The following is a 144,179-nucleotide window of genomic DNA, read 5'->3' on the forward strand; positions in this document are numbered from 1 at the left end:
TATGTGGCTAAAAATGACTCGACATAGTAAAATAGGAAGCATCCAGATGTACATTATATTCGTTTCGGCATAACACACGGAAATACCGTCCGAATTTCCAGAAAGGCCCCGAACTAGGACTTTGTTCAAAGACTTTTGATATCATCTAATCCATTTATTTGTAGTTTAAGAAAGAATTCAGAAACTACAAACCATAATTTAAACAGGAAAATATTACCATTTTACCGATAATCAAGTAGCCTTACATTAATCTAATATGTTGTATTTTTGTGATTGTATACTTATTGATTGGATTATTTTAAGTCGTTAAAACACAAGTTTGTTTTTGAGAAAATTATTTTTTTTTTGTTTTTATATCTTCAAATCTTTATTTTTAGGGAGGACCTGAAGGACAACATTTGAAATTTTAGGGGTAAAATGTACAAAAATACCATTTGTGGACGGCCCAGGGGTATGGGCCCCTTGTCGGTGCTTTGATATGAACTTTCTTGGTATTGTAGACTCAAAAACTTTGCTTTGAAAATAACCGCACTTTAGAGGTGCAGTTGACAACATTGCTCACTCAAAATAAACAAAACAATCTGGTCACTCCTCCGCCAAAACATTCATAATTCAAAAACTTACCGCTCTTTTCTTCATCGTGTTGAATGTGCGGTAAAAATGCATTTGTTTTCCTTTTGTCCACGAAGGCTTTCTCTACGAGAGTTTAGTACAATTCATTATCGCAGGTTTTCTTCTTCAACGTTTTGGCCAAATGCAAAATCAAAAGAAACACCAAAACAATTCAAATGCTCGCATAATGCGCGCGCAGCATTTATAATTAAATGATTTCTTTGTTAAAGAGTTGGACACACACAGAAAATCATGTTGAGATTTCGAATGTACTCTCTCAGTGGCGCTCATCAAATATGTGGCGGTCGGTGTCAGACCCTTTCGAATGACAACACTGGCAAACACAAGTCAGACAAAACAAAACAACATCACAGACATTCAGACAGCATAGCACACACAGCAGTGGCGAAGGGGGTGGTCCTCATGGACTTGCATGGAAAATGGAGAAGGAAAATTGTACACAATTTTGCCAGAAACGTGCTATGGATGACAACAACACAACAACATTAGAAGCTGAAGAAGCAGCAGCAACAACAATAAATACGGTATTACCAAAAACATAGCACAACAGCGATTGCTCGTCGTACAAAAAGAAATCTTTGGCTATATGATATAAAACAAAAACAAATAATTTTTTTGATTAAAAAATAATGTGGCCACAAGGTGAAAAAGGCGGCAATTAAAAGTGTATGGGAAATTTTAATGGAAATCCCTTGAGTTTCGACTTTTTGCAATATAATAAGAGGTAATAATGACATTTTACCCTTTATGCAGGCAAGTAGGCAAGTACAGCAAAGAAAAATAATAAATGAATGTATTTTACTGGCATTCCCTTTGAAACATCCAATAGTATCCTTTTAATCCTAGTCTGTCCTCTGATTACCCATGTCCTATGTAAAATCGTTTATAGAAAAATCGAAAATAATTTTCTACATAACTAAAACACGAATTGGATTTTTACACAAATAGTCGACTAAACGATTAATCTTGGCGTACTATGTGAACGACGAAAGCCTACGGCCATTAACATAATGGAACTGTGTAAATGCGACTTTAAATCTGCCAAACCCACCTTCGAACAAATCTTCACCTTACATCACATCCAAGAGAAGGCTTAAGAGAAGCAAATGGGTCCTTTCCCCCGTTTTGTAGTTTGGTCTAGTTAGAGTGTTGCATAAAAAAGAGGCACTTAGTAGAAAACCTAATAAACCTAATAAACCCTTAAAAATGTCAACTTGATTTGCGACTTGATGATCTATGAACATTGTAGTTTCAGAATCCGCAAAAACTTTCCAGGTGTAAGCACCTTCCATTTAAATTTGGTTCAAGAGCACCGTATCTTTTAGAGAAAGACATTTTACACAAACTATATCTGCTTTTAAAAGTAAAATTATGAGTTTTTTTTGTAATAATATCACTGTTGATAGTGGCATACGTCTTTATTTGAGGAGTATATGGAGATGAACCTGTACCCATGTTACATACATATGTAGAGCTAAAATTTTATATATAAACTATGTGTTCATCTAATCCGATAAACAATTGAAATAACTTTTGTTATCCCAAGTTGTGCAGAGAAAAAAGCTCATTTTTCATGTTTTTTTTTTCATAAAACTACCAATATTTTTAAGTAGTTCTTTCTATCCAGGGTTTCGGAGTCGGAGTCGAGCAATTTTGCTGAAGTTGGAGTCGGAGTCTGAGTCGAAAAAAATAACTCGACTCCGTCTCCGGGCAAAATTTTTTTCACGTTATAGAAATATAACATTCAATTTGGAACAAGAACTCTTTTTTAAAATCATTATTTATTTTAAAAGAAAGGTATAAGAAAATATATATGCAAATTATATATTATACTAAGTTAAAGGACAATTCACAGAATATTTACTATGCTCTAAAGTGTAGTCTATTCATCCCTATTTTGTTGATCGAATTGATTCGTTACATTTTTGAAAACAAAAGTAAAGTTCTATGACAATCGAATTAAGATTTGACCTTTAACCTCTTTCGTCAGAAGTCTTACTGGTCTTCTCACAAAGGTAATCCTTGTCTTCTATTAAAGGCATTGTGGTCTCTATGGGAAATCTTACTGAATACCCTGTGACACAAAATGGAAGTTAAGATCTGGGGGAGGAAAATTCCTTTTGGGAATGAAAGCCCCCATTGAGAACCCCAAAGGATCCCATAGCTGAAATTTGTGAGTCATGACATAATTATTTTTTTGATTGACCCCCCTCAATCATTAAGAAAATAGTTTTATATCTCCGTTTGCAGATATTTTTCTATCATTTTTAGATGACATGTTTTCAGTTAAATGGAATGAGGAACCTCTCTGTCAAATAGCTCAGTTCCTTAAATGTTCTTTTTGTTCTTGAACTCAAAGAGTAAAACAAAATGAAATTTTTTACAAAAATGTTCAACCGAAAATTATATGTAGGTTTCCCATATCCAAGATATCGATATTGTCACGTTTTCATTGTCCTTTATCAGTTTAACCAAATACAAATTCGGATGGTTACGCTTCTGAATTAGGCATCATAAATTCGTTGTTGTTTAATGACAGATTCATCCCGCTATAACTCAGAAGTCTGACAAACGGCGAATCTTTCTTCTAGGATTCACTACATATATTTTATGAGGGCTTTAGATGTCTACATTCAAATAACTGGATCTGTCCGCCAGGAACAGATATAGTTCATGTGTACACTGTGCAACATTTTTAAGGTGATCTTGTGCAAACAATTCGAAATGAGGATTTTTTGAAAGTACAGACCCAAACGACAATAAACCTTAATTGGGTTTTGTTGTGTCAGATCCAGCTCGGATTTTATGGCCCCATCTAAACATGGTTAAATATTGAGTTTTTAAGGAAATTTGGAGCTATATCTCTGAAACCAATGCGAATCTTCTTCTGACCTCTGAAGCAAATTTGTAAATAAGGACAAGCCTAAAATATTTGGAGAAATAATGAACTCGAGAAACTACATTTATTGCCTCAAATTCCAAAATATATGCAAAAATACCACAATTTTTATACATTTCGCACCGTATCTCCAAAACCGTTAATTTTTTCTGAATATTTTCTTTTGGAAAAATATTCCCTGGAATGTAATACTCAACTCTTCAGAACATGTCATTGTTGTAAAATGCCTCTATCCCGTTGTTTTCAGTACATTTTTCAACGACGATTTAATAAAAATGTCAATAATGTAGTGAAATCCGAAATGCGAGAATAAACTGTTGGTGTGAACTGTGTTTGAAATACGTGTTGTAAAAGATATGATGCAAAATACCGCTAAAACGACATGAAGTATGCATTTTAGAGTTTCAGAATGCTCTAAAGAATTGTTGAGAACTTTATTTGGAAAATTTTTGCAAAAGGTTACTTGGTTCAACTCCCAATAGTTTAGCCGATACCGACCAGAATTTCAGCAATTATGTAAAATTGTCTATATTTTATAGATTTTGATGCCCTAGATGGAGTTTTTCTTATGTGGTTTCTTCAAAAGATAAGTTCTACTAGTTTAGGGCTACAATATTGCTAAAGACAGCAAGGCCAAATTCCTATTCTTTTCTGAGATAAAAGCCTGATAAATGCAAAAAAGTGTAGATTTAGCCCGGTTTAGATGAGGCCATAAAATCCGAACTGGATCTGACAGGACAAAACCCAACTAGGGCTTTTGTAGTCTAAATATGTACTTTCAAAAAATCCATGCTAGAAGTTGTTTGCATTTTCAGTGTTGCACAGTGGTATCCAATTTTCTACTCAATCAATTGCATATACGAAATTCAATGAAATACATAATCATAGAGTTTTCATGAGAAAGGATCGGGTAAAAGTGATAAAGGACAATGAAAACAAAATTTTATGTAGGGTCGGTACACATGAAATCGGTATCGAATTTCCTTGCAATATTTTTGTAGAATATTTTCATGCACGAAATCTCATCGTTTGCTAATTTTTCAGTTCCAGAAAATTTCCATCTGCCTACGTGCTGAATGGGGTACACAATATATCTCAAATATTTCAATAAAATTATCCACACCACACCAAAGTTCAAAATTTGAGCGCTGAATTTTAGTTTAAGCGGTGATCCCTACTTATAAATTTCAAAAAAAAAAAAAGTTGAAAGTATAAGTAGCATAGAATATGTGTTCAAATTTTTAAAACGATCAGAACAATATTGCCTCAGTATGAGCGTTGGATGGGAACAATTTATTTTATTTTGTATGCGGCATATAAACTGTGTTTTTCTCGAAATCGGCCACAAAAATATTTGACAATTGGTTTATTAGTTTTCGAGATAGAGTTAACACCGCAAAATGCTTTAATAAAAACAAGGTTTCCTAGATGAAGAAAAAAAAATGCCAAAAAGTTACGTAGTTTTCTCGAAAAAATCATGAAAAATGGCTTTTATTGAGCTTTACAACTGGGTGTTTCTTTTAAGGCTAAGCACACTAAAATGTTGGCTTACATCCAGTTTGAAACTTGGTCGTGAATTCCTTATAGTTTTCATTGCATGTAGTCCTTACGATTTGTATTGCCTCATCATTTTCACATATTTTGAAGGCTTAAATATTTTCTCACGCGGAAGAATTCCGTCCAGAATATACTCGAGCAAAAAAGGAAAACCGACAAAAACTTTCCAACTTTGCTTTTTTTTTCAATGTAAGATTCGGCAGAAACAGTATTGATATGTTCGAATATATTCGAACGAATTCCCTTTCTAATGAATATGTAAGGAAAAACTAACACATTAGCCTATATAGGCTAAATATAGGAAAAAATTAAAATTTTGTGCACATTTTATTAATTTTTAGTGGTATAGGAATTCACTCTCGGAGTCGACCCGGAGTCGGTGCCGGAGTCGTGAACAAATTCGTCTGGAGTCGGAGTCGAGCCAAATATACCTCGACCGTTTCTATCATCTGAAAGAGCGCATTTTATACTACTTTGGAAATTTTTGCATAGTGTTGTGTTAAATGGCTCCCCGCGAAACACTTTTTTTTTCAAGTTGAATCGATTTCTTAATACCGTACACCTTATTGTGGAAAGAGTGGAGCATTCATCCCAGACCCCCTTTCGTATACCAATCTTCATATATCGACAAAATGAAACGATCAAAGTATGTTTGCCCGTCCGTCCACAAAAATTTTAATCAAACTCCAGGCACAATTATAGACCGATCGTCACCAATTTTGTATGGAGGTCGGTTTCCGATAAGAATATACAGTGACTCACACTGTAAGTGAACCACCTGCATTACCAAAAATGTTTTCGGCCTAATTTTCGGAGCTTTTCTGAAGCTAGGTGCTTAAAAACTTTACATATTATTTTAGCCACTTGACTGCCAGAGAATCCCTGATACATAAAGTGAACTATATACGATGGATTTGGTAGTAACTTTGTTACATATCGTTGCGATCCTGACTGCAGGAAATGCTGCAAATGTTTCGCAATTTCTTTTCATATGATCTTATTTTTCCAATAGAATAATTTTAATATTCAGTCATTATTCCAAGAGTGTAATACAAATTTGCCTCATACTTTCCTTCCAAGAAGCCATAGATGGCAATCTAGTCATTGCCGTAATATTTATTTCACATCGGTGGCCTAAGGATGTGTTTGTAGAAAATAGATTGTATACAAAAATTCTAAAATGTATAAATTTTATGTGGTATTGATTTTTAATTAAGAATTTAACTCATATTGACCCAAAATTTATTGCATTTTAAGGAAACTAGAAAAGCTCAGAGAACAAACTTTAAGGTCTCAGGTCCAGTATGAAATACCTCTATACTTTCTGTGGCTTTATGGATGGAAATTAGGCGAAAAATTCGTACTCCGCTCCTGGAATAACGTCTAAATATTTTAATTATGATCGTTAACAGGAAAAAATCTGTTAAATGAAAGGAAAATGACATGTTTTTCTGCGGCTAGGATATGGATCGCAAGGTTATGTAAAAGTTTACGAGCCAATCCTTCGTATATAGTTGACTTTACCTGTCAGGAATGCTCGGACAGTCAAGTTGTTAATATTGTATATAAAGTTTTTGGGGCACCTTACTGCAACAAAGTTCCAAAAATTAAGCAGATAATATATTTTCCTTACAATAAGGACCTTCAAGATGTATAACAGGAAGATCTAATATGCAACAGATCTCTTAAAATCGATGCACAATTTTTCTAACCAAAAGAAGTCCTGTCTAATGCTCAATAGTACCAAATTTGAGATTGTATTAAAGTGGTTGCCTTTGACATTGACATCTGAAATATGTCCTTTATTATAAGAATGACATTATATGGACAATACGAGTATACCGACAATTCCTTACAGGAGTGTTTTATAGCGTAGACTGTATAACAAATGTAATGCCGGGCATACACTATGGGCATGCAGGACAGCAACCGATGAACCCTTGTGTAAGTGTGTGATTGAATAGTGTGTGGCATTCCTTCAATCCATATTGCAAAAATGATGAATTTTCCTCCAGAACTCGATTTTGGGTTGAAGTTTTTCAAATGTTTAATTTCCTCACAAATAATATTTGTTGTTTTGAAAAATTATTTGTTGGTTACTTGGAAAATAAACAAAATTCATCGGATTGAAAGGGGTTCATTTACAAAATCAAAACTATTTTGATTTCAATCCTGCCAAAACTACTCCCAAATACATTGACAAAAACTTCAAAATTTACTAATACTATTACAAATGCTGTCGTGCATGCCCATAGTGTATGCCCGGCATAATCTCAGCCAGCATTTTTTGAAATTTTTAATCAAATTCAAGTCTTTTTTGATCCGACTGCACGATTAAAAAGCTGGAATATGAGCTCATTTTCTGATCATAAATGACTCCTTTGTCGGGAGGAAAACGTAACCTCAGGCGACTCTTCTAAACAAATCACAAATGAGTCTTCCTCTGCATTAGTTTCGAGTCATTTTTGCCCATTTTCTGATGGTATATAAAGTCTTTTTCGAGTCGTATTTCAATCATTTATTGGTGTTTTGTTGATTAATTTGGAACTCTTTTTCGAGTCTTTTTAGAGTCATGTTTATAATCGTTTATGAGTCTTTAGGGAGTCATTTATGAGTCTTTTTATTAGACGAAATAAATTAAAAGAATTTTCTCTTTATTCTTTTTGGTTGTTTGTTTCTTTCCCTTGTTTTGTTATCTTTTCTGTTTTGTTATGACTTTTAATTATCCTTTATGTTGGGCGGTGAGTATACTGCTTCTTCATTTCACTTGGCAAAACCTGAACATGTGTTGTGTTTGTATATACACTTAATATTATACGTTACATTTACACTTAATATTATACGTTACATTTATATCAAAGTTTTGTAGAAAGTGTATATGAGAATTTTATTTTTTTTTTATTTACAACCAAATAAAAATAAAACAAAGCAATCAGTTTTTAATCACCTAACTGTTCAAAATATGATCAGCAGATACATAATTAAAATCACTTTTCAAACACCTGCATGACCCCTTTTTGATTAAGCATTTTTCAATCTTCCAGATGATTAATATGTGATAATAAATAAAAAAATGGTCACATTTTAAACATATCAATAATTTATTTGTGATTGCTACACATTTGTTGTTGTATTATAAATTGTACTTTTTTAATCATTACAGGGAGTCACTTTCGAGTCCCTTTCTGATCATACAAGCAACTCAATCAGTTTTTGATCACCAAAAGGACTCTAAAAAGACTCCGCAATGTGATTTTTCAAAAAACAGTCTTCCAAATGCTATCTGGGATAGTATTAGTAAATTTTGAAGTTTTTGTCAATGTATATGGGAGTATTGAAATCAAAATAGTTTTGATTTTGTAAATGAAACCCTTTCAATCCGATGAATTTTGTTTATTTGCCAAGAAAACAAAAAACTGTTTTTGAAAATAAAAAATATTATTTGTGACGAAATTAAAATCGTTTGAAAACTTCAACTAAAAGTCGCGTTTTGGAGGAAAATTTATAATTTTTGGAATATGGATTGAAGGAATGTCACACATTATTCAATCACACATGTACACAAGGGGTTCATAGGGCAGCAGCAGTTTGGCAGTAAATAAATGTATGGGCCGCATAAGGCATTTCGGTTCGATAACGTGGTAATATTCTTTAAAATGTCGAAAATAAGTCGGTACCGTTCTAGTTATATCAAAACGTGGACCGATATAATCCATTTTTAATACCAAACATCTTAAGAGTAATGTACCAACTTATATAACTCTATCTTAAATGATGCAAGCTCTATCCTGGCTTCAACAGACATATGGAAAGACATCTTTATACTTTATAAAGTTTCCGCCGAATATTTCGATGTTTTACAAAAGGAATGACAAAGTAAGTATATTATGGTGGAAAATGTCCTTTGTCTACCACATAAAAAAGAATACAAGCTAAACAAACATTAAGTTCGGCTAAGCAGAACAATCAGAAATGATTAAAAAGACATAGAAATTAATATATCCAGCATCCTATAGAGGTAATGCCCATAATTTAACAATTATTTCTTTCGGTCATTTGAATTATAACTCTATTATAAAACATATATTTGCGCCTTCCTCAGCGTAAATCTACTGACAAATTTACCCCCACACGCCTGGTATGGTTATTGCATTTAATAGCAAATTAATTTGATCTCTTCTCATCGAAGAACTACAGGATTTCTCAAAGCATACGAGCAGGTCCTTCATAGAGAGACAAAAGGTCAAGTAGGTTTTCTAACAGAGGACCACATGGAGGACTTTCTCATAAAAGACTTAGTTTTTCGAAAGTCTTTCAAAAGACCGATCTTTTCTCATAGCAAAAGAATAATCTTCTTAAAGAAGACTCCAATTTTTCACATACAAATACAACAAGAAGTCTAGTATGATCAATATCACTTCCATAAAAGTCCAGTTGGTCTTCAGTACGATTCCTTTAAAGTACCACAAAGTCTTTCTTAAAAGGCCAACAGGTCCTTTCACAGAAGACATTAATGGCTTCTCAGAGAAAACAATAGAAGAAGACCAGTGAGCCTTCTATGAGATGACCAGTAAATATTTTTGAAGATCTTCCACAAGAATATGTGGAATATGAAACCATTCATTATAGGCCCAAAATGTCTCCGATATGCATTTTGTAACCAACGTAGAGATTAAGAGGGTTATATTTAAAATACGGTCATTTTACTGATTTAAAGAAGTTTTGATTTAACACATTTTTTGTAAATGAAGAACAAATTGTTGCCCGGAGTCGATCTTTTTTTAGCGACTGCGGCTCCGACTCCAGCAAAATTCGCTAGGCTCCGACTCCAGCCTTCGACTCCAGACTCCGACTCCAGAACCCGACTTCGAAACCCTGGTTTTAAAGACCTAACAAGTAAAAAAGTATCAGTCGGCTTAGGCGACAGAGATATTTTACGATGTGAAAAGTTTGAACCAACTCGGTTACTGCCTGCGACAGTTATTGTGCGCACAATTTTAGCAAAAAGTTTTTAACTTTTGTGGGGGAGGTACCCCATGGAGTGGACAAATATGGCCCATCTTCGATCTTAAACTAAATAGTACGAAGGCTAAATTGGTCGAGAGTTATCGTGCACCCCAGGCACTACACATTTTGCCGTTAGGATTTTTACAGCTTTCGTCCAAATTTCTCAGGAAATATGGACTTGCCCCTGAAAAAAGTTGTAGCGTCGTAATGGAGGCAGCGAATACAAATGTTTGCAAAAAGAATCAAAGTGATTCGAGAGCAGGTCATAAACTGAACTTTTCTGAAATTTTGTGTGAGAGGTACCCGACGGAGTGCACCGATAGGGTCCGTATTGGAACTTCATCTATATCTGGCACAAATTTCACGATGTGCAAGATATGGACAACATCGGTTACTCCCTTCATGGGTTATCGTGCGCACAATTTTCCGAACATTTTCGAACTTTTGTGGGGGAGGTACCTGAAGGAGTGGACCGATATGACTCATCTTCGAACTTAAACTATGTTTGGACAAGATATTACGAAGGCAACATTTTGGACAAAATCGGTTGATCCGTTCGAGAGTTATCGTGCTCTCCATCCAGCCAGACAGACGAACGGACATTGCCAAATCGACTCCAAACATACTTGAGGTCTAAAACCATTATTTCGATGAGACACATTCTGCCCGTATGAAGGTGTATATACCCTCGTTAGCATAAATGCTGAGGGTATAGTAATCGTGCCTTTAAGCGAAAGAAAATTTTAAAAATGTATTTAAAAAAATGTGAACTGTCAAAGTCAAATTTCGATTTAACAAAAAAATAAAAATGAGTTACTAGTTTTGAACTAAACACACAGGAACCAAAGCAAGTTAAATAAAACGCTGTAATATACCGTTTTTTAGTCAAAAAATTGGTCAAAGATTTGTTTAAAAAAATCTGTCTCGCTTAAGGACAAGCTTTTTTATACCATCCAACATAATGTGGAGGGTATAATTAAATTTGTCATTCCGTTTGTAACACATCGAAATATTCATAGGAGACAATATAACCATGTACGTCTATCCGTCCGTCTGTTGAAATGAAGATACAGCTCGAAATTGTTAAGATAGAGTTTTGTAATTTGGTACAGAAGTTTCTATTACTCCTAGAATGTTTGGTATTGCAAATGGGATATATCGTTCCACGTTTTGATATAGCCCCAATAACAGTACCACCCGATTTTTTAGGGTTTTAGTTTCATTATCACACCGAAATGACTGAAATTTGGTACTTAGTCTTCGCTGAGGGTATAAAACTTTCCCCCAGAGTTTTGTCGGTATAGGTCAAGGCCTTCTTATAGCGTTAATAGAACGGTAACTCCCGATTTTCGGTATTTTGAAGGTTGTGGCCTCAGCATTCCTCCGAATTGGCATTTAGTATTCGCTGGAGGTATAAAACTATCCCCCAGAATTTTGTTGGTAAAGGTCCACGCCTTCATGTTGCCCCCATAGAACGGTACCTCCCGATTTTCGATATTTTGAAGGTTGTGGTATCAATATTCCTCCGAATTGGCTGAAATTTGGAGTTTAGTCATCATTTGGAAATTAAACTTCCCACATGAAATTCGTCGGTATAGGTCCACGCCTTTATATAGCCCCATAGAAAGGTACCTACCGAATTTCGGTATTTTTAATGTTATGGCCACAGTAATGCATCGAAGTGGCTGAAATTTGGTAATTAGTGTTCGTTGGGGTATTCAACTTTCCCCTCTAATTTTGTCGGTATAGGTCCACGCCTTCATATAGCCCCTATTGAACGGTACCTCCCGATTTTCGGTATTTTGAAAGTTGCTGCATCAATATTCCACCGAATTGGCTGAAATTTGGTGTTTAGTCTTAATTTGGGGTATAAAACTTTTCATATTAAATTTGTCGGAATAGGTTCACGCCTTTATATAGTCCACATGGTACCTCCCGATTTTCGTAATTCTAAAGGTTGTGACGTCAATATCCCACCGAAATGACTGAATTTTGTTATTTAGTCTTCCAGGGGGTTATAAACTATTCCTAAAAAGAATAATTAGTACATGCCCACGTCTTCCTTTATCCCTCATAGAGGCATAATTTTTAATGTATGGTATTTTTTAGGTTTTGTCCACATTATCTTACTGAAATATTGAAAATTTGGTAATTAGTCTTCTTTGAGTCTAAAAACTTTCCGCAGGAATTTGTCGGTATATCTCAGATAATTTGATCCGATCGCCAGCCAGCAAATTCTTGCTACCTCTACTTCAAAATAAGCCAATATTTCTTAATTATTATAAATAAGTCCACATTTATATTAGGCAATTTTCCTTGCGGCAATTGTCAGTTTGATGGTGAGAGAGGTGAGGCAAATGGTAATCCTTTGCCTCCTAACATCCTCTGGCATCGACAAACTGACAATTACCGCAAGGAAAATAGCTTAATATACTAAATGAATTGAAATTGAAATTCAACACAATATGTAGTTTATTTTCAGTGGGGCCGATTTGTGTGTAAATTATATTTGATATCCTCTGTAAATAGACATCTTCCCATAATGCCCTTATAGAGTAAGGTTATGTTAGCGTTAATTACCATACTAAACATACATATCTTCATTGATTTATTTGAAACCAACGAATCTTACTATTAAAATCACATTTCCCAGTGTATTTTTCCTTCCTACCAGGTGGCATCTTTTTACAACACCGAACAGTAGGACAGAAAAGGAAATACAAACGAAGAACAAATGTTTGCTGATTTTCCCCAACCCATTGAGTGGACGACATAGAATTTTTGTTAAGAGAGAACGGCAAAGTCAACGCTGGCTGGCTGGCAGACTGACTGCTGCAGAACACAACAACCATTTTAACCATAACGCATTAAATGGTGAGTGAGGAAAAACGTTTCGCCTTGTCTTGTCTGGTCTGGCTCTGGTTTGGTATCGCACGTCTCGTCTGCTCAGACTAAAAACAATATTAAAAAAAAATACTTTGACAAGAAAGAAGAAAATTAAATTTTTTGTTCAAATAGCATTAGTTTTTCGGTGAAAAAAGGTGAAAATTTCGATCATATAACAAAATAAGTGTTAAATAATTTTGTAAATTTTGCAAATAAAATCAAGAGAAAATGCATTGAAATGCATGAAAAAATCGGAAAAATATAATTTAATAATTTCAAAAAAGAGAAAGCAGTGATTTAAAAAAAGAAATAAAGAAAAAAAATTGAAAAAACGCAGCAAAAATTATAATAAATATTATGAAAAAGTTTAAAGAGCCACACAAAAAATTGTCTCGTTTTAATACTTATGTATTGGTGGTGTACATATATATATCTATGTGTATATAAATATGTATGTTAATCCATAGGTGCCTGTGCCTGGCCACCTTCTCCTCCTCCCCCATGCCCATGCCCAAGCACAGTAGTATAGACCAAAAAAGTTATTTATATAATGTAGAAGACGAAACGAAAACATTACCGAGCGAATTGCCACTCGTCGTTCTCACGCTGCTCACATTCACTCACGGCTCACGTCAAAAGCGACAAAAAGCAAACGTACGGTACGGGAAAATCACAAAAAAAGGAAAACAAAAATAAGTCGCACACACCACAGAACGAATTTTCTTTTTTCCCTACTTTTTGCCTGACAAGCTGGCTGCCTGTCGTCTGCATGTCTGTCTGTCTCTTCTTATTGCTGGTGCTCGTCTCGAACCAAAAAACAAAAATTGTGTAACAAAAATTCTAAATAATTTCACCAACCAACCGAAAAAAATATTCCTTTCACAAAAAATATTAAAAGAATAAATAAATCAATTCTCCGAATAGAAATGAATATTTTCCAAAATTACGAACAAAAAAGGCTTTTTTTCCTTGGCCAAGTGAAGTGAACAAGTGTGGCAAAAGAAAAATGAAGTTGACAGTGATTTACAGTGTCTGTGAAAGAAAATCGATAAATGCAAAAATACATACATGTCTACATATACAGAAGATATACATATATTAATAAGAGAGATTAAAAAAGAAAAATTCAAAACAAAATTTAAAAAGTTTATAAATGCAAAAAAAGAAGCAAACGAAGAAATCACATATTATGCTAATTTCATGCCGATATTTTCATCGCTTTGAGTTCGGCGGTGTTTCCAGCACACCGTCGCCTACAACTCTCAAAACAACACTGCACTTTGTAGGCGATACAGATTTAACTGCACCACCCAAAATAACAGGATAAGTGAAGGATTTTCTTATCACAAACTACGGAAAAATGTTCTATTAAATATGTCCGGTATTTTCCCGCAAATATAATACCTTTATCCAAATAAGCTAAAACAAGTGTAGCAGAAGATTTTCAAGAAAACTTGTCCATTAAAATTCTAAAAAAGTGAAGCAAGAATTGAATAAGAGAAATTTATTGTTCAGATTAAATGGAACAACTCCAAGTTTCCTTTAGTTTATAGAAGTACAAAGCACCTCAGCCACGGTGTTCCTACCAAAACATTTTCAGAATAAAACATTTGTATCCATATTTCGGTCCGAAACAGTAGTAAAGGACCCTAGAAATACAAAAAATAGGGCGGCATCGTTATATTGGGTCTATCTTACGTCGTGAATCTCTATGGGGCTATATCAAAAACTGAATCTATAGCAACAAATTTCTTGGGGAAAGTTTAAGGCTCCCAACGAAGACTAAATACGAAATTTAAGCCATTTCGGTGTGAGGCTAAAACCTTGAAAATGCCGAAAATAAAATAACAAAATTTCAACCATTTCGGTGTGATGATGAGAGTAAAACCTTGAAAATACCGAAAATCGGTGTGAAATATATGAAAAAGTGGACCTTTACTGGTAATTCTCTTCTGGAATGTTTTATACCCCCATCGAAGACTTAATAAAAACCAGATATACATACTTTATAGCGTCTCGATGAATATGTCGATGTGTTACAATCGGAACGACAAATGTAATTGTACCCCCGATATTATGGTGGAGGGTATAATAAATGTCATCCATTTTGATTTGATAATGACGCTGAACAAAATCCAAAAATCAAAATACCCAAATCGGAGGGACCGTTATATGAGGGCTATATAAAGACATGGACCTATACCGACAAATTTCAGGTGGAAAGTATTATAACCTCAACGATGAATAAATACCAAATTTCAGCCATTTTCCGATATTGCGGCAACAACCTTCAAAACCCGAAAATTGTGATTAACCGTTTTATGGGGGCTATATCAGAACCTGAACCGATGTAGCCTATTTTCAGTGCCACACATCCTAGGAATAAACTTCTATCCCAAATTATAAAGGTCTATCTGAAATATTGAGAACTGTATTTTGATTGCAACAGACAGACCGGCGGGCTGACATCGTTATTTTGACATAGATCTTTATGCTGATCGAATATTTCGGAATGACAAATAGAACTATACCCTCCATCTTGTGGTGGAAGGCACAACAATATTTCTATCTGCTTTTATAATTTAGATACATGGTTCTCATTATCTCCTCTTTTCATAATAATCTTCCAATGCGGGAATAGCTCCTACTCAATGGTCTCAGAGGCCTGTTGCCTGAAGCTGCAGGCTATATAGAATGAGATCACACACCAACACCATTGCAGATTTTTAACTGACTCGTCGGGAGCACTTTTACACATGCATAAATAGGTTGCGTTCGCCAATTTTACTGCCATGTCCATTCTAATCGTGGTGAATGGACTGTCCCATAAATGCTGAACTTAAACTAAACCCTCCTATTCACCTATTGTGTCTATTTCATTCATACATTGAACAAGTAAAAAAGTATCAGTCGGCTTTGCCGATTGAAATTTTCATATATCATATCACAATTTCGAATCGAATGCCGGCTACCTAACCAAAATCCTTTTCCCCAAAAATTATGTAATAGGGAGTTTTCAGATTTTATGGCCCTTTTCGGACGTATGAACTTGCCGGACTTTCCCACGAAAAACACATAATAACACTGAAACGGGACCACAAAGAGAAGCAAAGTATCTGTGAACAGAATGTTTGATGGAGAGGTACCCTAAGAGACCGAAGTTAAGCTAAATTTGGGAAAATATTAGGAGATCCAAAGTTTGGACCAAACGGGTGCACCGTTCAAGATAATCGTGCTTACCATTCTTGTGAATTTTTTTGCACTTTTGAGGGGAGATGCCGGAAGGAGTGGACCATTATGGCTCTTCTTTGAACTTAAACTAAGTTTGGACAAATGTTAAGAAGGGTAAATTTTGAACCGAATCGGTTGATCTTTTGGAGAGTTATCGTGCACTACAAGCACTACATGTGCTGCCGTAGGGCTTTTTACAGTTATTTTCTCAGGAAGTATGGACTGGCCCCTGAAAAAACTTGTACTATCGTAATGGGGGTAGCGAATACAAGTTCTTGCAAAAAGAATCAAAGCCATTCGACGGCAGGTCTTAAACTGCACTTTTCCGAAATTTTGTGTGGTAGGTACCCGAGTTGCGGACCGATAGAACCCATATTGGAACCTCATCTATGTAAGGTAGAAATTTTACTATGTGTAAAGTATGAACCAACTCGACTGTCTTCGAGAGTTATCGTGCGTACAATTTTAGCGAAATATTTTGAACTTTTGTGGGGGAGTTACCTGAAGAAGTGAATCGATGTGGCTCATCATTGAACTTCAACTAAGTTTGGACAAAATATTACGAAGCCCAACCAAATCGGTTGATCAATTCCAGAGTTAATGTGCGCTCCAGCCAGACAGACAGACGGACGAAAATTGTTAAATCGACTACAAATTATCTGAAACGGATTTCGTTCAAACATACTTCGGGTCTAAAACCATTATTTCGATGAGACACATTTTACCCGTATGAAAGAGTATATATGTACACTCGTTAGCATAAACACTGAGGTACGAGGACTGCACGTTAACTATCTGGCCTAACAATAAAACACGAATATTTACCATCAAAAATAGTTTTGTTGTTTTCTTAAATAGTCTCCAGCATGATTTATACGCTCAAACCAATTGTTGAATCAATTATTCCGCTCCGATTAAGACACCTCCAAAACATGGTTTTTGGACGATTTATCTGCATATTCTGGCGACGAAAATCGTTGACAAGGCATGGCTGTACGGCGGATGACCCATCAATATCACGTTTTGTCCGGTCAAACAGGCGCTGGTTTGAATCGATGTGGGAGAGATCGCATTGTTATTATGCAGAATGATTCGTCTTCTCTTGTTCGTTTTTCGAATTTCTCAGCAGACTTCAGGCACACAGAGTGTAGTGTACCACTCAGAATTAATCATCCTACATTTCTCAAGCCGTATAGTCGCCAGACGGTCCGGCGACCATTTACTTCGAAGTGCTTTATCTAATGTTAGTTGGTGGTAGAAATGCCAAGGGATGCCTCTGTTCCACCTCACCGTATATAATATGGAGATCTTGCATTATCCGTTCACGCACGGCTTAATTTTTTTCTGACACAATGCCCGTTTTTGAACGACCCTCACGACCCTCGTTTTTTGGCGAAAGTCGATAGAATTCATTAAACCAGTTTTTCATAATGCTATAGGAAGACCCTTTATTGACATACAAAGATTTAATTTGATCGTGGAACTTTGTCATTTGTCACAAATTTCAACGTTAGTCTATTTAAACCGCTTAATTGGTTGGTTTTTATGTTGTTTTGGAGATTGTTTTGTTTCCCCGTGCCTATTTTGGCATCACAAGATAATCGGTACTTTTCTTTATGACATTTTGTATTAACAGCATAAAGCAATTTATACCATATACCCCCTCTAGGGGGAAAGGGGATTTATTAAAACAATCTTCCCAGCAGCACAAAACTGTAACCAGCGCATTAGGTTGATATTTCTACTGGAAATATTTTTGGCCACTGTTTCCATACAAGTGGATCCACTGTGTATTGGCGTAAAATGTTGATAATTTATAGCTTTAGTCCAGACACCATGTTTTTACGGTCCAAGTTTCCGGGATTAAGCCAATTCATATTACCTTTATTGATTTTCTCCACACCGATGGAGCTTTATTTGGCTGACCCCAATTATAGGTCCTCCAATAAAAAATTTCTTGGGAGGAGCTTCCTCTTGTGTGTTGCTTGGAGGTTTAACCTGGTTGTTTTGTTTGGCATTATCCTCCTCTCCGATTATTGCCTTTAAATTTTGAAGATGACTGTATTGAAGATGTATTAGGGATACATTTATTTACAGATCGGCAAGTCCTACCACAAGGAGAAGTCCTACCAAGTGTGTTTGGACGAAATTCGTTTCAGACAATTTGGAGTCGATTTAGCCATGTAAAAATTATGAATATTTCGAAAAAACAGGCATTTGCTCCTCCTAGAACGACCAAAAAGCATTCCTGAATTTTAGGTATCGTAACATTTTGTTCAAACTTAGTTTAAGTTCGAAGATGTTCTATATCGGTCCACTCCTTCGGGTACCTCCCACACAAAATATGCATAACGTGAAGATTAGGAGCTCCTCTCGGATCGTTTTTAAATTTCTTTCAGTAGGTTGTTCTAGCGACCTCATTTACAACGGTAATTTTTTTCCAGAGTAAGTCAATACTTCCTGAGATAATGGCACAAAAGCTCCAAAACCCTGCACATACTAAAATGGCTACGGTGCAAGATAACTCTCGAACTTTTTCAAAAATTTCTTCAAAATATAGTTTGGTCAGTTGCTAAGGGTATATCTCCGTTAGCACAGCTGACTGATACTTTCTTACTTGTTTTGTCTGCCAAAAACCTCGAGTTTGCAACCATATCCCTTGATATATACCACCGCTTTGGTCAGGTGAAGGATTTCGCCCTTCCTCACTAGCTGTTACTGTGGGAGTCAGTGTAGATGTCAGTATCAAATGGTTAGGTCTAGATTAAACTCTCCATACCCTTCCCCGTCTCATCCTTCCTTTTTCCCTTTGGTTGTGAGCTTGTAGCAATACCTTCGACCACAGATGCCAAACACCCACATCTGTGCTCTCGATTGCTAGATAACGACGAGGGGTGATTCGCAGGCAAATCACTGGTACCCGCAGGTATTGGATTATTTAGGCCCCGCTCCGTAACTTTATATGCAATAAGCATACAAGTAGTATCGGATTTCTTTATTATTCTGCAATTAAATCCAGCAGCAGGGGAATATAGCATAAACTAGTTACCACATAACGGTGGTGATAGTCAGGATCCAGTGCACCTGAAGGTAATAGGATAAATATTTTTGTCATTCTGTTTATTACACATCGAAATATTCGTCGGAGACCATATACAGTATAAATATTCTTGATCAGCATAAAAATCTCCACTCCAGAAAATTTTTAATGTAGGACCACGATTTTCGGTATTTTAAAGGTTTTAGCTATCAAAATGGCTGAAATTTGATATTTAGTCCACCTTGGACATACAAAACTTTTCCCCTGGAACAAGATTTCTCGATTATCGGTACCTTGAAGATTTCAGCCACATTATCTTACTATAAAACTTCCCCCAGAAATTTGTCATTATAGTTCCATGTGGGGATTTCTGAGTGAAATCGGAACATTTTTTAAAATAAGATTTTTGATTTCCTTTATTTTTTGCTATGGTGATGCTGGTCATCAGTAAATCATTTTAGTATATTTCCGCTTTTTTTTTACTAAAGGTTCCAGTGATATCGCGCCTTGAAAAAGTCTAATTCTGCAAAAACTATTTGCAAAGAAATATTCATAACTTCTTTTGACCAACCAAATAGAAAAAACAATTTTGCACAGTGGGCTTGAATGCAATTTTCGCGATTTATTATTTAAAATCAATTTTTATCAATAATTGTACTCTCCGATTTTCTTGAGCTACGATTAATACAAAAAATGCTAAGTCCTACTTGGTAAAGGGATTCGAATAATTACTATTTTTTCATAATTTTTTAAAATTTGTCAATACAATTTCTGCAGGGAATCGCCAAAGTCCAATAAAAAGATCAAGTGGAAGATGACATCCCAAAACATGGGGCCTCAAACGAGATTCCTTCTTAAAAGATAGCAAGAAAATCAGTTTGGCCTTTGTGTTGGGATTGTTTCCAATTTACGAGGTGGAATTTTGATATTATTCCAGAATGTCCCGGCTGCAGTGAAAATAAGTCGCATGAAATTAGCATATCCTTAATACCAAGCACAGTTTTGAAAAATCCAGGGTAAAGTGTGAGCACAAAATAAAAAAACTGTAAATAATCTTTAATGTCGGAAATAAGGAAGAGCGAATTTATATGTATAAATCACAAAAGTTCACGTACATGCGTGATGGTTTATACCCTATCCCGCTATATTTCGTGTTTTCATTTCTTGTTTTTCTACTTTCATTTCTGCAACAGCTAATGAAAATGTTTTAAGCACAACAACTATAAAAGACAATAACAATAAAAATTATATATTTTTTATTAACATAATAATAGTAACAACAACATGAAAACATAACAAAGCAACATGTTCGATATTCGTTGAGTTCCTATAAAAAATGGCTGAAAACCTACAACAACAACAAAAACAACAATAAAATCCAATATAATAACAAATAACAACTGCAGCAGCAACGACAACAACAATTTCAATAATCAAAACAAATATAAATCAACAAATACACATAAATCTTTAACCTCTCACACTCATACACACATACAAACACATGTCAACAAATACTTATGCATAAATTTCAAAGAAAAATAGCAAAGAAGGAGAAGAAAAAGCAAACAGCCAGCAGCCAAAATAATAGCGACTAGGAGAACGTAACAACACAACAAAAACTCACAGCTATAGACCACCACCAGACAAATGCTCATCGAAGCCGATAATGTTGTTGCCGATGATGTGGCCACTTAATTTCAAATATTTTAACCATTAAATTTTGGTTGTCAACTTAAAGAGGATAACATCGAAAGGACAGGGATTTGTCGCAAGCAGAGTTTTGGCAGCAGCAGTACTTCAACGCACCCATGAACAAGTATTCAGCGCTTTCTTCAACTTTCTATCTACTTCTGCGTTCTTCCCCAATTACATTGACGTACAAATTTTATTGTTTTGGTAAGTATCAATAAATAAGAAAAGTCTTGAGGACACAAATATTATTCAAATGTAGGAATGTACTATTTTCGATATTTTTACTAGTTTTTCCATTATAAATATAAAAAGTTTTACACATAAAGGGAGTACACTAGAATTATGACTTTTTTACAATCTCGAATCCATGTATCTTATTTTGATGAGTTTTTACCTAAGTTTAGATAAAATCTTAATTATAAGGTGTTTCGAAAAAAATAGCTCACGTACAAAATAATTTGAAAATTTTTCTATATGAGCTATTTTGACAAGCTTTTGAATTCACTATAAACAGATATACATATAAGTGAAAATAAGAAAATGGCATAACGTTTTGTTTCTCACAAAATTTATCATCATATCATTACATATATCATATATAATTTTATTTTATATATCATATCAATTAAAAGTGGTTTGTGCGGGACCACTTTCAAGTTTTAAATATAATAAAAGTCCGTCTGTCCATCTAAACCTTGTAATCAGTAACCAGCTAGCGCAAATACCCAGGTTTCGGAACCATACATCAGCACGGGCAGTATCAGTGTTTTGTAAAGGGTTATTTTTGTTTGACGAGATGTGGCTTTGTTTTTAAACTGCTTGCTTAAGTCAAAGTAGCATCTTTTAGCCAACACAATTCTTCTCTTTATTTGACAACTGATGCCGTTTGTTTTGTTTACGGCGGTACCGAGGTAGACGAAGTCTTTTACTACCTCAAAATTATAGGAACCCACTTCAACATTTGTTCCGAGCTCAATGGACGCATTGCGCGTCGACACCATCAACTTGGTCTTCCCGCTGTTTACCGCCCGACCCACTTCAGCAGATTCTCCTTTGACCTTCATAAAGGTATCAGTTACTTCTTTTACTGATCGTCCCATGATGTCCATATCATCAGCATAAGCAAGTAACATGTGGCTATTGGTGTAGATTGTGCCACTTCTTTTGACGTTTGCCTCCCGTATAACCTTTTCCAGCAGGATGTTGAAGAGATCACACAAAAGGCCTTGCCTGAAGCTCCTTTTGGTACAAAACTCTTCGGAGAGGTTCTTTCCTATTTTAACTGAGGAACTCGTGCCAGTTAAAGTCATTTTACAAGGCTGAATGAGCTTTGCGGGAATACCAAATTCAGACATGGATTGGAATACCTTTGAACGTAGGGGGCTGTCCAAGGCTGCTTTGTAACCAACAAAAAGGTGGTAAGTGTCGATCTGCATCTCTTGGGTCTTCTCCAGGACTTGCCGCAGGGTAAATATCTGGTCATTGGTGGATTTGACAGGTCTAAAGCCGCATTGGTATGGCCCAATTATCTCGTTGACCATAGGCTTTAGTCGTTCACACAATATTCCTGACACGATCATGTAGGCAATCGGTAGTAGACTTATGCCCCTATAGTTAGAGCATACAGCCTTATCTCCTTTTTTATGGACGGGGCTCGTTCTTGCGGCCAGGTGGTGCTAAATAGCTGATGAATAAACCTTATCAGCGTGTCGCCTCCGGTTTTAAACAGCACGGCTGGTAAGCCATCGGCTCCTGCTGCCTTATTATTCTTCAGCCGGTTTATTTCTGAGATTGGATCTGTGGTATCTTCGTCGTCTTCGCTGCTATTGGATACCAGCAGGTTTGAAAAATGTTCTTTCGATATCCTGAGCACAGTATATGTATCAGTTACCAGGTGCCTATACCAAAGCCATCAGTTTGATGCTTCACTCTTTGCTAGAATTTTCGGACTTCATTTTGGCTCCTGTTCATCTCGATTTTTTCACACTCCCGCTTTTCTTCCGATACCTCCCTCGTGCGTTACGCGTTGCTACGGATTGTAAAGTAGCCCTATATGCCGGTAGCCGCACGACACTCCTGATCATACCATGGATTCTTTGGTGGAGGTCTCTGGTATCCATGTATGCATGGAGTGGGCAATGCTTTATCATTGCGCTGATATGTTATTGGGATGAGGTGTGCTTTGATTAAGCAATTGGACTAGTTGAGTGGAATATGTTGTGGCGTTTAACCGGTGTGACGTTTAACCGGGTGCGTGTCTTTGCTGCAACAAGGTAGTGATCCGAGTCTATATTTGCTCCTCGGAACGAACGCACTCGATGAATGTCTTCCATCTATCATAACGTGATCAATTTGATTTCTTGCTTTTTGATCTGGAGACAGCCAGGTGCCCTTATGGATGTCGAGATGTTTAAATCTGGGGCTGCTAACGACCATGTTTTTTGCCGCTGCGAAGTCTATCAGCATGATACTATTGTCAAATGTTTCATTGTGGAGACTGAATTTCCCGACTATTGGGCCAACGATATTTTCCTTTCCAATTTTGGCATTAAAATCGTGTAGAATAATTTTTATTTCATGGGCTGGACAACGGTCATATGTTTCTTCTAAGCGCTCATAAAATATATCTTAGGTCTGTTCGTCCTTGTCTTCCGTGTTTTAACCTCCGACCAACTACAAATCCGCAACCAAACTCATGCTTTATGGCGTGGCAGCTATAATACAGTGTGTCACCTTTAGGTGTTGTTGTGACGCCTTTCCCATTCCATCGTATTTCCTGCATGGCAGTAATGTCGCCTTGTACTTCTAAAGTACATCCGCCAATGCGTAAACAGCACCTTCTCTATAAAGAGTGCGAACATTCCAGGTGCAGATTCGCAGATCATGTTCGTCAACTTTAGAGGGATTTTCTTGTCTTTTATTTTTTCATAGTAGGCTGCTTTTTTCTAGGGGAGGGTTACTAACCCGGCGCCCAACCCAAGTTTTTTTCTTATGGGTGAACGCGCAGCACATTTTAGTTCACTACCTTTAACGGACCAGGTGACACCACGGGAAAGTCAGTGTCCCCTTGAGATGAGAAGGGACCAAGATAAATCCTGGATTTTGCCGTGTTAAAGCGGTTCCTTGGTATCTCTCATCCCCTATGTTAAAGTCTGAATATGAAAGTAAAAAATCCCATCTTCACAATGATGTAAAGCAGCTTGGCGTAGGTGGCCAAATAACGGAGATATCGCAATAGCCGGTAATACATCCCATTTTTTAATTTTTTTTGTAGTTTGTAGTAGTAGTTGGTAATGGTCGGATATTATTCAGGGATTGGAATGCGAAAAAAAAACTTATTTGGAGAAAAGGCCAAAGTTTTATTTCAAAGCGAATATCTCTCTTCTGTAAGAGTTATGTATATCGAAAGCAAAATCTGGCAAGGAAAGAAGAAAATATCACCTTTACAACGATGTGAAGTAGGTTGTCATAGGTGATCAAACAACAGAGATATCGCAATAGTCGGTAATGCATCCCTTTTTTCCATATTTTGTGCAATCACACCACAGGTCGGAATTTTGTTCGGATCCTCACAAAATTTTGGGGGTTGATGGGGGTCTCACAGAGAAAGAAGCCTATTGATGGTTGGCATACATCTCACTATTCCATTTTTTATTTGAGTTGTACTGACGATGTACTTAAATGCGTTTCAACAAAATTGACCGGCATTAATGAAGACATTCAGAGCAAAAGCGTTAAGTTATCCCAATTTTAAGTTTTTAAATTTTACCAGTTAAAAGCTTATGCACAAGGGTATTGGTGTAGGGTATCACATAGTCGGTCCCGACCCGACTATAGCCTTGGCTCACTTGTTTAATACATAAATGGAATAAACGTTATTTTAGTCATTAATAGGCAATAGTTCATTCATTCCCGCTACAGGAAATCACTTTTGAGACAAAAAGGTTAAAAAGTGTACACACCATCATTCAAAACTGGCAATCAACTTACTCTAGCTGGGAGCAGCAGTTGTGAATTTGATACTTTGGTAGGACAGAAGATTTTCAGAAGTTACTGCAAGCAACGGTTGGGTTAGGTTTAAGGATGCACAACCCTCTATTAGAATAGGTGACTGCTTCATTCGGAGACCGTTGGTCCATTGTGTTCATCCTGTGTAGGCTATTTAAAGATGATGGAGGTGTGTTGTTGAGATGATTAAAGATGAAGGAGATGATAGAGTGTTGATGCAGGATAGAGATGATGAGATGATGGTGAGTGTAGGAGATGTAGAGATTGACGCCAAGAAATTATATGGAAGATTTAAAAGAGTCTGATTATTAAGGGTTGTTAAGGACCCTTGCCAAGCCATGCTAGATGTCTGACAAAGTTAAGTAGGACGATGGGATCTATGTTAGACAGGAAGGTCAGAGTGTCTATCTCATATCTGCCTAGTGTACGGTATCTCCTTGTTTGTAACATGGGGCACCTACAAAGCATCTTCACATAGTCTGCAGTAGTCAATGCCACTGTCGTCCCATTTTGAAGTTAGGGACCTCACTCTGCAGTGACCTGTAATAAGTCCCACCGCGATTTTCATCCCTAACTTATCAAGTGAGAGGAGGAAGCCGTTCTTCGACGAGAAACCACAGGCCAGATTGCCTTGGATACCCTACAACCAGGTTCCAATAGCCATCTTTGATGTGTGAAGATCTCCCGAAGTTTGCCGATGTAGTGGCACATCGGTGGCCGGACGGTTTCATCAAACGATAAGTCGATAGACCTAGAGCCACCTCGAGCCAGTTTATCTGCTACCTCGTTTCCCATGATGTTGCTGTGACCCGGAACCCAACATAGCTTTACGATATCGTGTATATCCTGCAGAGCTCTCCTACAATCAAGAATTGACCTTGAATTTATGGTCCGTGCCTTGAGAGCCGTGAGGGCCGCTTGACTATCGACATATATAGTCACCGGTCCTGTAAGACTGTCTTCAAGCCCTTTCACCAATTCAGCTGCTTTCTTGATAGCAAGAATCTCCGCCTGAAAAACACTACAATTATCGTCAAGCTTATATGATTTTTTAATTAGTGGATTCTCGCAGTAGACGCCAACGCCAGTACCTTCTTCCATCTTGGATCCGTCTGTGTAAATTGCCAGACCGTCCAGACGAGATATGCACTCAGCCCATGCGTCTCTGCTTGGGAAGATAACAGTTAAGGAGTCAAACTTGAATGAGGTAGGCATACAATTGCTTACGCAACCATTGTCACCTTACTCAAGTCGACTATCAACTAGTTTCAGGACATTCGAGTGTCCAAAGTGTCAACCACGCCAACACCCTGACTTTCGGAGTCTAAAAGCAGTTCTCGCCGCCTGAAACTGGATTAGGATGTCCAGAGGTTGGAGATCCAGGATGACGTTTAAAGCAGCTTGAGGAGTGCTTCGATCCGATAATCAGCAGTGACGCGGTTCTTTGATAATTTGGAAAGTAACGCTTTGTTCCCAAGAGCTTGCCACCAGACCAGGCCACCATAGGTAAGTATAGGCAGACCCACGGTTACATACAGCCAGTGTATGATCTGTGGTCTCAATCCCCAGCTTTTCCCAATGGATTTCTTACAGGAATAGAGTGCCATGAGTCCTTTCTTCGTTCGCTCCTCTACATTTCTTTTCCATGACAAGCGATGGTCCAGAATAGTGCCGAGGTATTTAGCTTCCGTAGAAAGTTCCATGGCCACCCCGTCCAGGACTGGAGGCTCGAAATTGAGAATTTTGCGTTTCTTAGTGAATAGTACAAGCTCTGTTTTTTTCCGGATTTACTCCCAGACCGTTGTTCTGGGTCCATTGTGCAAGTTGTACTAAGGCTCTTTGCATGAGCTCAGACAGGGTTGGCAGGAATGTGCCACTTAACAGCACAACCACATCAGCAGTATAAGCAACTACTTTGATCTTCAGCCGGTCGAAGCACAAAAGTATTTCATTTATTACCAGAAGCCATAGCAGGGGTGAGAGAACTCCTCCCTGCGGAGTGCCTCTGTTAACAGATTTTCTCACGGTACTCTCTCCTATGCATGAGTTAATGATTCTACTTTTCAGCATCCCATCAATCCATTCCACAAGGATGGAGGAAATGCCTGTGTTGCTGAGAGCATTGTGGATTGATTCAAGCTTCACGTTATTGAAAGCCCCCTCTATATCGAGGAACAACGGTAAATAAATACTTGAACTTTCCGAGTAGTCGCTTGTTTAAAACGTCGTACAGCCATACAGCAATATAGATTTGACCCAGCAATTAGATTAGGTTAGGTTAAACCTTAACTAACCTTAACCTTAAACTTGGTTTGAAGATGATGATGAGTACTAAGCTCTTCGGCCCGGATAACTGAAGAATATTTCGTTATTTTAAACAAGGTTTAATACCAATGAGTTGTTGAGGTGTCGATGTTTTCTACGCATTCAGATTCCAAAATTTGCACGATGCGTGTACAACCTTTAAAATGCGTAAAATCTGGAGGTTATTGATTATTTTCATCGTGGAGATTTTCTACCAATTGAGAATCCGAAATACAATGTTACAGTCACTACAAACGGTATCATAATACCTTCCAATCTGAGAACCCGCAATACCACTTCTATGGGAGCTATATTAAAACGTACATATACGAGTCCCACCCACCGTGGTGCAACGGTATGCACACCCGCCTTGCACGTAGAAGCTCGTGGGTGCCATTCCCAGGCCAGGCAACATCAAATTTTCAACGGTGGCAAAATACCCCCAGTAATGTTGGCAACATTTCCTGAGTCTTTTAGCCATGTAAAACTTCTCTACAAGTGGTGTCTTAAGACACGACGTTCGGACTCGGCGATAAACAATAGCCCATATCACTGAGCTAATATGAATCGGAGTGCACTCATTGATATGAGAGAAGACTCCCTTGTAACGTCTGGGATGTTTGTGGAACAATTATTATTATTATGCATTATTATCTACGAGTATACCAACAATTTTCTGTAGGCATGTTTTATACCCGTATCGAATACTAAATACCAAATTTCGGACATTTCGATATGATAATGTGGCTCAAACCTTCAAAATACCGAAAAATCTGGAGGTACCGTTCTATGGGGGCTAGAACGTAGGGACGGAAACACGTACATGGTTATAACGACTTATAAAATAATGGGATCTATGTCTATTAAGAGATAGAATATAGAACGAGGATAATAACAAAGGTCTGTTACGTCACCTCGCTATCCGCATTGTGTAGATGTTACGTTTACTATAATTAGATACAAGATTGAAATTAAGCTTCTTTTTCGCAACTATGCCGCTTAGCGAAGTCACTCTATTTATACCCTAAATCACACTGTGATAAGGGGTATTATGTTCTAGTGTATTAGTTTGTAACATGCAAAAGGAAACGAGATAGACCCATAATTTCTTCTATATATATACATAGAATCACTTTCTGTGTCGATTTACACATGTCCGTCTGACTGTCTGTCCATGTATTTTTATAAACAAAGTACAGGTCACATTTATTGTCCAATGCGCATTAAAATTGGGGAAGATATTTTGCCAAAAGACGAATCGGTTCTCCTAAGCTAAAAATGCTTCAATATTTAAGGGAATTTTTAGGGCTTGCCTGATATTGACGCACGTATATACGGATATACCGACTCAAACCAAATTTTGCACTTCGTAACATTTTGGCCAAATTTAGTTTAACTTCGAATATGGGCCATATCGGTCCCAAACTCCCCCACAGAAGTTCAAAGTTTTTTTTTAACTCTCTTAGGCAGTAACCGATTTAGTCAATACTTTGCAATTCGTAAATTTTTTTAACCAGACATAGATCAGGTTCGAATATGGACTATATCGGTCCACTCCTTCGGGTACCTCCCACACACAATTTGATTTTTTGATTTTTTTCAACAACTTGTATTCGCTGCCCCCATTAGAATGGTACAATTTTTTTAAGGGCAAGTCCATACTTCCTTCGAAAATGGCCCGAAAGCTGTAAAGAACCCTATGGTACCATGTGCAGTGGCTGTAGCGCAAGATAACTCTCGAATGGATCTGCCGACGGGTCAAAATTTGGCCTTCATAATATTTTCCGAAGATACGCCATATCGGTCCACTCCTTCAGGAACCTCCCCCACAAAGGTTCGAAAATGTTCGGAAAAAGTGTGAGCAGATAACTCTTGACAGGAGTAACAGGTTTGGTCCATACATTGCACATCGTGACATTTCCATCGACATAGGTTTCAATATGTCCACTCCTTTGAGTACCTCCTACAAAAAATTACGGAGATGTTCAAAAATTTGGCCTTCGTAATATTTTATTCAAACTTAAAGTTCGAAGATGGGCACTATCGGTGTGCACCCACCGATACCTCCTACCCAAAAGTTTAAAAACTCTCAAATTGGTTCTCCTAATATTTAGTCCAAGAAACTTTTACTTCAGAAATGGTCCATATCGGTCCTCTCCTTAGGTTAACTCCATCACAAAAGTTCAACATTTTTGTTCAAGCGCACTTTAGGATCTGTTCGAAGGTCCTTTGGAAAATTTACCAATGTTACTCTATGTGGTCCTGTTAAAGCGATAATATCTTCTTCATGGACAAGTCCATTCTACTTGACATAGTGGTCCAAACGCTTTAAGTTATACGGTGTCCAACTGAAATGACTACCAAAATAAGATCCGTTTCTAAAATCGACTATGTCGGTCCATTCCTTCAAGTACATCCTCCAACAACAACAACACTTTCGAGTTTCAACCCAAAAAAGGACCACAAAATCTGCCCAGCCGGCATTAGGTTGATGATTGAAAGTGTCAATTCACACAGACTGAGGGTATATCTCTGTCGGCATAGCCGACTGATACTTTTTTACTTGTTCTTTTTTATTTTTTTAATTTGCCGTTTTAGGGGGAAGGTCATTATTTGTGAGATTTTTAATTAATTTAATTAATCGAGCTATATGACCTAAGGAGATTCTATTGAAAAATGATGTCTAGCGAAGTCCTACACATCAACCGCTATGCGACGATCATTTCGTTAACTGGTTAGGTTAACATCATCAGGCATATTAGATGTTGTTGCCAGACAATTTTTGCCATTTGGAGCCCCCATTTATTTATACGTACAACATTGCAAATTTCCATTTGTGAATTTTAAATTGAAGCTTTTTATTTCTTGTCTACACCCTTTTCAGATGTAATTCGAAACATTTTAGTTGGAATTCGTAACATTTCATTTGTGATTCGAGAATTCCATTTGTGATTCGAGAATTCCATTTGTTATTCGAATTATTCCATTTGAAATTCGAATTATTCCATTTGAAATTCGAATTATTCCCTTTTTAAATTGAATTATTCCATTTGTAATTCGAAACAAAAATCCTTTTCGAATTACAAACAAAAGAATTCGAATTACAAATGGAATAATTCGAATTACAAATAGAATAATTCGAATTACAAATGGAATAATTGGAATTACATGTTGAATTATTCGAATTACAAATGGAATAATTCGAATTACAACTGGAATAATTCTTTTGCGAACATTTCTAATAATTCGCGGGGAGGAACCCAAAGGAGTTGACCGATATATATCATATATCAGTAGTGGAATTCTGAAACTCATTTTTCGAGTTACCGACAAAAGTCAGTAAAATTAAAATGCTTATAATTCGGTAATTAATAAATTTTTTGGTAAGTTAACAACCAAAATAAAGTTGTCGCTAATTCCTACCGATAGCAACAGTGTTGTCAACTTTTTTGTTGAAGATTCAATCCTATGATTGCATAAAGGATTATGGCCACTTTCAAATTTTACAAAATGGAAAACTTTTTATTTGCTAATTTTAAAGTACAGGTAGACTGGCATAGGTTGCAAAAATCGAACAAAAATTGGCTGAGATATGAGCGTTAGAAAGGAAATATTCATTGTGATTTTTATATAATACTAGCTGAACCCGGTTAGCTTTGCTGCCCCGACTACGATAAAATATAATGGAATGCATAATCATATTAAAGATTTTAATATTTTAACGAATAAATATAGGAGATATGAAGGCGTTATATACCTCTTCTGGGTTGTTATGGAGCTACTATGGCATTTTTGTATGTTTCAGGAGGTAACACTCCTTTCCGCCCATAAGTATTCCTAATGATTTAGATATATCATAATAAAACATAAATCTTAAGAAGTCTCTCAAAGATATGATATTTAATAGCTGTAGCCTTGGTCAATTCAAAAAGTCTTCAAAATTTCATTGAAATTCAACATAAGTAACAGAAACATGAAATCGGTCGAAAATATATATGGGAGCTATATTCCTATATGAACCGATCTCGATATGATTTGTCAAATTTATTTTTAGGCCAAATCCCGTCTCACATTCCAAATTTCATTGAAATTGAACATTCATAGCGTGTTTGGTGCATAAAGTACAGAAAATCAGGAGAAAATATATATGGGAGCTATATTCAAATTTGAACCGATTTCGATATAATTTGTCCCATTTAATTCTAGAACGAATTCCGTTCCGAATTTCAGTGAAATTGGACATACATAGTGTGCCCAAATCTGAACCGGTCTCGATATTTTTTTTTTTTTTTTTTTTTCTTCTTCTTCTTTATTAGCTATTAAAAATATTTACATTATAATAATGCCTCTGCGCCAAATGGCTTTTTAGAGGCTAGCTGGCAAATATACAATCGTTTAAATTATTCCATACAATATTTAAGGAATGTAAATGAAAAATAAAATAATAAAAGGATTAAAATTTTAAGACAATGTCCTAAAATGACAGAAGTATTTCAATATTTCCAATTAAGTGTTTCTTAAGTTCTTGTTTGAAACGGGAAATTTCATTGATTTCCCTTAAACATATAGGAAGGCAATTATATTCGGTGGGACCACTATAAGCAACTCGTTGTTTAGTTAATTCTAAACGACAACGGGCAATGCATAAATTCCTCGCTTGTCGTGTTCTCCTGTGTGTAATCGAGATGTTTGAGTCAAAATTTATAGTATGCGATCCTACTCCTTTAATACATTTAAATACATACGTAATTATTTGTTGTTTGTATAAACCTTTGATTGGTAGAACGGTAGAAGCGAAATTTTGAAAAAGCTCCAAAGTAGAGTGTCTTTGCGGTAGATTGAAAACAATTTTTAATGCTCTGTTTTGAGCTGACTGCAGTGACTTTAGATATGTTGTGTTCCTTGATGCGTATACCATGGGTAAATATGTCAAGTGTGAATGAATCAGCGATTTATAAAGAACCATTTTCAAATCAGTACTAAGCTTGTTCTTGAATTTTTGTAAAACACCTATGCCAGATGCAATTTTTGACTTTAATTTACAGATGTGATCCTCCCACAACAAGTTGCGATTCATGTACACACCAAGGTATTTCACACCTTTCGATTCTGTAATTACATGACCATCTATATGTACGCTAACTACTTCATCATTCTTCGAAGCATAAGGTCTAAATTTTACAAACTTCGTTTTACTTGGATTCAGTGAGAGTTTATTAAGCCTTAAATACTCACACAAAATTGAAGCATCGTATTCGATTTGAGTTTGCAATACCCTTCCATAGTTGTAGTCATAAAGAAGACAGATATCATCAGCAAACATAAATAGTTTGCCAAAAAAATTAATATTTTTTAAGTCATTAACATATATCTTGAACAGTAAGGGTCCGAGTACACTTCCCTGCGGTACTCCGCATGTTACCGGTAGCACGTCGCTCATACTATCTTCTACTTGCACGTATTGCCTCCTATTGCTCAAGTAACATTTAAGCAGCAAAATGGATTTAGAGCATAGCCCAATGAATTTAAGTTTTTGTAGGAGTATGTCGTGATCCACTAAGTCAAATGCTTTAGTAAGATCAAAAAACACACCCGCTACACCCTTGTGACCTCTATCTAAACCACCACATATACAATCAATAAGACTCACTACGCATTCACTTGTCCCAGAACCTTTTGTGAACCCATATTGACGCTCAAACATGAATTTATTGCTCTCCAAATAATCCGAAAGTTGTAAAAACATAACTTTCTCAATTACCTTGCTGACCGTAGAGAGTGTAGCAATAGGTCTGAAGTTCTCTATTAAATGTGTATTCGGATATTTTGGTATAGGCGTTATTTTTTGTATCTTTAAAATATCAGGAAAGACTGATTCATTTATCATAAAATTGAAAATCAATGTAAAAATTTGACACATAGCTTCTTTTCGCGTTAAAAGCAATTTAGACGTAATTTTATCGAATCCTGGGGCTTTATAGCTATTCATTGTTCCCAATATATCCTCTATTTCATCCGAAGTAATCGGCTCAAATCGAAAAATCTTACTTGTTGTGACCAGTGTCCTTAGCTTATTTACATTGTCTGTAGGAAATGAAGGTATTTTGGCACGTAAATTTACTACTGAATCAGAAAAGTGTTTGATAAAATAGTTAGCTTTTTCTTGACAAGAAGTCAGACGAATGCCATTTCCTGCCAAAATTATTGGAAGACTTGATTTCTGTTTCCCGAATTGTTTATTTAGAAATCTCCATGTTTTTTTAACATCACCATTGCACTTTTCTAGGCCATTTTTGTAGTAGTTATTCATTAAATCCGTGCTGCACTTCTTTATCATATTACCTAACATTTTAAGTGTATCACAAATGATCTTATTTCCCCTATTTTTCCTTCTCTGTCGTAAAAGCTTCTTTTTATATTCAATTAAACTTTCTAATGCATCTGTCATCCATGGATTTATTTTCCTTTTAATACTAACTTGTCTGACAGAAGTTGTAGAACATTGCTGGAGTGCTGATGAAAAAACATCTATAACATCTTTACATAATCCAGAACAGTTACCACTTTCATTGATAGTTAAATGCATGTCAAGGAACTTTCCAACATCTTCATAATTTATTGTGCAACGCTTTTCGCAAACAGTTTGCAATACAGGAACATGCAATTTCACTGCACAGACTATCATATTGTGATCTGTGAAATTATTTTCTATTGAATATACTGATATTATTTCTTTTATATTGCTAAAAACACAGTCTATGCTTGAACTGCCTAATGGTCGAGTAACAAGTTGATGACAAGATTGTAAATTTACTAATGCAAATTTATTTTTGATACAAATTCCGTCAGACATCCCAAATTGCAGCGACATTGGACACATATAGCGTGTTTGATGCATCAAATACAGAAAATCGGCCGAAAATATATATAGGAGCAATATCCAAATCTGAACTGATTTCGATACAATTTGGCACATTTATTTCTAGACCAAGTTCTGTAACACATTTCAAATTTCAGCGAAATTGGACATATATAGCGTACTTGGTGCATCAAATATATATGAGAGCTATATCCAAATCTGAACCGATTTCGATATAATTCGGCACATTTATGTCTAGACCAAATTCCGTTACACATTCCAAATTTCAGCGAAATTGTACATATATAGCGTGTTTGGTGCATCAAATGCGGAAAATCGGCCGAAAATATATATGGGAGCTATATTCAAACCTGAACCGATTTCGATACAATTTGTCCCATTTATTTCTAGAACTAATTCTGTCACGCTTTCCAAATTTCAGTGAAATTGGACATACATAGTGTGACCAAATCTGAACCGGTCTCGATATAATTTGGCACATTTATTTTTGGAACGAATTCCGTCAGACATCCCAAATTGCAGCGACATTGGACACATATAGCGTGTTTAATGTATCAAATACAGAAAATCGGCCAAAAATATATGTAGGAGCAATATCCAAAACTGAACCGATTTCGATATAATTTAGCACATTTATGTTTAGAGCGAATCCCGTTATGCATTCCAAATATATAGCGAGTTTGGTGCATAAAATACAGGAAATCGGCCGAAAATATATATGGGAGCTACATCCAAATCTGAACCGATTTCGATATAATTTGGCACATGTATTTCTAGACCAAGTTCAGTCACACGTTCCAAATTTTATTGAAATTGGATATAAATACCGCGTTTGGTGCCTCAAATACATGAAATCGGCAGAAAATATATAGGAGCTATATCCAAATCTGAACCGATTTCGATATAAATTGGCACATATATTTCTAGGCCAATATCCATCATACATTTCATATTTCAGCGCAATTGGATATATATAGCGTGCTTGGTTCATAAAATACAGGAAATCGGCCGAAAATATATATGGGAGCTATATTCAAATCTGAACCGATCTCGATATAATTTAGCACATTTATTTCTAGTACAAATTTCGTCAGACCCTCCAAATTTCAGCGAAATTGGACATACATAGCGTGTTTGGTGCATCAAATGTGGAAAATCGGCAGAAAATATATATTGGAGCTATATCCAAATCTGAGCTATATCCAAGTCTAGACCAAATTCCGTTACACATTCCTAATTTCAGCAAAATTGGACATATATAGCGTGTTTGGTACATCAAATGCGGAAAACCTGCCGAAAATATATATGTGGGAGCTATATCCAAATCTGAACCGATTTCAATATAATTTGGCACATTTATTTCTAGACCATGTTCTGTAACACATTCCAAATTTCAGTGAATTTGGACCTATATAGTGTGTTTGGTGCATCAAATACATGAAATCGGCAGAAAATATATATAGGAGCTATATCCAAATCTGAACCGATTTCAAAATAAATTGGCACATATATTTCTAGGCCAATATCCATCACACATTCTAAATTTCAGCGAAATTGGACATATATAGCGTGCTTGGTGCATAAAATAAGGAAATCGGCCGAAAATATATGTAGATGGGAGCTATATCCAAATCTGAACCATACTCGATATAATTTGGCACATTTATTTCTACATCAAATTCCGTCACACATACAAAGTTTGGAGATTGTATTTGTAATAGTTCTAAAGATATTTGCATACAAAATCTAAATTTTTTGGAGGTGCCTCCGGTTTTGATGCTATATCTCCAGATCAACACAAAATTTCAAAAAATTATATAGCCTATTTTCATTCCAGGCCATGCACTATAGGTCAAACGGACCATTTTATTGGCCAAAAGTCTTAAAGTTAAAACAAGTATTTGGTTTAAGTTAATATAGCGTTTTTAGATTCAGGGAGAAAAATGGAACAACGTGGGCCAAAAAATTAACCCTTTATGGACCAAATACACAACTGGTACCTTAACCCTTTGGGGACAAAAACTGGAAGGTCTGTTATTTGTCTACAGAATTGAAGGCATCGACGTCCGATAAGTTCAGAAGCTTTTTGTTGTTTTTCGTTTTAGTTTTAATGTGAATATGCCTTCAAATTATTACCTTGAAAATCCCACATTATGATGTGACATATTTTGACTATAACTGTATATATTTATAAAAGATTTGTAAATAATTTGACTTTAGAACACAGCAGAATACTGTAGACTACAATTTTGCTAACATTATTTGGTAAGAGGTTTAACCCTGACTTCAAAAAATCAATATTATGGAAAATATGGTAGCATAAAAAAGTTGTATAATTCTTGTCGAGCAAATTTACGCAAAATCACATTAAATTGTCTGCATTCGGCACGAGTTAATGAACCAATTTCAATTTTCACCATCATTGCCGAATGTTGCCGAAACTTTAAAAGCGTACATAACCTCAAAATGTTATACTTTCTTCGAAAATTCAAAGTTAACACCCATTTAATAACTATTTATACACATAAATGATGATAGGAGGGCATTTCTGATAAATAGATATCCAATACTTACTAATCAAATCGTTACTTATGCTAATATTGCGATTTTGTTTCACCCTGAGCGTATACAGGTAAAGATATTTAGTTAACTAGTTTTTAAAGATATTTGGATAATACATATTTGGCAGCCTGCCATGTAACGGTATAATTTCTCATAACAAAACAAAATTTATTTTTATTATATTTGAAGTGTTTCTTACAAGAAAGTAACACAAAATAAGTGAAAATACAAAGTGCGAAATCTAACTTTTGGCCAGTAAAATGGGCTGTTTGACCTATAGTGCCATGTAGCAATGTACCCTAAACATTTCAGTAAGATCTGTTCAGCGGTTTTCGAGTCTATAAGGCACAAACAAACAAACAGACAAACAAATTTCAATTTTATATATATAGATTGAAGTTTTAAACGCGATTTTCTTGGAATGGCATTTTTGAAAGCTGTGTCCACTGTAGCTCATATGCCAGAGACTTTAAAAAAATTGTTGACGGATTTATGGCGAAAAAACTATAATTTTTTAGTTAAAATTGAAATTTTGACTTTGACAGTTCACCATTTTTTAAATGCATATTTTTGAACTCCATTTTGCCTAAGGACAAGATTATTAAGTTCTTAAGGATCCCACAAAAAACATATGCTGGTCGGTTTATTTGTTTTCCGGCTACAGTTGGCACCACAAACAGCTTTGGTAGTAACAGTTTTTCTTAGGTGGCCATTTGTCAGAACACTGTGAAATATTTTTCAACAAAAAATCGGAAAGTAGCTCAAGGTGTGACCTTTCAGATGAAAACAACATCTTCTAAAAAGTTTGGAAGGTTTCTTGTAAAACAAGTAAGAACGGCCGGCCAGACTGAACGTGTTATACTCTCCACCGCGAGTTGAAATGAAGTAAAATGCAACAATTAGTTTCCTTTCGTTTATGAACGTATCTCTAGTCGAATACAAACATATTCAACATTTTATTTAGTTAATAATTAAACATTTACAATAACAATGTATCTTCTTTTCTTTTTGCAGATTAAATCCGATGTCTTCAAAATTTTGGACAACATTGTTAAGGCAGCAGCACCACAACCTCATCCAAGCAATGAAAACTAAAGCTCAACAAAAACTAAAACTAAACGTCTTCCAAGGATAATAAAAACAAACACACAACAAATATTAACAAACAACAGCAACGACAAGAAAAACTCCACAAAAGACAACCACAACATCAACTACAACAACAACGAGCAACATTCAAAGAGCCTTTTTTAACAAGGCATGTTTATACCTGATTCACTGCGTAGCTGTATGATCGAGACGGACGTTAATTCCTACCTCCAAACATCATCCTCAGGACAGGTGCTGAACTTATACGTGGTATCAGTTTTTTAAGCAAATACGAACCAAAACAAACCAAAAAAAAACTTTCTATCTCCCCCAAAAGAACTAATTTGCCCCGCCATGACATGCCATGCCAAATGCTAACCAATCTCAAAAATTCACAAAACCACCAACTAACAGCATCCGAAAGCTAAAAAACCAATCATTATCCTCACATTTTACAACGTCAAAAAGCGAAAAAAGCATAAAATCATCGAAATTCCGCATATTCTTTGGACCAAAAGTGTATAAAACTGTGAAAAAGAGGATCAGATCAGCATTTCCATTTAGCCAAATTGTGTTTTTAACCAAAACCAAACACAAAAAAAAAAACGAAAAAATCATACAAAGGCTACCACAGGCTCAAAGCTAACAAATTGATTTCCATTTCTCCATTGGGTTTCCCTCTTCTGTGTGTCTTACCCCCACCTCGTTGTCTGTTCGTTGTCAGTACGTTCGTTTATTGTAATGAAGTGAACGTAGTGCATAAAGAATGAAAAGAGCCAAACCAAACTAAGAAAAAAATCACAAACCGAACGAATATTCGGAAACCCAACTTGTATCCGTTAACTAAGTAATTACCAAAATTCAACAACAACAAATACTACTAATACTACAACAAATGTTACTAACAAATCTCTCTGTGTGTTGTTTTACTGTTATTATTCCTTAAATGTTGTTGTACATTTTTTTCCTCTTCTTCCTTCTTTCTTTCTTTCGTTCTGTTCCCCTCATCAATCTTTGGTTTCTTGTGTATGGATGTTTATATTTGGTTCATGTGTGTGGCCTCTAACAACAATAACAAAAACTAAACTTTTTTGGTGTATTTGTTTGGGGTTTTTTCATATTTTTGTTATTTCCGTTTCCTGTTCGTTTCTCTCTCACTTGATTTTCTCTTGCACTCATACTACTACTTACATATATAGTACACATACACTAACTAACAGACAACAAAACACCCCCATCTCCCCTTACTTTCTCACTCATCATTTATGTTGTATCTGTATGTTTGTATGTATATGTGTGTCATTGTTCGTTTGTTCATTCTTCTTACTAAGTGTCCTTAATAAACCCCGTTATGGTTTTTTGTTCATTTCATTTAATGTACGTTTTGGTATTGTTTTGTTTGTTTGTTCATGTATATGTGTGTGTATAGTCAATGTCTGTCAGTCAGTCTGCCTTTTTTTGTCCCCGATGTATATCTCGGAGTGTGTGTATGTCTAGTCAAGGAATATATTGGTGTTAGTGTGACCCCCTTTTTGGCTGTTTGGTCTGATGCCTATCCATCCATTCATCCATCAAATAAAATCGGTTTTGTTTTGATTTTACTTTTGTTATCGTTGTTGTTTTTTTCCTTTTTCCAGCATAGTTTTCGATGTGTTTTTTCCGTTCTATTTTTATTGGATGTCTAGATGTTTGTTATTACTTTTTTATCTAAGCTAGAAACGCATATTGAATTACAAAAACAAAAACTTTCCTAAATTCAATAAAATATCAGTATGAGGAAAGTTTTGGGAGAAACTGTTTTATAAAACGGCCCGAGGGAATAGAAAATGCCGTAGGAAAGAATAAATCCCAAGTTAAAGATTTCGGCAAACATTTGTTCAATCTTGTTAATGTAATTTAAGGCTACTATTAAGCACGCAGATGGTTCTGCCCCTGAATTGATTTCCTCTAATATACTTTATGATACTTTAAAATGCTACTGCGCTTTTGTTTCTAATGAATATTTCTTTTCTCATTGAAGACTTTAAATCAAAACTTAAATCGTTTGACGATTTAGTAATAGGAATTCGATCAGATAAAATATTCTAAAGAAATATTGAACATTGGGGCGTCGTTTTTTATTGGGATAGCTAATACAATTTTGTTTTTTCAAAATAGTCTGGCTTAATCCCATTGTTGTTGTTTTATTATTTTAAAACAACTAATTTATTAGTGGAAAAAGTTTTGGCATTGTTCGCCAAGGGGTAAGGCAGGGGAGACTAGTTTCGATCCACGCCACTGGATCTCATCAGTTCCCTTGTTTCTTGTTTGTGGATATTCTCCACCGAAGTTATTTTTCAATAACTTCTTCAACAAGAAACTTTTCATACCCAAACATCAATCGTCAGCTCGAAGTATAAAGGTGAACAAAGAAAAAACTTCAATGAGAAGTTTTTCTTTGGTAACCTAACACAACTTCGACGAAAGTGTTTGCGAAACAAACCAAACCTTTTCCCAGTGCTGTGTCGTTGAATTTCTACGAATGCACATAACAAAATGTTGTTGGTAGCTTGTGTTGGGTAAAAATGAATAAATCCACAACGTGGATGTTTTGAGGATGACTTACCACGGCTTCTTGACATCCGGAATGAACCCATCCGTGTGCAAAGGGCTTCTAATTTCTTCTCTTTTTCTTCTAAGCGAGTGTTTGATGGAGAGAAGCTACATACATCTGATTCGCTACTATCCGCAATCCTGTCGGCCATCGCTGCCAATTTTTCCAGGCTGTCTTCACTAACGGATAAAATTGCTTTCATCTGTGGCGGAAGTCGTTGCATCCACAGCTGCTTCAAAATATCGTTGGAAACCTTACCCTGAGATAATGACCGCATTTCGGATAATAGTTCGGAAGGCTTTTTGTCTCCGAGCTCAATGTTCGTCAAAAGCTTCTTGAGACGATTCTCCTCTGAATCCGAGAAACTGCTAATAAGTTTGCTTTTTAACGTGTCATACATATTTTCAGCAGGAGGATTGATGATTATATCAGCAACTTTCTCCAAAATATTGCTTTCAATCGATGCAACAATGGTGTGGAATTTTGTAGAATCTTGCGTAATGCCGGCCATGATAAATTGTGATTCTATTTGCTTGAACCAAAGCCGCGGATCGGAACGCCAAAATGGAGGAGCTTTCACAGCTACTCGTGAAACTTCCATTGTTGATGATGTATTTGTTGAGCTTGATGGGCTTGTAGATGCATTTGTAGCGTCCGTTTTCATTAGAAGTTCTTTATTTGAGTTCTTTTGTCGGAGGTCACCAATTTGTTGGGTAAAAATGAATAAATCCACAACAATTTAATTTTATAAAAAAATTTAATGTTTATTTTTCAAAAGACAAATTAGAACTAACTAGAAAAATGAAAATTATTTTGTTTGTCACAAAATACATAAATTATGAAAATCAATGCTAAGTTGATAATAGAAAATTACAAAGCCAAAGGCAACTTGATGAAATAAAAATAATATTTGTAAAGTAAATAATAATTGAGTATTTTCAAGCCGCCACACTTGTCACAGCCAACCATACAAACGGTGCCAGAGTTTCTCAAATCGAACATTGGTGGCGTCGTTTTTGTTTTGGATAGCTAATACAATTTTGTTTTTTCAAAATAGTCTGGCTTAAACCCAATGTTGTTTTATTATTTTAAAACAACTAACTTATTAGTAGAAAGAGGTTTGGCATTGTTCGCCAAGGGGTAAGGCAGGGAAGACTAGAAAAACTTCTCATTGAAGTTTTTTCTTTGTTCACCTTCATACTTCGAGTTGACGATTGATGTTTGGGTATACAAAGTTTCTTGTTGAAGAAGTTATTGAAAAATAACTTCGGTGGAGAATATCCACAAACAAGAAACAAGAGAACTGATGAGATCCACTGGCGTGGATCGAAACTAGTCTTCCCTGCCTTACCCCTTGGCGAACAATGCCAAACCTTTTTCCACTAATAAATTATGTGTTTTAAAATAATAAAACAACAACAATGGGATTAAGCCAGACTATTTTGAAAAAAACTAAAGAAATATTTTTATATCTTGTGGATATGGTATTGTTTCCTTAAAACGCCACCTTGCATTTCCTGCAAGTAAATTTTCATGCAAACAATACCGGAAAATGAATTCAACATTGCGTACACTAATAATTTGTTTAAGTCCAAAATCGAATACTTAAAAATGATATGGTAACTTTGAAAATTTAGAACTGCAAGATAATGCAGTGTTCAGTTTTTTAATCGCTGATATTTTCAAAATACGCACAAAATGTAATTGCTGTTAACAAATTCCAAAATTATACATAAAATTCAGAACTATTTAGACTTCTTACCTGAAGGAAAAACAAAATAGAAGATTATGTTGGTATGAACTAGATCAAGCAAACTATCGATATTGTCAACATTAGATATTTTCGATATTTTATTTGAAAAAATCGATAACTATCGATATTTTTTCAACTACATGTTTATTATTGAATCCTTCATCGAATGAAAATAACAATAAGTATTAAAATCTTAAACTAAGTATATTTATTGAAGAAATGTGCCACTGCCCATTTCTCCTCTTTGTAAGCACGTTTCATATATTTTATTCCTCATATGCTGAGAGTATCCCTCCGTTTTAGACGGTTGTGTCCTTCGGATAATAATAGCTGGCGAGCCTGATTAATTGAGTGTGTGTGTTGTGTGGCTTTATAGGATTGGCAGTACTTCTTGATTTCTTCTTCAACTGTTGGCACGTTGAGGTCTTTATGTAAATTTGAGTTTCTTATGTACCATGGAGCATACGAAGAATATTCGATTGTCTTCTTTGTAATTTACTTACATTTCAGGCACTTGCTGTCCCCTAGAGTTGGATTCCGTAAGACTAAATTGGTTTTATTGTTGTTTTATATAAAAGTACTTTGTATGTTAAGTCGAGCTTAGATCGTTGTCCAATAAGCCACTGAATTTGGGAGCATTTTATCTTCATTTGTGCTAATTTTGATTCAAAATGAAATTTCCATGTAAGGCTTCGATCTAAGTGAATACCAAGGTATCTCACATGTTCTGTTTGTGGTACTTGCATGTTAAAGATTTTAATTGGGGGGCATGGATCTTTTCTAAGTGTGAATGTGGTATGGGTACATTTGGCCGCATTTACCGCTAATCTCAATTCTTTAGCCAATTTCCAAGAGTGCAATTTGTTGTAGGCATATCCGATGTAAATATAACGTAAAGTATGGAACCAAATATGCTTCCCTGAGGAACCCCAGCCTTTTTGTAGTAATTTTATCACTTCCTGGAGATTTTTTGCCTTCAGGTCCTTTATGACCCTTTCAACATCCTTGATTGATAGAGGTATTGGGTTTGTAATAAAATTATCTATCACCGGTTCGTTTATTTCTGTTTGGAGCAAATACTGATTCTAGATACGTAGCAAAGGTGTTCAATTTTTCATTTGTATTTTTTGCCCAATTTCCATTAGGAAGACGAATGGACGATTTACGTTGAATGGGTCCCTGCATATTTTAAGTCGCTTAACACAAGCTGTAAACCAGATCTTTCAGTTGGATCTAAGTTATCTAAGTAATTCTTAAGGTTTCGTTCTTCGAAGACTTTCAAACCATTATTCAGTCTTGTTTGGCAGTTTTTAAAATTGCTTTTGAGAGCTGGGGATCTGTGTTGTTGCCACTGTCTTTAAGCATTTCTTTTCTCCGTTATAAGCCAATGAATGCCCAAGGGAAATGATGATGTGTTGCGATTATTTTGATAGTTTGAAGGGTTTGACGGGGCTGCCGTAGCAGCAGTTACTGCATTCTTAAATACCATAGTGAATCTTTCCACTGCAGATCCTCAGATCGCAAGGACATACACAGAAAAAACAAAAGTATGTATTTTTTACTAATTCCGTTCATAATTTTTTTATTGTCCATAATTTGAATGGACAAATTTTTTTATTCATATTCATATACACAATACTATTTTTGCAAAAGTATTAATGCTTTTCTAAAATACAAAAATAAATTGTCTAGTTTCCCCTACATTCACCATTATTATTTTTTTTTCTGGCAAAAACCGGGTTTTGTGCTTTATCTATAAAGATGTTGTGGTTTTGCTTCTACTGTTTTTGTCTTTCCTCCCCTCCGTCGTATCTACACGCACATTGACTCCATGTCAACAAAGCACAACAGCCTAAACAACCACCACTACCACACTAACAAGTAGAGTTGTGCCAAAGGAACTATATGGAACTATCTCGTTCACTTCGCAGTTCCAATGGCCCACATTTTTTCTTTGAACAAACTGCGTATACTTAATACCACACGTTACATTTCATGATGTTACTCATACGTTTTGGAACTAGTACAAGGAACTAGGAACTAGATTACCCAACTCTACTAACAAACCACACGTATAGATTTCGTTTGTTATCGAAAAACACTCACTATATCAATAGCATTATTTCGCATATACAATTTTTGAATTTCTTTAATATAAATAAATAAAACAAAAAAACATTGTTCCACAACATCCCATAAATAAATGCAACATCTAATAACTCAAGCTAGTGCTGATGGAATCAATATGTATGTGCATATGGTTCACATTGTTCTGATTTACAAGATACATAATTCATTAGGAAAAATCAATTAGAAGAGAAACGTTTAAAGAACAATAATTACAAAATTAAATAAAAAAAAAACAAATTTCAAAATAAAAACAAATTTCAAAACAATGTAAAAAACAAAGTTTGTATAGAAAAAATAAATTAAAAAGTAAACAGAGTTTTGAATATATGTAACTTTTTCTTGCTTTAAAGAAGATTATTTTGAAATGAATGAATTGGTTCCTATTTTGCAAAAGAGAATAGACATATATCCCATGTTTATGTTTCATTCAAAAAAGAAACGAGTATTTAGTGCTTTATGAAGTAGGTTCATACAATATAAAAATCTGAACATTGGAAACAATTTTTGAACACTATTCAAAAATTTAATAAATTTTTTTTCTGTGTACCTTCTGCCAAATGTGAACTAACGAAATTTTTTATAATTCAGCCAGTTTATGCGCTTGTGAATTAAAGTTTTGGACAAATTGCACTGTGATGTAATATTCATTGACAATATCGGTGGCGAATGGTCAGATGACAAGTCGAATGATGGAAATCGATATTATCATTAATTTGTTATCGTTATTAATTTTGGAAATAAAAATGGCTGAAATGTCTATACTTTTGTTGACATTTTGCACAAGTACTTCACAGAAATATAAAGGAAAAAATCAATTGATTTTATTTAATAAAAAAAATACAGTTTACTTTTCCGAAAAATCACATCCACGAAACCGAAAAGCCGCATAATTTCTGCTCATTTCTATAGATTTTAGGTTAGGAATGTTTAATCCGATAACACCGATGGACAAAACTATCTCTCGATATTGAATTTTTAAAAAATAATCAATAAATCATCGAGTTTTTGCCAACTCTAGGCATTAAGGCATTAATCGATTAATCGACAACACTGGTCAACACAACTTTTGTTTCATCCTAATTTCTTTTTGTATTTCAACTCAAATTGACGAGTTATTTTCAAATCCGGAAGCAGTTTTTCCCTATCAAATCTTGTTTTCGAGATATAGCTCAGAGTCCTTTTTTAAGATGTTTACCCAGATTTTCTTTATCCTTGGTCACCTAAAGTATTTTTCGTACTTTCTAAATCTTTATAAATAACAACTAGCTGAACCCGTTGCGCACTGCTACCCCGACTAAGATAAAATATAATGGAATGCTTTAAGTATATTAATTTGTTTAATATTTTAACATATAAATATAGGAGATATGAAGGCGTTCTCCACCTATTCAGGGCTGTTATGGAGCTACTATGGTATTTTTATATGTTTCAGGATGTAACACTCCTCCTAAAGCCTTTCCTACGTAGGTTATGTCCTTTAAGCCTATTAATTTATCTTTCTACAGATTGGATATATGTAGATCTAACTGAGTGAATTCAATTAAGAATAGAGTCAGGTCTGAGAACCTTAAGTTTGAGAATAGTTGTAATTTATTTTATACATGGGAATTATTTTTATCAGTAGTCTCTCAAAGATAGGCCAATTCCTTCCCAACTATAAGTACTTGTGTATAATGATGACTTCTACTGAATTCTAAGTCTCTTCAAAAATTCATTGAAATTGGACATACGTATCAAAAACATGAAATCGACCGAAAATACATATATATGAGAGCCATATTCCGATATGATGCGATCTCGATATAATTTGGCACATTTTCCTTTCCTTATTCAAATCTGAACCGATCGATATAATTTGGCACATTTATGTCTAGACCAAATTCCGTCACACATTCCAAATTTCATGAAAATTGGACATGCATAGCGTGTTTGGTGCATAAAATACAGGAAAATCTCCCGAAAATACATATAGAAGCTACATCCAAATCTGAACCGATTTCGATATAATTTGGCACATTTATTTCTAAACCAAATTCCGTCACACATTCCATTTTATTGAAATTGGACATAAATAGCGTGTCTGGTGCATAAAATATTGAAATCAGCCGAAAATATATGTATATGGGAGCTATATCCAAATCTGAAACGATTTGAATTCCTATAATTTGGTAAATTTATTTCTACATCAAATTCCGTCACACATACAAAATTTGGAGATTGTATCTTTAAGAGTTCTAAAGATATTTGCACACAAAATCTAAATTTTTTGGAGGTACCTCCGGTTTCACACGCAAAATAACGGCCTCTCTAACATATGTCCCAAACCTATTTTGCAGCAAACATATATATGTCTGCAACAGTCTCAAACAAATATATGTTTGGGTGCAAACATATATATGTTTGGGCGCAAAGATATTTATGTTTGGGTGCAAACAAAGATATATTTGGGTGGAAACAATTTTATATTTGGGTGCAAACATTTTATATGTTTGGGTGCAAAAAAATACAAACCCAAAAGGCCCAAAAAAAACAAACACATGCACCAGTGGGCGCTTACTGAGATCATGGGAGCGTAAAATTCAATGTAAAACACTTTAAAATGTGTGCTCACTTGCTCTCAGTAAGAACTCACTGGCTATCTCTATAGTATACACAGAAATGTTGTGGTACATACAAAATTCCAAAGAAATACATAACACACTTTAATAAAAGAAAAACTGATTGAAATAATTAGTAAATAGTCACACTTTTAAAAAAGAAAAATATATAGAAACGTAGTTGAACGCGTATTGGGCATTTAATTTCCTAAAAAGCACACTTTCTCTAAGAAAACAAAAAAACACTGATTTATTCACTCACTTTACCGTCTTGACTCTACAAAGGCAACGAAAACACTGAAGAAAGAAAAAAATATAAATCATATCATTTCTTCTTTTCTTCTTCGCCAGCTAAGTTGGTTAACAACAACAAAACAAGAAACACACGAGTTTGTCGCATACATGCCACCAAAGCCCCCTTCTTTAAATGCCGTTCGTTTGTAATGACATCAGTGGAAAACGGCTGGACCGATTTGGATAATTCTTTTTGTGAAATGTTCGCCATAACAAGACTTAAGTTTTTATGCAAAATTTGACCACACCCACTGTTACGCCCACCTTTTTAATTTTCAATTTTATCTTTTCTACAAAAACTACTGAACCGATTTTTCTGAAATTGTCAGGGAATGTACAGAGATGGCCCCGGTTAAAATGGGCTACAAATTTTGTTGAATTTCGGAGGGGGAGGGGTACTTCCCCCAAAGCCTATTTCTTCAAAAATGCTAGATTTACAATAATTACGAATGCCTCGGTTTGGAATTTTGCGAGACAAGGCCCGAAAGACTTGACCACGCCCACTTTTTAAAATATGTTACATCTACAGAACTGCTGAAACTGATCCTATTTTCTTGAAATTTTCGGGGATGTACAGGGATGACCACCGGTGAAAATAGGGTGCATATTTTCTTGAATTTCGAAGGGGGAGGGGTACTTCCCTTTGCAATATTTAAAAAATGCCATATCTTTATGAATAAAAATCAAATGCCTTCATGACCCAACTTAGGTTTTTAGAAAGAAAATTTTACCTCGCCCACTTTTTTCAATTTTCTATTTTAATTTTTTCTGCAAAAAATACTGAACCGATTTCCTGAAATTGTCGCGGAATGTACAGGGATGGCCCCCGAAATCAGGCTATATATTTTATTGAATTCCAGAGGTAGCGGGGTACTTCTCCTATGCCATATTTAAAAAACCCTATATTTGCAAAAAAATACGCTTAAAACTTTATTGATTAATCTACAATTTAGTTACTTCTTTGGGGTTTAAAGAACCGACCACGCCTGTGTTTTAAGCAGGTTATATCTCGAAAACTACTGAACCTATTTCCATCAAATATGCAGCAAAAGCTCAATGTTTGCCGTTGTTATGTATATTTTATGATATACGGAGGAGTACCTTCCCCACGCCTTTCTTTTAAACGCTGTATGTATAAGCTAAACTTATGATTACATCGGTTCAGCATAAATTTTGGGAGGCAATGGGGTTGTGTGAACCCTTGGTACATATTTGGAGCCAAATTACCGGACCACGCCCACTTTTTTACAGACAAAATCTGTTGATAAATTTAAAATCCTCCTCGGTTTGACAATGTACCGAAGAAGTGAAGTAGAAAATACCTACTTTTGAATTGTCAAGCATAAAGTCCATAAAAAGTTGTCATTAAAACTCATTACGACGGCCCAACAACGCGGACCTGGGTCTGCTAGTTGTTAATAAGATTTCGTGTGATCGAGTATCTTAAACAAGAATAACGCCATCAGGACAAGCAAAGGGTGCCAGGTATTGTATGTCAAACTGTGTGGGACCCTTACAGAACGCACAGTGGATTCACTTATATGGAGAAAGTGGCCAAAATATTTCCAGTGTAAATATCAAGCTAATGCGCTGGTTACCCCTTAGTGCTGCTGAGAAGATTGTTTTAAGAAGCCATAAGCGTAGCATTCTGCACTTTTTCCCCTCTGGAAGGGGTACACGGTACGAATAGTTTTAGGCCGATGCAAAAATAGACATGGGAAAACGATCTCCAAAAAAACGTAAAAACCAACCAATTTAGCGGGTTAAATAAAAATACGTTTTTTTCTGCAAATTGGTAATATTTTTACTATAGATATTATAGCGTTCTTCCTGAAAGAAACGTACCGGTCACGTATATCTTACTCTTGCGGCCCACCATTTAAAGTCTACCACTAGATGGTAGTTCATATTAAAAGTGGATAATCTTAAACCCATGACCTATATTAAAAAAATATTCCCGAGGAGGGCACCGGTGGGCATCATGACCAAAACCGTACGCCAAATTTAAATATATGGTCGAAATTGCATTACAAAATACACTAAAAAAACATACAGCTAACTAAAATTCCACAATACGAACTCAAAATATATATGAGTGCTATATCCAAATCTAAACCGATTTTCACGAAAAGCATTAGCATTCTTCCTATGGATAAAAAGTGATATAGATTTTAGTTGAATCGGGCAATAAATGCGACCTGTAAGTTGGGGACGGACGGACATGCATAAATCGTTATTTTTGGCCAATGAATGGAACCACTGTGCGTTATATTGGGGTTATACCAAAACGTAGATCTACATATTTCTATCATTTTTTGGCGAAAAAGCGTTTTTTAGACTATTTTGAACACTAAAATCCAACTGAAATCGGGTGGTATCGGTGTTATCGGTGGTACCAAAACATGGGTATATGTCCAAAATTTGTAGTGGAGATGTTTTCTGACCATTAAGAACCCTCAATGCCAAATTGCAGCTTATTCGGTCTGCAAATGTAGCTAAAATGTCAAAATACATGAAATCGAATGGTACCGTTATATGGGGGCTATACCAAAACATGGACCTATTTCCACATTTTTTAGAACCGTTATTTGACCCTAAATGCCAAGTTATAAGCAATTCGGTCTAAAAATGTCAAATGGCAAAACGTCAAAATATGTCGAGCGGTAGCGTTATATGGGGGCTATAAAAAACCTGGCCCATCTTCGAACTTAACCTGCCTGCAGACAAAAGACACATTTCCAAAATCCGTCCTATCTCAACTTTGGGGGATTACCACAGGCAGACGGGCATACATAGATCGACACAGAATTTTAACTTGATCAAGAAAATATATACTTTATAGAGTCGCGTTAAAAACGGAAGAACAAGGATAATATACACTCCATACTATGGTTCAGGATGTAAAAACTCTGATGGGACCAACATTCATTTCATAATACCCTCAGCCTTTATGCTAACGGTTTTAGACCCCAAGTATATTTAGATGAAATTTGTTTCAGACAATTTGGAGTCGATTTAGCCATGTCCGTCTGTCTGTCTGGTATCGCAATATTTTGCCTAAATTTAGTTTAAGTTCAAAGATGGTCCATATTGATCCACTCCATCGGGTACCTGCCCCACAAAAGTTCAAATTCTTTCTGTAAAATGGTGTATACCATAACTCTCGAAGGGTGTCATCGATTTGGTCCAAACTCTGCTCATCGCATTATTCCTACCAGATATAGGTTAAGTTCAAATATGAACCATATCGGTCCAATCCTTCGGGTACCTCCTACACAAAGTTCAGAAAAAAAGTGAAGTTTAAGAGCAGCTCTCATATTGTTTTGACATTTGTTTCAACACGTTGTCCTTGCGGTCCCCTTTGCAAGGGTATACATTTTTTGGGGCGCAAGTCCATACTGCCTGAGATGATGATCTAAAAGCTCTAAGAAACCCTGACGACAACCAAAATGCCAAATCCGCAAGATAACTCTCACAGGGAGTTTCTGATTGATCCAAACTTTACACGTTGTACTACTTCATGCAGACATGTATCAGCCTGTAATGTGGACTATATCGGTCCACTCCTTCGTGAATCTGTCACACTAAATTCGGAAAAAAGTGTTAAACTGCACTCTCCGATTGCCTTGATTCATTTTTAGTACGACCCATTTACAACGGTACAAATTTTTCCGGAGTGAGTCCATACTTCCTGAAATAATGGTCCAAAACCTCCAAAAAACCCTGCCGGCACAAACTAAAATGGCTATAGTGAAAGATAACTCTAAACTTCTTAGTTTCAGACAATTTGGAATCGAGTTAGACATGTCTTTGTTTGTCAGCAATGCTGACTGATACTTTCTTACTTGTTGAAAATTAAATTGAATTTATTTTTATTTTTTTTTTGAATATTTTTGGATATTTTATAGTATTTTCAATAGCCTTCACATTTATAATAGGTATATAATTACATTATAAATAAACAACTTTGTATAATCGGTTATGAAAAATTATATGCAAAAATGCGTCTTTTATTTTGATACAGCACTTTAATAACGGTACCTCCCGATTTTAATTTTCAAATGCTGTCTTTTTTAATTTATTTATTGGGAAGCCCTGCAACTGCCTACCAACATTTTTACCATATGTATGCAAAGGTTCTCAATTTCAACGGAAATAAGGGACCCGACACAGTTCCGATAAAATCCATACATACCAAACCAAAGCTTTTATTTTATTTAAATATTTTTATGGAAATACGAATATGCTGTAATTTAATATTTAAGGTCCCAAGTGAAAAAACATTCCACAAAAAGTTGTCGACATAGATCTAAGCTATGCTATATCGCCGATATTACAGCACGTTTTGACGTCAGGTACTTTGAGAATTGTAGCTACATTTGCTAAGTGAATTAGCTGTAATTCGATATTTAAGGTCCCTAGTTGTCAGAAAACTTTCCTACGGTCCCACTCAGGTAGACCTATTTTATTAGCCTATTGGAACATGATTTTGTATAGGCATTATATTTACATTGTTTTTGAACACTCTTCTTCATAATAACCTTTTTAATCTTTTTTTATTTGTTGAACATTTAATTAGAACTTCAGCAGATTATTTACATACAAATATGTATGTAGTATATGTTCAAGATTTGATGTTGCAAATTCTACAAACTTATTTGTGTCTCTGAAGATTTAGCTAGCAACACATATAAATTTCACTTCTATTAAAATAGCTGAGGTACATTGACCCAATGTCAGTTAGAATGAGTAGTTATACCAAGCCTTGCCTTTTGCAGGCCATTGTATTTAATTGCTTCGAGTTTTTTGTTCTTCTGCATCTACAACGTATGCTTTTCTATTTTCAAATCGTTTTCATTCTTGATGCGTACTCACCACATTTACACGCTTTGAATACCAATTAGGAAGCGTTTCAGGGCATTGAGGTATAGACAACATATGTTGACTAACAACACATTTTGGTAGGTCAGTTTTTCGTATTCTTTTATTTGAATTCGCACTAAGAGTGCAAAAAAATCTTTCTCTTGTGGTAGACTTTTGGTTAGTTTAAAATATTTTATTGTGGTTTTTTGTCTTTTTCTTCATATTCTCTTTTTTTTGAGAGACGTATTTTCCATCATGATTTCACCAAAGTAGGTGAACAATTGCATACTAATTTCACAAATTGCAAGACAATACCATCAAAGAAATAAAAAAATTAAAACGCAACGAAAAACTAAATTTCATAGATCACTTTTTGCATAGAAAACTCATCACCACGTTTAAGGTTTTGCATTTTGGAAAGTTCGATGAACATGACAATGTCAGAGTAGTCAGTCAATGATTGATTGATCAATGTCTAATCAAATGTAACGAAAAAGAAAAACATTGCACTAGTTTTGTCAGATTGACTGCGCTATCTGGCAAAGAATAACTTAAACAGGTCATTGACAGGAGAGTGAGTAGCAGTAGGGGATGTGGTACAAATGGCTTCAGTACCGGGACCACAAAGCCTACACAGAATAAAATTGATAACGATTTGATAAAAAAATTCAAATATTCAATTAAATTTTAATTGATTTTTTGCCGATAAATGAATTGTCATATTTACAACCGTGTTTATCACACATTTCCCCAAACATTTTTAGTTTTTGACGTTCTTTTTTGTTCACGTAGTTATTTATTGAAAATATAATAACTTTAATTCATTGTTTTTCAAAAAGTTGTTACAAAATACAAGATTTGATAAAGCCGTTTATCGGAAATTTTTTTCTGTGTACATTCGTACGAAACTATGTTTAGGGCAAACATATTTAAAGAGTAAAATAATTATTATATATTCGTAAAAAATATATTGTTACTGCAACCATATATTTTATGACAGACAATAAAATATGGATTAATGCAAAAATAATATTTTTAGACTGGTACAATAGGGTGACCCAAAGAAAGGGTTTTTTTGTTTGAAAGGCTCACATTTTTCCCCATTTGATCCCAAAACCTTATATGTATATGCAATTTTATGGCGGTCGGTTACCGCGTAACCCGTGTCTCTTGACCGATTTTTATTTCTATAGTAATTTGTACAGTCTTTTAAGTGGTTAGTATCACAGATCCAACAATATTCTATCGGTTCGCGTTTGCAGCTGCAAATATTGACTTTTCTCGGTCAACCAAATTTCTTTCTTTTTTTATATTTTGTATGACCGTGTTGTTGTTTTTACTTTTGTTTGTATACATTTATACCGAGCTAATTATTTCCTTTATCCTGGTGAAAATCTTAAGAGTTAGAGCAGCTGAGGGTTACACTTTTAAGTCACCGCTTTCTGAGACAAGTTTCCAATAGAGCTGGAGGTTCATGCTTTCGTCATCTTTACCTCCATGGAGATGATGACTGCGTGATCCTCGACAGGTCTTGTTACAGCACTCAATGTGAAAAATTTGCTGTTAGCAAGTTACCATGTAACACACGTTGTTTTAATAAAATATTAACTCGAAACAATAAATTCAAAATTGCACTCACATGTAAGGTAAAGTCAACGAAATGTCTGAAATCTGGAGTTAACTTTATTGGGATAAACAAAACTTGGACCTAACTTGAACCTTTGGGTTGTTTGGGTTAATGTGTGGTTTTAAAATTCTTTTAGCCACTAGAACAGTAAGTTCGTAACGAGTTAAGCTCGTCCGGGGTGAACTTTGTATACCATCCACTATATTATGAATGAATTTATATAATTAGGGCAGAAAATGTAGATTACATTTTCCAAATACCAATGCGGTTTTATATGGGCTATATCCCATGTTGACAATATTAGGTGGAAATGATTTTTTGAGCACCATTATTTGCTATTATTTGGAGCTTCCAACAAATACCAAATAATAGCTAATTCGGTCGGAAGAATTCACATTACTTAAAGTCAAGAGGTACCGTTACACGTGGGTCTATGTCCACAATACCTATTTGTGCAGAAGTTGATGGGTCAGTGGAAACAATAACTGCCAATTTACAACCAATTTACACCGAAAATATAGAGACAAACTTCATAATATATGAATACGAAAACTCAATTAGCGGTGGAGAATTTTTTTTAGGTACTTGGAATCCAAATTGCAGCCATTGAAAAAAGTAGATAATGACTTCAAAATACCGGAAGTCAGATAATCTTATATATATAAAAAAGGATGATGTTAGTTACTACGCTTATAACTCAAGAACGGCTGAACTGATTTTGACAATTCGCACCAATTCGGAATGGTCTCATGGCAGAAAAGGATAAAACATAAAAAAATCGCGAAAATTTGCGAAAAATTTGCAAAAATATTTTTTCATGAAAGTTAATTTTTCCACAAATTTCTATCGAGATTCGCGTTGGAGTATACCTTGACACTTATTTGGACAGTTTTTCGTACGCCTATGTTTTGTCAATTTTTGAAAGTTGTATAGAATTTTGTATTCACAATCGTTCGTTCGCATTTATTTTCAAGCGTCTTTTTAGGAAATTAACAGCGAAAATGGTTAAAAGGAGAGGGCTTAGTTTAGAGTTTGTAAAGATTAGTAGTGGTTTCGGTCAGATGCCGATTGAAAAGATGAAGATGATAACGCCGAAAGTGGCTTCCACAGTTTTGAGGAAATAAGTACAAATCCACAAAGTTGGTGGGTTATTTGAAAAATCAAGAGCTCCGAGGTAATTTCATTGGAAGTGAGGTTGTGCCATCTATGTATACTTTTAGACTGTAACTAAAAACATCTTCGAAAGATCAACTTCCGATTTATGCGGTATAAAATTTACGCTGTACCAGATATATATTGATACTGTTCAGATCCTGTCATGATACTAAAAAGTTATATCCGCACTGAAAAGGTGTATGAATTCAATCAGTTTAGTTTCCGCAGAGCTGGAAGGCAATTACAAATGACCAAATACATACATATGTACACTGGTACTGTTGATACACTGTATGTATGTACATCGAAAAAGGATGATATTCAAAATTGGAAAGAAAAAAAAACAAGTAGTCGGAGGTACTGGAGATTGTTTTGGTCGAATTTTCTGACAAATATTCATTATCGGCCGACATAAGTAGGTAAATACTTATTAAACGTTAATAAGTTTGTGATATTAATGTGACTATGTTATTTACGTCGAAATTAAATATAGGGTGACCAAGTAATCGACAACAATCACGTGTTAGTGTGACAAGACTTCAAGCATCCGAAACACACAGAAAACGGCAACTAATAGAATAGCTCTGCTAACAAGGATCAATGTACCAAGTACTGGATAGTACAGTCTCAGTCAAAATTCAATTACAGCATTTGTCCGTGTTACCAGAGCCATTGCATCTAATTCCGAACTTGCAATGCAAGCAGAATTCGGGAGATCACGTTAAACAGAGAAGTCAGAAAAAAAAACCCTGACGAAGGTGGTTACCTGATAACGATAGGATCTTTCTGCTCAAAATAGGTTAATTGATTAAAACGCAAATTTAAATAAGCACTAAATTCAATTCAGCATTAAATTCAAATTCCTACGATCGCATTCCTTCCTACGAATTCAATTGAGTGAAATATCGTGTTCAGTGGTGAAAACAAGAATTGTAGAAAACCATCGATTATGAAACGATAGGGGCGTTATGATATTATTTTGCTTCAACTATGCTGCCGAATATTTTTATTTAAATCGCAAAATGTGTTGTTTGCTTAAAAAAATATATCTTTGTCCCGATTTACAGTTGCTAATTTTCTCGCAGCTATTGTCAGTTTATAGGAGAGAGAGTCGAAGAAAACAGAAACACTTTGGCTCTCAGTAACTTCTCTCTTCATCAAACTGACAATTGTCGAAAGTACAATTATCTAATGTCATCTGCTTCAAAGATCATCCTAAACAGTTCAAAACAAAGAGATATTTGCCACTAAACAAGGTGATAGCAATAATAGTATTATAGGTTTGAATCAAAGCCATCAAGTTCTGTACCTAACAAACTGCGAGACGAAGTTCGCCGGGTCTCCTAGTAATATATAATTGTTTCACAACATCCCAGAACGGAAAAGGTAGACTTCTCTCATATTAATAAGTGCACCCCGATTCAAATTAGCTCAATGATATGGGGCATACTGTTTATCGCCGAGTCCGAACGGCGTGTCTTAAGACATCACTTGTGGAGAAGTTTAAAATAGCTTAAATACTCAGGAAATTACACTGAGGGCTATTTTGCCATCGTTGAAAATTTGATGTTGCCTGGCCTGGGAATCGAACGGAAGACCACGATGGCATCCACCTGAAGTTAGGTATAACCATATATATGGGGGCTATTCCAAATCATGGACCTAGGTTCACAATTTTTGACGAAGAAATGCTTTAACCACTAAGAATCCTAAATGTAAAATTACAGCTAATTCGGTTTACAAATTTAGCTGAAATTCTCAAAATACCGAAAATCACAATTTTTTTGTAGGATTACTTTTTTAGCCACAGAAATGAACTGGTAAAAATTTCTTTTCGATTGGGCAATAATGTGGCCTTTAGAGCAATTTTCGGAAAAATACACCCATTGGCCCCATACACATTACTATGGAAACTTTAAGGCCCCAGTGTCACGTGTTAACATATTCCGATTCTGCTCAAGCTTTGGCAACTAAACATTTAAAGGGGTGCAGCCTTAAAACCCCGACATTGATTTTTTTCCCTTTGAGCTAAAACCATCCCAATGTGGACAATATTTGAGGCGCTCAGCGCCAAAACGGCCTAACCCACATGTAAAAAAATCAAACTGTTCATAAAGATTTAATCAGAACCTCTTTAAATACATACTAAAAAACTCCATATTGCGTTGTAGAACACTAGACTATACTACCTGCTAAAACAATGCAATATGGAGTTTTTTAATATTTATTTCAAAAGGTTCCGGTTAGTTCTATATAGCCACTTCGATTTTTTTGAGGCGCTGAGCGCCTCATTTGATAGAGAAGTTTCATGAATGCAGTGAACGTTACACAGAAAAAAATATTTCAAAAATGTTTACATATTTACATGTACAGGTACCTCACATAAGATACATGTGAAGTAGGGCTATAACCAAAAAAATCACGAAAACGCGTTTTTTTAGATCGATTCAGTGATTGCGATAACTAAAGCCCTTTTGATATTTTTTCTATTTAATTAAAATTTTAAATTTGTTTTGTTTAACTAAATATTTATAGAAAACAAATACGATACTCATAGGCAAAGTCATTAAAAACAGTCTGTAACTTTCGCGAATTCGTTGCAAATGACCACATATTCTCCTGTCCGATAGGTAAAATAAATATAAACATAAAATTCGCGAGATTACAAAGAAAAAATTGCAATATTGTCAAAGGTGCATTAAATGCTCTGAAATATCGCGATTTCATAACAAATTGGTCCAGAATGGTTTGATATTGATTTTAAATTAGATTAAAGCTATTAATAAGTTATTACGAAAAGCGTACATGTAATTATAACAAATAAAATTAAATAATGCATTACTCAACTTCAATGCATTTGGTGTGGAAACTTTTTTCGCGATAGAGAAAAAATGACACTGTATTTTATAGTAGTTTTTCATGCTCTACACGGGTATGCGGTGGTATTTTTGATATTTGCAAATATTGCAAAAAAGTTATAACCCTAATGTGCAGTTTGTTATATCCATCCGAAAGCCACTATTTTTTAAAAAATATGTAATATTTTCATGAGATGCAAAATCACTTTCCTATTTTTCCTTACATTCCCATTATTTACTTTCGTATTTTCTCTCTTGTTTGGTAAATGCTCTCAACTTTGTTCTCGGTTTTTTTTTGAATAGATAGTATAGAATATAAAAATAGGTAAAAAAACTTTTTAAGTTAAACGGTTTTATGTCAAACATACATTGCAATGTTTAAGATAAATGTACTAAAAACCAAAAAATAATAAAATAGATACGGTCGTGGGAATTATAAACATATACATAGACTAGACTAAAATAAAACCGTGGGGCACGTCAATTGTCTACAATCGTTGATTAAAATGTTTGTTTTGTAATGTTACACTATAATTAGGCAGTTGTTCAGCCGACAACGATGGACGTGTGATAAGTAGGGCTAAAATGTGGAAGCAAGCTAGCAAGCTCGATTGTAAGCGAGTTTTAGGGTTTCATAGTGGTGAGCGAGTAGTACTTTGTCGATTAAAGACAAACTACGAGCAGTGAAACGCTTCCTCGCCAGGCAGCAGTGTGAATGTCCAACGATAAACTAGTTGAAACATCTCTTTTATTTACATGGAGTGTATAACTATTGGAATTTCCATGAGCAAGAAATAGTAAGTAATTTCCTCACCGTCTGCGGGCCAACTGCCTAACGACGAATTAAACGATTCTTCTATCGCACATTAAGTCGATAATTTGTAGACAATTGACGTGCCCCACGGTTTTATTTTAGTCTAGTCTATGCATATGTTTATAATTCCCAAGACTGTATCTATTTTATTATTTTTTGGTTTTTAGTACATTTATCTTAAACATTGCAATGTATGTTTAACATAAAACCGTTTAACTTAAAAAGTTTTTTTTTACCTATTTTTATTTTCTAGTTTTTAGTTTTTATTCCGCATTCTGTTTAATTCGTTTATTGCTTCATTATTGCAAGGTTTCTTGCCCGTTAGTTTATTGCAGTCCAACTCCTCTATACGTAGTCCCTGCAAAGATCTTACTCTACTAAGAGCCACGTAGGCTTGACCTTCTTCAAACAGTTTCGCACCTAATTATACGACTGCGTGATCCACAGTGCTGCCCTGCATTTTATGTATAGTAGAAGCCCATGATAGTATTAAAAGCAACATTCTTCTTTCAGCCGTCCCGTAATTGTACTTAGCTGGAAACTGTATGGCTTTCGGGTGTATAAGATGTACTGTATAGTGCACTGTATTCTTCTTGTCAAGCCCTTTTATTTGATACCCATATTGGTGGGATTGATAAAAAATTGTTATCAGCCATTTGGTAGCGGCGGCCATCTTAGATTTCAATTTTGCATAGTAAATTGTATTCTACTTGTTGAGACCTTTCATTTGATACCCATTTTGAGGGGATTGAAAAAACCTACGTTATCCGCCATTTTGTAGCGGCCGCTATCTTGGATTACAATTTTTTATAGTATATTGTATTCTGCTTGTTGAGCCCTTTCATTTGATACCCATATTGATGGGATTGATAAAACCTACGTTATCCGCCATTTTGTAGCGGCCGCCATCTTGGATTTAAATTTTTTATAGTATATTGTATTCTGCTTGTTGAGCCCTTTCATTTGATACCCATATTGATGGGATTGATAAAACCTACGTTATCCGCCATCTTGGATTTCAATTTTTTATAGTATATTGTATTCTGCTTGTTGAGCCCTTTCATTTGATACCCATATTGATGGGATTGATAAAACCTACGTTATCCGCCATCTTGGATTTAAATTTTTTATAGTATATTGTGTTCTGCTTGTTGAGCCCTTTCATTTGATACCCATATTGATGGGATTGATAAAACCTACGTTATCCGCCATCTTGGATTTCAATTTTTTATAGTATATTGTATTCTGCTTGTTGAGCCCTTTCATTTGATACCCATATTGATGGGATTGATAAAACCTACGTTATCCGCCATTTTGTAGCGGCCGCCATCTTGGATTTCAATTTTTATAGTATATTGTATTCTGCTTGTTGAGCCCTTTCATTTGATACCCATATTGATGGGATTGATAAAACCTACGTTATCCGCCATTTTGTAGCGGCCGCCATCTTGGATTTCAATTTTTTATAGTATATTGTATTCTGCTTGCTGAGCACTTTCATTTGATACCCATATTGATGGGATTGATAAAACATACGTTATCCGCCATTTTGTAGCGGCCGCCATCTTGGATTTAAATTTTTTATAGTATATTGTTGTTGAGCTTGTTGAGCCCTTTCATTTGATACCCATATTGATGGGATTGATAAAACCTACGTTATCCGCCATTTTGTAGCGGCCGCCATCTTGAATTTATAATGATAATGAATAAATATAATTGTATTGTCACCAAAATCCAAAGTGTATACAAAATTTCAGATTAATCGGTTGACAGGAAGAGGGTGAAATTTGAATTACTAAATTTGACCCAAGAATAAATAATAAATAAAAAAAAAAACAAACGGGGTGAGCTAAATAAAACCATTTAATAAAAAACAAAAAACTCGTGATCAATTTAATTTCTCATAGTATATTTGGTGTCGACACGTTGTCGATAGGTATGATCCCGTTGCCCTAACAAATTTTACCACCATATATTCAAATATATTCTCCTTTTCTCTTCATAATTTAATTTGAATATTCCTAAATTAATACCAAACACTAAACTCAAAATTTTATACACAATATTACAATAACAGCACTAAATGTTGGGTTTTTGATGTTTTAGATCATTTTTGCCATCTTTTTTCATTTTCATTATTTGTAAATGTTTTTATTGTTGTTTTTCGGTTCGTTATGTGTCATCTTTACCTACTTATATAAACCTACGTTACATTAAATGTTGTAAACCTGGCCTGTGGTATGAAAAATATAAAAAAACCAAAAGAAACTCAATGTGTGTTTTTCTTATACTCCCCCACTTTCTCTCCATAAGTAGTTATACTCTCTTTCACAATTCGACTTCGCAAAATTTTCCAATGAAACCAAATGTTTTTTTTCAAATCTCGATGTTTAAAATAACAACTGCAACCCCCTAATCAATTTCGAAACTTGAAATGCATTTGATTACTAACTTTCATATGTTTATTTATATACTATGTATGTACGTAACTATTTATCTGTGTGTCTATATATCTCTCTACATGCAATGCATACATACTTATTTTCCTAATTGTCTATTTATAATCGTACATTTTTCTGCCATATCGTAATGTATTTTAGTGGTTTTTTCTTTATTTTCTTAATCGGTGTTTTTGAAAAAATGCTAAGGATATAACACTCCTTTTAATAGATTTTTTTCTTTTGTATTTTTTCTCACCCTCAAACAAATCCAGGATGAGTTTCATCCGTTCATTGAAGCCCTGTTGCCGTATGTCAAATCATTTTCGTATTCATGGTTTAATTTACAAGCTGCCAAGCGTAAATACTACAAAAAACATGAGAAGCGTATGTCCCTGGAGGAGGAGAGACATTGCAAGGATGAGTTACAGGTACGAGATGGGATAATTAAAACTGTTGTTTCTATAATTTTTTCTCACCTTTCATTCCAGAACGAAAAGGCTGAAGTCAAACAAAAATGGGCTTCTCGCTTGTTGGGTAAACTGCGCAAAGACATAACCCAAGAATGTCGCGAAGATTTCGTACAATCCATAACGGGCAAACGAAAATCAATATGTGTCCTCTCAAATCCCGACCAAAAGGGCAAAATGCGACGCATCGATTGTTTGCGTCAAGCCGATAAGGTATGGCGTTTGGATTTGGTTATGGTGATACTATTTAAGGCCATACCGCTGGAGAGCACAGATGGTGAACGCTTGGAAAAGAGTCCCGAGTGCATACACCCGGCCTTGTGTGTCAATCCGTATCACATTAATGTCTCTGTGCGGGAATTGGACTTATATTTGGCCAATTTCATAAACACCCATGACCCCTTGAGCAGTCCTTCACCCACATCACCGCCACCGGGCACTCCTTCAACACCATCACTGATGCTGTACAGTTCCGATCACAATGCCAGTACCAACAACAATAACAACAATTCGAATAGCAACAACAACAACAATGCCACAGACAATAAGAAACGCCTTGAAGAAGATCGCAAGAATAAAGGTATGTATCGGCAGGATGAAGAGGATCATGTGAAGTTTTCTTGTATCAAGGACACTAACAATTCAGATGTAGACAACACACCATTTGCAGGCTACAGTCACAATCCTTACAATGGTGTTGTGTGTAATGATATAATTTTGGCCACTGGTGTATTCTCTTCCAAGGAACTTTGGAAGTTATCAAAAGGTAATTCCTTGTTCTACTTTCTTTCTATCTTTTTGTTTGGGTAATGCTAGTCTAAGTCTTGATCTTCAATATGATAGCCCATGAAATTCTGTGAAATTAAGAGCGAAATAATTCTCTCGTTATAGCTTCCATTTTGGAAGAAACCACCAATGATCTCATCCAGGCTAGTTCGATTAAATTGGAGCATCCTGCGGCTGCCTATGAGTGCAATACATATCAGATGTCAGCCTCAGCTGCTCCTCTTGGGTCGGTAGTGGGTGGGGTGAATAGTGCGGGCATGGTGACCTCAGCTGATGGTCGTTCATCGGTCAGTGCATCCATGGTGTTGCCATCGGGTTATAGTAGTAAGTGGTGTCAAGTAGGTAAACGGAAACCAATTTTAATGCTTATTTATGTTTTGTTTTTGCTACAGTTGACTTTGTGGATCCACGCAGCAGCATGCATCTTTCGAATTCTTCTCTCTTGAGGGCTTCTTCGGCGGCCACTTGTAAAAGTGATCCCAATGGTTCGCCTCAGGATGGAAGCAGTTTCTCTGTGATATTAAGGCAAAATGAAGACAATGGCAGTAATGGTGGAGCTGCCTCAGCAAGCAATTCTGAAGATCCAGCTTTGCAACGCTACACACCAACAAGCAACCGTGTTCTACTGAGCATGGGTCAGATGAGACCGGGAGAAGGTATGTCTAAGCACTAAGCAAATTGGCTATTCATTATAAAAATTATTTTTGTTTTTCCTCCAGTTCTTATGCAGCACAATGTTAGCTCATCCCTGGTGCCAAATTCGGTGAGCCCTGCTCTATATTATCCCCAGCAGAATAGTCCCAGCTCCAATCCCAATGAATCAGCGGAAGAGGCCCATCATCAGCAGCAGCAACAACAACAGCATCACCACCATCATCAACAGCAGCAGCACCATCAACATCATCATCAACACCAACTGCATCAGGCCTCAGCTACACCCAAATATGCCACGGAATTGGTACAGCATGGCCAGGACATGTCGGAGTTTGTGGCCTACGTTTGCCAGGATACTGGGGGTATACATCCAGCCAATGCTGGAGATCCTTCCGATCTACATGTGCATCATCACCAAACGTCTTCCCATTTTCAATTGCAGCATGCCGCTGCCGCCGCTGCTGTGGGTCGTGGTCCCAAAATATCTGCCGTATCGGCTGCCGCAGCTGCAGCTCACTATCAGCAATACAGCACCATGTTGCCACCTCCACCACTACCGCCCATGGCTCGACCAGTGGCTATAATACGTTCAACGGGGGACTTGACAATGGTGGCCTCGCCACCAACTTCAACCGCCATATCACCACCACCACTGACGAGTGTATCCTCGGCTGGTGATTCGCCGCGTCATCATCACAGTCATCAGAGTTTACAGCATCATCCACATCACCATCATCACCACCACCATGGTCATACACAACATGGTCAACAGCAGCAGCAGCAACAACAACATCACCAACAACAACAGCAGCAGCAACAACAACACACAACTATTGATCACACCTCAAGCAGCAGTGGTCTCAGTTCAATGTCTTCTAAACTTACCAATACAACCGCCTCTACCAGTTCCGCCCAAGATACAACGGCTTCCAATACCACCATAACTGTGGGTAGTAGCAGCGCAAACAACAATTCCTCAGATTTGGTGGTAGCCTCAACAGCATCAGCTTCACCGCCTCCAGCACCCACACAATCACCGCATTCGCACATCATAGATGTGGCACGATGTAAAACATCGCCCACGTCATCGGCATCCGCGGTGGCGGTATCAACACCAACATCAGCCCTAACACGCATCTCGGCCCAGCCATATCCGAACACAAATGGTCGTGAATACTTTAATCATTTCCATACACAAACGACGCCGGTAAGTAGTAGAAGGGGCATGTTCAATTTAATGCTTTGATTTTTTTAAAACAATACGAAAATTAACTATGACTGACTATCGAATAAACTATCAAACAAATGTAGATTTAGATTAGCTTAGGTTTAAGGTTGTGCAGCGCATCTAATAGTTTAGTGACCACTTTAGCAACAGACAGAAGCGAGCAGGAAATATGCGAGGTGTATACAATGCCATTAAACAGCTTGGAGGCATGAACTCAGGCATTACTGATGTGATCAAATGCAAAAACGGAAATGAAATTCCATCCACAAAGGAGAAATAATCTCGCTGGAGAGCCTCAATGCCGGAAGCACTTCAAAATCCCTCCTGGAACTTTGGTTCATTGTGTTCATCCTGGATAGGTTTGAAGATGATAATGAGAGAGTTTTGTTGAACCGAAGATGAATCCGGAATATTGCTGCGTTGTTAATCCATGCTTTGTGCTAGAAGTAGATAGAGAGAAGTAAATTGAGCAATTATGTGTTTTTGCCATGTCATGTCATGTTAGGTGTTTGGCAAATTTAAAAAGGATAATGGGAACCATGTCTGATAGGAAGGTGAGAATGTACACATAGTTGTCGGTGTCTTCTTGTGTGCAACAAGGGGCACCTACGAAGTAAATGTTAGATCATCTCTATTTCTTCTGCATCTTCACATAATTTACAATAATCGACGCCACTGTCATCCCATCCTGACGTTAGAGAGCTAATGCTACAGTAACCCGTATTGAGTCCCAGTCATTTTCATCCCAAACATATCGAGTGAGAGAAAGAAAATTGATCTTCTATGAGAGAACAAAGCATATCGGTGGCCTAACATTTTCCTCAATTGGTAGATCGTTAGACTTTGAGCCACTTCGAGCTAGTTCCGCTGCTAATTCGTTTCCGCATAATATTACTATGAATTGGAATCCAGTAAAACTTAACGATATTTCGTATATCATACATAGTCTTTCTGCATCCTTTCTCCTATTCTACTGCTTTCCTGATAGCAAAAAATGTGCTTAAAAGATGCTAAAGCTATAATTGACATAAAATTATGATGTCTTCATCTATCCGGGTCTAAAAGCCGACCTCGCAGCCTTAAACTGGACCAGAATATCCAGAGGTTGAAGATTCAGCATCACTTTCAAAGTGACGCAGCCCTCACTTGGTAGTTTGGCAGTATTGTCTTATTCTCAATTGTCTGCCACCATAAAATGGGCAACGCCGCGGTCACATACAGCCGGATTTTGTCTTATGATATGAGCCCCCAACTTTTCCCAATGTAGTTCTTGCAGGAGTAGATTGCAATAAGACCTTTCTTCGCCCGTACCTTAGAATTCCTCAAGTCCCTAGATCGCGAATATAAATACAACGCGATGAAAAGATATTTTATTTAAACTCTAAGTGGTGGTGACCGAGAGTAAATTTACGTTCACGGGAGACCCATTGTCTTAATCCGACATACACACATTTATATATGGTGGTGTTTTTTTTTATTAAAATGTATAGAAATACCAAACACAAAAGCAACAACAGACGCGTAGATACATAAAAAATTTCAAATAAAAGAAAAAGTGTCACAATTTTAGAAAGAAAAAAAAAAACAAATAAAATCTATTAATTATAAAATATAAAAACATCGTTGAACGCTTCTCGTTAGTTGTAAAATAAAACACATTCTCCTCAAAATTGAAATCATCAACGGAAAATCGGCATCTGAAATCAAATTATTATATAATGTAATAAATAGGTAGATCCATATTTCAAATATATGCATGTATAGGTATTAAAAAGTATTAATATTATTACCAATATTAAATGCGATTTCTTCCATGTCCAATAAAATATTTCCATTCACCTTTTTGATTCAAATATAAAATTTCCAATTATAAAATGTATTGGGAATTTGATTTACTAAAAAGCTCAATTTTTTTAAGAAATCACAAACACTGATTTATTTTACCGTCTTTACTCAACGATTGTATTTAGAAAACTGAAGAAAAAAGAACAACATAATTCATACCATTTTTTCTTTTCCTCTTCGCTTACTACGTTGGTAAACAACAACCAAGCACGAAACACATGTGTTTGACCGCATAAAGCACTAACAAACAAAATTGTTTACCTTCCCTTCTTCGCTTCTGCGTCGTCTATTACACCATACACACAGCTCTTTATTATAAAACAGCATTCCGCAGCCCTGTTGTTACTCTCTTTGACAAAAATCCTCTATCCACCATAAAAAATATGTTCTAACATAAAAAATATGTTGGTACCCAAAAAAAAATAAAACTGAGATATCTTACAAAATGTTGCAAACATATATTTGTTTGGATCCAAACATATTTTTAACATACATATATTTTCCTGCGTGTACATGAGGAGGCAAAGTTTCTTCCAGTACAGCAACACAATGACATGGTCTCGTTGCAGTACTTGCTCGGCTGTTACCGGGATATTAGGATGGCACACACTAATAACCATCCTTGTCGGACTTTTATTAACCAGTTGATAAAATGATTGATAATAGATCGATAATTTTTAAACTGACTAAAAACTGGCTGAAAAGTTATCTAGAGATGAACCACTTTGAACAAAGTAAATCGAAAAGTTATCTAGAGATTAACCACTCGGAAAACAGAAACATGTACCTTCTGCAAAGTATTTGTGTTTGTCGAAAAAATAAGGCACAAATGTAAAAATAATTCGCACTTGCTTTTTCTTAATATTCTTCGTATAAATGCAGCATCCAGTTATAAAATACAGTGTTGATGGACTGAACATATTCGTACATATTACTCATATTATTCTGGAATTAAAAAGGAACACAAAGGAAATATACAATTTTGCCTCTTCTTCTCTCTAACAAAAAAGAGAGAGAGAGACAAAGAGAGGGAGAGAGAGAATATGAAAAGTCAAAAATAAAAAACACACAGAAACAAAAATTGTTTTTTTTCACATTATGTTTTAAACCGACTACAAATGGGCAAAAAAAAAGTTAGTTTATTATCAGTCGAAAAGTTATCTGGCGTTGGACAATACTGACTACTCAGGCGCTCATCGCCTTGTAAAATTAGTCAGTTGGCATAAGGGAAAATAATCGATAAAATGCCACTTATGTTTAAAAAAAGCTAGCTTTATGTGAGCTTTAAATCGGCCACAGTCCCTACAGGGATATGTTAATTCCAAAGTCGCAACACTACATTTTGCCTCAATAACAGAAAATTATTCACATATCGATGCCTTACTTCTTCGAACTCGTATCTTAAAATATAAAATTTTTCAGGGGAAATAAAAAACGATTCATTTTTATAATTTTTATCTCGGTTTTTCTAAGACGCGAGACCAAATTCATTGAAATTATGCATATTGGACGGTAGTGGAATAGTAACAACCAGACGGACATAACCGACATAAATTTAGAATTGTAAGAGTCAAGCATGATTTGTTTTGAGAAGTCAAAAACAGAACAAAAACTAAATATACCCCAACCATTTTAAAATGTTGTACAGAAAATACTTTCTATGGAGAACTAAAGAATTTTTGTTTCATAAAATTTCAGCTCTTGGGTTATACAACCATGTCCGGTGTTATCAGTCCAACAAATCTTAGCCTGTATTCATCAACAACGGGCGTTTCATCGCATCGCACAACACCAAGATCACGTTGGAATTCATCATTTCTCTCAATGGAAGATGATTTCAATATGATGTCCCATACACTGACAAGCACAAATCCGGAGGCAACACCGGTAATACTAATGGAAGACTGTGAGTATTGAAACCTTTTTTTGTTTTGCTTTCACCAAACAAAAATCCTAACCTTTTCTGTGTGTGTTCTCTTTAACGGCAGCTGGTCGTTATAGCGATGAATATGTGACAAGTCGTGACTATGTTACATGATTATAAATGCAACAAACGTTTTATATGCCCTACTAGAACTGCAATCAACAGACAACAACAACAACAAACACAATAATAATGTAATAAACTAATAACAAACAAACTGTAAGAAATAATAATAATAATAATATTAACTAAATTACATTATAATTATTAAATATAATTAAACTATTTATTATTAATATTATTATGATAAATTATAATTATTTATTTAGTTTTATATTTAAAAGAAATATTATTTTTTAGAAATGTTAAATGAATATAAAAACACACACAAAAGAAACATGTTAAAATGTTTTGAAAACATACAAAAGTTTGAACAAAGAAACAAGACGGGAGAGAATTACTATTACAAATCTTAATTAAAAAGGAAATTAGTAAAGTCCGAAATCAAGCTACAAAGTAATAAATTATAAGAGAATTTGTAATATTTTTAGAACAAATTTACAACAGCGATTTATAATCTAATTTATATTCCAAGAAATGTGTCACTTGTCATTAAATTTCCTTAACGTTCATGCAATTTAGTCCTGGTCAGACTTTTTTGTTATGAATTATGGCAAGAAATTTTAATAACAAATGACACATTTTTATACTAATCTCCGGTTTCTTGCTTTCTCTGTTCGAGAACCTACAAGAGTCTACTATTTCTGATATCTTCACAATTTTTTCCTTTAAATTTAAAAAATAGTACATTTTTGATGATTCTGGAACAGAGCAAAAGTTGTAAAATATAATGGGAGCTTTCTTTCTATATTCCTAAAAGGACATGAATATTGTACTCTATGTTTAAACGATTTCACGAATTAATTTCCCATGGGCTATGTCCATGCCATTAATTTTCCCCGAAGGTTTATCCATTTTAGTCCAGGTCAGACTATTTTGTTATAAATTATTTAGGGGAAATTTACTATTCAAAAAGATTTTGTATGTTATAAGAGTTTTCTAATAAAAACACAATTGAGATCAATGTTAAATTGGTAAAGGTAAAGGGTTAAAACATTAATAGTAAATATTTTGTACGGAACAAAAGCGAGCTTAACACAACCATACAAACTAAAATCGAATTGCCCAAGAAAAAATCAAAAAATGCGGTTGAAACCAGGCTCTACGTAGGTTGTATGAGGACATACAATAAAACACCAAATGGTTAGATTTTAAAAGAATACTTATTCACTCTCTGTATTGCGGATGATGCTCTGCTATCAGTTTCAACTACTTAAGGTTGATGTACTTAAGTTGCTCAAGAGGAATGAACGATTTTATTGAATTTCGTTCTGTTTAGCTCTATTTTTGAGAAGCGATATTGTCATCTAGTATTGCTTGATAAATTTAGTAGTACATAGTTGCTTACATTAGTAGTATTAAATATATTTGACAGAGGTGAATTTGATCAGTTAAACTTAAAATCACAATAGGAAATATGAAAAGTTATAAAATCACAACGACAAATGTACAAAAGCTAAAAGTGGAAATATAGAAGGCGTTAAACAGTGATTATTAAAATGCTGATTGCTTCGCGGTAGAACATTTAAAACTAATTTCCTTGCTGATAAAATTTAAAGTACATTTATACTAGAATTATAAAGTGTATATCTTGAAATTTTCATATATTTTATGTCAAATAAATCAATATGGAGATATTTATCATAATATTATCTATAATAAATCTGCCAATTTGGTCTCGAATTTACCAAGAGTTTGTTCAAATTAGTCCTGGTCAGACTATTTTGTTATGAATTCTTTAGTGAAATTTCATATCAAATGGCGATCTTTGTTTAATTTATGTGCTATAAATAATTTACTATAAATAATTTATAAATTTGAGCAATCTGGCGGAGCACGTTAAATTTCCGGTACGACTACGGTTTTGAATCTAAAAAATTGTTTTATTTACTCCTAGACAATACAAACAATTCAAGGTAATATATCGGAATATGCTAGAAATAAAGTATGTAATCAAAAAGTGACTAGAGACAAGTTTGGTCTTTACATTTTTTCCTAGAAGGAACCATTCTTGAGATATAGCGGTTCTAAAAAACACATCATTTATATACACATTGAAGCAATCCATATTTCAATAATTACACTTTCATGCCCTCTACATTTCGATAGTAACAATTTTCATAGTTTTGTACCTTTGTCATTGTGAGTTTGTAAATATTCCAATTTCCCATTGTGATTGATTCATTGTATTTTAAAGTTAACTGACAGAATGCAACCATGTAAATTATTTATTCTACTAATCTTGTAAAACAACTCGTAAATTACTACTTTCGATATACCATTTTATGCAACTGTAAACTATTACTTATATATTTACGCCCTACTATTTCTTCTCACGATTTGTACTTAAGCTAGAACAAAATTCAATAAAATCGCTCAGTTTGTGATCTACATTCTAACGCGTTACATAACCATCAGATAAGCTCACAAGGGGTGATCTCCATTCTAACACGTTATGGTAACTATCAGATAAGATCACAATGAGACAATTTGGTTGTTATAACATATAAGGAAATACGCACATATTCAGGTGAAACGACTAAAATAACGGCTAATAACGACAACGAAAACTCTCAGATTTTTTTGTCAAAATATAGGGTTTGCTGCGCTGATTACGGAAATGTATAATTTTCATGGGCGGCGGATCCGGTTCGCGTCGTTATTTCCAAAAAATTAACTTTGACCCTGCATGACTTCAGCTTTGTCTGAATTTTTGCTATTTTCCCCTTATACGCATGTCTATTTTGACTGGACTAACAAGTGATCTGATATGACATTTAATCATGCATTACTCCTATTCGTTTTAAAGCATCGTGAACCCCCAAAAGATGCAGTCCGTTTCGGTTTTTAAGCAAGCCATTTTAACTAGTCGTTATTGTAGAACATATTGAAGATTTTAGGTGTTAAGAAGAGAGATCCCCTTCAGAAGCTTTGCAAGAAAAATTAGACTCCGGGTCGTGAGCATAGGACAGGGACAAAATAAGTGCGAGCACGTTGTCTCTGTTTCTTTTTCATAACCTGCAGTGGTCAGCAACATCATATCTTTGCTTATCTTTATTTATGGAAACGTACTTACGGATAGCGTGACACTTTTTTTTATTTCTATGTATTGGACTAAGCTAGTGCTGGGTGTTACTTCATACATACATATGTCACAAGTCGCCATGTTTGATAGTAATCTTTATCGAGTTATTCCAAGCACTGAAATCTATTATGTTCAAGATCTCTAAATTTAGTAAGTTGGACTACAAACACCTACTAAATGTAGAGATCTTAAACTGTAGTAAAGTTTTACAAAATCAGACGCGATCACAGTATTCTACATCCTAAACAACCAATAATGATGATAAAGGTCACAATTACCATTGTATTGTATACCAATACGTCTTTTAATCTGTGCCATTTTCAGTGATTTGTTGCCTCAAAAACCTGATATTGGGGCCATAGTGCAATGTAACGATTGATGTTGGCGTCTCCAAGGCGTTCTTGCAGTCCAAAACCGCCGCAGACTTGATAGTGTGGGACCTAAGCAATTTACCGCTAAACCTAAATAATGGCGGGACATACACAAATATTTCACCAACCTACAAAAACAACGCTCTCTCAGCGTCCGTATTACCCAAATACGTTGAGTCCCAAATCACACACACAAAATCCGCGACCGAAACTTACTTTAATGTTTTCATTCGTAAAAGAAGTAATTTCCCTTTGCAATGAATTTTATTTCATGTTTTGTTGGGCTTTTGTTTTTAAAATACAAAACACACACACATACAAACAATAACGTTCTGTCAAAGTTAAACTTTTTCGACTTACAAAAAGTATACGCTCTACGTATTTCGGTAGTTCTCATAAGAATACATGTGTTCTACTTTTTTTACCACACACGCCCTGGGTATACGGACGTATATAGGTTTGGGCCTTAACCCATTTCGTACTTGGTGTTCGATTTTTCGAACAGTAAAATCACCTTTTTTAAAAAAAATATTTATGGATGAAAAAGTTTAAATTTTAAACAAGTTTAGGTATATGTATAAAGTCTAATCTGTCAGCAAATAAAAAAAAATTATTCCCTTGAAAACCCCACCTCCCCCTCGATGTTAAGGTTAGATTTTTAAAACCTATATTTTTGGATCTTTTTTAAATTAATTTTAAAAAAATATAAAAAAATGAAATTAAAAAAGTAATCATGGGGAATTATTGCCAATATATGTAGCCGTTTCACAAAATATAGAGAACTTGATTTACATGCGCAAGCGCGACTTTACAGATGTGCAAAGTTGACTGTTCGAAATTTCGAACGCTGGTACTTAACCTACATATCGATGGGTATATCAAAACGTGAAAATTTACTGACAAATTGCGGGGAAAAGTTATTATAGCATCATATAAGACTAAATACTAAATTTGAGCCATGTCTAAAGGATAGTGCGGCTAAAAGCCTGAAATACCCTAAAATCGTTAGGTACAATTCAACGGAGGCTATATAAAACGTGGACCTATGCTGACAAATTTCAGGAGGAAAGTTAAGTAACCTCAAAAAAGATTAAATATGTATAAATTTACAGTCATTTCTGTAGGATAATGCAGCTAAATCCTTGAGATCTCCCGAAAATCGGGCGGTACCGTTCTATGGGGGGCAGTCCAAAACGTGGACCAGTGCTGACACATTTCGGGGAAAAGTTTTGTAGGTCCAAAGAAGTCTCAATACCAATCTTCAACCATATTTTCATACAAAAATTGTGAAATAAATCAATAAAACCTCAAATAAATCAATTTTATTTTACTTCTAAACATATAGTTTAAATACCAGTGTTCGAAATTTCGAACACCACTTTCCGGGGAAACGAAAAATCGGAAAATTTTTTTGAGTTGATTTTTGACATCAGTGGGTCCTAATTACCCTAAAAAGTGCTTTGTTTAAAAAAAAATAAATAAAAAATTTTTCTCGGTACGATATGGGTTAAGGACCGCTTGACTATCCATATAGATAGTCACCAATTTACATGTTACTTATCAGTTCTGCGGTTATTTTGATTGAAAAGATCTCGGCTTGGAAGAAACTACAATTTTCGTTCAACCTGTATGTGAGCCGTATGTTGAGGGCATCGCTGTAGACGCCATCCATCCTAGAGCCATCGGTATTGCAGCGTACCAGTTCCTGCACAATAAGATTCTGTGGATGAAGATCGAGTAGTATATTGAGGCCCACTTGTGGTGTACTTTTCATGGCATCGGTGATTATTCTTGCTGTCGACCTTTGGACGTTGTTTAACTTATGAAGATGCGATGTCCTAATCAAAGCATTCCACCACACCAGAGAACTATAAGTAAGAATTTTTTTCAAGTAATGTTGGTTTGTTGGGTTGTCTTGTGTAATGAAAAAAAAATTGTGTATTGAAAATTTTCATTACAAAAACAAAAGCTCTCTTTTTTTTCATTTCTGTAACTTTTTAACAACTTTACTCATTGTTTATTTTACAACAATTTCATTTGTTTGTTTTGTAGTTGTAACAAAAACAAAAGAAATTTTAACAACTTTTCAATCGATAAAAGTTACAGAATAGACCTACTGCTCTTCTTTTGATGGATTCACTCCAATACGATTGTTGTCAGCCCATCTTGACAGTTTGACATGACCACGTTGTCAGCATAAGCGATCGTTTTTATTCGTAGTTTATCAAAATCCTTAGGTATTTCGTTTATCACCAGAAGCCACAGCAGTAGCGATGGGAATGGGAAGATGGTGATGGAAAGGCACTATAAAAAACCCTTTAGCAGATGAAGCAAGATCTGTTCAGCTTGGTATAACTGAAGAAGGGAGAAAGTAAACTTAGTAGCGATTAAATGGGATATTTTGCAATAGCATGCATTTTTTAATCGTTGAACTGAATAAAAACGCTTTTCGAAGGATGTCTTTATATTCAGTTCAATGCACTCAAGCAATGGACGTGTTGTGGAATCAAAATCGACTGCATCATATTCTATCCTAAAGGTGTGGTGACAATTCCATCGAAATGGGTTAGTGAAAATGCATAGCCGAAGGATTCTTTTTTGAAACTGCATAATTGATTTCTGCCAGATCACTTGTACATCTGAAGAAGATGCAGTTAAATCTTTGGAGGCAAACTATATAGCTCTCACTGTATTCTAAAAATTTAAACATATGTTTGTCACAGTAGTTTTTCTGTGCCAGAGATATTATCACTAACCACTACTCGACATGTTTCGCACTTGGTAGGTGCTCATCAGTAGTGGGATTCTCTAGGTCAAATTAAAACGAAAAGTTCAAATAAAAGTTGACATTACTGTTGCTATCGGTAGAACTTTGCGATTTCTTTTTACTTATCGCTAACTTACCGAATAATATCGATAATTACAGAAATTATAAGCATCTTAATTTTAACGATTTTTGTCGATAACCAAAAAATGCGTTGCAGAATCCCACTACAGGTGTATTAAGTGATCGCCTGGCTATGCGTCATCACAGAGTTTTCGCTGTATATAAACCGAATTGATTGCTAAATTGCAATTAGGAATTAGATACAACGAAATTCATGGGCTGACAGCCTTGCCAACACTAACAATCTTATTCATTTGCATTGTTTTTGCAGGATGGATTTTTTGTCCACACAACTGCAATTGCCTTCCAAGCATAGTCACATGTAACTGTATCAGTCCCATTGATTCTTTTGTAAGATAAATGTAATCAAACGATTCCTGGTAGGAAATGGAATTGTTTTCAAATTTCAATAGAAAAATTTGTCACTTTTTTTTTAAATTTCAGTAAATGTCTATACAATTTAGTCCTGGTCAGACTCTTTTGTTATAGATTACAAAATGAGATTTAAAATCAAATGACAATTTTTTTTTAAGAAAAGAATTTGACGTTCTTTCCGCTTTGACGACTTCTATTTGTTTGGTTATTTCAATATACATATGGTTGCGAAAGAAAACGTTAAAAAAAATAGTCTATTCTTGCGATAATTTGTCAAAATTCCCCAACTATTCATACAAATTTGTCCTGGTCAGACACTTTTGTTATGAATTAGTTATGAATATATGTGTGTATATAAATAGATTTTTCTTCCAACATTCTTTGACATTTTGAGCGATAGTTTAAAATTTTTGCTAATAAATGTAAAAAATACCTAACTATTAATACAGATTTGCTCTGATTATAATTAGTGAATATATGTATATAAAATTCTTATGTGTCGAATGACTACTACTTTTAAAATACATGCATATGTTAGAATGTGAGTTTTTATCTTTAGTTACACTTGGGCACTTTAAAAGAACGTCTATTCCCAAATAAATGTCAGAACTCTCCGATTATTTATACAAATTTGTCCTGGTCAGACACTTTTTTTTATGAATAAGTCAATATCTATATAACTCTAATATGACAAGTGACTACTATTTCCAAAATACATTTGTATGCAGATTTTTTAGATTCAACTTTTTTTTGTAATACTCGTAAATTCATACAAATTTGTCCTGGTCAGACACTTTTGTTATGAATTAGCTCTTATGTCACGAGTGACAGGTTTCGTGGTTTTAATAAAATAAAACGCAAACGACTTTGCCTTTTAGTACCTTGGTTAATTGGCGTCTGATATCATCGATGGTTCGCCACTTTCACTTCTTTTCTAATAGTAGAACTCCGTTATTTTGGTTGTTATAGTACGTCATTTTGTTCTTGTAGACATTCTTCTTTAAGAGTCCTGGTCAGACTCTTTTAGTAAGAATTAATAAACATTTAAGAAATATACAAACGGCAAATTGTTTTTAATTTTCTTATAAATTATGCGCTTGATTGAATATCTCCAATATAAATTAATGTGTTTCAAAATTTCTTCTCAAAATAAATAAATGTGTTTCAATTAAAAAAAAAAAACGTTCCCACTTAAAAAATAAATCTGATTTGTGCTTTGGCTTGATTTTCGGCTTTACTTTTGTCCTACCTTTTTCTCCTAAAGAATAAACGGCCTTTCTTTAAAATAAAGAGGCTTTAAATCGATTTTTTTTTTGTAAAATACAATATACGTTAAGGCTCAAAATGTAATACAAACAAACAAAAACTAAAATGTACAACATTTTTTTAAAAGAAAAGAACCAAAAAGTCTTTAAAACAAACAAAAAGGAAACAAACTTTAGAAGTCGATAAAGTTTGAACTAGAACTGCAATTATGAGAAATTACTAAAAATAAACAACAACTGCTAGAAATTATTAATTAAGTTATGCCCAAAATTATATTTACCCTAAAAGCAATATAAATTTATATATAAACAATTTATATACAACTGCAGTAAAACTAGAATTGATTAGATTTCATATATAAATTAGTAAAAACAACAACAAAAAATTGAAACTCCTGCGGCCATTTGAAGAGATAGAAACTAAACAAACGGAAAAACAAGACAACAAACAAATATAATTTATATAAAATATATAATTATATATTGGTGCTTTATTATTATAAAACAAACTAGAATTTAAAATAGTTATTAAATCAAGCAACAGCAGCAATAAAAAAATTAAAAAAAAAAACATAATGCTCAGTTTTAGATTTTAATATATTTAAAAGAAGAAAAAAAAACAAAAAGAAAACTGGTTCCTTTCAAGCTAAACGCAAAATGTAGAAAAACAACAATAAAAATAATAAAAAAGGAATAAAAATACAACAAAAGCTTAAATCAAAAAATGCTTTTTTTATACATGAAAAATGGTAAAATATTAAAAATACAGCAACAACAAATTTGAGAACTAAATGAAGAACTATGAAATGGTTACTAAACTGCAAGAAAATTGTACATTTGTTAACAACAAAACCCATTAGAACTACAACAACAACTAATTTATATAAAACAACTATTTAAACGACTCTAGAATTAAAAATACAAAACAAATATGGTTATATACATAAATAATATATAATTAAACAAAAAACGAATAAAGTGAATATAAGGCAGAAACCCCTAAAAGATAGTAAACAGACAATAGTAGTTTTTAAAGCAACAAAACAACAAAACCAATTAGTTACTATTTATATAAATATATACATACATACCAAAATTAGAAACAACAAAGAAACCCTACATACATAATAATAATAAACCGACATACATAGTATAGAAATAAACGAAAATATATATTTATATTGAATATATACATGCATACCTATCTATATATACAAGAAAACAACAACAACAGAACCTAAACATATAGAACTTATATGTATAACATAAAAACAACAACAAGCTAACAAACAAACAAGGCATGTAATTTTTACATGATTATTATATACATACATACATATATTGATAATACTAAATTATACAGAGTTAGAAAATAACAAAAATCTAACTCCATCTAAATTAAAATTGTAGAGAGAATTTTCAAAATGAAAAAGAAAACTATACAAACGCAACTACAGGTTATTCGAACAAGTTAACCCTTTAATCAGTTATTTTTTTATACCAAACTATCCAACAGGAACTTTTGTTACACATTTTCATATACAATGATTTGAAATACTTTATAAAAAAATCTCAGTAAATTGGAGTGAGAATTTAAATTACCAAATAAGATATGAGAGAATTCGAAATGTATATGGGAAAATATAGATAAATAAGACATGAGTTCAAAGAAAATCGCGATCTCCACTTTCCAAATTCTTACAGAACTCGGTAATAGACACACATCGACGTGTGCATGTTAGGTAAGGGATATCTTTCTAAGCTTGTGCTTAGTCTTCTGTTAGGCTTTATACGGTACGCAGACAAATTTGTTTTACAACAAGGCTCGACAAGTTCAAGATCAGTCGTTTGTCGTAGGTTGGCTGCAGTTTGGTCGAGCAGTGCCCTAATGAACGGTGACAGCACCGCCACGTAGGTCCAAACAAGTATCTCTATTTTTTTTTCAAGTTTAAGAAAATACCACACATATTAACAAATTTTGTACCGCCTCTACAAGCGGAGTTTTAGTGTGCGGCACGTCGTTCGAACCTAGAGGAGGTTACATGTCAATGATATGAAGAAGTCTTTATGGGAAATAGTTTTTTTTCGATGAATAAATTTGTTCTTCAAAAATATATATCCCTAATATACATCGAACATAAAAATAAATATATAAAATGTCGTATGGAATTTGACACTAACATTACAGCCCAGTTTTACCATGAAGGTAGATGATAGGGCCAAACCTATAGCTCTGCGTGTTGCGTGTGCGTTCAAAAATACAAAAAAAAAATTGAAATACACGCAGAGCTATATGTTTGGCCCGTAAAAAATGTGTTTATTTTATATTAAAACTTAAAAAAAAACAAAATTATTAATGAAAAATGTAAATAATAGGTTTGTCCTTTTACTTCATAATTTTTATTAATGTGGCTGAAATACTTTTTTTAGCAACTTTTCCATTATACAACTGTAAAAATTCTAAACATTTGTAATCATTATTACAAATTATCGATCACAAGGACAGGCATATTTGTTGAATTCATTGAACAATATTTTGGTTAATAATTTCGGAATGAAGTTGTGCTCGAAAATGTACGAAATTATTTTTTTTTTTAATTTTTTGACATTGGCAAGACAATAGCAATGTTACAAACCATTTTCACCAATATATTCATAATTTTCTCTATACATATTTAAAAATTTATAAATGTATTTGTGAAAAGGGTTTGTATTTTTGCTATTGTCTTGCCAATACTGGGATTTGTAAACGCCGGGTTAGTAAATGTACGGCGGTTGCGTGAATAGTTCGATTTTTTCATTCACGAGCAAATACTCGATCGAATCGAATACGTAATTAGGCCCCAATACTCAACTCCGCAGTCCATGTGGTGAACTGAGTTTTCGTAGATATTTGGATATTCTCACATGGAAAAAGTTTGTAACATCAGTCAAATAGTATTTCACCGTTTCACAAATGACATCTGCAAAGGTACAAACAAATGACATCTCCGAAGGTACTTGACGCCAAGATCGTACAATCATCCGAATACGTTACGAGATCGTAACGTCTGGAGGGGGCGGAATACAGAAGAGGTATAGGTTAAACAGTTACGGAGATATCACCCCAACTTGGGAAACTCTTACTGGGCTTGGACTTTTTGTTCCTGAATCAAAGACATAGAACTAGAAAAGATGCATAATTCAAAAATGTTTATGAAACAAATTATATTAACTTTTTATCAACAACAGGGTTATGTTAATGTTAAAATCTCTACTAAAGCGCAATTCGGCTTATACAAATTGTAGGATAGCAAAAAATTTGGACTCAGGATTGTATTCCATAGCAATTTCCAGTTCATTGAGTATGAACTTAGCGGTTAAAATCGCCTGAAATGGTTAACTACTTAACAGAATGTTATTATGATATCGTAACAACAGAGCTTAACTCCATCTATTGACAAATGTTAACAATTGATTTGTCCAATCTTTATGTATTTATATCTTTGCCTGATTTTCATGTAGGACTATCGTACACACATATAATTAATTATCCAACTTTTCAAACTTGGCCGGAGGGTAGTCTGCTGAATGTTCTCAACCAGCGTGGTGTGCTTGACAGTATTAAAGGCTTTGGGTAAGTCAAGATGGCTCCTCGTTTAATATGTATGGAAAATTTCCACTGGAAATTTCATACAGCGCTGTTGTCATACTGTGTTTCTTACGGAACCCATTCTTATAATCAAGAGTAAAGGCTCCAGAGTCTTTGCTACGGGCGACAAAAGCGAAATCGGTCTGTACGATTCAATTCTGCTGGCATCCTGGCTTCAGTAGCGGGACCACCCTGCTCATTTTCCAGATTTTGGGAACGATGTGGGTGGCAGCGACAGGTTGAGATTTTTGGTGAGATTACCATGGAGATTCCTTCCGGGCCCAAAGCTTTAGATGAATTTGCTACATCATCCATTGCGAAATGTGGTGGTTCCTCCTCGGCAGGAAGAGATCTGATGCGACGCAGTACCCTTCTCTTAGATCTGTCACTCGACAAACTGTCGATTAAAATAACTTGCGCATCTCTTTGGATCACTCAGCATCCAGGGTTCGTTGCCCATAATTCACGTATTCCGGCTCCAATGTTGCAACACTTAAGATGATTTAGCCACTTGATCCGCTTATGCTCTCCGACCAACCTGTTAACTTCCTGTGTCACTTGGGATCCCTGCACACAGAAACAAATATTTTTCGCTTTTGTTGGAACAAGAATATCTATTTTTGTTCCAACAATGTATTTGTTTTGTTCAAGCATTGTAATTGCAAATACAAAAATATCACCTTTTGCTCCAAACAAAAAAACAAATACAATCTGCGAACAATCTGGAACTATGATAATCTAGAATTTTTAAAAACACTTGGTCTTGCTGCCTAGGCATTAGCGGGGCGATGAGGACTACACCAACTAGGGCTTTAGAGACAATTCTATTTATCCACCCGATAGAAATACAGGTAAGGTATGAAGCAGCCATCGCGGCTATAAGACTGAAAGCGATGGGCGAGTGGATCGAAAGAGACCACCAAACATACCACCAATGCATATTACGGTTCACTACGGGTGAATCTATAAATCAAATAGTATCGGACCGGATACCAGAATCAAGTGAAGTAGCTCTGTGTGAAGTTCTAATACAGGACAGAGATATGTGGATCGATGGAACCCTAGCACAGATTCCCGCTGGAAGCTGCGGGTTTGCGGACGGGGCTGTGTTAGGGGAAAGAACGGGACTGGGTCTTTATATCGTAGACACGGAAACGAGGATCTCCCTTCGGCTGCCGGATCATAACACGATCCTCCAGGCCGAAATCCGAGCGATCACAGAATGTCTGAACTGGTTTAAAACAAATACAAGGCCACTCACAGTTAACATCCTTACGGATAGTAAAAACGCAAAATAAACCAATTTAGAGGCATTACAAATATAATTTTTACATTGAATGCTATTGCCAAGAAGCTCCTCCTTGAAATTCAATCATAACTTTTAACTTTATGTTAACCGGAAAGCTATAAATCTGTTCGGTAAATTCAAACTACACAAAAGAAGACTTATAATAATGGGGGTTAGAGTGTAAAAATTCAATTAACGGCTATTCCCATTATGGGTCGATAAAGATTATATGGGTACCAGGACACATAGGGATTACGGGAAACGAAGTAGCAAACTCCTTAGCAAAACATGCCAGGGAGCTACCTACAGTAAGTCTGGACAATGCCAAACCTTTAAAGGCAGCGCGTATAGAACTAAAAGCTTGGGCAAAGAATGCTCATGTATCCCTATGAAATAACCAGGAAAAGGGAAAAACTACAAAAATCATATGGGGAAACCCAGACCAGGACAAAACAAGTGACCTTCTAGTGATGAGTAAAAAGGATATCAGTAGACTGATTGGTGTCCTTCAAGGGCATCTAGGACTACAAGCGCATCTGCACAGGATAGGAAAAAGTGTTATCGTTGCAAAAATAGTAGCTTCTTGCAGGTTCTGGAACATAGCAACTATTGTCAGCCCTGAAATCCCGTTACTGAAATGTTGTATTGATTATATAATTCTTATCTACACTTTCCATATAACTTTGGTATTAATGCTAGGTACGAGTATTGATGAGCACAACATATGGTCAAGTTTTGCTGCTTTAACTGACAACAAAGACAAACAGGACTACTCATCAAAGCAACCACCGCAACATAAGGAAAAACAAATTAGTTTCCTCCCAAAAACACTTCTCAGATTGTGGCCAGTATAATTCCCGTAACGCGTAGTTATCTGTGAGTCCATAGATATCCCCCGTGTAAGCAAAATTTCATAATTTCAATCCATAGGTAACGTTACCGGATCGAAAACGGCTACTTACAGCAAGGATTTTGCCTTGTTGATCGTTGCCAATGTGTTAAAAATTTTAAAACACTTATATGTGGCAATGTTTTACGAAATCATGAATGAAAATTACCAATGTTACCACATGTTTTCAAAATTTACACGCCTCTGTAAATGGCACGTAAATGGCAGAAACAATTATTGTAATTGACAAAAACGTTTGTTGGGCTCACAATACGGAATCTAACAATATCTTTACAATACGAGTAGGTGATCTATACGAATGGAGAGACTATATCGCTCATTTACTCAAAGAGTGACACATCTCAAAGAATCCAGTTTCGAGAAAAATGCGTTTTAAGGTAGCGATTGGAATTTGACTTGGACTATATTTTGCAAACAGCTAGCCAGTTATCTGTGCAAGATCAAGCATGATTTGAGGTGTTTTAGTGCTTCATAAAGTCAAAAAACATTTGTATAACTAGTCGAGTTTTAGAAATATCAGTATGAAAATTTGACACAAGATAAAGTAGAAGTCGTAAAAAAATAGAAATTACTAACTCAGAAAACGTATTTTTTGAGTTATGTCACTGTTTGAGTAAATGAGCGATATGCACTACAAGAACTATATGAACCAAAAGAACTATATAAAAAAGATCTGGATGTAGTTCCAATAGTTTCTTGTCCGGAATAGTTCTTTGGAACTATTTCATTGCGAAACTACACAATTTTAAACACTAGTGAAGGTGTATAAGCAGATTGGTTGGTCGGAGTTTGGGCGCATGTGGTAACTTATCCTATGGACATTTTCTGAACTATTTTCTTATCATTGAGTTTTTATAAAATCCGTTTGCGAATGAACGCCCTTTGTGACATCAATATTTATAAAAAAAAAAACACCCATAAAATTGATTATACAGCCGATTTTAAGCGAAGTTGAGTTGGCGGAAAAAATCTGAACAAAATACATAACTGATATAAAAAATGAAGTGACCCAAAGAAACCAACGGTATTTTCATCTTCCATGGACTCCATGATACATCAGAACCCTACAAAAGTTTTGTGTCATTAAGCTGTTTTTATATCTTACCTTTAAAGTTGATTTTTGTTATTCCTTACTTTAAGGAATAAAGTTCACATTACCAATATTTATTATTACTCTTCCATTTAAATTATTGTTATAGTTTGTAAAAATATGGCAATAACAAGCCAAGTTAACTCAAATCTGATTGGTTGATTACAATTTGCTGTAAATTCTTTCTTGTCTTTTATTTCTTTTTAATTTTGTTTTCCTCCAATGTGCTGAGACTTTCATAATCCCAATAGATTTTTTTATTTATTAGCATTTTTATTATTTTCTAAAAAAAGTTTACAAAAGAAAAAATAACTTATAACAAATATATAAACATAAGACAGAAATCAATAATAAATAATATTAAAAATAATTGAACAAAAAGTATATTGTTAGGGTGTTAATGTGCCTAAGTTTTAAAAACAAAATCTAAACAAAAAGTTAATGACGAAGTAAATAAAACACATAAACATAAGTTATATACATACATACCATATTATATAGCATAGAAAGAAAAAAGAAAAATAAATACAACATCTCAAAACATCATCAATAATAAATAAAAAAAATAATTTAGCAAACCAAAAAAACAAAAATCGGACAACTGCAATTGTTTAGAGTCAAATTAATTGGAAACTGTAGAGAATTTGTCAATGAAATGAAAAAGCCACATACTTGCATACATACATACATGTTTTAAAAATCAAATGAAATATTTTAACAACGATAAGATGTGCATTCTATGGAATGTGATAGCAAATAATTTTATTATTTTTTTATTTGAATATTAACATCGCTACAAAAATGCAGGTTATCTCCATGGGAGAGAGGTTTGTTGTTTGAGAAACATCCACCATTTATTTGAAATTCCTCACAATTCCAATGTTTTCATTTAAAGCATACCTACATTCAGAGAAAAAACGACACCACACGTGGTCAAACTGAACACATCCATTGTCGAGGGTGTATCAACACTGTTTGTCGTCGAACGCCGTTGTTAATTTGACAACGAGATTTTGTAAACAGTTTCCAGAATTTACAACGTACTGTGGTCAAAATGAGCACCTTTGCGGTCGAAATATTACAAATTGAACACGCATGGCCTCATATTGACTCCATTAGTGGTCAGACTCAAAAAATATGACAACAGCCGTGGTCAAAAAGAATTGAACAAGCCTGTGTTCTAGGAATATGACTGCTTCAATGGGCTGTAAGCACAAAGCAACTGGAGTCAGTTGAGTAGGTTAGGCAGGGCAGTTGAAAAGGTGTAGTGTGTAGTGCCTGGGTGGGGGTCTTATCCACAATATGACGATTGGGATGGCTCTCACGGTAACACTCGAGCAAGTACTGCAACAAGATCATGTCATTGTGTTGCTGTACTGGAAGAATCGTTGTCTTCTCCTGTAGACGTTGAGTGAAGACATGAGGAGATACCCCTTTGCAGTTCTCAGTGCGGCATTCTGACAGGTTTGAATATTCTTCCATCACGTTGCACTTATATTCGCGGACCAAAAATGGCGCCATGACATTCGACTAAGTGTTCACCTCTGGAGTCCATGTGGTGAACTGAGTTGCCGTGGATTTAGTGGCGGATATTTTCATATTGCTCTCGTAAAAAAATGTGTTAAAATCAGTCAAATAGAAGTTCAGTCTGACGTTAAGATCATACAAAAATTCGCATTCGTTACGATCTCAGTTTCGTCTGGAGCGGGCGGAATACAGAAGAGGTAGAGGTTAAACAGTTCCGGAGATATCAGCCCGTCCTGGGGAAATCCCTGTTTCACTCTAGGAGGCTTGGTCTTATTGTTCCTGAATTTCACATACGGCTGGTGTACGCACATATAATTCATTATACAAAACTTTCAAACTTGACCGAAGGGTAGTCTGCTCAATGTCCTCAAACAGCATGGAGTGATTGCCAGTATCAAAGGTTTTTGATAAGTCGGGCGAGTGGTTGAATCCTCGACCTCAAATGGCGTGCAGCGTTGTTGTTGTGCTGCTTACGAAACCCATGCTGATGATCGGCAACAGTATAGCTATTTCTGGCGGTGCACAGTGCGAAATATGAGCATTTTAGCGGAACTTTACTAATAACTTTTAAAGTAAAGGGCGTAGATTCCTAAAATTTTGCAAAAATGTTTCTTATATTAGTGGGTATTGTAGGGCTCAAATTAGGCCACATAGGCCCGTGGTTTCCCGTAGCGTTCATGTAACGGCGGCTGTAGTTTTTACGTTTTACATTTATTTTTAATCGATTTTGCTGCAAATTGGTATATTGAGTTTTCAGCGGATAGAAAACTTATGTACAAAATATTTTCAATATAGGTTCGCGTTTTGGTATAGACCCCATTGAACGGTACCGGTCTATGGGACATATTTTAAATGTTACAGACACATTTTCCAATGTATTTGGTTGTATTTTGGCATTTTATGTTCTTCGTAGATAGAAAACCTCTGTGCGAAATATTAACATCGTAGGTACGCGTTTTTGGTATAGCCCCCATATGACGGGTTCCCTCATATTAGGTATTTTAAATGTTGAAGACAAAAATTGCAACAGATTTTGGTGCAAATGTAAATTTTAAGATGTTGGCGAATAAAAATCCTCCTCACATAAAAGCTGTCAACATAGGTCCACTTCTGGGTGAAGCCCCACAACCCTACACATCCATTAAGGTGTAAAATGTCAATAACTTTTTGTTTTCATTTGTACCTATAATGTTTATCGGTCTATTTAGCAGGTCTGTGTCATTTATTTTATTAATAATGTCTCTCAGATCAAGTTCAGGTTGGAACTGCATTACTATTTTTAACATATATTGGTATTTGCACCACAGCATTAAAAAATGTTGCACTATATATAAATCACCAACATTTACAGGTCAAAACTATTAAAAATTGCGAGAGGATCCTTAATTTAACAGAAATCATCATTTGTTAATATTAGTGAGTCCATTTCTTCAAAACACAGTCAACAACGGCGATTATCGCCACGTTTACCTTCCACTTTCGAAAATGCAATTAAATGAAGTTTCCGAAGTCATTTTAAAAAACTTGAATTTCTCCGAAGACCGCACGTTACCGCAGCTGTTTTATGGCTTTGCGAACAGAGGAGACCCCAATCTTTCAGATCATATATATCTTAAAACGTGAATGTACGGGAATCACTTTTGAAATATCCACGGAAAATTAAAAAAAATATTTTGAAAACTTCAAAAAAGCACTTCTTTCCGATTAAAATAGCACGAAAACAATAAGAGTTTTTGCATTTTTTTAAGAGTAAAATATTATAATAGTTTTGTAAAATATTAGGAAAAATAAATCATGGCATACTGGCTTACCATTTGTCCGCTCCACGCTATTTTTTTAATGAATCCAAATTATATTTTTTAGAAAAAAATAAAATTATGAAACAAAAGTGTAACTTTAAGTGCATTTTTAAGTCGTTTCGCGGAGTAAATCGCCAAACTGAGTATGGGTCATTTGCAGTGGAGTACTTAGCTAACGAATTCAATTAAAATTGAATTAATTTTATGTACTTTCAAAATTCCTTAAAGTTCCACTAAACTTCCCATATTTCGCACTGTGCGGTGGGGAGGAGTATTTGCTAATGGCTACAAAAGCGAAATCGGCCTGTACGATATACCTATGCAGTCTCCCCTGTCTGAATTCAGTAGCAAGACCTGTCTTCGGGCACGATGTGGGTGGCTAGCGCCCATCTTTGAGATCTTTGGTGAGATACTAAACTTTCGGCTCATCCAGCTGTTTCAGCATTATCAAAGCATCCAACTCTTTGGATGATTTAGCTTTACTAATGGTATTTAGAATATTATCCATTGTAAATTGTGGCGGTACTCTTCTCTTCGCCCTGTCACTCCCGGAGTACTTAACAAACGGTCAATTAAAATAACTTGCGTGACTGTTCCGATCAGTCAGAGTAACGTCGACAAACGTGACGGAGGTCCGATTTTTTCCAGGGTTCGTGAGTGCCTTAACCGTTGCCTACAATTCACTTATACCGGCTTCAATGTTGCAACTCTTCAGGTGATTTGCTCCGTTTATGCTCACCGACCAACCAATTAACGACGAAGCTTATCACGCTCATTTGCTAATCCCGTGGATTAGCAGGAATATAGCGAGCGGACGTCTCGGAACGTATTCTCTGCTACCCGAACATCAGAAAGGTTGGGCAATTAGCTTTCCCATGATTGATGAAAATGCCTCTTTCAGAGGTGATAAATTCGGGCGATCTGCTGATGGAGACAATTATGGGGAGATGTTCTGACGCAAGAGAAACGACGGGTTGCCAGGTGACGACATTTGTCAAACAAGCTGACACGATGGTTATATCTGGAGAACAGAGACACTCTCCTCTAATTCTGATAGGGGCGTCCTCATTGACCGTGCAAACCGTATAGCTATCAATCAGTTCAGCTATAACGCTCTGGTTATTGTCGAGTACCAAATTCCAGAGCTCATGATGAGCATTAAAGTCTCCCAAGGCCAGTCGGTTGTGACCCTCCAAAAGCCGGCTAATGTCGGGCCTATAACCCTGAGTAGAGCTATTTAAGGGCGGGATGTATACGTTAAATAAATCTACCTCTACAGTTCCACACATGGCGGTGAAGGACCATCCTATAGCGCTGTAAAAAATTGGTTTAATGAATTCAATAGTGGCCCACGGTCTCTCAAAGACGAATGTCGCGAAGGTCGTCCAAAAACGGACGTTGTGCCAGAAAACATTGATGACATACGTGATCGTCAAGTGGCATACCGTGAGATAGGGGGCACCCTTATGCATTTCTCCCACCAGCATACATTCGATATTGCATGAACACCTGTCCATAAAAAAGGTTTGTTCTCGTTGGATCACAAACAATTTGGCAATCGCTCAAAAAAGGCTCGTGTCGATTGGTGCAAAGAAATTATGAAAAAATACGATCGTGGTGATTCGGCAGACGTTTTTAAGATCGTCAAAGGTGACGAATCATATATATGTCGACCGTGTGGGTCTTCGAAGACAAGCCAAAATCAAACAAAAATTGTTCGTCAAAGAAGCACTGTGAAACAAAACTGGTCATGTGGCGATGGTTCAGCTTGAGTAACGTAGGACGTTCAATTCTGAGTGATACACCACAATTTGTTTGCCTGAAGTCTTTGGAGGAATTCGAAAAACGAACAGGAGAAGACAAAACCTTTTGCATCATGACAATGCGAGCTCTCACATCTCGGTTCAAACCAGTTCCTTTTTGTCGGGTCAAAACTTGGAATTGAAGGGTCATCCACCGTACAGCCCTGACTTGGCACCCAATGCCTTTTTTCATTTCCGCACATCAAGAAAAAATCGTGGTCAACGATTTTCGTCGCCAGAAAATGCTGTAAAACAATAAATATTCGCGTTTTAAAAATTAGGCCAGAAACTTATCTAGTAGCCCCCGTACATAAATGAATATATTATATCAATAGTGCCATAATCTAACTCATTTATTGAGTTACCGACAAAAATCGATGAAATAAAAACGCTAAATTATGAATGAGAAGTTCAAATAAAAGTTGACAGCTCTTCTTCTATCGGTAAAACTTTACGACAACTTTTTATTGCTTATATCGTTAATTACCGGAATTATAAGCATTTACACTTTTAACGAACTTTTGTCGGTAACTCAAAAAATGGGTTAGAAAATCGCACTACAGGTGGTTTTATTGAAGAGGTTCTTGGGGCATTCTATCTTCGCATTGTTTCTACTTCATTTCCTGAATGGGCTGGAAATTGTTTCTATATTTGGATGCACTAAGGCATTTGTTGTCTTCATCCGCAACCATATTTGCTTCCATGTATTTAGGATTTGGTTGGTTTCTTCCTTTAATGGGTAGTTCCGATTCGAAAATCATGTCCCAAATCTTGAGTTAAAATATAAAGGCGCGTTCAGACTATTGGTCTTTTTTAGTGCGACGATCCGAAATTAAATTCGTTCGTATTACTATCAAATTTCGGGTTTTTGAAAACCATTTAATTCTTCTTTGTTTTAAATAAAGCAAACATTTTCTACAAAAACAGAAGTTCGTTAGTACTTCGAAAGAATTTGGCTTCGAATCGTCTTAAAAATCTGCGGGTTTGAAATTCGGGGGCTCTAATATGGAAACCACAACGTTGTAGGACCATAGACTAATAAATGTATAGTCATAGAAATTGTAATGTGCTTGTTTTTTCTAGGTGTCGCCCTTACGGAAACTGCGTAGTGTTTTCACTCAATTGCACAATGTTTTTGGGTGAATTGCGATATTTTGTTGGATATTTTTATATGAGGATGTATGTCCGGCAGAATAATACCCAAATATTGTCTTTTACCAAAATAAATAGTTTAAAAATTTATAGTTATTGCTATTTTAAAAATTGAGTGCATAACCAATTGACTCAATACAGTGAGATAATTTAGGTGAGAGGATTTCTTTGTCTATACTTTTATTAGTCTATGGTAGAACTCTTGCTTGTATAAAATATAAATTCAAATTTAACTGAAAATGGTATAAATAGTCTGCATATTCTTAAATTTGATTTTTTTCTAAATAGTTTTTTTATTTTTTAACGAAAAATTTATTTTTGGAAAAATTATTTTCCATAAACTGGTCATTTATGCGAAAATAATAAAATTTATTTTACTCAAAAACAAAATCATACAAACGTAATATAATTTTTAGAAAAAAATTGGCTGTGAATACTTTATTTAAAAAGTAAAAAAATATTAAGCGGAAAATAATAATAAATAATCAATAAAAAATGCTAACATGCAATAACTGAAAATTTAGCAAGACATAAACTCAAAACAATTCGTATGAAAAAAAAACAAACTAATTGCTAATATTTATAAACAACATGACATAATTTATAATTTTAGTTTACATCAAAATCCCATACAAAGCGAGCGCAATAGTTAAAAAATAAATAAATACTAGCTTTAACCTAATTTTATGAAAAAGAAAACAGAACAAACAAAAGCAGCAACATATTTTTTAAAAAAAAAAATATAAAAATCAAAAACTGATGACAAAAGAAACAACAGAACTACGTACATAGATTTACAAAATATTATTTGTATTCGTTTATTTTCAAAACAATATTTTCTGGGGAGCCCTAAAAGTATGATTTTGATAACATCTTTGCAACTGGTCATTGCATAGATTCAGTCGTATTTCCTCTTTTGGAAATATGAGGAAATCACACATTTACAGCTCCCATTTAAATACATCTCTATAAACATTTTCTTTAAGAATTTTAATACAAATCCGATATTATTATCCATTTATGCCGCAATTGGTTTCACTGAACTCAATTTTGTCAAAGAAACAAAACAAAAAATCTACAATTTACTCCATTTTCTTTCAAGTCTGTACATTTTATTCGAGTTCTTATTTCAACGATTTCTTAGTTTAGTTTTATATGCGTTAAATTAATTATTAATTAAATTAAGCAACAACAACAAAACACACAAAGCTGTACAATGTGCAATAAAATTCATAACAACAAAATAAAATACGAACAAAAATAATAAACAAACAAAATTACGACTTATTCAAATCTCTTTTGAATGCAGAGTTGTATTGTGACGATTTTTTTCCTAACAACAACTCTGTTTTTATTGGAGATTGACAAAACAATAAAAACAATAAAAAATTAAAAAATAGAAACTGTTTTTAACTTTTTTCAAATGAATATGTAAATTATTTAATTAACACAAAGGTGAGTAAGGAAAATCTAAAAATGTGACATTTACGATTTGACATTTTCAAGCCAAAACACAATAAACGTTTGACTAAAGTTTTGCGTAATTTCTGGTATAAATAAAGAACAAGTCGAACTTGGTTGTCCACTGCCTTTTATTCTTTTACCGTTTATTCCGCCATGCATGGCGTTGGAATAAAGGAAAACAAATAAACAAATAGACTCAGCGATGCTCCAGGCATCGATATAAAAGAAGTAATCAGCAAGAAAAAAGGACAGTCAGTGAAAGTAGCAATCGCAAGCCACGCGAACAGTGCAACCCACAAGAAGTACCCTCGAGACTTATACCGTTCTGGTGAGTAGAGTTTTCAGTGAATACAGGGAGAACTGTTGGCGATAGATACGCGAGTGCCGCCCTCAAATCGAACCCTTCTCACAAGCGTGCTTCGTATGCCGCTCATTGACAAATCATCGGTCGACGGTATTCAGTCTGTACGATGAGGGCACTCTGTAAGAGTCTCCAGCCGTGTTACACGATTTTATCAATTATGATCAAGAATAGACAATGGGACGTATACGTTTCTTCTTCTCAATTGCATGAAAGTAACAATACGCCACACACAACGGTAATGCACATACATACATATGTATGTATATTGTACAATGATTTATTTATTTAATAGTCCGGTCAAAATAGACATGCGTATAAGGGGGAAATAGCAAAAATTCCCACAAAGCTGAATTTTTGTGGAGAGCTAGGGTTAGCCATTAGAAGCAACGTCCTAAAAGTCCCCATCGATCCCATGTGTGCAAAAAAAGTTATTAGGGGTCAAAGGTCATTTTTGGAGGCATTATTCAGTTTTTGTTTTAATTTTTCCCAAAAACGGTAAGACTTAGCAAAAGCCGGCTAAAGTAAGAGTTGTAGATTCAATAATTGTCTACAAGAGTGGTCTTCATGAATTTTAAAAAAGACTTACCATTTTCGAGATATCGCGATCTAAAGGTCAAATAAAGAATTAGCCGCGTAAGTACATTATGAGGCGAACCGGTTAAAGTAACGACACTGTGTGTTAGATACTTCCGTAAGCTTTCAAACGATATCCACTTTGCAGTAATCGGTTCAGTAGAACCGGGTCTAACCCGGTTCTTAAATTTGGCAACCGCAACCGTTGAAAATTATACATTTCCGTAATCAGCGCAACAAACCCTACCTTCGGACAAAACTTGAAAAAATCGGAGAGTTTTCGTTGGGGTCGTTCCCGTTGGGCTTTCGATTATACATGTGGGTTAAATGGGCTATTATTGCATAAAATGACTCTAACATTGAATAACTCTACTAAACACGCTCCGATTTTGTTGGATTTTTTTTTGAAGATAGCTATAATTTCGCTCTTCAAGAAAATATATATTTTTGGGGGGACAGACCCGATTACTTCACATATTTTAGCCGGTTCGTCTGAATATGTGCACATTTCCCTTATAAGTGCATAAAAATCTTGTGTTTTTAGAACAGCTATATCTCAAGAATGGTTCCTCCTAGGAAAAAAATTATAAAAGTCAAACTTGTAGATAATTTTTCTGTCTACAATATTTAATTTAGTCACTTTTTGATTAGATCAACCGTTTTCAAAAAATAAATCCGAAAACCTAAAAAACCCTTAAAATTTGACCTTTGCCCTGAATAATTTATTTTGCACACATGGGATCGATGGGGACTTTTAGGACGTTGCTTCTAATGGCAAACCCTAGCTCTCCACCAAAATTCAGCTCTGTGGGAATTTTTGCTATTTCAATGTCTATTTTGACCGGACTATTAAGGGTTTATGGCCACTTACAAATTTTACATAATCGAAATTTTTATTAGCTCATTTTAAAGTACAGGTAGAATAGAATATGTTGCAAAAATTTCGAGTCGATCGGACAAAAATTTGCTGTGATATGAGCGTTAGAAAGAGAAAATTCATCGAAGTTTGAAACGTGGTTTTCTCAAAATAGCAGTTTTGAATGCGGTGTCCACTGTAGCTTGAAAACGATCTTCATATGTTTCTGTGGGATTATCTATATATATAAAAGAGTAAAGTGATGATGTGATCTACAACGCCCAGACGAAACGGCTGAAGCTAGAATCCCCAAATTTTGTGTGAGGATTAGTCTTGGGGCAAAGGTGCTCGATAAGGCTGGGTTTTTGGAAATTCGTCCTAGAAGGGTACGAAAAGTACTAAAATGTACTAAAAATGGTACCATTTGTGTGAAGGGCCGACTAAGAATCAACGCCCAGACGAAACGGCTGAAGCTAGAATTCCCAAATTTTAGGTGAGGATTAGTCTTGGGGCGAAAGTGCTCGATAAAGCTGGGTTTTTGAAAATTCGTCCTACAAGGGTGCGAAAAGCACTAAAATGTACTAAAAATGGTCAAATTTGTGTGGGGGCCGACTAAGAATCAACGCCCAGACGAAACGGCTGAAGCTAGAATTCCCAAATTTTGGGTGAGGATTAGTCTTGGGGCGAAGGTGCTCGATAAAGCTGGGTTTTTGGAAATTCGTCCTACAAGGGTGCGAAAAGCACTAAAATGTACTAAAAATGGTAACATTTGTGTGGCTGACTGATTAATAATCAACTATCAGACGAACCGGCTGAAGCTAGAATCTTGAAAATTTGGGTGAGGGTTAGACTTGTGGCGAAGGTGCCCGATAAGGCTGGGTTTTTGGAAATTTGTCCTAGAAGGGTGCGAAAAGTACTAAAATGTACTAACAATGGTGCTTTTTGTATGGCTGACTGATTAATAATCAACGCTTAGACGAAACGGTTGAAGCTAGAATCTTGAAATTTTGTGTGAGGGTTAATCTTGGGGCGAAGGTGCTCGATAAGGCTGGGTTTTTTGGAAATTCGTCCTAGAAGGATGCGAAAAGCACTAAAATGCACTAAAAATTTTCTCATTTGTATGGCTGACCCCCTTATAATCAATGCCCAGACGAAACGGATGAAGCTAGAAGCTTGAAATTTTGAGTGTAGGTTGGTGTTGGTATGTAGGCGTGAGATAAGGCTCGGTTTTTGGAAATTCGAACTGAAAGGGTACGAAAAGTACTAAATGGTACTAAATATGGTACCCTTTGTATTAGGCAAACGGGAAAAGCTAGAATTCTGAAATTTGGGATGAGGGTCACTGGTGGAGAGTTAGAAAGAAGTACCAAAGGGTTTTTGGAATTTCGAGCTAGAAGTGTACGAAAAATACTAAAAGTTATAAAATTTAGTACCAGTTGTATATTTTGAACGGCTATAGCTAGAATCTTGAAATTTGGTATGGAAATAAAGGATGGGATGTGGTGTTTATGAAAGGAAATTCGTGCTCATGTGTACGAAAAGTACTAAAGTGTACTAAATTTAGTACAATTTGGATTTGAGTGAACGGATAAAGCTGGAAACTTGAATTTTAAAATTAAGACTACTATTGAAGAGTAGGATTGAGATATGAGGGTTATTTTTGGAAATTCGTACTTATGTGTACGAAAAGTACTAAATTTGGTACAATTTGGATTTGGGTGAATGGAAATTTTGAATTATTATTACTGTTAGAGTATAGGATTAAGGTAGTTTTGAAAATTTGTACTTATTCGTACGAAAAGTACTAAACGGTCGTGAATTTGGTACAATTTGGATTTGGGTTAATGGATATAGGTGGAATCCTGTAATTTGGAATCAAGATTACTGTTGGACTGTAGGATTGAGTTAATCTTGAAAATTCGTACCTATGGGTACGAAAAATACTAAATTTGGTACAATGGTACTAAATTTGGTACAATTTAAATTTAGGTAAACGGACAGAGCTGGAATCTTATAATATTGAATTAAGATTTCTATTGGGCTGTAGGATTGAACAAGTTGTGGAAATTTGTACGAAAGTACTAAATGGTACTCAATTTGGATTTGGGTGCACGGATAGAGCTGGAATCCTGAAATCTGGAATTAAGGTTACTGATGGAGTGAAGGATTGTGGTAGTTTTGGAAATTCATACTTATGGGTACGGAAGGTACTAAATGTACTAAATTTGGTACAATTTGGATTTGGGTGAACAGGTAGAGCTGGAATCCTGAAATTTATAATTAAGATTACTGCTGTAGTCTTGGAAATTCGTACTTATGTGCACGGAAAGTACTAAATTTGGTACAATTGAAATTTACGTGGACCGATAGAGCTGGAATCCTGAAATGTGGAATTATGATTACTTATGGAGTGTAGGATTGAGGTAGTTTCGGATGTTCGTACTTATGGGTACGGAAAGTACTAAATGGTACTAAGTTTTGTACATTTTGGATTTGGGTAAACAGATAGAGATGGAATCCTGAAATTTATAATTAAGATTACTTATGGAGTGTAGGATTGAGGTAGTTTTGGATATTCGTACTTATGGGTATGGAATGTACTAAATGGCACTTAATTACGTACTTTCATACGAAAAGTATTAATGGTATTATGAATAGAGATGGAATTCGGAAATTTGGTATTATAGACCCTCTTGATGTGTAGGGTTGAGATATGGATGTGGTTGTGGATATACTTACAAAATTACAAAATGGCACAGAATTTGGTTCAAACTGTTATTGTGTAAATTAGTAGAGTTGAAATTGTGAAATTCGATATTATGTGTACGTACTTATGTATACGAAAAATACTAAATTGCGGTTGGGATTATGTTTTGGATAAAAGGCCGTAGTTTTTTAACTTATACATATTATAGGTACTGAAATTGGTACCAGTTTGGCGTTGAAGGGATAAAGTGGAATTTCGAATTGTTGTTGAGGGATGGTGTTGGTGTTTAGATAAGAATTTTTTTTAAATGCATACAAATTCTGAAATTAGGCTTAGGGCTGGCTGACTTATTGAGAAATACACAATGGTATTAAATTTGACGTTGGTGTAGCAATGAAACTGGAATAATATAATTAGTGTGTGAAAAGTACAAAATTGCAATCAATTTGGTATTGGGCTAAGGAATAGGTATATTATCTATTTGACAGGTTCATTTTTAGAAGTGGTCGTACAAATGTACTAGGAGTATTAGGTAATACTAAATATTGAAGCACTGGTATTGGGTGAATCGATAATTGAAATTTGTTGTGAGGATCACTGTTGAGATTGGATCAGAATGTTTATTAAAATCCACCTTTAAATGTATGAAAGGTTTCCACATGTAGAGCTAAAACTGTAACAAGCTAATGAGCTAAGGTTCTGGATTCTAAAAATTGTACTGAATAATGTTCTATTGTTTCTATGTTAACACGAATTCGGTTTCTAAATAATGTAATAATTGTTTCACAAACATCCCAGACGGGACAAGGGAGACTTCTCTCATATCAATGAGTGCACCCCGATTCATATTAGATCAATGATATGGGACGTACTGATTATCGCCGAGTCCGAACGGCGTGCCTTACAACACCATTTGTAGAGAAGTTTTACATGACTGAAATACTCATTGAATGTCGCCAACATTACTGAGGGGTATTTTGCAACCGTCGAAAATTTGATGTTGAATCGATCGGTTTTCTACATTTTGATATCACAAATTCCAAAATTCGGACTGAAATTTAAAATGTCGCTGTTGAACTGTAGAGGTCTTTTTTTGAGATTCGAACAAAACATGCACGAACAGTACATGAAAAAAATTAAATATCAATTTAAATAGCTATAAGTACATAAAAATGTTCAGTGTTCACTATATTAAATGTTTATTTGAATATTATTTCTTTTCCGCATACGAAGTAGCGGGCATTTTGCTAGTTATACATAAAAGAGCTTGTATTTAAGCGAGAGACTTTTAAAAAAAATTTGGCAGCGAAAACGCTATAAATTTTTTTGTTGAAACCGAACTCTTGACTTCGACAGTTTACAATCTTTTTAAAAGTGGATATTTTTAGTTCCGTTTCGCTTAAGTACAAGATTATTATGTTCTTAATGATCCCACCAAAAAAAGCTGATCGGTTAATTCCTTTTCTAGCTACAGTGGGCACCGCTAACTGCTTTAATAAAAACAGTGTTTCGTATGTGGCCATTTGTCAGAACACAGTGCAATATTTTTCAACAAAAAAAAATGCGAAAGTAGCTTAAGGTGTGATCTATCAGCTGAAACAAAATCGTCTGGAAAAATTAGGAAGATTTCTTGTAAAAAAATCATGAAAACAATGATATTTTTTGCTTAATAAGTGGTCATAACCCCCTTAAAATAATAACAACGTATTAATCTGAAGATTTGCCGAGTCCTGTAATATACATACATACGATATGTACGTTTGTGTTCCATTTATTTAACCATTATTTCCATGCTTTAGCTTTCATTCACATATTCCAATAACAACCTAAAACAAATCCATATATGGGAAATGATGCAAATCTTTTCATATTCCTGTTCAAAAACAAGTATGAAAGTATCAGTCAGCTGAGCCGACAGAGATATACCCTCAGCCTTTGCAAATTGAAACACTTTTTTTCACAAAAAAAACTTATGTATGTATTTAGGGGGTTTCAAAATGTTGGTCGTATGAACCGACAAAAATGTTGATTAGGATTAAAGTTCAAAAATTTTGAGGAAAAGGTACTTAAAGGAATGGACCGACATAGACCATGGGGTGCCATAGGGAGTTTTTACACCCTACGGGCTGTTTTCTCAAGAAGTATGGACTTGCCCAACTTTTACCATCGTGATTGAGGCAGCGAATGTAAGTTGCTTCAACAAAAATCAAATTGATTCAATAGCAGGACTTAAAGTGATCTTATCAAAAATCTTGTGTGGGAGGTACGGGATGGAGTAGACAAATATAGTCCATATTCGAACCTGATCTATATCTGGTAGACATTATGAAAATGTGTAAAGTATGGACCAAATCGGTCACTCCCATCAAGAGTTATCGTGCGCACAATTTTTCCGAATATTTTTGAACGATTCGAGAGCAGGTCCTAAACTGAACTTTTCCGAAATTTTGTGTGGGTGGTACTCGAAGAATTTTACCGATTGAGTCAATATTGGAACCTCATCTAAGTCTGGTAGAAATTTCATAATGTGCAAAGTATGGACCAAATCGGTTACTCCCTTCAAGAGTTATCGTACGCACAAATTTTCCGAACATTTTCCAACTTTTTTGGGGGAGGTACCGGAAGGAGTGGACCGATATAATCCATCTTTGAATTTGAACTAAGTTTGGACAAAATATTACGAAAGCCAAATTTTGGACCGACTCGGCAGATCCGTTCGAGAGTTATCTTGCTCTCCAACCACACGGTGTCATAGGGTTTTTTGTAACTTTCAGGCTATTTTCTCAGGAAGTATGGACTTGCCCCTAATGAAACTTATAGCGTCGTATAGAGGACAACGAATACAACTTGTGTAAACAAAAATCAAAGCGATTCGAGACCAGGTCCTAAACTGAACTTTTCCGAAATTTTGTGTGGGAGGTACCCGAAGGAGTGGTAGAAGTTACACGATGTGCAAAGTATGGACCAAATCGGTTATTCCCTGCAAGAGTTACCGTGCGCACAAGTTTTGCGACAATTTTTGAACATTTGTGAGGGAGGTACCTGAAGGAGTGGACCTATATGGCCCATCTTCGAACTTAAATCGAATATGGACAAAATATTTCGATACCCAAAATTTGAACCGAATCGATTGATCCGTTCGAGAGTTATCGTGCGCTCCAGCCAGCAGGACAGACAGACAGACAGTCGGACGGACATGGCTAGATCGACTCCAAATTGTCTGAAACACATTTCGTCCAAACATACTTGAGGTCTAAAACCATTATTTCGATGAGGCACATTTTTGGTCGTATCAAAGTGTAAATACCCTTTTTAGCCTAAAGGCTGAGGGTATAAACATTAAAATGTTGGTATATAGGTTAAGAAAAAATCCGCTCGCGAGCCAACTTTTTGTTGTTGCGGACAAAAGTTTTCGGGGTTTTGTTTGGTCTTTTAAGAAAAATTTGGGAGCTATATCCAATTCTGAACCGATTTCGATATAATTCGGCACATTTATTTTTAGACCGAATTCAGTCACACAAACCAAATTTCATCAAATTCGGTCGTATATAGCGTGTTTGATGCAGCAAATACGTCAAATCGGCCGAAAATATATATGGGAGCTATATCCAATTCTGAACCGATTTCGATATAATTCGGCACATTTATTTTTAAATCGAATCTAGTCACACAATCCAAATTTAATCAAATTCGGTCGTATATAGCGTGTTTGGTGCAGCAAATACGTCAAATCGGCCGAAAATATATATGGGAGCTATATCCAAATCTGAACCGATTTCGATATATGTAATTTGGTACATTTATTTATAGACATAATTCCGTCATAAATTCCACATTTCATCAAAATCGGGCAGATGTGGCGTGTTTGGTGCATCAAATACCACAAATCGGACGAAAATACATAAGGGAGCTATATCCAAATTTAAACCAATTTTCACCAAAAGCAATAGCGTTCTTCCGACTGCTAAAAAAATTATCTTGCCCAATTTTCAGCCAAATCGGACAAAAAATACGACCTGTACGTTGCGAACGGACGGACATGCATAAATCGACTCAGAAAGTGATTCTATGCATTTCCCTAGAAGGAACTATGGGTCTATCTCTTTTCCTTATGCATGTTACATACAAATGCACTAACACATAATACCCCTTACCACAGTGTGGTGTAGGGTATAAAAATGTCTGGATTATCGAGTAAAAATCTCGATAAATTATCGAGACTACTAAAAGTGTGTCTGCGTACTCGATAATTTGTAATAATTATTAAAAATTATTACTGAATGTTGTTTTTTTACACAAATGTTCAGTAAAAGAGAATGAATTGAGAAACTTGTTTTGAAATTTTTATTACTGAGAACTTATAATTTTTACTGAAGGAATTTTGTTCAGTAACATTTTGTAGCTTTAAACAGTTGTCAAAAGTTTAAAATATTCAAATATCATAATCGTAAATATTAATCAAATTGAAAATTTTTACTGAATGTTGTCTTTTTACTTTTTTAATTTTTTCCTTTGAAAGAGTATAAAATGCTTTACTCTCTAAAAAGAAGTTACTGAGTAATATTTACTGAGAAAGTACAAGGACAAACCTATTGTTTGGATGTTATTGCCAAATAAAGCTCATATTGTCTAAAAAAAATTGTTTTAAGAAAGTTTTTTTCTGGGTGTCGTAGAGGACAAAACATACCAAGCAACGAACCTGGCCGGCTATAATATGGCAAAGCCCAGGACTTATCTTAGTATTGCTGCACCGGAAAAATCTTTGTCTCCCCATGTAGATGGTCCACTGAAGACATGGCATGTTGGGGAACTCCCTGTTTCACTCTACGGGGCTTGGAATTCTTGTTCCTGAATTCATCGTACGACTGGCGTCCACACATATAATTGATTATACAACGTTTCAAACTTGGAAGGAGGGTTGTCTGTTTGATATCCTCAAACAGTGTGGAGTGTCTGACAGGCTTTTGATAAGTGAAGCCCCACCATCACTGTTCTATCAGAGTTATTACGGGCGACAAAAGCGAAATCAGTCTGTACGATTCACTTTTGCTGGCATCCTTGCCTGGCTTCAGTAGCCGGACCACCCTGCTCATTTTCCAGACTTCGGGAACGCTCTGGCTCCCGGCGCATCCAACTGTTTCAGCATTACCATGGATATCCCATTAGGGTCCAACGCTTTGGATGATTTAGCGCTCCTGATGACATTCGCAACATAATCAATTGTAAATTGTGGAGGTTCACCCTCGGCAGTAAGTGATATAATGCAACGCTGTACTCTCCTCTTCGCCCTGTCTTGAGGTCATATCTTCCTTCTTTACAGTAGTGCGATTCTCTAACACATTTTTGGAGTTACCGACAAAAATCGTTAAAATTAAAATGCTTATAATTTCGGTAATTAACTATGATATTTGGTAAGTTAGCGACCAATAAAAAGTATTCGCAATATTCTACCGATACCAACGGTATTGTCAACTTTTATTCGAACTTTTCATTCATAATTTTGCGTTTCAATGTTACCGATTTTTGTCGGTAACTCAAAAAATGAGTTAGAGAATCGCACTGCAGGGTTCGAGAGTGGCTTAGCCCTTGCCACAATTCACTTATTCCGGCTCCAATGTTGCAACTCTTCAGATGATTTAACGACTTGTTCCGCTCATGCTCACCGGCCAACCTGCTAACTTCCAGTGTCAGCTCCCTGGGATTGGCACGACGACGATGTCTCGGAACGTCATTTCTGCTACCCAAATATCAGGGTTGATCAGATCTCAAAAGCGGTGATTAGTGAACTCTCTGAAACTAGGCCAATTAGCTTTCCCATGAGTGGTGAAAGTGCGGCGTTCAGAGGTGATGAAATCAGGCGGTCTGCTGATGGAGATACTTATGGGGAGATGGTCTGATCCAAGAGAAACGACGGGTTGCCATATGATGTAATTTGTCAGACCTGGTGACACTATGGTTATATCTGGCAAACTGTGACACGTTCCGCTACTTCTGGTAGGGGCGTCCTCACTCACCGTACAAAACGTAGAGCTATCAATCTGCTCATCCAGCACTGTACCCCTCTAGTCGTTTCCGAGGACCGAATGCCACAACTCATGATGAGCATTAAGCAGACGGTTATGGCCCTCCAAAAGCGTGCTAATGTTGGGTCTGTAACCTGGAGTACAATTATTTATCGGCGGGTTGTATACGTTCAACTACTCTGCCTCGTAATCTGACGACGACGACTCAATGGGCGATGTGTTAACGCAGCATGCAGCAACATAGTCCCTCGTATGGACAAGACCAGAACAATCCCTTAGATGCACCCACTTCCGACATCTATTGCATCCCACTGAAGCTTGGATTTGGGTGAAGATGTGGATGTGACAAACAAAGCACAAATATATTGGTCCTGGGTCCGTCCCTGCACGGACCAAAAGAATCGGAAGCAGGCATTCGGGGATATGCTGGTCCCAGCACAGACGATTCAAATACACACATATGTACAGTGAGCTGGCAGCCGCTGGCCGGAACACGGTTGCTGTTTGGTTCCCGGTCAATCCGGTATCGAAGAACCGAAGAACGCCGCCGTGCGTCGTGCTTTTGTTGCAGTACTTGCTCGTGTGTTACCGTGATTTTCACCATATGCTGGATAGGACTCCCCCGCACAGGCATATCAGGGGGGATCTTCATGATCTAGAAAGATAGGTCTAAGGATACAATAGAAAATCCCTTGATCGAAAGGCAAATGAATCAGGTTTAAAAAGCATTCACAGATGCCACAAACACTATCGTAGCTTAGCAGCGTCATCTGCCTCGACGAACCAGGGTAGTTTTCGCTCAACTATGCTAGGGATTGTGCAGCCGTCTCAATTCCTATAGGACCGATGACACCGTGTAAAACATCTGTTCAAGATACGCTGTGCTGCCAAACCTAGTTGAGTAGGTAGATCTGTGGTTACATCCCATCGAAACAGCCACATTCCTAAAACTGGAGATAGACCCAGAGCCACATTCAGCAGAAAATAATAGGTATGTTCGTTTATTCAACATTTTGTGCAAATTTGTACAAGTCCAGTAACTTCTTGTAAACGACTAATGCCCTAGACAGACGTCAGCGTTAATTTGCATTAACTGCCTTTATTCAAATTAATTCGTGCATTATCCACATTCTTAATGCACGGAATTTTCATTATTAATGGAATTTTCATTATCTGAGACACAATTTGCATTGCAAACAATAACAAAACAGTTGTTTACCAGCAAACAGCTGTTTCGTAATGCAGAAACTGTCGTCTATCAGGCTAAAATTAAATGCACATCATAATGCAAATTAACGCTGCCGTCTGTCTAGGCATTGTACTGTAGGGTAACCAAACAACTTTCAGTAACAATTCGTACAAATTTTGAGTAAACAAACGCACATAATCTTACAAATATAAACTAAAAACACTGTTACAACAATAAAATGGTTCCTTTGCGTGGTCTTTTACTGTTGAGGCACTATGTTCCTCAAGGAGTTAAGCGGAACAGAAGAGTACAACAACAACTTTTCCTGGTCCCTCTTTCGCCTAAAGGTGATGCACTGTATTACAGCTGCTATGACATAAAGCATAAGTTTGGTTCATGATTAGTAGTTGGTCGGAGGTTAAAACATGTGGTCTCCAGCTTCACCCCAGTGAATAAAAGACTTGCTACAATTCGGATAAAAACTAAATTATTCAACATATAACCGTAGTCCTGCAAATGACATTAAAATTTTTCTAAGCGATTTTAATGCCCACTGTCAAACATCTAACAATGAAATAAGGCTGATAGAATTCGCAGCGGCAAAAAACATGGTACAGATTTAAGACTCGGACCACCATCTTGGAAGTCTATCGTCAAAATATTTCAGTTGCACACTCATGCATCATTGTTCCTCGAAAACGCAACTAAATGCATCACAAATAAAAATGATACATGTTTGCTTTTTACCAGCGTTAAAAATGCGTATTTTTGACTTTCTGAAACACGTAGCTTCGCAGTTGTTAAGTACTACGGCGTTAAGAAACATAAGAAGCAAGTTGAATGTAGTGGGTAAATAGAATGCCATCGGCCGGGGATTTGAGACTTTCTCCTATGGACAGATAGAAAATAGGTCTAACGCGAACAAAATTTTTCTAAAAAAATTTCTTCTCCGAAAAGCATGCATTTTTCGGGACTTTCGAATATATCTCGCGAAATATGGACTTCCCAGACATAATATATATGTATATATATATATATATATATATATAAATATATATATATATATATATATATATATAAATATATAGTATATATATATATATATATATATATATATATATATATATATATATATATATATATATATTGGCGTAATCAGCATACAGAGAAGTAGCTGTGAACAAAATTTCAGAATCAAGCAACTGACAATACAGAAGTCAGCCGTACATACCCGATTAAACATAGCAAATAAAGTACGAACGGACACAACACGAAAGTTGGAGCAGCAATCACAACAAAAAGTCACTGCATATTCCACTCAACTGGCCCAATTGCTTAATCAAAGCACTCCTCGTCCCGATAACATAATAGCACAGTGGCAAAGTATTGCCGACTTCATGCAAACAGCACCGCAAAATCCATACATATATAGGTACCAAAGACCTCCACCAAGAAGCCCATGCTACTACCGTAGAGCAAAATGCGACATATAGGGCTACTCTGCATTCAGTAGCAACACGTAGCGCAGAAGATAGGTATCGGGAGAAGAGGAGAGGGGAGAAACGTCTTTTCCACAAAAAAAAATAGTGAAAGGGAAAAGTGAGAATGAGGCGTGAAAAGTCCACCAAAGAGTGAAACACCAAACTTAACTTTGGTACAGGCACATCCTCCTATAGAAACCATCAAGGTAAATACTAGCGAAGACGACGAATATACGACAGATCCAATCACAGAACATGATATTGAAAGTATGCCACCCGGCCATTGAAAGTATACAAACCTGCTGAAGAATAATAAGACAGCAGGAGCTGATGGCTTACCAGCCGAGCTGTTTAAAACCGGAGAGACACGCTGATAAGGTGTATACATCAGCTAATTAGCACCACCTGTGTCCCGTCCACAAGAAAGGAGAAAGGTGTTGCCTAAATTTACCGTTATTAAATCGAAAAACGAAGTGAACCAAAGTAACCAAAGGCATTTTCATTGTCCATGGACTCCAACGCGATAGAATTTTCGCATTAGGACCCTGTAGCACAGTGTAATTAATGGGTCTATTCCGTATTGCGACAAGAGTCGAGTAGCGTGGTCAGTCGTCTCTACGACAAAATTTAAAATTTGTATTAGTAAAGCAAACGAAAATAATCGCCGATAACGAGTTATCGTTACAGAGAGGAACGTTTTTTTAGTTTGTCCAACAAAAGGACTGGAAAACCAACGCAAAATAATCAGCCTTATTACGGTTGGCGTAGTCGTATCCAAAATTGCAAGTTGACGTGTCGAAACGACTGCTTGGTATTATGAATATATTCGCCCTTAAAAGCTAAAATATCAAATTTTAAAGAATTCTTTTGGTAAAAAAAATTAATAGAATTCTTAGTTGTTATGTTTAAACTTTTAATCCAGAAGAAAAATCAAACCTACAGTTTTTACAATCAAAATAATTGTTTGGCGTAGACGTTTTTGTAGTCATAGGCGTAGTCGTCGTAGGGTTATTTTATGGTATCACGAAAAATTTACGACAACGACAATTTTTTTCTCACACAAAATTAAAAAAAGTATATTTTTTTAATTGTAAAATAATTCGTTCGAAATCATCTTTTGAAATATGTATATAAAATAATTTCAGCATGAGCCAGGCTGGGATTCGAACCTGGGTCTCCGACAACTGAGTGTCAAGGTTGCAGGCGTCTTAGCGTTCTAAGCCACCATCAACTTGTCAAAACTTTAGTAGACAATAATTTTTTTTTTTTTTTTTTTTTTTTTTTTATAATTGATGATCAAATAAAAAAAATAAAATCTTCTGATATAGAAGAGCAATTACTAATGATGTAGGAATAAAACTTACCGTAGTATTTGTGAACATTGAAAAATGGGAATACCAAGCAAGACTATAGGAAAAGTTTGGAGTTTCAATTAACTGACATAATTTCGCATATACATTTATCTAATGACTAGTTTCCAAGCTTTGCCTTCATCTGCCACAACAACAACATCCTAATACACCTGAAGATCGGCTTTACCACCCGTGAAACTTAGTGTAATGGTTGGATGCGTGGGACTTCGGTAGACTCCTAATTTTTCAATGTATCTCTAAATGCCTTACAGATCAACTCGAAAGAGAATTAATTAAGGGCCTGTTCATGTATGTCGATAAGAAAATGAATGCGCAAGAAAAACTACCAAATTTGAGTGTGTTTTTCAAATTTGTTTTTTGTTTTGAAGCAAAAGCCAAGGCAATAATATTTCAAAAACTAAAGTTTGGGTGTGTTTCATGCGCACACATTTTCGTTTCGAAATACATAAACAGGGGGTAAATATCACTATAAATTGCCTTCGCCTTAATAAGGCAAAAATAAAAAATAAAATCTATTATGTTGGTTGTCAAAAGTTGTTAACAGAACTCTGAATGGCCGACCTTCTATAGGCCTTGAGTAGGACGTACATCTACATTGGTGTACATGTTGGTGGAGCAAAATATTTAATTGCTCCGCAACATTCTTCCACAGCTCATCAAAAGTGGCCTTAGTTTCGCCAAAAAGTCTGACTCCACGACTATTGTGAGTACTCAAGCACCAAAAAACTTATACAATAGGTTTGTCCTTGTACTTTCTCAGTAAATATTACTCAGTAACAGAGATCATCAATGAGTTACTTGCCCCCGTAAGCCAATTGAGCACGCACAAGTTTTTTGGGTCTTTTACTATTTTAACGCATGTGTTTTCTCGCACTCGGTATTTTTTCCACCACCACCAAAAATACTTGCGACGCATCAAGACCGTTGCTTGTGCGTAATAAGTAAAACAAGTATTCATCATATTTTGCACTGTTACAAAACTCGCAATCGTAGATAGTTTGCCAAGTGACTTATCAAGTGGAAGCACACACACAACACTACAAAAAATAAACAATTGTAATTTTATTTGTTGTTGTTTCGTTTGTGTATGCTTTTCTTTATTTGCTTGGAATGTTATGTGTGTTTTTGCATGTTCTTTTAACGTTTGAAAATCGGTGATCTTAGCTCTCATTCTCTCGGAGAGCACGAGACAATCGGTTGAATTACAAGGGTTGAAAACAATACTTGATGTGCAATGAGCAAAAAAGTAAGACAGAAATTGTTATTGCGTATTTAATACTACTTGGCAAAGAATACGCAAGTGTCAAAAAATATCCATTTTTAAACAACTTATTTTTTGAGTGGCTAGCCACACTCGTACATATTTTGAGAATGGCAAGCAACACTTGCATTTATTTTTTAGAGTAGCAAGCCGCACATACGCTTGTTTTTCAGCATGTGGCTTATGAGTGTCAAAATCAGCTACTTGCGCACTTCTCTGCTCAGTAACATCTTTTTAGAGAGTAAAGCATTTTATACTCTTTCAAAGGAAAAAATTAAAAAAGTAAAAAGACAACATTCAGTAACAATTTTCAATTTGTTTAATATTTACGATTATGATATTAAAATATTTTAAACTTTTGACAACTGCCTAAAGCTACAAAATTTTACTGAACAAAATTCCTTCAGTAAAAATTATAAGTTCTCAGTAATAAAAAGTTCAAAACAAGTTTCTCAATTCATTCTCTTTACTGAACATTTGTGTAAAAAAACAACATTCAGTAATAATATGTAATAATTATTACAAATTATCGAGTACGCAGACACACTTACCCCCTGTTTTTGTAACTTATTTTTGTTCGTTCGTCTATATTCGTAATAATTTAGGCATTCATAGCTCAGCCCCCAGATGACATACACATCTAATTTTTCGTATACCCGTTCCATATATCATTAAGGATTCCTCATTTAAAAATCAGCGCTCTACATTTGCGCTAAAGCGAGTAAATCGATCTACAAAATTTGACAATTCGTGTGAGAAGAATACAAATTTTTACAAAAACTGGGGGTTAATATTAAACAAATTCATTTAAAATAAATGAAAATGTTACTTATGTTTCAATTTGTCGTTTTTATTCACTTGTAAATATTCACGGCGACAGATAATTTGTTGTCGCCCGAAAATGAATGTTTCTTTCTTATATTACATATATTTATAATTTATTATAATTTACACTCATGCATACATATTTACACACACATCTTATAATTAAACATTCCTAATGCTAATTCCACTTATCTAAGCACTTTCCGAAATATAAATTGTCCATTTTCTAGGTATTTGGAATAGTTTCAACTATCTATAAATGGATTAGATGATGTTTCTGCATGATTTCGATGTGTCCTCAAATGCTGCGTAACACCAATACGATTTTTAAACATTTTACCACAAATCGAGCATGGATAATTTCGACTATCTTCATGAATCGTTTCATGGGCTCGCATAGTTTTCTTTGTTTTAAAGGCTTTTCCACAAATATTACAAACGAAATTTCTCTCATTTGTATGTGTTAGCAAATGCATATTCAGTCTTCTTTTGCTAAAGAACACTTTCGGACAAATGGTGCAATGTTCTTTATTTTCTGCATCATGGCGTTTTTTATGTTCAGTCAATGATGATGGCATTGTAAATGAGGAACCGCATATTTCACAGAAATATGGTTTAATGCCATTGTGTCCACGCATGTGAGCCTTCAGATCAACAACCTTTATAAATGATTTACCGCATATTTTACATATTTCACTTGTATCATTCATATGTCGTCGAGCATGAAATGTATAAGCCTGAACATTGGTATATGATTTGTTACAGAGAGGGCATATCAAAGGTTCCAAGCCATGCGCCAGAGATTCGTGGACTTTTAATTGTAAAGGGCTTTTATGTTTTTTATTGCACTCTGAGCAATAGAAGTGACCAACATGTTCATCCAGAAACAGCATATGCTTGTAATATATCGATATATCTTTCGGTGATGCGTTCTTATCATTTTGGATTTTAGCCTTTTCTGTAGTAAAGTGGCCATGGACACAATATAAATATTTCTTTAGAGCATTTTCATCCACCTGCAACGACATTTCCATTTTTATGGCCCTTATCATTTCAGCAAGAGCCTCGCTGCGCTTATTTGTGCAAACATTTTCAACCAAATTTGTATTCCATAAATGAGGAAACCGCTTATATATTTCCAGAATTTGTACAATTTGTTCTGACTCTAGTGATTGTCGCTGTAAGCCAATTTCTACAATCGAATAGTTGTTCAGAAATGGTTCTAAAAATTGCAATTTTTCAAAATACCAATCAGGCATATTTCTACTTTTTAGTGTTCCGCCACGTTGTTCATTCGATTTAAGACGATTTAGCTTAATAGCATATTCATTTCGGATGCGTCTTATGACGGCTGATACATATTTAAAGGTAATATCAATATTTAAATTATTTTTGATTTCGTTGGCGATTTTCGACCAATATATTTCACGTTCTTTACTGGATTTGCATATAGAAGGGTATTGTTTCCAATTCCATAGATGTGGTTGCCGTTGGTATGCGTCGATAAATGTTTTGAAATTGGTTTCTGATTTGAGAAATTGTCGAACAAACATTTTGGTCTTATTATCTTCTGCCTCCCACTGAAATGATAAAAAGAAGGAAAATTTAAAAAAATGATTCGCATAGAAGCTACGAAGTAATGATATCAATTCTGAAGCTAAGGCCTGTTTTATGATTCTTAAGTAGGCTTACTACTGTCATTGCCATGACAGCATTCTAACTTGAAGGTATGTATGTATGTATTCAATACTATCATGATGATGAGTGAAGATATGTATCTGCAGTAGTAGATCAACAGATTATAGTTTCAAAACTGAAGCAACAGAAAAGACAGAGATCGCGGTTCAAAAGTTTTTTTTCGACAGTCCTAATTAGCTTTGGCCAGGAAGTGGCATGATATTAGCAAGAAATGCCTTTCAGGATTAATTAAATAATTTATTACCTCATCCCCTGTTTCTGAGCACCCATCAGTGTCGCCTTCATTTTCATTGTAAAGATCTTCTGTTCTCTCGCATAGTGGCTGATCAAGGGGATCCTGCAAAATACAAATGTAATTTCAAAACAAGTGTATACAAATTGCATTTATACCTTAGAGAACCTGCGTAACATACCGTCTCTTCATCTACTTCTATGTCTTCGCTTTCAAATCCCTTAAAACCTTCATCATCCTCTATTTCGTTTTTTATACTACGATCACCCAAGTCGACGGATTGTACTAAGTTAATATGACTATCACTTTGAGAATTATCCGTTGTTTCCGTTGTTGTAGGGGGCATATTCCTGTTGCATTGTGGACTTTTGTGACCATCAATTTCCGTCAAGGATTGAGATTGTGTTGCATTAATTTGTGAACTTTGAGAATAAATTTCATCCTCACGATCTAATTGCTCTGACTTTATAGAATAGATTTCCTCCAAATATTCTTCTTCTCTTTCGTCCACTATAAGATCAGGCGGTTCAAGTGAATTTGTGTTGTATATCTCTTCGTTATGATCCGTCTGATGATGAATAATAAACTCGTCCAGTGATGGATAATAATCATTGCATTCGTTACATTTTAGAAAATATTGATCTTTGGTGTTTACGGAAGATGCTACCAAAATTTCGCCACAAAGTATATATTCTATGTAATCGTCCATTATTGATAATTATTTATTTATTCCTTCACTTGGCACATGAGAATCTTCCAAGGCAAAATAATGGTCTTGACGAGGGAAATTCAAGCAATCTGTTATTGTTTATATTTGTCTTCGCAACAGATGTTTGGATTGTTTGTACTTTCTGTGCACTGTACGTATTCAATAATTAAATAATTGGGAACATATCCAATGTTGCCACCTTATTTCCCACTGTCTGGCACATTTGTTACTCTTGTGCCAGACACTGAAAATAACACATGAAAATGTTTTAGCTTTTAGGAGAGAGCGGAGGTGAAGGGGCTCCCTTTCTCCCTTCTTACCCATAAGCTCAAAACATTTTCATGAAAATTTTCATAGTCTGGCACAAGACTTATGTCCGACGATACCATTCTTGAATACCATGATAAATTTTGGTCTGTTCCATGGCAGAACTACCAGGTAGTGGTATCACACCAGCTGATCGAATATGAAAAGTCAAATCCCTTTATAAAAAAATTATTTTTGTTGTATTTTCCCCAACAACATAAAGGAAGTTTTGACATAACATATTCAACATTTTACGATGCCACTACCTCGGTAATTGTGCCATGGTCTGTTCCTTTACTTCTGAAAATGGTAAAACCGGCAAGAGTAGTAAAAGTTGTAAACTGCTCCTATATGAATTGTAGAGTGTCTGAAGTAAAGGAACGCTTTTCGAGTAAAAAGCGGTAAAACTTAAAGATTCTTGCACGTAAAGGAACAGAGCTTTTATAAGGTGGCGTAAAACGCGAGCATGGCACAATTACCAAGTAGATGCATCAGCCAACAACTACAACAAAAACCAGTTCAGTACTGTGAAATGTCAAAAATATTTTCCAAAAATAAAGCAATTCACACAATTTTGTTAGGCAGGTATTAATAAACGCATTATTACAAAAATCCATCAAAAATTCACAATTTTTCTTTTAAATTTTTGTTTTTTAATTTTGTGTGTTTCAATTACAACCATGGTTTAATAAGAAAGGTTAGCCAAAGCTTTATGCCAATTAAATTTTTTTATTTCAGTATTCCTAAAACTTCAAAACAATAGACACAAACTGTGTATGTGTGTGTGGTGTTTGAAAAATATGCCTACCATTTTTAAAAACAATCGAATTCAATGATTTTTAAAATTGTTTTTAGACCATTTGTATGGAATAAATTTGTCAGATTTGCATTGAAACAATCATTTTATCATATTAACAACTCGATTATGTGGAGAAAACTTAACACTTCGTTCATTTTTCGCTTTTTTATAAAATGCTCAAAAACTGCATTGTAAACAAACCCACTTGTTGCTTTTATTTTGAAGTTTTAGGAATTCAAGAAAAACAAGGGTTCTATAGATTTTTTTCATTTAAATCTACCTCATGGTATAAGTAAAGAGGTAGATTTAAATGAAAAAAATCTATAGATCCCTTGTTTTTCCTGAATTCATAAAACTTCAAAATTAGTAAACAAAAAGGCAACAAGTGGGTTTGTTTACAAAGTACCAATTTTGAGCATTTTATAAAAAATGCGAAAAATGAATGAAGGGCCAAGGTTTCTCCACATAATCGAGTTGTGGATATGATAAAATGTTTGTTTCAATTATAAGCTGAAGAATTTCTTCCATACAAATGTTCTAAAAACAATTTTGAAAATCATTGAATTCGATTGGTTTTAAAATTGTTGGCATATTATTCAAACATCACACACACATACAAAGACTGTGTATATTGTTTTGACGTTTTAGGAACAGTCGAAAGAAAAAAAATTAAATTGACAGGAAGCTTTAGCTAACCTTTATTATTAAACCATGATCTACCTCTTTACTTATACCATGATTACAACAACTTTTTTGACAACTTGCAGTACATCAGCTGGGCTAATCTCTTATGCTTAGTTTACATTTACGAAATCCACTCGATGTCAACTGTCAATTCCATTGCTCAAACGTCAAATGAAATCCAATCGATTTCGGATGAGTTTTCATTTGACGTATACACAAAGGAATTGGCAGATGAAATCGAGTGGATTTCGTAAATGTAAACATAATAGTCTTATGTTACACGCTGAAACTTTCATACGAAACTTTCCCATTATTTTGGCGTTCTTAGGTCGAGTTCCCCATTACAGTAATTTCATAAAATTACTTTTGCATGGAACTCGATCTATGAACGCCAAAATAATGGGAAAGTTTCGCATGAAAGTTTTAGCGTGTAACATAAGAGAATGCGGGTACCTGTGTGATTGTGCCATGAACGCGAGTGACAGTCAATTTTTTTTGTAAGTCCCAATTTACATTAGGCGAGTTTACTTGCGGCAATTGTCAGTTTGATGGAGAGAGAGGTGAGGTATATGGTAACCCTTTGCCTCTCAACACCCTCTCTCACCCACAAACTGACAATTGCCGCAAGTAAACTCGCCTAATGTAAATTGGGACTTATTGTGAATAAATTGTATGAAAACGTAAGCAAATATATTGACATATTAATGGCCTGTTCCCGTATTTTATAAAGTGGTAAAAGTCGTAAACGATTTTCATATAAGTTTTGTGTACGGGAACCCAAAATGTGTAAAAGTGGTAAAAATTGTAAAAACTTTTTAGTTCTGGAACAGAGCTTAAATAATTTTCGGCCAAAAATAATTTGTTGTTGTGCTACTTATAGCTCATTTAGACTATGCTGGATTTAGCAAATCCAGTCGATTTAAGTTGTCCTTTTCATACAATATATGTCAAATAAATCGAGATAATGCACTTAAACATGTCATAGGTGTATAGTCTAAAAGGCGTTTTACGTGACCTGGTAAATAGATCTTGTAGAGTTAAATAACAAAACGCGTTTTACAGCTGCATTCAAAACAGGGGCTAAATTCTGTTTCTACGAAGTGAAAACTGCTATAAAGGAGAAAACTTTCAAATTAAAAAAGGAAATATTCTTCATTTCAATTTTTCATAGAACAAGAATCTAGGCACAGGTGTTTTGGTGTTCATTTTTGGAGGAAAATTTCCAGATTTCGAGAATTGAGTGAAGGCTTTGCTACACACTTGTCATGCACACACATACAAAATGGGTATACCGGCCCGACAGCGTGACTGATAGTTGAGTGGAGGTCTTTAGTCATTTATATATATATATATATATATTTATTTTTTTTTGGATTTCCTTCCTTCTTCACGTCATAGAGGTTGGCCTGATACCCAAAGTAAGTAAGTAAGTAATTTTTATTTGAGTCTTCTTCTTTTCGATGGTACAGAGATACAAATTGAAATATTAACATGAATAGGGTTGTTAGAACTGTTGTTGTCTTATTCTAACGCACTATGAAAAAAATAAATATGCTACATGCGAACTGTGAAATATTAACACAAAATGGAACAAAGAATGATAAAGAAGAACAAGGTTTGCTCCCGACCTCAGCTGTGACGGGCAGAGCTAAGATGTCTGCAGAATAATAAATATAAACAAAACAAAATAAAAACAAAACAACTAAAACTAGATAACAATATCGAGACTGTAAAAAAATATAACAACAGTGCTTAAATACATAATAAATGTAAGTTCAGAGGAATTTACGGTATCACAGATGGATTTAAGTAATAAAAACGAATGCTCAGATGACGAGCTAATACATATACTATAAAGTAAGTATAAGTTGTGTTAAAGACGAAGGATAACAAAATTTTAAAGACTATAAGAATATTAGTAATAATAATTATCCCCTATGGGATCCAGGTACTGCTTTTGTGTAAAAGTGTGGCAGTGTGTAGGCGCCCGTATCATCGTCAGGAGGCTCGTTGAGGATTCCTACCGGCGAAAGATAAGACGATTCAGACCAAGAAGTGTATTTTTCCAGATCGTGTATTGCGCTTATAAGGGGATTTTCATGGATGGCCAGTTTTTCCACAAACTTCGTGTGTTGTTGCTGAGCATACTTACAAAATGGAACAACTTTGGAAGAGTTGTAAATGTAAGTATTTGAAAACTTCTTATTTTGAGTTTCATAATGTTTGTTGATACATTTTCTCAGGACCTTTCTTTCCAAAACTTCCAATTCGTTGGCAACTATCGGGGAAATAGAAAACCAGATTGGAAATGAATACGAAAGTACGGATCTGACAGCAACTTTATAAAACAGAAGTTTGGTGTTTTGGGGTAAGTATCTACTGTTGAGTATATTTGAAAATCTCCCTAATATTCCATTTACTTTTTGTATGATGGAACGGGCATGACTGTTGAATTTCATGAGGTTATTGAAATTTACGCCAAGGTATTTTATGGATGTTTTGAAGGGGATTTCTACCCCGTCCAGAGATAATCTCAGCTGCTTACTTTCAGGAACAACGTTTCTTGGACCTTTTCCTGATGCATTACGAATGCAAACCGCTACCGATTTTGAAGCGTTAATGTTGATACCCCAATGGTTATAATATTGATACCCAAAGTATGCATAGGCCAATACTGGTTATTTAATTCATTGAAGGTTGGTTACTGAGTAATCACTGGTTGAACAGTGACAGTTGTACATATGTATGTAGTTGTTTAGTGTTTGTTTACATGTAAATCGTTACATGTAAAAATTTGCACAGTTCTATGAAGTTTTCCGTTGAGAAACTTTTTATGTTTACATTTACGAAATCCACTCGATTTCATCTGTCAATTCCTTTGTGTATACGTCAAATGATAACTCATCTGAAATCGATTGGATTTCATTTGACGTTTGAGCAATGGAATTGACAATTGAAATCGAGTGGATTTCATAAACGTAAACATAGTATAAGTCTTTGTAGTTTTTAAAGAAATTGAAGTTATTTCTCTCGATTGCGTAAAAATGAGATGGTTTTCAGGCGTTTTGCACAGCTCACATAAATTTGATGATTCTACATTTATCCGATGTAATACTATGTTTACATTTACGAAATCCACTCGATTTCATTTGTCAATTCCTTTGCGAATACGTCAAATGAAAACTCATTTGAAATCGATAGCATTTCATTTGACGTTTGAGCAATGGAATTGACAGTTGAAATCGAGTGGATTTCGTAAATGTAAACATAGTATAAGTAGGTTTTTACATAAGTATGGCCAGTAGGTAAACGATTTACATAGCTTTATATCTCCAGGTAACATTTTGGAGCCAGCAAACCAATATGAAATCGGAGAAGTATTGTGTGAAAATTGTGTGAAGTATGTTCCTTTTGTTGCTGAAGTGGTTTTGTAATTATCTTTCCATTCCTTTCACAGTTGGTTATAAATTGACGAGTATGCATCAGTTATTAGCTGTGTTCCTTTACTTACCTGAGGTTACCATTTTTACCATTTGTTACCATTTTTAACATGCAAAGCGTTCCTTAACCCCGAAAAGTGGCAAAACTGGAAGCAATTTTTAAGAGTGAGAATGGAGAGAGAGCGGAGATGGCTTTTTCTTCTACCACAGGCTACCAGCAAAATTTCTGCAGGTAAAAAATTGCAGAACTGATTTTTCGACTTTTGTTTGACGATTATTTCACAATGAAAAAGAAAATGGACGCAAAACAGAAGAAAAAGTCGAACGCTGATAAAACTAAATTAAAAACTGTGAAATAAAAGACGATAATTGATTTTTTTATGTTTCTTTTCGACATTGCTGCCAGACTTACCATTTTTTGTTCCTTTACTTTTCTGGTAAAAATGTTCATGAGAGAGCAATTTTGACACTTTTCTCATTTACAACCCTTACCATTAAAAAAGTAAAGGAACAAAGCTATTGATAGCTTTGTGCTTATAATCGATTATAATTGGCAGAGAAATCTGCACGTTCATTTGAGAGGGGGTACAAATTATAATAGCTGTGTTCCTTTATTTACCTGAGGTTACCATTTTTACCATTTGTTACCATTTTTAACCTGCAAAGCCATGGTAGAACAAATACAAGGTAAAGTTAATACTACAACAAAAGGTGTGTTCGTTTACTCAACAATTCGTACAAATTTGTACAAGTTCAGTAACTTCTTGCAATCGGCTAAGGTATTTTGCATTGTACTGTAGAGTAAACGAACGACATCCAGTAACAATTTGTACAAATTTTGAGTAAACGAACACACATAAATACAACTCGAACAACAACCACAAAGGGATTTGTTTTTGTTTGGAACGTTATGCCAAGTTTACACTAGCGCTCCAAAATCCACTGGATTTCCCGAAATCCTGAAATACACCCCGGTGTTCACACTCATTTTTTGTTGATTTCAAACATATCACAATGATCAAGGTAGATGCATATGCGCAGCTGATCGAACATGAATTTTCACAAGTTGTTGTAAATTGAATTAATCATCAAAAATATAAAAATATAGAACTTTACAACTTTATTTGGAAATTATCTATATATTGTATTAATTCTAACAAATGAAAAATAAAAAAATGATTTTATCGTTGATATATCATAATAATAAATTTTGATACATAAAAGTTGTGCTCAGAACCAATAAATGGGATTATTCGTGTTCATTATGTTTCCAAATACATTATTCTTGTTCTTATGCAGTAGTTTTCCGAAATGTAGCAAGACTTGCACTTCTCTTGAAACAAAAATAGCGCCGAATAACACCTTCTTCTCCTGTTTTCTGCCATACAATTTTGGACTAGTAGAAACTAGCAGCAAGTATTTTCGTTGGCATCTAATATGATAGCTGATACGTTGATTTTGACATTTATGCAGGAGTTTCTGCAATTTCCGTCATTTTTCCGTTCCCGAATTTTTTAAGAAATTTGTATGAGGAAGCAATTTTTGACAATTCGCTCTTTTTTCTAACATTGCCATTAAAAAAGTACGGGAACACAATAAAAAATAGCATTGTAAGTCCCAATTTACATTAGGCGAGTTTACTTGCGGTAATTGTCAGTTTGATGGAGAGAGAGGTGAGGTATATGGTAACCCTTTGCTTCTCAACACCCTCTCTCACCCACAAACTGACAATTGCCGCAAGTAAACTCGCCTAATGTAAATTGGGACTAACCATGGAACAATTACCCAGGTAGTGGCATCGTAAAATTTTGAATATGTTATGTTATGTTGTTGGGGAAATTACAACAAAAATAATTTTTTTATAAAGGGATTTGACTTTTCATATTCGATCAGCTGGTGTGATACCACTACCTGGTAGTTCTGCCATGATTGTAACAAAGTAATTTAATAATTTTGTCACATTGTTTACAAATTTTTATACTAACATTTTTTGTTGCAGCAATTGACCATCTACCTTATTTATTATGATACGTGAAAAGTGTTGCAACTTTTGGTACTTTTTTAGGCAAAACCAGGGTTGTATATCATGTGTACTGTGATTTCGATGTTGATTTCGCTGAAATCACGAAATGAGATGATTTCATTTTTGTATGCGAAATCATGATAAATTTAGCTTGATTCCGCGCGAAATCACGAAACGGCTTCGAAATCACGAAACGACGCCGAATGTAAACCGAATGTCAAATATAAATGTAAACAAAATAAGGAAATGTCTATAAATTATTGGAATTTAAAAAACTAATAATTTTTCACATTTGATTGAATATTTTGAAAAACATGAATGAAAACTGGTTAGATTTTCAGTTTGAATGTTTCCGTATCATTCCACTAAATACACAATATCACGCAGGAAGTAGAATTCTTGCCAAAATGTTTGGGATCGCTCGTAATTCATTGAAAAAGAGAAGCTTTTTCAATCTTTTGTTTTTGAAAACAAAAAGCACATGTTTATTAGGGCTTTATTATTTTCAAGTTTAATAAAATACCACACATATTAACAACTATTGTACCGCCTCTATAAGCGGTGTTTTAGTGTGCGACATGTCGTTCGGACCTGGAGGAGGTTACATGTCATTGATATGAAGGAGTCTTTATGGGAAATTGTTTTTATTTCAGATGAATAATTTTTTTCTTCAAAAAATATATATCCCTATTATACATCGAACATAGAAATAAATATATAAAATGTCGTATGGAATTTGACACTAACACTACAGCCCAGTTCAGTCAGCTGGGTATTGCTGCTACCTTTTCTTATTCTACCATGCTGCAAAGCGTTCCTTAACCTCGAAAAGTGACAAAACTGGAAGCAATTTTTAAGAGAGTGAGAGAGGAGAGAGAGCGAAAATGGCTTTCTCTTCTACCACAGGCTACCAGACAAATTTCTGCAGGTAAAAAATGTCAGTACTGATTTTTCGAGTTTTGTTTGACGATTATTTCACAATGAAGAAGAAAATGGACGAAAAACAGAAGAAAAAGTCGAATGCTGACAAAACTAAATTAAAAACTATGAAACAAAAGACGAAAATTTATTTTTTTATGTTTCTTTTTGACATTGCTGTCAGATCTACTATTTTTCCGTTCCTTTACTTTTCTGGTAAAAATGTTCATGAGAGAGCAATTTTGACACTTTTCTCTTTTACCACTCTTACCATTAAAAAAGTAAAGGAATAAAGCTAATAATTAATGAATTTGTGTTGTTTATTTTGTTTACAATAGCTGTGTTCCAGAACTAAAAAGTTTTTACAATTTTTACAACTTTTACACATTTTACACGAAAACCCGTTCCCGTACACAAAAAAGTTGTAAAATGTTCACTTCTCTTTAAACAAAAATGGCGCTGAATAACGCTCTCTTCAAAAACTTTTTACTCGACAAATTTGAGCGTGTAAAAAATAGTAACATGAATGCCGGCGTCTGATTGGCTGTTACGCCGACTTTGACATTTGTTCCAGCTTTTTTGACGTTTTTTCCATTTTTGCGTTCCCGAACTTTTTGAAAAAAACTTTTGTGTGACAACAATTTTGCTCTCTTGGGCTTATGCGGGTACCTGTATGATTGTGCCATGAATGCGAGTGACAGTCAATTTTTTGTTATTGTGAATAAATTGTATGAAAACGTAAACTATAGCTCTGTTCCTTTACGTGCAAGAATCCTCAAGTTTTACCACTTTTTACTCGAAAAGCGTTCCTGTACTTCTGACACCATGCAATTCATATGGGAACAGTTTACAACTTTTACTACTTTTGCCGGTTTTACCATTTTCAAAAGTAAAGGAACAGACCAATTAGTTGTGTCATTTTACTTTTTCAGTAATAATTATTCAGTAACTTCTTTTCAGAGAGTAAGTGAGATTTTGCTCTTTGATACGAAAATAGAGAAAAAAGTAAAAAGACAGCATTTAGTAAACTTTAGCAAGATAACAGTTGATAACCAAAACAAAAACATTGGCGCCAATGCATGAACGAAAAAATAACTCCAAAGCAAAGAAAAAGTTCTTTAATTTTAGGCAAAATAAATAAAAAATAATGAATATATTAATAAAATAATCAATAAATAATCCTGAATATTTATAGTATATTTCCACAAAAATAACATAAACATTGAGCAGCTGACCATTAGCAGATGATTAAAAAACAGCTGATCGAACTTGCTAAATGTTGCTGGGAAAAATTCTTTCAGCAACTTTTAGCAATTTCTCAGCAAACAACTGTCAAAATTGTTCTCTCACTTCGCTCTCTTTTACTGAACTTTTGTGTAAAAAGCCAGCATTTAGTAACATTTCGTAATAATTATTACAAATTATCACGTAAAAAGACACACCTATTATGACATAATTTTCGGCGAAAAATAATTTGTTGTTGTGCTACTTATAGCTCATTTAGACTATGCTGGATTTAGCAAATCCAGTCGATTTAAGTTGTCATTTTCATACAATATATGTCAAATTAATCAAGACAATGCACTTAAACATGTTATAGGTGTATAATCTAACAGGCGTTTTACGTGACCTGGTAAATAGATCTTGCTTGAATACCATAGAGTTATACCCATGGCGGAATAAGAAGGTGTTACATCGATAACAATAATCGGGCCATTTACCACACCAAACGTCAAAACATCGGATTACTGTGAATTGCTTGTTTACCTTTTGTATATAATTTTATTAACAATAATGCATTTTGCTCTGGTATCTGTATTATACTATGTTTATGACATTAATAGATAGTGTAAACACCCCTTAAGAGGTTTTATAAAACATGCGTGATTTAAGTTGTCAATTCCGTAATAAATATGTCACACTATGTTTACATTTACGAAGTCCACTCGATTTCAACTATCAATTCCATTGCTCAAACGTCAAATGAAATCCACTCGATTTCAACTGTCAATTCCTTTGCCTATAAGTCAAATGAAAACTCATCTGAAATCGACTGGATTTCATTTGACGTTTGAGCAATGGAATTGATAGTTGAAATCGAGTGCACTTCGTACATGTAAACATAGTGTGACATATATATTATGGAATTGACAACTTAAATCACGCATGTTTTATAAAACCTCTTAAGGGGTGTTTACACTATCTGTGAATGTCATATGAAATGTCAAATTTGCTACCTGTGAATAGGTGTGTACGATAACCCAATAATTTGTACAAATTCGTACAAATTTTTGCTGAATGCTGTTCGATAACAAAATTATCCAGCAAAAGAGAGCGAGTTTGGAGAGATTTTTGGAGAGTTTTGTGACTGAGAACTTGCAAATTTTTGCTGGGAAAATTTGTCCCGCAAAAATTTGCAAGTCTGATCAGCTGACTTTTAATCACATGTTCAATGTAAACAAATCGAAATGTTAACATTTTCGACCAAGAAAATTTCACGATTGCACATTTTTTTAGATTCTAAAGCGTTGTGAATATGATTAAAGCATTAAATAAGTAAAGTGCAATTTTAAAATTTATGTTTTTGTTCCGTTTGTCCCAATTTACATTGGGCGAGTTTACTTGCGGCAATTGTCATTTTGTAGGAGAGAGAGGTGAGGCATATGGTAACCCTTTGCCTCTCAGCACCCTCTCTCACCTACAAACTGACAATTGCCGCAAGTAAACTCGCCTAATGTAAATTGGGACTTTGGTTTAAAATATCAAAAGAAACAAAAACAAATTTCGTACATTTTCGGAAACAGCTGACTTTCTTGCAAGTTTTTGCAAAATGCTGTTCGATAACTTTCTGCAATTTTTCTTGCTTGAGAGAGTAAAATTCACTGAGAGAGGTTGCTGGAACTGACTGAGTAATTATTGCTGGGAAAGTTATCGTACACACCTAATGTTGTACACATATGGTCTGTTCCTTTACTTTTGAAAGTGGTAAAACCGGCAAAAGTAGTATTATAGCCCGTTTAGACTAGTCATTTTAAATCGAATCGATTTCTAAATTCAACTTTCAAATCCTAGTTGTTTAGACTAGTCTAAAATGATATAAGATGCCAGTCAGCTGATCCTTGTTTACGTATACATACGCGAATTTTCAAAAAGAATTGCTTGAAAATTCAAAATGGAATGGAATACTGCAAAAAATAATCTGACAAATTGCTATTAAATATGTTGTTTAGAATTTATATTAAATTAAAGCTACATCCATTTTATTTTTATTTAATATTTTTCTATTTTTCCGCTTCTGTTTGTTTTTGTGTGTTTGTGTTTACAGTTATTTGAAAAATGTAAATAATAGGGTTATGACTTTTTTACAACCCCACATCCCTGTGTCATAAAGGGTGTTTTTTTAAGGCCGATAGAACTTGACATTGTAAAAAATAGCACAAAAAATTAAATTGTAATCAATTTTTTTTTTTATTCGAAAGATCAATACGTGACATTAACATTTTAAAATGATTTAGGGCATATGGGCACCGCGGCTGTTCTTGACGAAGTGCATTTTGGACGTCCAATTTTTGGCCACTTTTTCGAGCACTGCTGGCCGTATGTCACAAATAACACGAACAATGCTGGCCTCCAAGGCATAAATTGTTGCTGGTTTATCAGCATAAACCAGTGACTTTATGTAGCCCCACAGGAAATAATCGAGGTCTACTTCTCGAAATCAACTTATCGCCAAATTTTGATTTCAATAAGTCGATGGTTGCGTTCGCCGTATGGCACGTAGCGCCATCCTGTTGAAACCACATCTCCTCCGGATCAATGTCATCCATATTTTCAAACAAAAAATCATTAATCATGGTGCGGTAACGATCTCCATTGACCGTAACGCGAGCTCCGGCCTCATTTTTGAAGAAATAAGGTCCGATGATGCCACCAGCGTGAAAACCGAACCATACGGTGCATTTTTCTGGATGTAATGGAGTCTGTAGGGTCTCTTGTGGATTGGTCTCACTCCATATGCGGCAATTTTGCTTATTAACAAACCCGTTAAGCCAAAAATGCGCTTGTTCAGATGGACGATTATGTACGCCATACAAATGACGAAGTCGTCTATAAGTTGCGCGAATCGACGACTGATTTTCAAAGTAAATTTGGATAATTTCGTAGCGTTGTTCAAGCGTGACAGCCAGTTTCTGTATGTCGAAAGAAGAATGTGTGCGAATGAAACACGCCCGAACTTTAGTTTTCGGAATAATTTTACCTTTGCTTTTGTTTCAAAGCAAAAAACAAATTTGAAAAAAACACAAGAGTTTGGACGTGTTTCTTTCGCACACATTCTTCTTTCGACATACAGAAACAGGCGGTGAGTCTATTCATGATGATTTGTCAGAGTATACTGAAACAAATAAAAAAAGTTTCATCAAAATTTAATTTTTTGTGTTACTTTTTATAATTTAAAGTTCTATCTAGCTTAAAAAACACCAGAATGACATAAGCTTTAGTTTCTCACCAATTTTATCGTCATATTATTACATATATATCATTTTATATCATATATAGCTTTATTCCATGTATAACATAAATTGGATGTGCTTTGCGCGGGACCTTTTTCAATATTTAAATGGAATAAAAATTATTTTAGTCATTAATAGGCAAAAGGAACAGGAAAAAAATTTTGGAGCAAAGTTTTAATAGGCATTCATTCACTCTCGCTACAGGAAATCATTTTTGAGAAAAAAGGTCAAAAAGTCATAACCCTAGTAAATAAACGACACATGAACATAGTTGCCAATTTTCGTACAGACTGCAATAGTTGCATTTTTAGGAGCAAAAAGCAGTGTTGTATATCAAAATATTTCGATTTAACATTTGATTTAAAACAAATCCAAGTTTTGAGTTGATTTAATTTTGTATGGTAAATCAGGGTGGATTTCGGTGGATTAAGCACATAAATCGAGATAATGCCCTTAATCATCGTATAAGGGTATAGTCTAAACGGGCTATAAGTTGTAAACTGCACTCATATGAATTGTATGGTGTCTGAAGTAAAGGAACGCTTTTCGAGTAAATAGTGGTAGAACTTGAAGATTCTTGCACGTAAAGGAACAGACAAAGACATAAATACAACAAGATAAGACATTTCTTTTGCTATCATTCTTCAGTGAATGGCTTTTGAATTTAACATAATGTTATGTTACGATATGGTGATATAACATTTTTTTCTTTTATACATTTGTACGTATTTAACCGAATTTACCGATCCAATTGACATGGAATTATTCTTGAATAGATCCTTGAATTCATAAATTTCGTTTCTCATACCATTACATGAAATGTTCCTCCTTGGTTGCGATTTTGAATTAACTGCAACCTGTTAAGGGTAATGTTTCTATACATAGTTTCGTAAACATTTTTTTGTTGCATGCATTTTGTCAGGTCTTTATTACTTTATGTCTTTGGAACAGAGCTATAGTTGGTCTGTTCCAGTACTACACATTTCTACACATTTTTACGCCGATAACCGATTTTTCCTTTATGTTATCAAAAAATAGTAAAAATGTGTAGAAATGTGCAGTACTGGAACATACCAAGTGTGATCACTATGAAAATTTTCATCTATCAAAATGATGTGGCAACTTATATGTAAATTTTTTATAGGGAGCGCTCTATTCGGCCATGTATTTTCGTATGCAGTTGAGAAATTAATTGTTAGAAGAAAACAAGTTTACCAAAAAATGAAGGAAATAGGTAAAGAAAACGAAAATGTGAGTGCGATTAAAGTTTTTAACAATTGGTCTGTTCCAGTACTGCAAGAATCTACTAATTTTTACTATTTGTTTCGATAACATAAAGGAAAAAATGTTATCGTAGTAAAAAATAGTAGCTTCTTGCAGGTTCTGGAACAGAGCAAATATAAATTGTGTTATTTGCGTGATTTATATTTTGTGGTCATATTAAATTGTATGCTAGTGTGAACGCAAAAACTAAAAGTGGTATGGACTTTGACAAACATAAAGGATGTCGAATGGATAAAAAAGTGACAGCTCATATGACATTGAAGACAGTGTAAACACCCCTTTAGATGTATCCTTACAGATGGCAACACTATGTAAAAGACCGAAATCCCCATACCATGCGTTACGATGATGTTACAGTACGTCCCCTAATAACCAACAATTATAAAATGTAAATAAACCAAACCAACAGAGAACAACAGGCAACAATCAAAATCTACCATTCTCCGTGGGCATCAAAAATTTAATTTGTTCTTAGTTCTTAAAAGAGGCTTATTTATAATAAAAAACAACAAAATTTTTCATATTGTCCAGGATAAGGAGAAGGGTAAATTAGGCTTATCTTTGCTTTACCGACCCACCTCTGAAAATTATAAAATTACCACAGTTAGTGTTTTTTATCCCGATTCCAACCATGTATTGCTTCTGTTGCGGAAATGTATACTTCCCGAGATATGGGCCTCCAAAATTCCACAAAGGCCCTAGTATAAAATGTTGGCAAACCACCGCAGAAAATTGAAAAAATTACCACAGTTAGGCCGTTGTGGATCTTTGGAGGCCTATATCGGGAAGTATACATTTCCGCAACAAAAGCAATACATGGTTGGAATCGGGATAAAAAACACTAACTGTGGTAATTTTTTCATAATTTTCTGCGGTGGGTCGGTAAAGGAATGGAGTTCCTCCAACGAATTTGAGTTAAGAATAAACATAAACGATAAATATTCACTTTTACTTTTTTTACAATCCAAGCAACTAAAACGAAATCCTGGTGCTGTCCTGACAATTACTTTAATCCAAAAACTGCTGCCGTAGGCGATTTTGTCTACAGTCGCTTTGATTTTTGTTGTAATAACTCTTCAAACATCTTCAAAAATTTCTTCCAAACTTAGTTTAACGTAATTTTTTAACATTTCGACATCTCTTACTAGAAATTTTCTGTCCTCCCGTAAATGATTGAACCAATGATTGACAATATGGAATATATTAAATGTGGAGAAGTACTCCTGTCACCATCGTTGGATTGCAAAGACCAGTACATTCTTAAATGTATAGAATGTGAAGACTGCTATACGGATTTGGACATGCTGGTTGAGCATTGTCTGGTGCATTACCAACAAAACATTGCAGAACTGGAAAAATCCTCAGTTTCAGCTTTAATTGATGACATGTTTGATGGCGATGGGAACGATGATATTGGTGGAGTACCGGAAAAAGTGACCATCAAATATGAATTACTATCCGAAGTGGAACCAGATGAAATGGTATGAATTTGTTCCGTTTGTATATTTCAGACAAAATTAATACAATTTCATTCCAGGATACCATATCAGTAATTGATATTGCAGAGGAGTATCTAGATGAAAAACTTGAAACACTTAATTGCTCCAAAGAAGAGCCAGAAGAGGAAGAATCCGAAGAAAAGGAAACGGACGAAAATCAAGGCGATGAAGAGTGCATGCTTGAAATGGGAGAATCTGGAGATGAAGTAAATTCCCGTATACCATCTTACTTAAGGCAAATATTAATACTTTAAAAATTTCTCTAAAATAGTGTCAGGAAGATGGTGAAGACAGCAAAACATCAATCTTTGTGCGTAACTTTATGAGTATTAAATTGAACGTGACCACAATCATAGCAGCCTATAAGAAACAACCATACTTATGGAACAGTAATAATCCTCCTGATGTGCGAGCAAAAGAACGTCCAAAATGTTTGCAAAAAATTGCCGATGAAATCAAAGATAGAATAAATGTCCAAGTAACAAGCAAGGAGGTGGCAGCAGTTATAGCACGTTTAAGGCACGATTACAGAGAACGGTTAAAGAAAGCAAACGAATTTGGTGCCGAAAATAAAATGAAAAATACACGTTCTTGGTTCTATGAGCAAATGGATTTTTTACAACCCTATATGGAAAACTGTTCTATTTACAATTTGGACTCCAATCAAACACCTCTAGAGATAGATCAAATTATTCAAATTTTTGGAATCTATAAACGTTTACCGGTCCTTTGGAATTGTGAACTAATTGAAAATGTTTGCACCAACAAACGTGCCGATGCCTTACAACAAATGCAGAAAATGATAGACTCTGAAATGGGCATTAAAGTTAACATCAATAACATTAAACGATATTTGCATACCATACATGCATTCTTCACCAAAGAGAAACGTAATAGTACAACCAATTTCCGCACCACAAAAGAACGATTTGATTTGTACAAGCACTTGGTGTTTCTCACTGATCATGTGGGTCCCTTCAAATGTACGGAATGCAACCGTTCATTTTTGAGTCCACTCAATTGGAAGGTACACATGGCCGAACATGATGGTACAATACCTCTGATATGCTCGTTGTGTAAAAAGGAATACAAAACGACAGATGCCTATATGGCCCATGCTAGGAGACACATGAATGATCTGCGCTATGAATGTAAAGAATGTGGGAAGAAATTCTCTAGACCAGCTGATTTAGAAATTCATCTTCGCTGCCATACCGGTATAAAACCATATTGCTGTGAAATTTGTGGAGCCTCGTATCGACACAGCCAGGCATTCAAAACTCACAAAAGAAGACATCAAAAACAGTATTTACATCATTGTCCCGTGTGCTCTAAGGGTTTCTATAAGAAGGATCAATTAAATAATCATGTTCGGACACATACCGATATACGAGATATTAAATGTGATGTATGTGACAAAGGATTTAAGACAAAGAAAACAATGCTTCAGCATAAGTTGACACATGAGGAGGGACGAAATCATATGTGTCCATTTTGTGATAAAACATTTAAAAATAAACTCGGCTTGTCTCAACACGTAAAAATTCATCGGAAAAATGATATAATGGAATTGGAAATTAATTAATGCTAAGTATTGTAAAAAATAAAATATTTTTCTAATACAGTAATAATGTGTATATTATGTTTATTATTTTTTAAATAAAATAGCTTGAAATGTAATAGGTTTTTTAATACATCGCATCTGTTCAACAAAAGGTTAGTAATTCAAAATTTTGAAATTTTCACTTTTCATCAAAAAACGATGCACAATAATTTCCCACTGTTTCATCTACTCTTTCATCACAAAATACCATTAAGTCGCTCTTCATGTCTTCAGAGTAACTTCTGTGTATCAACAAAATAGACGTATTTCTAGTTGCGCCTACGTCTTTCAGGCCCTTACATCGCCATTTTTTCAACAAAAAAAGCAGTATTTGGAATTGTTGCCTCTTTTTGTTATCAATCGCCGTCCAGTTTTTCAGTTAAACGGGCATAAGTCGAAATAATCAGCCCTATTCTGAACGCATGGGAGTTGGGAATTTTTTCCCATTCCCATATTGAGTGAACACAAATTCACGAACCCCTAATCAACAATCAAAAGTGAATTCACGAACCCTGCTTTCCCCCTTATTAGAACCAGTTTTCCCCCCTATTTTTAATATATTGCCTGCGCCATCTGAATAAAATTTTGTGGGAGTTTTTTTCCCATTTCCCATCTCCCCTCATTCTGAATGAAGTTCGAATTGGGAATTTGTTCCCATGGGAAAAAAGTATACATTCTCTATCTTGAATTGTGGGAGAATTTTGTGGGAAAAATCTCCCCAGCAAACACTGTGGGAGTTTGAAAAAAAATTTCAAGAAATTTCATATTTTTATGAAATTTCATATTTTAAGACACCTACACGACACAATTATTGCAAATATTTATAATCGCCATGTGTTTGCTTAATAAAAGCATACAAAATGTACTGTAAAATATGTCATTAGTAGACTTCGGATTTTGCATATTCTTATATGATACAAAAACCTGCAAGAATCTAACATGTTTTAAACCGATAAAAAATTTTCCTTTATGTTATCGAACAAAACAAAAAAAGTAGTAATAATTAGTAGATTTTTGCAGTTCTGGAATAGACGATATGTATTGAAACACGAGAAAAAGAGTCATGGTTGATTCTATTAATGCAGCACAGCAAGAAAACAAATCAATTTCAAAAGAATTTTTGGCAATAATTATTAAAATATATTGGAAAATAACCATAATATATACAATCTTTACAACTTTTATTCATTTTCGTAATATATCCTTCGACGACTAATATTCTATTGAAAATGTGTTAGTCTCCTCAACGACACGACAACGATCACACAAACGTACATACATACATATATGCCAAATTATTGCAATGCTATTCCATTTTCCGAAATGCCTTTTCTTGAATAGGATCGTTATTTTTGAACGTAGAAGCTTGAAATTTTGCAAGGGCATGTGTTTTAGTTTTAGATTCAATCAAAAACGTATTTTATTTATTTATTTATTTTTTTTTTGAGATACGTCTTCGGAAATTTATGGTGATGATATGTAATAACGCAAAAATATTTAATAATCGAGAAAAATATCAGAATTTATCTTTTTGAATTTTTTTTAAAAATATGCAAAATACGTGTTCTAGCGATCATTAGGTATAAGTAAAACTAGCGATATACTCGTTAAAGTTCCTATTACTTTATACACAAATACATGTTTGCCTACTAATTAAAAAAATGCGTACACTAATTCGCACATACTGAAGAAAATGTGCTTATTAGAACAACATCACACATCGTTGACTCCGTTCACTTGAAAAATCCATAAATCAATGCACGGTTGTTGAATTAAGTGAGTTGTGCTTTTGCTAATCTAATTCAAAAACCGCGAATTCAATGCAAATAGGCATTTTGTATTACAAAACAAAATTACAGCCCCCAAAAGTATGCTATAATAATCTGGTATAACTAATTTCGAATTTCGAAATTTCAGCTCCCACGTTTTGTTGTTCCCACGTCGTTGAGAATATGGAAAACATGGGAATGGGAAATTTCGCTCCCATGGGAAACAGTTCCCATGGGAATCGGAGAGTGGAAGTTCGGAGCAGGGTGGTTTCTTTTCAGCTTTGCTTAAATAGCGTTTTTAAAAAATCGGGCATAGGGGAGGTTTCCCGCCCTACCGAAATTCAACAAAATATATAGCAAAGGTTTCGGAAAAGGGTGGTTCGGAGCAGGATGGTTCGGATGGTGGAAGTTCGAAGCAGGGTGAATCGGAGGGTTGAACTTCTGTGCAGGGTGGTTCGGAACAGAGTGGTTCGGAAGGTGGAAGTTCGGAACAGAGTGGTTCGGATGGTGGAAGTTCGGAGCGGGGTGATTCGGATGGTGGAAGTTCAGAGCAGGGTTGTTCGGAGGGTGGAAGTTCGGAGCGGAGTGGTTCGGAGGGTGAAAGTCCTCCCTATACATTCTCAGAAAATTTCAGGAAAATCGGTTCGGTAGTTTTGGATATACAACTTATTTAAAAGGTGGGCTTGCTAAAGTAGGTTTTATAACAAAGTAGGGTATGGGGGAGGTATACCGCCCCCTCAAAAAATATGTAGCATATTTCACCACACATTCCCTGAAATTTTCAAGAAAATCGGTTCAGCCGTTTTTGAGTCTATACGGAACATACAAACAACACACATTGCCACTACATTCATCCAAACCAAACCTAGATCAACTTCGAAAATTGACTATATTGGTCAACATCTTCGGTGTGACGCAAGGGATGAAAGACACCAAGGAACGGTCCTGACCGGCTTTAACCAGGATTTATCTTGCTCCCTATCTCATCACAAGTGGACACTGACCTCCCCGTGGTGTCACCTGGCGTAGCTGCCTTTAACTCCCGTTAAAGGTAGTGAGATAAAATGTGCCGCGCGTTCACCCATAAGAACGCTATGAAAAAAAAACGAAAGAAAAGAATAACAATCTTGGCGCGATGCGAGGGCTAGACGTCGTAGCTCTCTCATTCAACTTCCTGTAGTGTTGAACTGGGAGGCTGTGATCGACCAAAGGTTATCCACTCATTCTCAGATACCAACTTAGTGCACTGAAAGTCAAAGTGTATCCTCGGATTGAGTGACATATATTTGGTAGCGATCTCCTACCAAAGTAATTGAGAGATCCCCTAACACCGGGGTGTTATGCGACCTCGTGCCTATCGGTGTTCCAAGATTTGCAGTTAGGGTACCAACTGTATTCGTACGGAGCCTCGCTTGATACCTGGGCACCTCAGCGAGTAGTCAGTGCCCCAGTCATGGTAGTGGAGGGCTATGCCATGGCTGTACTCAGTTCCCCCATTACCGTCAACTTCTTATGGATAATTCGAATTTTAAAAAACAAAACCACAACAACAATCCCAAACCATCTCCATTACCGACCCTTGCTTCGAACCCGGACAATGCCGCACCTCGTGCGAACACCCAACCCCTGGGCGGGGACGTCAACGAACCGACTTTGGACAATGTCAGTGACGCAATTAATAAGCAGAGCAGGGAATTGCTCGAACTCCTGAGGGACAGTGAGAGTCTCCGACTGGGAGAGTTGGGAGGATGATGAGATGGATATCACAATTATCCCATCTCAATCATCCACCGCTACTCTCTCTCGTGCTTTGGAGAGCTCCAACCTAACGGTCGAGGCTCCCTCTCCTTCAGGGGCTGAACTGTCGGTCGGTTCCGACAAACCAACCCTAAACAGGCAAGACGCCGTGGTTGAGGATGCTGTGGAGGAGGATACTTCAAAGGCCTCCCCCATGTCTCCCTCCACCGGAGCCAATAAATCTCGGCAGAAGAAGGACAGGTATAATTACAGGAGAGCCATCTACTACTGTCGTAGATTTATTGGCAAAGACCCATCCGAGGTGACCCCGTCGGAATCTAGGGAAATTGGCCTGAAGATCAGATTTGTGAGGCGTTTCGAAAAGAAATACCCTCACTTTGAAAAGATCTCCCTGCCAATTGACCAGGTCCCGATTCCTGTGGTGGCTGCAGTTTCCAGCTCTGCGGCTGGGAAAAAGGCAACCTCCATGGGAAAAAACCCAAAACCAGTGCTGCCAATCTGCTCCAATCCCCTGCGAGCGTCTGTGACGACCGCTGCAGGATTGGACAGGTCGACTCCACTGGCCCCGAAGACGAGGGAGCGTAAGGGAAACACTGGTGTGATCCCTTCCGTTCCTAAGTTGGTGCAGGGACAGTTACAGCCACCAGCAAGACAGTTGCCAAAGGTATCGCCTATGCCGACCGTCTTGCCAGTGTCTGCCACTGTATCTGCCGGGGTAAAGAAGGGTGTAGATCCAGTAGGAGCGACGACCTTACAGTTGACTGGACAACAGACAACTGTAAAGCCATCGATACCTACTGGAGCTCATTCTTCAGATGTGAGGAGAGGTGCTGGCAGTGGGAGTGGCCATGGGGTTGTAGCGGATGATGGACCATCGACCTCAAAACAGAGCGGATACTCGAAGATATCTGCGCAGGAATGCGTCAAGAGGGTCAGATCTTCTGAGGATCCGCATCCTGTAGCTAAGAGGGTGGTGGATCGTCGACCGAGCAACCACATGGGACCGCTCTCACAAGGGACGACCGGTCAGGGGAAGTCTGAAGGGGCTCAACCTGGGAAGGCTAGCAAAGCCGACCCAGGCATGTCATACCCACGGACTTCCAAGGACAAGACCCCGTTGCCAGTTAACCGGGAAGGCGTGATCGCCCCGGAGAATCTCCGGGTGGCGATAATTGACAAGGCTGATCTGGATGGGAGGATCAGCGATTCGCACTGGATTGCAGTGGAACGCCTGTTGAGAGAGGCCATCACCTCTGATGAGGTTGACGCCAGCAAGATCGGCTTCGGCAGAGCAGTCATCCAAAGGGGAATCAGAATTCTCTACTGCCAGGACGAGGAGTCGAGAGACTTCCTTGTCCAGCTAGTAGGGGATTCTGGTAACCTCTGGGAAGGCTGTAAACTAGCTGCTGTCCCTGTGGAGGAGATTCCCAGGAGGATTGTGGCCACTACGTGGGTGCCGCCTCCTAACTCTGACGCAGGGGGAGTTGTTAAGATGCTGCGGAAGCAAAACAGGGGTCTGTCGGTAGACGGCTGGAGGCTTTTGAAGCGCTTCAGAGAGAGAGACGGCATGGTGATGCGTTTCACCATAGACAGTGAGAGTGCTGAATACATCAGAGACTGTGGGGGAGTGCTGTACTTCGGGTCCGGTGGACTTCGGTTCAGGTTCTCGGGGTCACAGTAAGGTTGTTCAGCAGCACGGTCTCAAGGTGTTGCAGATTAATCTGCACCACTGTAAGGCCGCAGCTGCTGAACTCCTTCTCTCCCTCACAGACTCTGCTGTGGATATTGCTTTGGTCCAGGAACCCTATTTGTATAAAAATAGGGTTTCTGGGCTAAACAATAAGCACTTTTCACTATTCCACGCGAATAATGGAGATAAAGTAAGAACTTGCATTGTAGCTAGAAAAAGTTTAAATCTTATTCAACTCTACAATTACAGTGATGGTGATACGACTGTGGTGAGACTGGATGAGGTTACCGGTAGGGCTTTAGTCTTGGCCTCAGTCTATATGCCGTATGAGGCACCCGACCCACCTAGCGAATTGGTGCGCAAACTTGTGGAGGAGACGGCGGGCAGCTGCAGATTGGTGATGGGCTGTGATGCAAATGCTCACCACTTTCACTGGGGAAGCAGAGACACCAATACGAGGGGTGAGTCCACATTCGATTTTATTTTAGTTAATAATCTGAGAGTATGCAACAGGGGTGACACCGCCACCTTTCATAATAGGGTAAGAGAGGAGGTCTTAGACATCACTCTTACAAATATGGAGGATACTTCCATAATGGACTGGAGAGTATCGAATGAGTGTTCTTTTTCGGATCACAGGGCGATACACTTTCGAGTGCATTTTGGAGGTAAAAGGCAACTACCTCATAGGAATCCAAGGAGAACAAGCTGGGAAATCTTCAACTCCCTTGTTTCCTCGAGGTTGTGCGAGTTCTCCGAACCACGTACAACGGAGGAAATAGATGGCCAAGTTGAAGATCTCACGCGTGTCCTCCTGTGTTGCTATGAGAAGTCCTGCCCATTAACTTATCCTGGTAGGAGAACACAACCAGTTTGGTGGAATAAGGAGCTGGCTAAGCTTAGGAAAAGTTGTAGGAAAGCATATAATAAAGCTAACAGAACAAAGTCTGATACCGACTGGAATCTCTATAAAGAGAGTTTCAATCGGTATAAGAGTGAAATCAGGAAAGCTAAAAGGGACTCGTGGAAAAGCTTTAGTGAGTCGATAGAAGGGGTTAATGCAGCGGCGAGATTCCGTAAGGTGATCTCGAAGGATCCAAAACCCTTCGGGAGCATCAAACGGGATGACGGTACCTGGACTAACTCCGCTCTGGAGACTCTAGATCTGCTGACAGGAACACACTTCCCTGGGAGTGAGGATGCCAGCTCGAGTGCACTGGGTGTGTATGAAAGCAGGAACCGCACGCCCGAGGCGGTGGCTCTTGTCAACAGATTTATAAGCTATCCCAAAATCTCATGGGCGATAAGTACTTTTCAGCCATATAAGTCTCCTGGACCTGATGGTGTCATTCCAGCGATGCTTCAGAATGCACCGGCTGTGCTGATAACCATCCTTCAGAATATTTTTAAGGCATGTTTACTACTATCGCACATTCCGGCACTATGGAAAGAGGTGACAGTGACCTATATTCCCAAAGCTGGGAAACCAAGTCACTCGCTGCCTAAAGACTATAGGCCGATTAGTCTTTCCTCTTAAAGACTTTGGAAAGATTGTTAGACTTAGAAATTAGAACTTTCTTCAGCAGTGACCTCATAAGCAACTCTCAACATGCTTATATTAAAGGTAAATCAACAGAAACAGCGCTACACTGTGTCGTAGGTTGTATAGAGAAGAATATGGGGGATTCGAACTTCACTTTGGCTGCCTTTCTGGACATAGAGGGTGCCTTTAATAACGTGAAGCTCGAATCCATTCATCTCGCTCTAGAATCACTGGGTGTCCCCTCTATCTTGATAGATTGGATTGACAGTATGCTTAGAAGCAGACTGATCAATTCTAATATTGGGGAGAGCTCTATTAGGAGATCTGTCACCAGGGGCACACCTCAAGGGGGAGTCTTATCCCCCTTGCTCTGGCTACTGGTGATAAATGGGATACTCTTGGAATTCGACAATTTAGGAACAAAGGTAGTTGCTTATGCGGATGATGTGGTAATCCTGATTAGTGGGAAATTCTTAACCACATTATCTGATTTAATGCAAAGGGCACTTGCTAAACTCTCACGCTGGGCTCACAACAATGGACTGGGTGTGAATCCGGCTAAGACAGAGCTGGTGCTCTTTACTAGGAAAAGAAAGATCAGCGAGTTCGTACCACCAACACTAGATGGAGTGCAGTTGAATCTCTCTACGGAGGCGAAATACCTGGGTGTGATTCTTGACCATCAACTTAGATGGAAAAGGAACACAGAGGAGCGCACCAAAAGGGGTCTAATTGCACTCTATTCTTGTAAGAACTCGATAGGTAAGAGTTGGGGTCTGAGACCAAATGTCGTACATTGGTTGTTCTCGACAGTGGTATGCCCCATTTTGACCTAGGGGTCTTGTTTGGTGGCAGGCCCTGAATAGTAAGTCAAATTTGTCTAGACTAGCTAGTGTGCAAAGATCAGCCTCAGTTCTTATTACGGGGGCAATGAAGAGCACCCCTCAAGCAGCACTGAGTGCAATACTGAACATCCACTCTCTGGATGTTTCTGTTCAGTATCTAGCATCCCGTAGTGCCTTGAGGCTCAAGGAGCTTAATCTATGGCGTACTTCAGGGTCTGGACATGCTAGCATTTTACATCTTAGCAGTCAGATCGGACTATGTGGCGGTGGGTCTGTAACAGACTACATCTCGCCTTCGCTGGACTTTGACGCAGCGGAGGTCTATATCCCTGACAGAAGTGAATGGGAGCATGGCAGGCCACTACCCGATAGCCTCTCCATCTTTACTGATGGCTCTAAGATGGTCGAAGGTACTGGTGCGGGGGTGTACTGCAATGAGCTAAACATTAAACGCTCTTACAAGCTTAATACGAATTGCAGTGTCTTTCAAGCGGAGGTCTTCGCAGTAATGAAGGCCTTAGAATTAATAGTAGGACTGATGGACGAAACAGGTAGGGCAGTCACAATCTATGTAGATAGTCAGGCCGCCCTTAAGGCGCTAAGGTCTTATACTATTAAATCTAGGATTGTTCAAAACTGTAGGTCCTTGTTAAAAACTTGTAATTCACGTGTTAGGCTATGCTGGGTACCAGGGCACTGCAATGTTGAGGGAAACGAGATTGTTGACGAATTAGCAAGACGTGGCTCCCAGTCCTCTAACCTTATGGTAGAGGACTACGTCAAACCCCCGCTTTGCTATTTTCTCGGCAAGCTTAGCCAGTTCTACGCAGAGAAAACCGAAAGGATATGGCAGGACGTACCTGGTTGTAAGGTATCAAAGTCTATCTGGCCGGCTATCTCGAGGCGTAGGACTGCGTCACTTCTCTCACTATGCAAGTCGGAGATCAGGATCGCCACAGGAGTCATAACTGGCCACTGCGGCATTAGATCTATGACGTGCAAGTGGGATGGCAACAGCATTGAGTACTGTAGGCTATGTGAGGATGAGGAGGAAACGGAGACAATTGAGCACCTTTTATGTAAATGTCCTAGACTAATTGTCAAAAGGCATTTACTTTTTGGTGTACACGTGATTGAATCTCTTTCCTACTTTTCCTCTGTCGACCCAAAAATCTTGGTAGCGTACTGCAAGAGCCTTAAGTGGCTCTGGGGCAGGACAGTGCGGACTTAATCTGCATCCGTATGTAGCATGTAGTATACCTATATTTACATATTTACTTATATCTATATTTTCCTTACTTTCATTTACTCTTCTCCTACTCTTGATTATTACTAATTACTGTATTTTCTTTTCCCTCCTCTCATCTATTCTGTACATTTCCATTTTCTCCCTCTCCTTCCTATCCAAACCTCCTACATAACCAACCATATCCCAAACACATAGCATTGGAACTCTCACATCATCATCTTTGGCATCACCATTACAAACACCCTAACCAGCAAAAATCATCATCTCCATTATGCACGCAATCACCATATATTCAACACAATAACCTGATTCACCTAACTACATCACAACAACAACACCAGCAATCACCAATAACAACAATAGTCTGGATGATCACAATGGACCTCAAGGTCTCCGAGTGGAGTGGCTGTCAGTATGGCAGTCACGCATCCTGAACCTAACCTAACCTAACCTAAAACAAATCTCTCTAAAGTTGACGACTCCCGCAAACGTTTTAAGGACCATGATCTGCGAATCTGCACCTGGAATGTTCGCACTCTTTATATAGAAGGTGCAGTTTACGCATTGGCGGATGTACTTTAAAAGTACAAGGCCGACATTACTGCTATGCAGGAGATACGATAGAATGGGAAAGTGGTCACAACAACACCTAAGCGAAACATCTGACAATGGTATGGGGCTGATAGGCTTTGCAGCTGCAAAAAACATGGTGGATAGCAGTACCAGATTTAAGCATCTCGATATTCATAAGGGCACCTGGCTGTCTCCAGACCAAAGAACAAGAAATCAATTTGATCACGTTGTGATAGATGGAAGACATGCATCAAGCGTGTTTGATGTACGATCGTTCCGAGGTGCAAACATAGACTCGGACCACTTCCTTGTTGCAGCAAAGGTACGTACCAGATTAAACGTAGCAAACAAAGTGCGAACAGACACAACACGGAAGTTGGACATCTGTAAGCTGCAATCACAACAGATAGCCAGAGCATATTCCACTCAACTGGACCAATTGCTTAATCAAAGCACTCCTCGTCCCGATAACATATCAGGACAATGGCAAAACATTGCCCACTCCATGCAAACAGCCGCAAAATCAGTACTTGGATACGAGACCTCCAAGGAATCCATGGTATGACCAGGAGTGTCGTGCTGCTACCGAAGAGAAAAATGCGGCATATAGGGCTACTTTACAATCCGTCACAACGCGTAGCGCACGAGAGAGTTATCGGGAGAAAAGTAGGGAGAAGAAACGTCTTTCCGCAGGAAAAAGAGAGAGATGGAAAAGCGGGAGTGTGAACAAATCGAGATGTACAGGAGACAGAATGAAGTCCGAAAATTCTACCAAAGAGTGAAACATCAAACTGATGGCTTTGGCACTAGCACATCCTCCTGTAGAGACCAGCAAGGTAATTTGGTAACTGATACATATTGGGTGCTAAGGATATGTAAAGAGCAGTTTTCCAAACTGTTGGTATCCAATAGTAGCGAAGTCGACGAAGATGCCACAGATCCAGCAATTTATACGCAGCAATAAACCGGCTAAAGGATAATAAGGCAGCAGGAGCTGATGGCCTACCGGCCGAGCTATTTAAAACCGGAGGCGACACGCTGATAAGGTGCATGCATCAGCTAGTTAGCTCCATATGGCAGGAATAACGCGTACCCGATTGGAACCTGAGCATCCTGTGTCCCGTCCATAAGAAAAGAGATAAGACTTTATGCTCCAACTGTAGGGGCATAAGTCTTCTCCCTATCGCCTACAAGTGTCAGGGATATTGTGCGAACGACTAAAGCCCATGGTCAACGAAATAATCGGACCTTACCAATGCTGCTTTAGACCTGGCAAGTCCATTATCGACCAGATATTTACCGTGCGGCAAATCCAGGAGAAGACCTCTGGAGGTAAACGGCGAGATGACCAAGTTGATGGTATCGACGCGCAAAACTGTTGAAGTTGGTTCCTATAATTTTGAGGTAGTAAAAGACTTCGTATACCTCGGCACCGCCTTTAACACAACAAACGACATCGGTTATGAAATAAAAAGAAGAATTATATTGGTCAACGGATGCTACTTTGGCTTAAGTAAGCACTTTAAAAACAAAGCCACAACTCGTCAAACAAAAATAGCGCTGATATATGGTTCCGAAGCCTGCGTACTTGCGCAAGCAGATTTGAGAGAAAAATTCTTCGAAAGATCTACGGACCCATCTGCGTTAACGGTGAATATCGACGTCGCATGAACCACGAGCTGTATCAGCTATACAACGACATCAGTATAGATAAACGTATCGAGATGCAGCGATTGCGTTGGCTAGGCTATATCATAAGAATGAGCGATGATGAACCCGCTTAAAAGGCGTATAAATTCGGGCCGCATGGCGGTGCACGCAGAATTGGCAGGCCAAAGAATAGATGGCGCAAACAAGTGAATGAAGAGATGACACTAGCCATCAATGTTATGTGTGGTGAAATTTTCCATCCTTATACAGTCGCTAATGTGTGCAATAGGTGCCACCGTGCTGCAATGGTATGCACGCCCGCCGTGCACGCTGAAGGTCGTGGGGATGTTTGTGGAACAATTATTATAATGTGTGCAATATTGGGGATTTTCCTTACCCATTTACTAAGTCTTGATTTCGGTACATATGACATTAATAGGTAGTGTAAACTACATCTAAGGAGTAATTGTCATGACCAAGCTTGGCCCATCATAATACTCAGAACAAGTTTGAAGGTGAAATATTTTTCCATTCTTTCGGCTACCACCTCCACTAAAGTTTAACTCTTTTGCCCTTATATACCTTTAAAGGTCATTTCGCAGATAGTGTTTAAATTTTTACGACAGGTAATCTTAGTAATACTGCTATAATTTTTTCGTTTTTTCTCAATGTTTATTTAGACGTATTGCTTTAAATGTGTTAATTAAAATATCAAATCTGAATACTCTACTGCTGACCAACGACACCCACAGTTGTTTCATCATTTGCACGATGTGTCCTCATGTGCTGCCTAACGCCAATTCTATTTTTGAACATTTTTCCACACAACGGACATTGGTGATTACGTCCCTCGGCATGTGTTGATTCATGGGCAACAAGGTTATTCCTACTTTTAAAAGCCTTTCCGCATACGCAACAGAAATGGTTTCGTGTATTATTGTGTACAGCGATGTGGTCATCTAACTCTCTTCTTTTATAAAATCCTTTTGAACAAATTTCACAAACAAATTTGTACCGTTTGTCATGGCGTTTTTTGTGGGCCGATAATTCTCCAACTTGTCTAAATGAAGCGCTACACACATCACAGGAATATGGTTTTAAGCCGGTATGACTGCGCATATGATCTCGCAACTCGGGTGGTCTTATAAATCGTTTTCCACATTCCTTGCAGACGAAGCGCAAATCGTTCATATGACGTCTAGCATGAGCTATATACGGTTCGACTTTTTCATATTGTTTATTACATATGGAACATTGTAACGGATCGTCACGATGATGAAGTTCACAGATGTGTGCCTTCAACTATAATGGACTTTTTTTCTTGACTCCACAGAAGGAGCAAAAGAACGGTTCAACGTGACCATTTAAAAATTTTAAATGTTCATAGTACAGGAGATTAGGCGTTTCTTTCTTTCCAGTACTGTTGTGGATTATAATCTTCTCCTTGGTAAAGTGATCATGCATGCCCTTTAAGTATTGTTGCAAGGTGTTTTCTCTAATTTTCAAGCCCATTTTACTGTGTATGATTTGTGACATTTTTGCATAAGCTTCCTGGCGTTTATTCAAACAAACATATTCTACCAAACTGGTATTCCACAATTGTGGAAATTGCTTGTATATGCTAATGATTTGTAGAATTTGTTCTCTACTTAAATGTTTCCGTTGAGTATCACAATTGAGTTGTATAGAATGTTGTAGATGAGGTTTCAAAAAGGCAAGTGCACCAAAATACCAATCGGGTACACTTTTATTTGCTACTGCTGCAGCTTCTTGCTCGGGAGTTTTGAAAAGTGTCATTTTGCTTTTGTATTCCGTTCGTATAGTTTCAATTATATGTGCAATTAAATTTGTGTCCAATTCTACATCAAGAAGACATTTAATTTCCTTTGTCATATTCTGTAGATAAATGAGGGAATCTTCATTGTTTAATTTATGGGGAAATTGTTTGTGATCCCATAGATGTGCTTCTTTATGGTATGCTGCCATAAAAGCTCTAAAATGTTTCTCCGATTGAAGAAATTTCTTAATAATTGTTTTATATCGTGAGTTTAGTCCACCGCCAATCGACTGCAAAAGTAAAAAGAAAATGTTATATTCAATAATGTCTTTTGGCATTGCGATAATTTTTGACTTAATTACCTCAACGGACATACTATTAGTGTCTTTTTGGCTGAGTGAAGTGGTAGTTGTTTCACCTTCCAAAGGGTCCTGTAACAATCGAAGAAAGTGTGAGTTTTATTGTGTTCAATACTAGAACGACTGGCGTTTGTTATATGTATACCTAGTAAGAATGTCTGAAAGAAGTCAAAATGACTTCATGCCGAAAAAAATTGATGTGACGTACAAAAATTATGACGACTAGATCTCAAGAATAAAATTGGGGAAAAGTTCTTTGTTTCAATACAAAGAACTAAGAAAACTGATGAGTCTAAGTAGCGTTGGACGAAACTAGTCTTCTCTGTCATTCCCTAAAGTATTTCATGGAAATCGGTTCAGTAGTTTTGAAGATACATACATATAACATATTTTAAAAAGTAATCGTGGTAGAAGTACCTAGTTTAACCCCCAGTTTTTGTAAAAATTTTTATTCTTCTCACACGAATTGTCAAATTTTGTAGAACGATTTACTCGCTTTAGCGCAAATGTAGAGCGCTGATTTTTTAATGAGGAATCCTTAATGATATATGGAACGGGTATCCGAAAAATTAGATGTGTATGTCATCTGGGGGCTGAGCTATGAATGCCTAAATTATTACGAATATAGACGAACGAACAAAAATAAGTTACAAAAACTGGGGGTAATTCGTACATTTTATTTGAAATTACAAATAAAATGATTCGAATATCAAATAAAATAATTCGAATTGGAAATGGAATAATTCTAATTTCAAATAAAATAATTCGAATTACAAATGGAATAATTCGAATAACAAATGAAATAATACGAATTACAAATAGAATAAGTTGAATTACAAATGTAATTTTAAAATAAAAAAATTCCAATTACATCTGAAAAAGGTGTAGTAATGAAAAATATTTACGTTTCTGGTTTAGTAAGTGGATGTAAAAGCAGGACAAAATGACCCTATTTGGAAATTTACTCGCAACGTGTCGTAGTCTCAATATTTAAGTTAAGTTATATAAACTATTATAATATCCAAAATAAAGAACGGGTTTTAAATATTATTTTTGTATAATTAGGTTTGTCCTCGTACTCGATAATTCTTACTAAATGTTGTTGAAACACATTTTTCAGCAACTTTTCCATTTACAACTGTCAATTTTAGAAACATTGGTAATAATTAGACAGCGGAATCCTATGCAAATGCATGACTGTCACTGAAAATGATGCAACTTAAAATAAAAAATGTCAGTCCATATTTACATTAGGCATTTTCCTTGCGGCGATTGTCAGTTTGTAGGTGAGAGAGGATGTTGAGAGGCAAAGGGTTACCATATGCCTTACCTCTCGCCCCTTCAAACTGACAACTGCCGCAAGGAAAATTGCCTAATATAAATATGGACTAAACGTTGATAACCTGAAAACGAGTTGAAATTTTTTCTTCTTCTTTATTTACTCATCCGTTATTCGAATATTGGTCATCGTACAATATATCAATGATACATATATGATATTAAGTATATATTTATAATTATTTGTTGTTACACAATGATGTTTAGCTTCCTGTTCTTAGCGGCTTGTAAAAGAGTGTATTCATCATTATAGCCAGTCCATGTCTGGATATTTTTGAGACAGGTTGTTTGTTTTCTACCTCTTCCGCGCTTTCCGTCAATTTTTGCCTTAAGGATTGTTTGTAGAATCTTGTATTTGTTATTTCTAAGTATTTGTCCAAGGTAGGAGACTTTACGCTTTTTTATTGTTGAGACTAGCTGTCGGTTCACATTCATCCTTCTAAGTACTTCGTCATTTGATATTTTTGAAGTCCAGGGTATTTTCAGTACTCGTCGGAATGTCCACATTTTAAAAGCTGCCAATTAACTTTCATCGGAAATTTTAAGTGTCCAGACTTCGGAAGCATATAAGAGGACTGAACAAACATAGCACTTGATAAATCTTATTTTTGTTGTCACATTTATGTCGTGACTTGTTAATACTTTTTTGTGTTTGAAAAGGCATCTCTCGCTATTTTTATTCGGCTGTTAATTTTTTTTTGAGTAGTCCCAACGGTCATTTATTAGTACTGCCAGATATTTAAATGTGTGTACCCCCTCGATTTCGGTTTCCTTTATAGTAAGCTTCACGTTGCGATGGTCGTTTTTTCTGCTTACGATTATGTATTTAGTTTTTTCATATTAATTTTTAATCCATACTTTTTACTTGTGAGTGCCAGTTTTTCTACAAGATAGACCTGATATACTCTCAGCCAGTAGTGTGGTATCGTCTGCATATCTTATATTATTCACAATATGTCCATTCATTTTTATTCCAATATTTCCTCCATCTAGCGTTTTTGAAATATTTTTTCCAAGTACACATTGAATAGTAATAGGGACAGTATGCACCCCTGTCTAACTCCTTTTGATATAACAATTTTTAATACATCGTAATTCTTTTCCTTGTACTCCGACAGATCTTGTTATTGATGATCCAACTAGATAATTGCTTATATTATTCTCAAGAGGTGCTCGCTGCTCATCCGTGAAAAGTTTTTTTATATACAGGTATGTGATGAAAATCGATTTCGATTTCAAAACGAGTCGAAAACGACTGTAGGTGTACATTTTTCGATCTCGAATTGTTTTCTATATCGGTTTCATATTCCATTGTGTTCTATGGAAAATTGATCAAAAAAAGGTGTGATGCAATCCGATAATCGTTTATTTTTCTCGTTTTGAAAACGGTCATATTTTTGTGGTCGATTTATAACCGATGTAATGAATTTTGAGAGACTATTACGAGAAAAGGATTGAAATGTAAGCTCGGATAGAGACTAGATAAATATAGATTTATTTTCCCTACGTTTGGCATATTTTGTTGAGAAAATTTTTGATACTTTGATAAAAAAGTCATAGAACAAACAATGTACGATTAACATCTGTGTTTTCTCCAAATTAGTGAAGGCGCAGCGTAATACCTATGTTGTTATGCACTGTTTGTAGTTCTCATCATGTGATAGCACAAGAATTCCCTCACTAAGCTTCCATATAGCCCATTTAAATAAGAACACACATATATCTTATTTTTCATTAAATTTATTTCGGTTTTTGCCTTCGCCACAACAAAAAATATTTTATGCCGCTTTCATCTGAGGATTTGGGGTCACTAGTCTGTTTTTTGTTTGGAGGAATTTAATTAAATTGAAACAACGTGAATTGAAATTCGATGCGGTTTCCATCACATCTAAATACGATTCACTCGTTTTGGGCAAATCGTTTTCATACCAAATCGATTCGGAATTCATCACATACCTGATAATCTTTCCATATAGTCTTTCTACCCTCCATATCAAACACTGCTTCGTTATTATCATTAAATATAATTGCACTTGTCTTTCTTCCATACGTCCCTGCAGATTCCTTTATCTTTTTATTAAGGTTCGTCCCAATTTACATTGGGCGAGTTTACTTGCGGCAATTGTCATTTTGTAGGAGAGAGAGGTGAGGCATATGGTAACCCTTTGCCTCTCAGCACCCTCTCTCACCTACAAACTGACAATTGCCGCAAGTAAACTCGCCTAATGTAAATTGGGACTTAAAGTCGTCATGTATGGACTGTAGAAATTCAATTTCTTGACATTTTCTATTTAGTTGGTCATTTTTTGCTGCGCGGATTGCCGATCTTATTTCTTTGTTTATTTCCCAGTACATTTCATAATTTTTATTTCTATGTCTACTTCCATGGTAGAATAATACCCCGTTTATATATAACCGGATTGAACAAACCGACTGGGTTTTAAATGTCAATTCCATTGCTTATATTTCAAACAAATCCTCATAAAGAAGGTTAACCCTGCAAAAAGCTCTAATGTAAACAGCATATAAGAAAAGGTAGCAGCAATACACAGCTGACCATGGTAGAACAAGAAAAGGTAGCAGCAATACCCAGCTGACTGAACTGGGTTGTAGTGTTAGTGTCAAATTCCATTCGACATTTTATGTATTTATTTCTATGTTCGATGTATATTAGGGATATATAT

General features: G+C 35.8%; 4 protein-coding genes across 29 annotated transcripts; 2 read left to right on the forward strand and 2 right to left on the reverse strand.

Moving 5' to 3' along the window:
• Positions 1-12,770: 12,770 nt before the first annotated feature.
• On the forward strand, positions 12,771-90,525 carry NfI (Nuclear factor I). Of its 19 annotated transcripts, none has more exons than XM_073975830.1 (11): positions 12,771-12,970; positions 20,447-21,152; positions 37,717-38,061; positions 61,189-61,344; positions 61,405-61,963; positions 62,036-62,149; positions 62,275-62,493; positions 62,562-62,825; positions 62,889-64,030; positions 67,595-67,802; positions 67,885-90,525. In XM_073975830.1, exons 3-11 carry the CDS (start codon positions 37,963-37,965, stop codon positions 67,932-67,934), a joined length of 2,811 nt encoding a protein of 936 aa, XP_073831931.1. In that variant the 5' UTR covers positions 12,771-12,970; positions 20,447-21,152; positions 37,717-37,962; the 3' UTR covers positions 67,935-90,525. The 19 variants fall into 19 exon arrangements, with proteins under 19 accessions (XP_073831931.1, XP_073831935.1, XP_073831919.1 ...); XM_073975834.1 differs by having other exon boundaries at positions 37,717-38,043; XM_073975829.1 differs by having other exon boundaries at positions 12,952-13,137.
• A 16,720-nt stretch (positions 90,526-107,245) lies between these two features.
• LOC141396651 (uncharacterized) lies at positions 107,246-110,028 on the reverse strand. The gene is made up of 3 exons (XM_073972275.1): positions 109,350-110,028; positions 109,181-109,273; positions 107,246-108,818 (listed from the first exon to the last, which is right to left on the reverse strand). Exons 1-3 carry the CDS (start codon positions 109,875-109,877, stop codon positions 107,484-107,486), a joined length of 1,956 nt encoding a protein of 651 aa, XP_073828376.1. The 5' UTR covers positions 109,878-110,028; the 3' UTR covers positions 107,246-107,483.
• A 3,107-nt stretch (positions 110,029-113,135) lies between these two features.
• LOC141398508 (uncharacterized) lies at positions 113,136-127,021 on the forward strand. 8 transcript variants are annotated; one of them, XM_073975808.1, is made up of 7 exons: positions 113,292-113,523; positions 113,615-113,849; positions 113,910-114,149; positions 114,218-114,362; positions 124,991-125,323; positions 125,380-125,547; positions 125,613-127,021. In XM_073975808.1, exons 5-7 carry the CDS (start codon positions 125,012-125,014, stop codon positions 126,924-126,926), a joined length of 1,794 nt encoding a protein of 597 aa, XP_073831909.1. In that variant the 5' UTR covers positions 113,292-113,523; positions 113,615-113,849; positions 113,910-114,149; positions 114,218-114,362; positions 124,991-125,011; the 3' UTR covers positions 126,927-127,021. The 8 variants fall into 8 exon arrangements, 7 of the variants coding, with proteins under 7 accessions (XP_073831910.1, XP_073831909.1, XP_073831907.1 ...); XR_012411639.1 differs by lacking the exons at positions 124,991-125,323; positions 125,380-125,547; positions 125,613-127,021 and adding exons at positions 115,003-115,066; positions 115,124-115,479 and having other exon boundaries at positions 113,136-113,523; XM_073975809.1 differs by lacking the exon at positions 114,218-114,362 and having other exon boundaries at positions 113,136-113,523; positions 113,910-114,034.
• Positions 127,022-139,193: 12,172 nt separating this feature from the next.
• Positions 139,194-140,411, reverse strand: LOC141398517 (uncharacterized). The gene is made up of 3 exons (XM_073975840.1): positions 140,303-140,411; positions 140,161-140,229; positions 139,194-140,088 (listed from the first exon to the last, which is right to left on the reverse strand). The coding sequence occupies exons 2-3, from the start codon at positions 140,170-140,172 to the stop codon at positions 139,324-139,326; spliced, it is 777 nt and encodes a 258-aa protein (XP_073831941.1). The 5' UTR covers positions 140,173-140,229; positions 140,303-140,411; the 3' UTR covers positions 139,194-139,323.
• Between the last annotated feature and the right edge of the window lie 3,768 nt (positions 140,412-144,179).

Source organism: Musca autumnalis, unplaced genomic scaffold, assembly GCF_047663935.1.
Source record: "Musca autumnalis isolate F117 unplaced genomic scaffold, ASM4766393v1 scaffold_3, whole genome shotgun sequence".
In the NCBI taxonomy this organism is placed as follows: domain Eukaryota; kingdom Metazoa; phylum Arthropoda; class Insecta; order Diptera; family Muscidae; genus Musca; species Musca autumnalis.

Bases quoted from the DNA above. Each gene is read 5' to 3' on its own strand.
- LOC141398508 (XM_073975809.1), top strand. From the start codon at position 125,012: ATGATTGAACCAATGATTGACAATATGGAATATATTAAATGTGGAGAA. The intron at 125,324-125,379 runs GTATGAATTTGT...ATTTCATTCCAG, and splicing joins AAGTGGAACCAGATGAAATG to GATACCATATCAGTAATTGA. The intron at 125,548-125,612 runs GTAAATTCCCGT...TCTCTAAAATAG, and splicing joins TGGGAGAATCTGGAGATGAA to TGTCAGGAAGATGGTGAAGA.
- LOC141396651 (XM_073972275.1), bottom strand. From the start codon at position 109,877: ATGGACGATTACATAGAATATATACTTTGTGGCGAAATTTTGGTAGCA. The intron at 109,274-109,349 runs GTATGTTACGCA...TGTATTTTGCAG, and splicing joins TAGAAGTAGATGAAGAGACG to GATCCCCTTGATCAGCCACT. The intron at 108,819-109,180 runs GTAATAAATTAT...TTATCATTTCAG, and splicing joins GCTCAGAAACAGGGGATGAG to TGGGAGGCAGAAGATAATAA.
- NfI (XM_073975818.1), top strand. From the start codon at position 37,963: ATGTTTATACCTGATTCACTGCGTAGCTGTATGATCGAGACGGACGTT. The intron at 61,345-61,404 runs GTACGAGATGGG...CTTTCATTCCAG, and splicing joins ATTGCAAGGATGAGTTACAG to AACGAAAAGGCTGAAGTCAA. The intron at 62,494-62,561 runs GTAAGTGGTGTC...TTTTTGCTACAG, and splicing joins GTTGCCATCGGGTTATAGTA to TTGACTTTGTGGATCCACGC.